The sequence below is a fragment of the Sminthopsis crassicaudata genome, chromosome 5 (genome assembly GCF_048593235.1).
Source record: "Sminthopsis crassicaudata isolate SCR6 chromosome 5, ASM4859323v1, whole genome shotgun sequence".
NCBI lineage: Eukaryota > Metazoa > Chordata > Mammalia > Dasyuromorphia > Dasyuridae > Sminthopsis > Sminthopsis crassicaudata.
This window is the reverse complement of record NC_133621.1, coordinates 296,557,146-296,699,073: the sequence shown is the minus strand read 5'-3', so window position 1 is coordinate 296,699,073 and position 141,928 is coordinate 296,557,146. Positions and strand designations below refer to the sequence as shown.

The following is a 141,928-nucleotide window of genomic DNA, read 5'->3' as shown; positions in this document are numbered from 1 at the left end:
CCGCCTGGGACAATAGAAGTGCCTCGGCCCTCTGCCGTCCTCCCGGCCCAGCTCCGCACAGGAAGTGTTTTCAAAACAAAGCTCTGCAGGAAGCCCGGCGGGCTCCGCTTCGGGGCACTCCACAACCCGAGAAACTTCTGGAAGGAGCTAGGGACCCGCAGAGAGCGGCCCGCCCCCACCTGGGAGCCGAAACCCCCAAAACGGAGTTCACTCGAACACGAATTGGGCAGGTTCAGCTCGGCCCCGGAGGGAAGGACTGGCTGCTAACTACAGAGGCCCCGATGTGGGGGTTGGAGGCCCCTGCAAGCACAGGGGAGATGGTCCCCTTTTCAAGGATGCTCATAGAGGGGTTTCTTGTCCGCGGAGGGATCCATGTGGTCGTGATCACAAGTGTTTATTAAGCGCCAGTCCTGTTTTATAATCCTGGCAACAATGGCCCCCATTTTACAGTTGAGGAAACTGAGGCAGTCCTTAAATGGCTTGCCCAGGGGCATAATTAGTATCCAGGCCAGATTTGATACAGAGCAGATACCAAAAAAAAAAAAAAAAAAAAAAAAAAAAAAGAGGGGGGGGAGAAACACAGCCCCTTCTCCAAAGGAGATCCCATTCTAATGAGATAGACATTTAATCTGACCCAATAATGGAGAACTGGACCTGGAGTCAGGAAGCCTCATCTTCCTGAATTCAAATCCAGCCTCAGATCTTTACTAGCTGTGTGACCCTGGGCACGTCACTTCACCCGGTTTTGCCTCAGTTTCCTCATCTGTAAAATGAGTCCGAGAAGGAAATGGCGAACCACTCCAGTGTCTTTGCTAAGAAAACTCCAAAATAGGGTTACCAAGAGTTTTATGTGACTGAACTGCAACAATTTGAAACAGGAGACACTGACAGTTGGTCCAGTGGTCCTCGGACTTTTTAAATAGGGAGCAGTTCACGGTCCCTCAGACTGTGGAAGGGCCGGACTATAGCAACAACAAAAGCTCACACTGTCTCTGCCCTTCAGCCCATTTTCCATAACCCATGGGGCCACATAAACGTCCTCTGCGGCTGCATCTGACCCCGGGATCTAGTTTGAGAACCCCTGGACTATAAACTGTGAGGGATTTTCTTCATAAGGTGGGATATGAGCTATCTCAAAAGAAGCCAGAAGGTGAAAATGATAAGGGAGGGCCTTCCAAGCAGGGGAATACAAAGACATAGAGGGGAGAGACAGAGTGTCTTATTTGAAGACTCGAAAGGAGGTCATGTTAATGGATAGCAGAATACATGAAGGGGAGCCTAGTGACCGGAAAATCTGGAAAACCTTTGGACAAACAATTTTATAACTGATTCTAGAGTAAAAGGAAGCCCTGGAATTGAGTTGGTGGAGGGGAGGGGTGGAGGGGTGATGACATGATCAGTTCTTGCAAAGAACAGAGGATTTGAAGTCATTTGAATATTGATTCTGCTACTTGGGATTTATCTAGATTAAACCTGCTTTTAAACCCAAACAATTCTGATCTTCACAGATTGGCCACCAAAAGGTTTTGGTCATTGTTTGGGTCCCGATAAGACTCAGATTGAATGTCAAAGCTATCATTCCTCTTTGGCCAGACACCCAAAGGCTTCCCTCTCCCAGATTTATTTTTTAGATTTTTTTTTTTTGACTAGATGGAAATCATTCTTTGCTACAATTCTTATCTAGTGTAAATCATTGAATGGGTGTTGCCTCAGTTAAACCAGTAGAAGACGTTGGCTTAAAAAGGCCCAGGTTTCCTATAGCATCCAGGGCCATCTCCAGTCATCCTGATCTGCGTCTAGACACTGGATCTAGCTGGCTCTGGAGGGAAAAGTGAGACAGGTGACCTTCCGTAGTTCTCCCTCATTTAAATTCCAATTAAACTTGCACGTCATGACTTACAAAAGACAACAATGGCACTCCTAACCATCCCTTTCCTGGCAGATGCCAGTGAGATTTACACAAAGAGACGAATTTGAGAAATCTTTGGAATTTTAACCTTCAAAATTTTATTCAAGCCTTAGGGTTTTCTTGACAAAGATATTGGAATAGTTTCCTATTTCCTTCTCCAGTTCATTTTACAGATGAGGAAACTGAGGCAAATAGGGTAAAATGATGTGTTTAGGGTCATATGGTTAGTAAGTGACTGAGGCCAGATTTGAACTGATAATGATGAGTCTTCCGGATTCGAGCTCAGTGCTCTATCCACTGCACCACCAAGCTAATTTTGTGACTTTGACATTGTTTTCCCTTTCTCCAGTCATCATCAGTATCTTATTATAGCCTTATGTGTGGTTCTCATTCTTTCTGTTGTCCCTTGGGTCAAACACAATTTTAATTTTTCAAAGATGGAAAAATCATAGACTTAGTTCTGGAAGGGACCTGAGAGATCACCGAGTACACCCTCTCTCAGAAGCAAACTGAGGCCAAAAGAAAGGAAGGGCCTTGACAAGGTGGTAAGTGACCCAGTGGGAATTGAAATCCAGGTTTCCCGACTTGAGATTCAACAGTCTTTCCAATCAACACAGTGCCATTGATGAGGTCTTGAATAAAGAGTGTATTCAGCAGAGAGAAACTGAAGAATTGATCTCTGGGGCAGGCAGGGAGAAGACCCTGATGGAGATCAGTTTAGCATCATGGTCCCCCTAAGGCCCATCCTCTGTCATGTCCTGTCAGAAATCCCAGTCATGGGGCAGCTAGGTGGCGCACCAGTCCCAAAGTCAGGTGGACCTGAGTTCAAATCTGACCTTAGACATTTAATACTTCCTGGCTGTGTGACTCTGGGCAAGTCACTTAACCCCAATTGCCTCAGCAAAAAAAAGAAAAAAAAGAAATCCCAGTCATGTCCCTAAGGTTAAAATTTCCCTATAAAATCTACTTATGCCCATGCCATACTCACTGCCTTCCTTTGGGTCAGTCCGCCTGGCACTCTGTCTCATGGTGTCTTTCCCTTACCCCTCTCCCATGCCATGTAGTCTCTCCTCATCTCACTATGCCTTGTGGCATTCTCTGGACCCCACTTCTCCTCCTTATAGCTAACTAACTATTTTGCAGTGTCAAATCCCTCTCAAGATTTAGCCTGCCAGATAAGGGCATGCCCCAACCTCATGGGGGTATTTCCTTTCTTTTTTTTTTTTTTTTTTTAATTTTTTTTCCCCCTGAGGCTGGGATTAAGTGACTTGCCCAGGGTCACACAGCTAGGAAGTGTTAAGTGTCTGAGACCAGATTTGAACTCCTGTCCTCCTGACTTCAGGGCTGGTGCTCTATCCACTGCGCCACTTAGCTCTCCCCCTGTATTTCATTTCTCCTAGTAAATGGCAAATTTCACTGGGGAACTTTATTATTATTAATTATAATTCCATCATTAATTATTAAAACCCCTTTCCATATAGGCTCTCCCAATTCTATTTCATATTTGCTATTCTTAGTGTCTGTTGTATGCCTTCATTTTGTCTGTAACCTGTTCCCCTAAATAAATCTACCTTTTGCCAAAGAATATGGCCAGTGTGAATTCTTCACCTTTCTGAACCCCAACTTTTGGTGCTTACTCCATCAGCCATTTCACCATGATTCATATATTGTCACTGGCAGAGTAGGAGCATTAAAAGCATGTAACTGTGAGCAGCTTGAGATAACTGAACATGTTCAATACTTAAATGGGGTCCAGACCAAAGTATATTTGTTGATTGAAAATAAAAAATAGGGTCAGAGATTTCAAGGTAAAAAAGATTCAAATGATTGTCCAAAACTATCTCCTCATTTTATAATTGAGGAAAGAGAAACGCAGACTGCTGAAGAGATTTTAACCCTGATTACAAAAATGGCAATCACCAATATTGAGATTTGGCCCCGAATTGTCAGAATTTTCCTTTTAATATTCTTTCTGCTGTGTACTACCATAGTAATACAAGCAGTAGGATTTGGGCTCTGACCTCAAGAAGGTTATGTCTTAACTGGGGAAGTGAGATGTAAGCACAGAGGTTATTCTCATCTTTAGGCCCAATGAAAGCACAAGGCTGTTGAGGGGAAGATTGATATGGTTCAAAGAGGCCTTAGATCCAGGATTTACAACCATCCACAGGACTAATTTAGCCCAGATCTCAGAATGCTCAGAACTCTGGGAACTCGGTAAGAGTGAATAGGAAATGGCGACAAGGGAGTTCTGTTGGTAAAGACCATGAGACTCCTGCAGAGGTTGGAGGTCACATTCATGAATGTTTCTGGCTGCTGACTCAGACAACAACTGCTTTACTTCCCTTTCTTTCTCTCACAGAAACCAGAATTTTCCAGAAGTCAGCTCCTCTTTTCCTCTTTCAGACCTTCTCTTACTTGGGGAAAAATGAGCATAAATGTCAGAATGGGACTTGGGAGACCTGGGCAAGCCAGCCTTGGCTATGCCAGTGTTTGACCCTGGCTAAGATATGGCAATCTTGGTTACTCTATAGAGAATTCTGCGAATTTTAAAGTTTTTTAAAAAAAAGTGTCTACCACTGACATGAAGGACCATTCTAGTTTTGACATTGTGTTCTTTAAAAAAAAAAAGTTTTAAATAAAAAATTGTATTGATATGTTCTATTTTTATATAATCTCTAATTCTATCTATATGTCCCATCACCTTCTCGGATAGCCTGCCCTATTTTTAATTTTGTTAATTTATCCTGCCCATTACTTCACTATTGAGCATATCTTTAAAAAGAAAAAAAAAAAAAGAGCCTTCAAAATATAGATGCATAGTAGGACAAAACAAACTCCTACATAGGCCTTACCCCAAATTGTATGCTATCCCTCTTCTCAGGCCTCTCCCAGCTCTGATAATCCATGTTCCAAGGGCCCTCCCAGTCTTGACATTCATGTTTTAAGGCCCCTCCAAGCTCTAACATTGCTTGATCTAAAACCCTTTCTAGCTCTGACATCCCTTGTTCTAAAAACCCTTCTTAGCTCTGACATCCCTTGTTCTAAAAACTCTTCTTAGCTCTGACATCCTTTGTTCTAAAACCCTTCCTAGCTCTTACATCCCTTGTCCTAAACCTTTTCTAGCTCTGACATCCCTTGTCCTAAACCTTTTCTAGCTCTGACATCCCTTGTTTTAAACCTTTCCTAGCTCTGACATCCTTTGTTCTAAAAACCCTTCTTAGCTCTGACATCCTTTGTTCTAAAACCCTTCTTAGCTATGACATCCCTTGTCCTAAACCTTTTCTAGCTCTAACATCCTTTGTTCTAAAACCCTTCTTAGCTCTGACATCCCTTGTTCTAAACCTTTCCTAGCTCTGACATCCCTTGTTCTAAAAACCCTTCTTAGCTATGACATTCCTTGTCCTAAACCTTTTCTATCTCTGACATTCCTTGTTCTAAAAACCCTTCTTAGCTCTAACATCCTTTGTTCTAAAACCCTTCTTAGCTATGACATTCCTTATTCTAAACCTTTTCTAGTTCTGACATTCCTTGTCCTAAACCTTTTCTAGCTCTGACATTCCTTGTTCTAAAAACCCTTCTTAGCTCTGACATCCTTTGTTCTAAAACCCTTCTTAGCTATGACATTCCTTGTTCTAAACCTTTTCTAGCTCTGACATCCCTTGTTCTAAACCCTAGAGATGCCTTTTAACAAATTAAGTATTACTCTAGAATTCTCTTTTAAATGCAAATCGCCTTGGGAGACACAGCAAGTTAGCCCCAACTATTTTAATTTAAGTGAACAGATGTGGTCCTATATGCCAGAGGGAGAGGGGGCTGAAATGAGGAAGAGAGGCTGAGGAAAAGCAAGAGGTCCCTTCCAGCTCTAGAAATCTCTCATCTTGTGATCCTACCTGGATTACCTAAACAAAGCTCTTCAGCTCTCTGGACCTCAGTTTCCTCCTCTACAATATGAGGGGGAAGGGCTAGATAGGACCTCGAAAGTCCCCTTTAGCACTTGATCTAGGCTCCCCTCTGCAGACAAGACAGGGAGAGGCCCTATGTGTTCAAACAATAAACCCATAAGTAAAGGATGACAGAAAATAAAATAAAAATCCGGTGCCAAAGGTTTCACTTCTCTCTAAAAAATTGCTCCCTTTAGTCTTTGCCATCGTGAAAGCTCAGCAGGGGAAAGAAACCATTACTCAAAAAAAAAAAAAAAAGTCTTTTTTTTCCCCTTCTGTTCCTCCACCCCCTGGGGCAGCCAGGCTGGCCTGAACCATGACTAAGCAGAAATGAGATGCCTGGAGAGGCTGCAAGAGTGACTCAGCAATAAGCCTGGGCCTGGCCCTAGGCCAAAGGAAAAAATGCTTCAATCTGGCAGAGATTAGTCAGAGATTGCTGGAAGACTGTGGCTGAATGAAGCAGGGAAAGAACAAGAGGGACACTTGGAGAGGGATGGGTGGGATGGGTGGGGAGGCTGCGGCTGCAAGCCCCATCCCAGCCCTCCCGTCTCTGAGGAGACTGGGCTCTTTGCAGGGCAAGGTGACCTGCTTAGTCTCATCCAAGCAGATAGGAGCCCACAGGGACAAGGTCAGCAAAACTGGAGCTGAGTAATGAGGGAGAAGTGACCTTAACCTGACCACAGGCTGCGGAGACCCCAAGGCTCTGCTGGGTCTGACATGTGATGGGGACCAACAGACTTAAATCTGATTCTTAAACTGGCTCTCTCAATCCTGATGACGTGGCTCTTTTCAACAATGAGATGATTCAGATGAGTTCCAATGATCTTGTGATGGAGAGAGCATCTGCACCCAGAGAGAGGACTGTGGGAATGTGGATCACAACATAGCATTCTCACTCTCTTTGTTGTTTGCTTGCATTTTCTTTTCTTTCTCTTTTTTTTTTTTTTTCAGGTTTGATTTGATTTTTCTTGTGCAGCAAGAGAATGGTATAAATATGAATGCATATATTGGATTTAACATATATTTCTGCCATGTTTAACATATATTGGATTATTTGCCATCTAGAGGAGGGGATGGGGCAAGGGGGTGGAACTGGAGCACAACGTTTTGCAAGAGTTAATGTTCAAAAATTATCCATGCATATGTTTTGAAAAATAAAAAACTTAAAAAAAAAAAAAAAAGAGAGAGATAGCTCTCTATTCACTATGCCATGGAACTTTCCATCTGCCACAGTCAGTTTGGCTTTCAAATCCTACCTCTGCCAGAAGTCATATTGCCTCTCTCTGCCTCAGTTTCCTCTTCAGTAAGAGGGCCACTAATAGTCCTTTCATCTCCATGGCTCTAAATTGCTTCATGTTTGTCTCAATTTCCTCATCTGCAAATATATTTGCAAAATACTATGTAGAGATTATTTTATTTAATCCTCACAGAAGGATTTATCATTCCCACTTTACAAATGGAGAAACAGACTAATGATTTGCCCTGAGTCACATTGATTGAAACATCTAAAGGCAGGATTTGAACGGAGGATTTTGCCCTTGTGGATTGACATGGATGGCCTACAAGACTCCTACGATCCCATGATACCTCTGTCTCCAGAAGAGCCCTTCCCCACCCAAGAGACTCTGCTGAACTAAGATCCAAACCCACACTATAGTTATGGTGAAAATAGAAACTGGCATATTGTGGGAGCCCGGGCCATGCTAAATACTGATAAACCTGATAGATTTAGGACCTGTGACTTCATTCGTAAAAGAAACTTTTAGAGGAGGACAATCCTTTTACCAATGCAGGTTGGTACATTTTCCACACTTTAAAATTTCAGAGCAGTGATATGGCCTCCAAATAAGGATTCCTGCAGGCTACATAGTGAGTTAGAAAACCACACATTAACATTATTTATGTTCTGTTTTGGTAATTAGTTCCCAGTTACATTTTAGCCTAGTGTCGCAATAGGGTCTGTGGGGGAACTTGATACCTTTGTTTGGAGCGCTCCAGATGTAGAGAGCACTGGCTTCACAAGCCCAGCTGTCCCAAAGGGCCTCTGAAGTAATGAACTTCTCATTGTTGGAAATCTTAGAAAGCCAGGGAATAAATTGACTAATCTTGGGTATGTCACTTAGGCTCTTTGGGCCTCAGTTTCCATATCTGTAAAAAACTAAATGGCTGCTAAGTTTCCTTCCAAGTTTCTCAGCCTACTTGCTGGCTGGAGGGCATTGTGGAGAGCGAACTCCCTGACTCTGTCCCATACCCGGTGCTCTCCCAGAGTACCAAACCCGTGCGTGTTTTGGGGCTCGGAGCCGAACCCGAGACAAGTCTGGATAAAGACTTCCCTGATATGTGTTGTATTCTTCAGCACCAAGGAGAGAGTTGGCTGAGCCCACATTAAATCCACCCCTTATTTCATGTATTCCTAACCAAGCTCCCATCACTTTCGTACCATCACCTCCCATGATTTCCCCTTACTACCTTACTCTTCAGCTCACATAGACCACTTATCATCCTCTAACCAACCAGCCAACATTTATTAGGCACCTAGTGTATACCAGGCACCACATCAGGCATTGACTGGAGACAGAGATGTGGATTAGAGATCAAGAATTCCCAAATAAGGAAGGTCCTTTCACTTTCCTCTGCTTCAGTTTAGCCTTAGAATTTTTCCTAGATGTTAGTTAAGTGACTTGCTGAGGATCACAGATGTGTAAATATTCTGGATTCTAAAACTACTGCTGTCTTTGAGGGCAGGGTCCGACTTTTGTCTTTTTTTTTTTTTTTTTTTAATGATTCCTGTCCTTTAGCATACAGTTAGCACTTAATAAATGTTTATCTATTGAGAGATTGTGTATTGTCGATGTTCTTCCTAAAATATGACTTAGTCCAGCTCTTTCTTTCTGACTCCAAGACCATTTTTCTATTCACTGTCCCCCATGATTGCCAGAGATAATAACGATAATTAGAGCTGGCTTGAAGGTTGAAAAGCACTTTACAAATATTATCTCACTTCATTCTCACAACAGCCCCAGACAGCCGGTGTCGTTAATGCCCTTCCTCTCTCTCCCTCCCTCAACATTTTAGAGGAAGAACTGAACAGGCAGGAATTAGTTGCCTTGAAATGAGAATTCCCCTCCTCCCCCGCTTTGGTTTATGTGATTATCCGATTTTGCCATATTAGAAATTAGGATGTCTTCGTGTTATAAATAAAAATAGTTTTTTAAATAATAAACAAACAAAAAATAAGAATGAATGAATGAATGAACGAATAGATCAATAATAATATAGAAGTCTTTAGAGTTCCAGGCTGCGTTCCGAGAACTTGCAGACTAGGTGGTTTCTAACATCTCTTCTATGGATTGTTATTTTTTAAACAGGAACAAAAGCTCTTCCCCGACGTTTGCGGTTTTTAGCTCGGGTGGGAGTTTGCTAGAATCGGCCCAGGCCCTGCTTTCTGCCGCTGGCCATGTTCAGCCGGAGGAGACTCTAGGAGGGCCCAAGAGTTGTTTAGTGTTTGAAGGTTGTCATGGGAACGAGGGATTAGGCGGGTAGAAGGGAAGACTTTCAGAGCTTTATTTCTGAGGCAGATTTCCACCCCGAGAGCCTCCAGGCCGGGGGAGCTGCCCCGCGGGGAGGGCCCGGGGGTCTCCGGGCGGGGCCTGCGCGGCCTCGGGGGGAGATGTCCTATCGGAATGTGTGTTAGGGGGCTGTCAGTGAGGGACGGAGGGAGAATCTGTTCGGCTAAAACAGGGCTCTTGGGAGAAATCAGAGAACTAGGATTTAGGGGCGGAAGTCACGTGCTTCCACTGACACAAAGGAGGTAACTGACGAGCTGAGAGGAAACTGACTCCGGCCAGTCCCGCGGCGGGTCAGTTACGGGTGGAAGGCGCGGGGCAGGTTTTCTGCTTGGGAGCCCCTCCAGTCCCGTCCCGTGACTCGGCCGCCTCCGCCTCTCCCGCCCCGCCCCCAGGATGCTGGCCAGCCGCCCGCCGTGACTCGGCAGAACTCAGCCCGGGAAGCGTGACTCAGCAGCGGGGGAGGGGCGGGGTCTGAGAAGCGTGACTCAGCACAATTCCCACCGCGCGGTCTGGTGACCAGCGGGAAAGAAAGCGGCCCATTATGGCCAAATCCGGCCGGAGGTTCTAGAACGGGGAGGAGCCAAGCACTGCGTTTTACGGAGGAGGAAACTGAGGCAGATCGGGGTCAGTGCCTCAGCGGGCAAGCGTCCGAGGCAGGATTCGAACTCTGACTCCCGCGGCCCCGGGGGGGGGGGCGGGCGGGACTCAGGATGAGACCCAGTCCCTGCGCGCCCCGAACTTTGAGCATCAGCTGCTCCCTCTAGCAATAACGACGCTCGGTTACCGTTCCCTTTACTACACCCCCAGGGGTGGGAGGCTGCGGCTCCTCCCATTTTGTGGATGAGTAAACTGAGGTACAGAAACCCGGCGGAACTGGCGCTTTCCGGCTCCTCCTCCCGCCTCTGGGAAAACTAGGGGGCGGCCCCTGCAGGGCCGCTGGGTGGGCCCTCGGGGCTCTCCCGTTACCGCTGCCGGCTCCGGTCAGGCGGGAGCAGAAACTTCTCCGTGCGGTCCTCCCAGCACCGGCACAGCGCCTGCAGACAGGGGGCGCTCCGACCTGGAAAAGTGGGGGGCCTGCGGGAAAGAAGGCACTTGTGCGCCCCCCCCATCAGTAATTATACAAATAAAAAACCCCCAACTCTACGTTGTAAAGGGCTCTCCGCGAAAACAAAAAGCATCAGTAAAAATAAATGTGAAAAATAATTCCCTTTACGTGTCCCGCCTCTTCCTGCCCCCCATCCCAAGTCTGGGCCCGTAGCCTCCCATCCCCCACTCTCCTGTCCTCCCGTCCATCCCCGGAGATCTCAGCTTTAGCCCCGCCTTCGCCGCTGTGACACTTGCACGGTTCTCTTGTCCGGTGCCGTTCCTGCCTGGCCAAGCCTTCAAAAAAAAAAAAAAAGTTTATTATCTTTTAAAAGAGCCCCAGCCCTGAAGTCAGGAGGACCTGGGTTCAAATGTGACATCAGACACTTCCCGCTGGGTGACCCAAGTCACCTAACCCCAATTGTCTCCGGAAAAAAAAGTGCAATTGATTCTGTCCTGGTAATGAACAAATAACGTCAAGCCAAACGAGCGGGCCGTTGTTCAGGCCTGAGCAGGAGTGACTCGCGCTGCGTCTGGTCCCACTCTGCGCTGAGGGTGAAGCCCGGCCGCACGGTCCGCCCGGGTAGCTCTTCCTCCCAGTCCTCAGCCCATCCCCCCACGCTACCCCGGTTCCCAGGAAGTTCCACTAGAGCCACACAAACTCCCATTATCTGGCCTTTCAGATTGCACTAACAGGGTTCCCTTTTTAGAGAACCTATTGTGCCTTGACCGACTCCTTAGCAGCTTCCCATGCCAGCTGAAAGACAGAAACACAGACAGACAGACATATAGACTGACAGAAAAGAGGCGCACGTGGATAGAGCACCGGGCCTGAAGTCAGGAGGACCCGAGTTCAAATGTGGTCTCAGACACTTAACACTTCCTGGCTGTGTGACCCTGGGCAAGTCACTTAACCCCAGCCTCAAAAAAAAAAAAAAAAAAAAAAAAAAGAGGAGGAAAGAAAGAAAAGGAGGGAAAACAGAGAAGGGAGAGAAAGGGGAGGTAGGGAGAAGAGGGGGAAAAGGAGCAAGTTAAATTTGTCAACCACTCTCTCCATATATATAATGTTTTGTATCCATTGTCCCTTCCCTCCCCAAAGGAGAGAAACATGCATGCCTTTGTCTCCTCATCTTTCTCCCAATCCAGTTTCCCCATCACATCCCCCAGTAGCCATCATTCTAATGTGCTCTCCCTTCCACTGATAAACTCTTAGTTACCTACATTGCATGGCCCAGCTCTTACCTCCCATCAAAACACAAGGATGATATCCACACTAGGACTGATCAAAGACCTTTGCCCTGTCCCACGTCTCCTCCAGATTTCCCAGCGTCCGTTGAAAGCTCCTCTATAGGTATCAACACTTATTTATCTTAAAAGAACCACCCAAAATGCACGGACTCTGAATTAGACCTCTCTCCAGGCTCATACTCTGGGAGCCAGTTATGCTTCGTCCTCCTCGGTTCCCTGGTCTCATCCATTCTAGTTTCCCAACATCTTTCGTTCTATTCTGCTTCTCTCTGCTCACAAGGTACCTCTTGCTAACTCCCACCTGGATTCCTGGGATGGACTCAATTGTTTTCCCTGCTTCCATTTTCTCCTTTTCCTATATTTTCTTCCCTATACTTGTCAAATAATTATCCTAAAATGCAAGTGCTCCTTAAGAAAAAAGCAGAAGTCTGTGTGCCCCTAGATCACTTCTATATCCATAATGTAAAAATTTCCAGTCATTGACACATTTAGTTGAGGAGCAATTGCAATATTGGCTTCTATTGGGTTTTTGCACTTTCTAAATTTTAGCGCATTGGCACCCTAGTTACAGCTCTGAGAGGAGAACCAAGGTCTCCCGATTCTTTAAAGAGCTTTTTCTATGAGCCAATGAAAACAATTGGTGCTAAGTAAATACTTGCTGTTTGATCCAAGTGGACATCACAAATTTATTGGAGTTTTACAGGAAATAGGTTAGGTTGTTTACTGGGGATGGAGTGCCAGCTCCAAACTAAACTTTGCAAACAGAACTGGACTGACAGTTTAACGTGTACCAGTTTTCCAGTGTGGCAGTTATTTACTGGTAGCTTTCAGGTGCTGGCAGGACAGCAAAAAGGGAATAGTGGAACAGGGGTCAGTCAAAGAGAGCAGCCAGGCAGGCATAGACGTGTCACTCCAGAACCATTTGGAAACACAGCCCTTGAGGCTCTGCTGGGACTTGTCGAAATCTGAATCAAGAGACACTGGATAAGCACAAGCCACTGAAAGAAGCCATCTATTAGCTGGAGAATTTGGGGGACGAGGGAAGGAGATACGGGATGTAAGAGCCAAGAAAGGCCTTAGAACAGGGGATGAGAGAGCTAGAAGGGTCTTAAGACAGGGAATGCTAGAGCTGGGAAGGTGCAAGATTTATCTAGGTTCAGAATTCACATTTAAGGCATAGTCTTAAAGAGGGTGGGCACAAATTTATTACTGCTCAGAACCTTGATTTAAATAAGACAAGAGAGAAGAAACTCATAGCACAAATGTAATACACAAGTAACAAACACAGTGGCCATTATATCAAACATACAACATACATCATCACAACTGCAAGGAAGCACCAATATCTGACTGAATTCCTTGGCTGGAGGACTCGTGGTCACAAAGTCTCAGGTGGGAGCCATTGCTACGCAAATTTGTACAAGACTTTCTAGCCCAAATCCTCAAAGTCCCTTTCCACTAAGGGGGTTTTATAGGCTGAGAACAAAGAAGGGACTAGGCTAAGTATTTTCATTTGATAGGGGACTCTTGAGCAACATCTCAGGTATAGGAAATTCCATCACAAGAAGTCTGTAAAGGAAAATATTTGTGCATTCCTGTAGGAGGCGTGGAAGTATGTTTACTCCAGGGACTGGGCAAATTTCCAGGGTAACCCAGGCCTGCCATAAAGGATAGTCATTAATTAACACGCCAGAAGAGTAGCCTTTCACCTTCTTTGTGCTTTCCTGGAATTCCATCAGATAACTGCAATCACGTTCTCATGTTCTTAGCAAAAAGTTACACAGAAGATGTGGCTGAGACTTAAGATTCCTTATTCACTAGGATTCCTTACAGAGGGGCTTTAGAACAGGAAAGTTGGAGCCGGGAGGGAGCTTAGAACAGAAGGTGTCAGGGCTGGGAGGGGCCTTAGAACAGCGGATGTCAGAGCTGGGAGGGAGTTAGAACAGGGGATGTCAGAGCTGGGAGGGAGTTAGAACAGGGGATGTCAGAGCTGGGAGGGAGCTTAGAACAGGGGATGTCAGGGCTGGGAGGGAGCTTAGAACAGGGGATGTCAGAGCTGGGAGGGAGCTTAGAACAGAGGGTGTCAGGGCTGGGAGGGAGCTTAGAACAGCGGATGTCAGAGCTGGGAGGGAGCTTAGAACAGGGGATGTCAGAGCCAGGAGGGAGTTAGAACAGGGGATTTCAGGGCTAGGAGGGAGCTTAGAACGGGGGATGTCAGAGCTGGGAGGGAGCTTAGAACAGGGGATGTCAGAGCTGGGAGGGAGCTTAGAACAGAGGGTGTCAGGGCTGGGAGGGAGCTTAGAACAGCAGATGTCAGAGCTGGGAGGGAGCTTAGAACAGGGGATGTCAGAGCCGGGAGGGAGCTTAGAACAGGGGATGTCAGAGCCAGGAGGGAGTTAGAACAGGGGATGTCAGGGCTAGGAGGGAGCTTAGAACGGGGGATGTCAGAGCTGGGAGGGAGCTTAGAACAGGGGATGTCAGAGCCAGGAGGGAGTTAGAACAGGGGATGTCAGAGCTGGAAGGGAGCTTAGAACAGTGGATGTCAGAGCTGGGAGGGAGCTTAGAACAGGGGATGTCAGGGCTGGGAGGGAGCTTAGAACAGTGGATGTCAGAGCTGGGAGGGAGCTTAGAACAGGGGATGTCAGAGCCAGGAGGGAGCTTAGAACAGGGGATGTCAGAGCCAGGAGGGAGTTAGAACAGGGGATGTCAGAGCTGGAAGGGAGCTTAGAACAGAGGGTGTCAGGGCTGGGAGGGAGCCTAGAACAGGGGATGTCAGAGCTGGGAGGAAACTTAGAACGGGGGATGTCAGAGCTGGGAGGGGGCTTGGAACAGGGGATGTCAGAGCTGGGAGGGAGCTTAGAACAGGGGATGTCAGGGCTGGGAGGGAGTTAGAACAGGGGATGTCAGAGCTGGAAGGGAACTTAGAACAGAGGGTGTCAGGGCTGGGAGGGAGCCTAGAACAGGGGATGTCAGAGCTGGGAGGAAACTTAGAACAGGGGATGTCAGAGCTGGGAGGGGGCTTAGAACAGGGGATGTCAGAGCTGGGAGGGAGCTTAGAACAGGGGATGTCAGAGCTGGAAGGGAGCTTAGAACAGAGGGTGTCAGGGCTGGGAGGGAGCCTAGAACAGGGGATGTCAGAGCTGGGAGGAAACTTAGAACAGGGGATGTCAGAGCTGGGAGGGGGCTTAGAACAGGGGATGTCAGAGCTGGGAGGGAGCTTAGAACAGGGGATGTCAGAGCTGGGAGGGAACTTAGAACAGGGGATGTCAGGGCTGGGAGGGAGTTAGAACAGGGGATGTCAGAGCTGGGAGGGAGTTAGAACAGGGGGTGTCAGAGCTGGAAGGGAGCTTAGAACAGGGGATGTCAGAGCTGGGAGGGAGCTTAGAACAGAGGATGTCAGAGCCGGGAGGGAATTAGAACAGGGAATGTCAGAGTTAGGAGGGAATTTAGAACATGAATAAGGTCTTAAAGCAGGAAACTGAATTTAATAGCAGGAATTATTAGTGCTTAGTAATAAAGTACATAAGGTTATAACAGAAACCAATTATTTTGAAATATAGTTATGCAACACTCCCCCGCCCCCTGCCCCAGGTAATTGGGGTTAAGTGACTTGCTCAGGGTCACACAGCTAGGAAGTGTTAAGTGTTTGAGATCAGATTTGAACTCAGGTCCTCCTGACTTCAGGGCTGATGCTCTATCTGCTGTGCCACCTAGCTGCCCCTATATAAACATATTTTTATAAAAACATGACCCCAAACTACATGTCTTTAAAATCTCTTCTAGCTGAGCCTATGATTCTGTGATCTTTTTGTTGTTAAATTTTCTAAAGTACTTTGCATGGTGGCTGGTATACAGCAGCTACTTAAAAAATGCTTGTCCTTTTCCCTTCCCCTTCTCCAACCTCTGTGGATGTCTTGGTCCCTTAGGAACTTTGGTATGTGCATCTCCCTACATTTTAGTCCTTGCTTTGGGGCAAAGAGCAGAGCTGAGGGCTTCTGTGCTGATGGGAAAGGGGAGAAATTTTAGAAGGGCAAAAAACTGCCAACTCAGCTGGATGAAGGCACTAAGTGCACAGGAACTGCCCTGCTGCTGCTGATAGAACACGTCCATGCATTTCTTCTGTGCCCATGGTGGGCGAACGAATAACTCTAGATGCTATTCCTCTAGGCACTCTCAATGGCTTCTGAGAAAGCTTAGGATGGAGTGCTTCAGCTGCTTTTTAAAATCTCTACAGTTATCCCAGGACAGCAGGTATGGACACCTGTCTCTTCCCAGCTTCTCTGGCTCCGTTGAATTTTTCTTTTGGTCCATGCCTGTAGTTTTGTGATTTTACTGGTCTGGAAATTCCCTAGTCTTAGGAAGTTGGCTGTCATCACTAAGAAGTAAAGGGACTGACCCAGATTCATACATCCCATATCGACTTAAGATCAAGCTGGAAGGTGCCTCAGGGACTTTCAGGTCCAAGACCTCTCATTTTACAGATGGAAAAACTGAGGCCCAAATAGAGGAAATGAGTTGCCCATATTTCTCCTCCCTGCATCTCACCCCAGCATCTGTCTCTTTTGCTCTTTATGAAATGAATTTTTCATATTTCATTCAAATTTAGTGTTTCATAGTGACTAGCATAATGTGTCCATGTGGGGAATGTTGGGGAGAATTTGAACCCAGCAACTCTAACTCCATCTGGCTCTCCTTTACACAAACTGCTTTTCATAACTATTTTGCTCATCCCTTGCCCTATTAAATGTTAACTCTTGCTTCCCCCACAAAGAAAGACCCAACCCAGAGCTAACGGAAATCCTGGGGGTCTTTTAGCCAAAGCCTTCTGGGAGGTGGTGGGCAGTAGGACTGTCCATCCTGGGGGAGGCCTTTGTCCTTACATGTTGAATCTATGTGTTTATGCTGCAGGGAACATGATGCAACCTGCTCTTTGCCCGTCTGAGAAGATGCTTCCTCCTAAGGTTCTAATTAACAACCAGCCTTCCAGTCAGATTGGCACCTTTCTGCTCCCACACAAAGGCCATGTCCATTCTTGCCTCCAGACCTCATATCACAGCCTTCTCCTCCTCCTCCTTCTCTTCCTCCTCCTCCTCCTCCTCCTCCTCCTCCTCCTCCTCCTCCTCATCCTCCCTCTTCCTCCTCCTCTTCTTCCTCTTCTTTCTCCTCCTTCTCCTTCTCTTCTTTCTCCTCTTTCTCCTTCTCACTTCCTCTTCTTCCTCCTCCTCCTCTTCCTCCTCCTCCTCCCCTTCTTCCTCTTCCTCCTCTGTCTCCTCTTCCTCCTCTTCCTCTTCCTTCTCTTCTCCTCTTTCTCCTCACTTCTTCTACTTTCCTCTTCCTCCTTCTCTTCTTCTTCTTCCTCTTTCTCCTCTTCCTCTTCCTCTCCTCCTCTTCCTGAGCCTCCCTTCCCTACTACAGCTGAGCATAAGCCATCACTCAGGGAGTGGATATTAAACAATCCGTGTCAGGCAGTGTTTGCTGAGTTCTGGCTGTTTTGTTCTAGGCTATGTACTCAATGCTAGGCATGCAAAGTTAGCTATGACACAAATTCTGGCCTCAGGATTTATTAGACTTAGAATCTAATAAAAATAGAGACAACGAATCAGTCAGTTGGATAGAGTGTTGGGCCTGGAGTCCAAAAGACTCAGTTTAAATGGGACCTCAGACACTAGGTGTATGACCTCAGAGGTGAATCACATAGTTTCTGTGTGCCTCAGTTTCTTCCTCTGTAAAATGGGGATAATAATTATACCCACCTCCCAGGATTATTGTGAGGATATTTGAAAAGTGCTTTGCAAGCCTTAAAACATTATGTGAATGTTATAGATTATTATTTTTTTTAAAGGAAGTGCCTACTATGTGCTATGCACTGAAGACCCAAGAACGTAGAATGAAATTGTCCCCATTCACAAGAGGAGAATTGCATTCTAATGGGTGAGATAGCATGCATATACATAAAGATATGAAGCATAAAACTGAGTGGATAAATACTTCTTTAGACAGAGTAGTTAATTAAGGGTGCAGTTCTTTTTTGTCTTTCTGTTCTGGAAGAGGACCATGACCATCAGGGAGGGGATACCATGACTTGCAAGTGAGTTGGATTTAAGTGAGGGAGGGCTGTGCAAGGGTCACCCTCCTCACTTTCTCTGCAGAGCCCTCACAGTTCAGTAGCCAGATACAGATCAGGTCCAAGGATGTGGTCCTTGATCTTTTAAGACTAAGGACTTTAATGGGTTTGACTGAGGCAACACCCATTCAGTGAGGTGAGAATTCAGTGAGGTGAGAATTCAGTGAGGTGAGAATTGAATCAAAGAATGGCATTTTTTACCTAGTCGGAAAAAAAAATCAATCTCTGAGAGGGAAAAACCTGCAGGTTTTCTGGTCAAAATAGCCGCAATTGCTATTTATATCCACCCTGAGCCAATCAGAGACCCAAAACCAAGTAGGTTTGGCCTGGGACTTTTTGTTGGCCAATCAGTGAGAGCAGAATGATTTGTGTTTAAGTCATGATCCTGAAGAATCTTGGGCTGAATGTAGAGTAATTTGGAAGGGAGTAGTTAGTAGTATTTGGAGAGATTAGAAAGGACTCCTTGCAGAAGGTAGCTCTTTTTTTTTTTTTTTTTTTTTTTTTTTTGAGGCAATTTCCCAATTAAGTGACTTGTCCAGGGTCACAAGCTAGTAAATATCTGAGGCTAAACTTAAATTCCATTCCTCCTGACTCCTTGGCTGGTGCTCTATACACTGCACCACCTCGATGCTTCTAAAAGGTAGCTCCTGAGCTACTCCTTAGAGAAAGAGAGGGTCATTAAGGAGGGGGTAAGGGCACGAACTCCAAGCACTGGGGACAGCCCATTCTCAAAGAAAGGAGATGGAATACTGGGAATGAGGAACAGAGGGAAAAGCCAGTGGGACCGATTCCCTAATTGTGGGAGACTGGGAAGGCTTTTGGGGGCCATTCCGGGTGGCCTTTAAAGGCCAAACTGAGGAGGGCATACTTGATCTTAGAAATATAATGATTTCTTCCATTTCACTGCTTCCCTCATCTCAGTTTCTATATGTAATGGATTAGCATAAGAAATAAAATGGGAATTTGGGGGAGAGTTTTGGGAAAGCAGATGAAGCAGAAAAAAGTTTAGAAGCTCAGAAATACATATATATAGTATTATATAATACCAACATATTTTATCTTTCAATGTCATAAATATATATAATTTCTTTTTAAAGTTAAAATAAGTAAAAAGTTAAAGTTGGCAACAATATACATACAATTTTACTCAGTTTTCCAGAAGCCCCTACAATGTGGAAGGAATAACTGTAGGAGGAAATCATTGTCCTCAAGTAACTTATAATAATCTATTACAAGAGACACCGTGCACATATAATTTTTTTTTTCCTGAAGTAATTTCGGTTAAGTGACTTGCCCAGGGGTCACACATCTAGGAAGTGTCTGAGGGCAGCAATTTTTGTCAAATAATGAATTCTTATTCTAGAAGTTGGAGTTTGGGGGTTTATCAAATACTAGATTACTATAGGCCTCGATTAGTGTGTCTGGTGTATCTAATATATTTCATTGATCTACCACACTATTTCTTAGCCAGTACCAAATGGTTTTGATGACTGCTGCTTTATAATATTGGTTTGGTACTGCTAAGCCACCATCCTTTGTATTTTTTTTTTTCATTAATTTCCTTGATATTTTTGACCTCTTGTTCTTCCGGATTAATTTTGTTATTATTTTTTCTAGGTCCATGAAATGTTTTTATTGGAAGTTTGGTATGGCACTGAACAAGTAGACCAATTTAGGCAGAATTGTCATTGTTCTTTTTTTTTTTTTTTTTCTTTTTCCTTGAGGCTGGGGTTAAGTGACTTGCCCAGGGTCACACAGCCAGGAAGTGTTAAGTGTCTGATTTGATTTGAACTCGGATTCTCCTGAATTCAAGGCTGGTGCTCTATCCACTGCACCACCTAGCTGCCCCCCAAATTGTCATTGTTATTATATTAGCTCGACCTACCTGTGAGCAAGTGATAATTTTCCAGTCGTTTAGATCTGACTTTGTGTGAGAAACGTTTTGTAACTGTGTTCATATAGTTCTTGGGTTTATCTTGGCAGGTAAACATCCAAATATTTTATTTTGTCTACAATTATTTTTAATGGAATTTCTCTTTATCTCTTGCTGATGGGCTTTGTCAATAATATATAGAAATGCTGAAGATTTGTGTGAGTTTATTTTATATTCTGCAATTTTGCTAAAGCTGTTAATTATTTCAAGAAGGTTTTTGGATGATTTTCTAGAATTCTCTAAGTATATCATCATCTGCAAAGAGTAATATTTTTATTTCCTCATTGCTTATTCTAATTCCTTTTTCTTTCTAATTGTGAAAGCCAACATTTCTAGAATAAAATTGAATAATAATGGTGATAATGGACATCCTTGTTTTATCCCTGAGCTTATTGGGAATGCATCCAAGCTTCTCTCCATTACAAATAATGCTTGCGGTTGGTTTTAGATAGATGCTGCTTATTATTTTAAGGAAAGTTCCCTTTATCCCTCTGCTCTCTAGTGTTTTGAATAGGAATGGGTGCTGTACTTGATCAAAAGATTTTTCTGCATCTACTGAGATTGTCATATGATTTCTTTTTGTTTGGTTATTGATATAGCCAATTATGCTAATAGATTTCCTGATATTGAACCAGCTCTAAATTCCTGGCATAAATCTCCCTTGGTCATAGAATATTATCCTGTTGATAAGTTGCTGTAGTCTCTTTGCTAATATTTTATTTAAACTTTTTGTGTCAATATTCATTGGAAAGATTAGTCTGTAATTTTCTTTCTCTGTTTTGGCTCTTCCTGGTTTAAGTATCAGTACCATATTTGTATCATAGAAGAGGAAAAAAATCAGCAAAACCAATCAGTACATCAAAAATTTTGAAAATATTTGCAATGTACCATACCACTCCCACTTGACTAAGGAGGGGGGAAGAAGTGGATATGTCTTTTCTTGTCTCTTAATTGAAGCCAGGCTTGTTTTTTGTCATTTTACAACAATCATTTTTAATAGGTTTATGGCTATTCCCCTCTCCCCCACCTCCATTTCCATTGTTGTAGCCTTTTTGTCTGTGGTTTTCTCAGCTCTGCTGACTTTGATCTGCATCTGTTCATGTAGGTCTTCTCAAACTTCTCCATATTTTCTCCATTTTTACTTTTTTACAGAACAGTGAAATTCCATTATATTCATATGCCTTAATGTACTTAACAACTTCCACTTCCATGGATATCCATTTATTTCCAGTTCTTTCCCAATCCCCACAAAAAAAAAAAATGCTATTATAAATATTTTGGTGCATATGGGGACTGTTTTTTTTTTCAATAACCACTTTGGTGTGTTGAGCCTTTTGGTCAAAGGGTATGGACATTTGTGTCTCTCTCTCCTCTAGTTCCATATTCTCCTTACAGAATAGCACATACAATTCCATCTTTCTTAGTTGCTTTTGCCCAAACAGTTCTCTACACCTAGAATACCCTCCCCACTCGGTCATCACGTGTTGAAATCCTCCCAGTCTTTCAAGGTAGATCTAATAAATATCCAAGAGAAGAACAAAGTTTTATATTATATCTCAGAGGGAAAGAGCATTTCTCACTCAAGGAAGGGGGAATTAAGTTTGTTTCAATTAAAAAAAGTATTAAGTGTCCATGATATACCCACTCCTGTACCCATAATGGATGTAGCATCTGAGGGGTTCTCAGTGTCTAAGACATTCTTCTTTATTGCCTCTGCCTCTTAGAAATTCTAAAATCCTTCAAGATTCAGCTCAGGTCTCCTTTATAAGCCATTTTCTGTCCCCACTTCACCCCACCAAGATTAATTTGTGCATACTTTACATTTATTTATTTCTTTTCACTGGACCATTTGACATGAGTGATTCAATAAATCAATGAACCAGAACACATTTATCCTTATAATGAATATCATGGGGTCATTGCTTTAGAGACTGAAAGGACCTTGGAGGGACCTGAGGCCCAAAGTGCTTAAATGATTTAGGATCAGAGATTAAAGTTAGAAGAAACCTTTGAAGTAATCCATCTAACTTGCCTATTTTACAGGTGAGAAAACTGAGGCCCAGAGAGAGGAAGTGACAAGATCATAGATAGGTAGATAGATGGATGGATGGATGGACAGACAGATATATAGGTAGGTAGAAAGGTAGATGCATGGACAGGGACTGCTTCTCATCTGTTTTTGTCTCCTTGGTGCTTACTTAGTGCTCTGCTTGTCACAGAGTAGAAGTTTAATAAATGCAGATTGTCGTTGACAGGATGTGCTAAATCAAGCATTTATTATGTGCTCACTGTATGCTAGGAATTGTGATAGAAGTTAGGAATACAAAGAAAGACAGAAAGTTCCTACCTTTATTTTCTAACCAGGAAGGCAACATGTAAATCATTGCACAAGATACACACTGTAAAAATGGAAGGAAGTCTCAAAGAGAAGGCATTAGCAATGGGAGAGGAGAAGGTGGCAATTGCCTCTTGCAGAAGGTAAGGTTTGAACTGAGTATTGAAGGCAATCAGGGAAGTCAGGAGGTGGACATGAGGAAGGATGGTGATCCAGGCATGGGGTCTAGGCTTTCCAATACCAAAGGCCTGGAGTCTGGACATGAAGCATTGTGCTTGAGAAAGCCTAAGGAGGTCACTGGATTTCAAAATGAGTAGAGGGGATGGAGGTGTAAGAAATCTGGACAGGTGGGAAGGGTCTTTGTCAGTAACAGCTTTCAAAGGCTCAAAGGATTTTATATTTCTATAAAATGAAGGTCTGCAGTGATGTAAATCTGTCCTGCCAGCCTCTTCCTCCTTGTGCCCCCAAGCAAGAGCCCTTTTGCCATCTCAGCTTTGCAGAACCAGATTTAGTGTCCCAGAGTTCACTGGAGTGTTTTGACAACACTGAGCAAGGGTTCCTTGAGCCTGGGGCTCAGAATAGGAACAGAAACAGCCAGATCAGGAATGGCTTGATCTGATCTCCAAAGAAAGAGGAACTGATAACAATCACAAGAGGTCAGCTCCTGGAGACCAAGCCCCTTGCTTTTTAGCTCAGAAAACAGGCTCAGAGAAGACATGGCTTCCCCAAAGTCATCCAGCAGGTGAATGGTCAAGGAGCAGAGAAGCAAAGAGTTAGAGCTTGGGTTGGACATGAACATGGAAAATCATAATATTAGATAGAGGATAGATAGATGGATGGATGGATGGATGATGGATGGACAGATGAATGGATAGACAGACTGACAGACAAATGGTAAAAGATAGATGGATAGATGATGGATGGATAGGTAGATAGATGGATGGATGGAAGGATAGATGGATAGACAGACTGACAGACAAACAAGTGGTAGAAAATAGATAGATGGACAGATAGATATAAATGGATACATAGGTAGATGAATGGGTAGATAGATGGATGGAAAGATGGATAGATAGATAGATGGATAGATAGATGGATAGGTAGATGGATGGAAGGATAGATGGATAGATAGACTGACAGACAAATGGTAGAAAGTAGATGGATAAATACAAATGGATATATAGGTAGATGAATGGATAGATAGATAGATGGAAGGATGGAAGGATGGATGGATGGCGAGATAACCAGACCACAGCTAGGTGATGCAGTAGATAGAGTGCTGGATTTGGGAGCCAAGTGACTTTGAACTCAAATCCTGCCTCCTAACAATGCAACTCTGGGCAAGTTATTTAACCTCTCTCAGCCTCAGTTTTTTCACCTGTACAACAGCATCTGCCACAAAGCCTGAGATCATGTGTGTTGTTTTGCAAGCCTTCATGCACCATATAAAAAGTGCCTATTTTTATAGTTGTTGTTATACTAAAGTTATACTATCATTAAGCATTTACCAGGCACTATACTAAGACTTATGGGGCACAGACCCTACAAGAGAGTCCCTGTCTCAAGGAGGGTATTTAAGGGAAGAAGACAGGACAGACAAAGGCCAGGGTTGGGAGCAGGGGGCTTGGGAGGAATTGGAGACCTGGATCTGGGCCAGATAAATCACAAGCTCCTTTGTGAGTACCCAGTGATTCCAGGGGTGACATCCAAGGTTCGTGTAGAACATTTGCAAGAATACCCAAGAGGTGCAAACTGCTGGGTGTGGTCCTACAGGAAGGTCACTGACACCATGGGAGATGAGGAAGGCTTTCTGTCAGAGAGGGAGCATTTTGAAGGAAACATTCTAGGATGGGTAGAAGTTAGGACCTTTGCCCACCAGTGGCTTTCCTGTAGTTCTCAACCCAGGTTCTCCCGCTTGTCTGCACCCCCTTGTAACCTGCACTCCTGTTACTCAGTCGGTAGAGCATGAGACTCTTAATCTCAGGGTTGTGGGTTCTAGCCCCACGTTGGGCGCCATTTGTAGCATGCACTCCTTGCAGTTACAATTGCTAGTCTGCCCTAGGCCCAACAGAGTACCTTTGACCACTGACCTTTGCAGTGTCAAGTCTACCCGGCTCGCCTCCTCTGAGGCCTTCAAAGGTCTCTGGCCATGATCTCTTGAATCTATAGCTTAATAACAGGTAGAGCACTCAAGAACAGCCACGTATAATCTTAAAAGCCTTTATTATACCTACTCACATAATGCCCTGACTGATGCCCTGACTTGTTGGTTCCCGAGTGAACACCTGGTCAGAAGACCCACGTGTTCACTACCAAAATCCTTACCTCTTTCGGCTACCCATCTTGGCTTGGCCACCCAGGCTAGGGAGCCAGGGTGAAGAGCGCCAAGTTAAAAAGAGCGACTGCTGCCTGCAGTGGGCTTACATAGGGCCTGTGAGGTCACACACACAGCCAATCAGCGAGAGAGTCACCCATTATGAAGCTATCTCAATGTGGCCAAGATCCCACCTACAAGGCAATCCTAATATCCACAGAAATTACTTCCGGGCCTCAATCTCCCGATGCACCGTGTCCGCCCATTTAAAGGGCCCTTACAATTCCCTTCTCTTGTTTTGCGGGAACTGCACATCTCATCAAGCTAAACTTTTAGCACCAGCTATAGTTCACTTGATCCATGAGATGACAGAGTGTTATGCCCAATGAGGTACAAAGCAGCAGATCAGTAAACAGAAGTATGACAATGAGAACCAGGCTCAACAGTGGCCCAAGTGTTCAACCCATTCATCAAAGTCATACTCGAGATAATAAGCCAAAGAGGTTGGATGCCAATGAGGTAGGATGTCAACACTGAGGTGGGAAGTCAACAAGGTAAAACATCACAATTCTAGTTAACAATTAAATATCAAGGAATTTATGACCAGAGGAGAATTAGAGATTATTATTGATCACAAAATAGAAGATTTTGATTACATCAAACTAAAAAGTTTCTGTACAAACAATACTAATGCAAACAAGATTAGAAGGGAAGTAACAAATTGGGAAAATATTTTTAAAAGTAAAGGTTCTGACAAAGGTCTCATTTCCAAAATATACAGAGAACTGACCCTGATTTATAGGAAACCAAACCATTCTCCAATTGATAAAAGGTCAAGGGATATGAACAGACAATTCTCAGATGATGAAATTGAAACTATATCCACTCACATGAAAGAGTGTTCCAAATCACTACTGATCAGAGAAATGCAAATTAAGACCACTCTGAGATACCACTACACACCTGTCAGATTGGCTAAGATGACAGGAACAAATAATGATGAATGTTGGAGGGGCTGTGGGAAAACTGGGACACTGATGCATTGTTGGTGGAGTTGTGAAAGAATCCAGCCATTCTGGAGAGCAATTTGGAACTATGCCCAAAAAGTTATCAAACTGTGCATACCCTTTGATCCAGCCGTACTACTACTGGGCTTGTATCCCAAGGAAATACTAAAGAGTGGAAAGGGACTTGTATGTGCCAAAACGTTTGTGGCAGCTCTTTTTGTAGTGGCTAGAAACTGGAAAATGAATGGATGTCCATCAATTGGAGAAGGAGAATGGTTGGGTAAATTATGGTATATGAAGGTTATGGAATATTATTGCTCGGTAAGAAATGACCAGCAGGAGGAATACAGAAAGGCCTGGAGAGACTTACATCAACTGATGCTGAGTGAAATGAGCAGAACCAGAAGATCACTGTACACTTCAACAACAATATTGTATGAGGATGTATTCTGATGGAAGTGGAAATCTTCAACACAAAGAAGATCCAACTCACTTCCAGCTGATCAATGATGGACAGAGGTAGCTACACCCAGAGAAGGAACACTGGGAAGTGAATGTAAACTGTTAGCACTACTGTCTGTCTACCCAGGTTACTTTTACCTTCAGAAGCTAATAAATTAATGTGCAACAAGAAAATGGTATTTACACACATATATTGTGTCTAGGTTATATTGTAACACATGTAAAATGTATGGGATTACCTGCCATGGGGGGGGGGGGAGTGGAGGGAGGGAGGGGATAATTTGGAAAAATGAATAAAAAACAAACAAACAAAAAAAAACAAATATCAGTGAGGTAGGTTGTCCCAATTCTAGTTACATTTATCATAATTCTAGACCAATTCTAGTTTCTCACAATTCTCTATTGCACTTTTCACAATCCTAGAGCAATTCTAGTTTCACAGGTGCACATAAGCAAAGTCACGTCCAGTAACATTGTCTCAATAACAACGGCAGGTGGGTGCGTTGGTTTTTCACCCACTAATTTAAAAGCATAGTCCTTCAATAGAAAGCATAGGGCAAAGCCTCTCCCCAGGCCACCATATGGCAAGTAGCCATGGGAGGAGCAAGCAGGCCCACCGTCCATTCACAGTCTTTATATTGCATATCACCCAAAACAGTCCATTTCAGCTGCAACACTGGAACTGTCTGCTGTCTCTGGTGTCACGGTCAGGAGGGACATTGTCTGACATCAGTGTCTGGAGGGCTGCTGACATCAGACATCAGTGTCTGGAGGGCTGCTGACATCTGGCTGGTCCCTCTGGGCTGTTGTCTGGTCCTTGTCTTGGATCCCCAGGTTACAAAAGTCTCTGGTGGGGATGAACTCTGCTGCTGGATCTGCACCTAGGAATGTACCCGGGGCCCAACTTGGGCCTTTCCAAATGCCATCCAGGCCTTTCCACATCACAGTGGAAACAAAGTTGTTGTCAAAAAGATTAACAAAAGTCAGGCAAAAGTTAGTCAGTCTGTCACTTAGCTGCACTTTCTGTATATGCCTGAAGTGCATTGCTAAGGTAAAATGCAAAGAATTTAAAAATGTAAAACCAAAATAATTTAAAAGTGTAAAACCAAAATAACTTAAAAATATAAAATCAAAAATACTTTGAAGATGTAAAATCAAAAGTGTTTAAAAATGTAAAATCAAAATTTAAAAATTGCAAGCAATCACATCTATGTATTGCCACATCTTGTGCATATCCCAAAATTCCCTTCTCCTGTTTAGAAGAGAAGATCTTGGGGATATAGTCTGTGCAGTAATGACTTTACTAGTAGGATTATAAGAAATGCCAATGGAATGGGCAAAGTCAAATTCAATGCAAAAACACCTAAAGGCAAAATATTTGTAAGCCAATCCATAAACTGTCTTAAATGCATGTGAAATTTCTACAATGGAAAAATGGTTGATCACATGTCTAGCTGCTTCTCCAGATTGGAATGAAACCATAATGTCCATTGGTCTTAAAACATTAAATTTCAAACCATAAGGTTTTTGTCCTATAGGGAGTATAGGAGAATGAAAGAAAGATAAGCTGCGTAGCCTTCTGCCATGCTCTAGCTTCCTCTTTAGTTATCACAATTGGTAAATATAAGATTCTAGCAGCCTGATTATAAATGATTTGAAGGTCCACTCTGAAAATGGACATGGAGGGTGTATTTATCTGAGCGCTTTCTCACTGGCTCTTGAAGTTCTTAAAAGAGCTGATATCTTTTCAGAGGTCTGCCACTCATACAGTTAATGAAAAAAGAACACTCGGCTATATCCCTGAAATCTTTTGCCTAAAATCAAAGTTTGAGTTTCTGCTACCGAATTGTACTTCAGGAGTGTGAATCAATAAATCTGATATTGCTTTTCCTCCTGGGTCAAAGATCACACACTGTCTACTTATTCTAGTGATTAAAATAGCAATTTTCCAAACCATTCTAAACATAAACACTGTTTTATAAGTACTCGTAGGGGGTTGGGAAATCAAGCCCACCTGTGGAAGTAGAAAATCCACGAGGTAAGAAAAGAGGAGTTCCAACTCTCCAAAGACGATCCTAGCAGTTTTACAAGTATAAAACTCCACTCTCTCTAACTGCAAGGTCTTGTCCCTGTAAGGTTTCTTAGAAATTAACTCAACTGTATTTTTAAAATTTTTCTGATCATACTCAATACCCCACAATTCCTTTTTGCCTTGGGCCATAAAGCCCACTCCTGTCTTTTGAAATGAAGACATGGGAGTTTTGAATGGATTAATGGGCAGTGCTGATGATATTATCGCCCTTCCTTTTCCTCCTCCCCCTTCTCCCTTGGCCCATGAAGGTGAGGAAGAGGAATTGGAAAATTTCCCAAAGGCTGATTTAAAATCCAACCTGAGCTTTGCACACAAAAAGGACTAAACTTCTCAATGGAAGAGTAATCAATAAATTCCTTAAGACAATAATGCACAAGGTAAACCAACAAAACGCTAAGAAGAATTTCTCCAACTGAAGTCCATGTGGTTCTTTTATTTCCCTCCTTAGCTTCAGCCACTGGTTTGGACTCTTCTTGCTCTATCTGTAGTAACCTAGCTTTTTCTTCTTTCTCTATCTCCATCTGTAGTTTAACTTGCAATTCCAGCAACTCTTGCTGTCGCATTTTATACCCTCTACTGTCATACATACGCATTAGCTCTAGGTTGCTCCCTCTCCGAGATATATTTATATTTATATTTATATTTATATTTATATTTATATTTACACCCCCTGGCCTGGCCTTGGTGGAGTCTGGGACTGACCTGTCCTGACAGAAAAGCAGGAGACCTCCCTAAGTCTGTTATCAACACCCTATCTGGGCATCTGTCCTTGGTACGGTCCCTGCTGATTCAGCTCTACTCCTTCAGCCAGGTGTTCCCAGGTACCCGTCCTGAATGGGGCTGGGGCTCTTTTATAATTCTACAGAACTTGATGCCGTGAAGAAGGCAGAAAAACTGGACAGGTGACCTTAGGAACCCAAATAAAGGTAATGTGGGGAAGGTCATGTTGGGAATACAGTGCCTTGGAAACCAGAAGAGATCTGAGTTCAGATCTAGCCTTTGTCCCGGATTCACAAATTTAGTGCCTGGAGAAACCTTAAAGAAATTGTCTAGTCTAAAGCTTCTTAAACTGTGGATTGTGCCCCATGTGGAGTGGCGCAACTGAATGTGGAGTCATGAAAAATTTGAAAACAGTAAAAGGTATCAACTATTTTGCCAAGATTTAATTCTTTATCTAAAGATAAACAAGAGGGGGTAGCTAGGTGGCACAGTGGATAGAGCACCAGCCCTGAATTCAGGAGGACCCGAGTTCAAATCTGGTCTCAGACCCTTACCACTTCCTAGCTGTGTGACCCTGGGCAAGTCACTTAACCCCAGCCTGAAAAAAAAAAAAAAAAAAAAAAAAAGATAAACAAGAACCTCCACCATTAGTATGCAAATTTGCTTTCATCTTTAACCAATGTTAAAATGATTTGTATACCAAGGAATTTTAAAAAATAAATTTCTTTATTTTCTTTATTTGTTATCAATAAATGTTTGATTTGCAAACCTATTTTACATACCTATATACCAGGGGTTACATAAGAATTTCTCAGGCAAAAAAAAAAAAAAAAAAGGTCATGAGTAGAAAAAGCTTAAAAAGCCCTGACCTAGTCCAATTTGCTCATTTTTACATTTGAGGACACTGAGTCAGTCCCATGGGTGGCAAATGGCAGAAATGAGATCTGAAATCAGACCTTCTGCTCCAAATCCAGGATTCCTTCCATTCCCTCCAGAGATCTTCTGATTTCAAACCTCAATTTTTTCTCCACGAACCGTGCTGCATACATCTCCTTGAGGCTTTGGGTAAAAAGTCATTTAATTTTCTAGGCCTCCATTTCCTCATCTGTAAAAATGAGCAAATTAGAATAGATGATTTCCAAGGATACTTTTCAGTGTTTCAATATTAATGTTGCTCCCTCCTCTCCACACCCCTTTGCCCCCTTATAGTGTAAGCCTGGGACAAGTTTTCTAAGGGAAGGGGAAAAAATGAGAATAAACATTTATTAAGCACCTACTATGTGTCAAAATAAGCATGTATTAAGCACCTACTATGTGTCAGGCACTGTGTTAAACACTTTACAAACATTATCTCATTTGATCAGGGACAGTCCTGGGACTTCTTTGTGAGGTGATGTGATGCCTTTGTGATGATTCAGTGGAAATTATGACTCATGATTGGTACAGAGAATTAGGGTTATATTAATGATAATCATTCACACAGAATCAGAAGCTTAGGGACCGTCCAGTCCAACCCCCTCATTTACAAGGGAGGAAACTGGGACTCGGAGAGATTTGCCCAATTTAGCTTGTTTTGTCTTTGCCCACTCCTTGGCACAGAAGGGCTGAATAAATGCTCATGAAATGGGCTGTTCATTTTGAATCAGTTAGGGGGTAAGGAAAGGGGAGGTTTTATAGGCCTCCCTCTCACAGTCAGTCTTGCTATATTAATGTTAGGAAAGAAGAACGCTTGCCCGGGTGGGTGACATAAAGGCTGTTGGCTGGGGCAAAAGTCAGAGCTGGGAAACTAGGTTAACCAAGAGGCCCAGAGGCGGTGTGTCCTCTCCAGGGACTGCCATTCATGACTTCTCCTCGGGTTCTCATTGGTTAGCTAATAAGGGAGCCCAGCCAAGCCCACCTGATTTTGTTTTGGCCTTGATGGCCTCAGAGAGAATGTAAATAGAAATTGCCGTGTTTTGCCCAGAAATCCAGAGGGTTTCTACTTATTTTTTGTGGCCTAGGTGAGCGACTGCTCTCCACCTTACTTCTTACTTAGTCTGCTTGGACATTGCCTCAGTCAAACTGAGACCCCTTAAGGACCTGGGCTTGAAAGGGCCAAGGTCTCCCTGCATCAGGCCCTCTCCGGGCCTCCTGGTCTGCACCGGCCTCCGGACCCAGGTGATCTTGGAGGACAAAGTGAAGCAGGAGACTTTAAAATCTCACCTTAAGTCCAACTCACCCACTGGTCACAGCGTCACCCTCTTTTCAAGAACAAAGGACACACGAAGTAACAATACGACAAGAGATGGCCAAAACCTTATTTTTTTCTTAAATCAAATGTTTGCTGAATGAATAATCTATTTATCTTAGAAACAATTCCAGGCAACGAGACCATGGGCACGTCCTCCTACAAAAGGGAGAGCGGTCTGGACAGATGCCAGGCGAAGGCTCAAAGGTAAGTTTGTCAGGTCGATGAGAGGGGGCTGGCTCTTCCTTCCCTGACACGGAGATGTCCCTGACGGTCCTCAGCCCTCGGAATGCCCCTGGCTTTAAAAACTGGGACAAAACCCTGGTCCTTGTCCTTGGAGTTTATGGGTGCCCCCTTTCCACCTGAGGAATGTTCACACATAAAACAGGTACGCAAACCAAACTTTACTGGTAACAAACCATTCAGTTAAGAGACCTCTTGGGCTCATGGACCACAGTCAGGAAGCTGGGGAGCAGAAGAGGGGTTACCCCGAGTCAGAACCAGGGAGACAGGCCCTGCTCAAAAGTGTGAATCCCGGTTTGGAGCTTCCTCCTTCGTCTGAATCATGGGCGGACGGCCTGCTTCTCTGAGGCTGCTTCCTTCTGTCTGAAACAAGCACAGTAAGTCTTGCTCTCGCCTCTTCATGGGATTGTTGGGAATGGAGGAACCCCAGAAATATGAATAATCATTATAAGTTTCCTCAGAAAATCTTGCCATATTCATGTTCCAAAGAGAACATCTTGACCTCCTCGGCCTCCAGCATGGACCGAGGCCCACTTGACCCTGCCAGCCTTCTAAGGCTTTCCCCCCATCCTCCCCCTCCCAATCTCCCTCAGAAAGGACTCTGGCTGACCTCTCCCCTGTTCAGGCTGTCCCTGTGTCCAAGGAGGGGGCCCTCTACTACAGGGAGCCCCCAGTACTCCAGGGGGTGTCGAGGCTGTCCCCTGCTCCCAGCTGCAGTGTCCCTCTCATGCTCACACCCCGGCCGTGGCTAATGCTGTCGGTGACGTGCAGTGACCCACCGGCTCTGAGCCGCCAGAAACGGAAGAGGAGGACAGGAAGTAGCTGAAGCTAGAGAAAGACTCCCACATCCTCCCAAGGTGGCAGGGGGGCAGGAGGGGCCCTGCTTCCTGATAGCAACCTCAGTTTCTTCATCTGTCATGTGGAGGGGTTGGAATAAATGATCCCCAAAGAACATCTTTGACATTCTCTGTTCTAAACTCTCTCATTTTTGACAATTTCTGTTCTAAGCTCCCTCCCAGCTCTGACATCCCCCGTTCTAAGCTCCCTCCCAGCTCTGACACCCCCCGTTCTAAGCTCCCTCCCAGCTCTGACATCCCCTTTTCTAAGCTCCCTCCCAGCTCTGACATCTCCTGTTCTAAGCTCCCTCCCAGCTCTGACATCCCCTGTTCTAAGCTCCCTCCCAGCTCTGACATCCCCTGTTCTAAGCTCCCTCCCAGCTCTAACATCCCCTGTTCTAAGTTCCCTCCCGGCTCTGACATCCCCTGTTCTAAACTCCCTCCCTGCTCTGACATCCCCTGTTCTAGGATTTATTTGTCCCCAGCTCCTGAAGTCAGGGGCTATCGATGTTATCCTTAGGAAGGGGTCCTCCATAGGAACAATGTTCAAGAAATCAGGCTGAGAAGTCCAAGGGCTGAGTTGGGGTCCTGGGCTCCCTCTGAGCTACCCAGGGAAGCCTGCCCTGGGGAGAGAAGGTTGGAAAGCAGTGGGGGCTGGTGAGGCAGAGCCTCATGCACACTGTCATGCTTATCCCTTCCTTTTAACCCCAGGCTCCAGCCACTCCTTTTCCCAGGTGTCACTTTTTTTTTATTTTTTATTAAATGTAATTTTGATTGCATTATGGTCTGAAAAGGATGCATTTACTATTTCTGCCTTACTGCATTTGATTTTGAGGTTTTTATGCCCTAGTATATGATCAATTTTTGTATAGGTTCCATGAACTGCTGAGAAGAAAGTATACTCCTTTCTGTCTCCATTTAGCTTTCGCCAAAGATCTATCATATCAAACTTTTCTAGTATTCTATTTACCTCTTTGACTTCTTTCTTATTTATTTTGTGGTTTGATTTATCTAATTCTGATAGTGCAAGGTTGAGATCTCCCGCTATTATAGTTTTGCTATCTATTTCCTCTTGCAGCTCTCTTAATTTCTCTTTTAAGAATTTAGATGCTGCACCACTTGGTGCATACATGTTTAATATTGATACTGCTTCACTATTGATGCTTCCCTTTAGCAGGATATAATGCCCTTCCTTATCTCTTTTAATTAGATCAATTTTTGTTTTTGCTTGATCTGAGATGAGGATGGCTACTCCTGCTTTTTTGGTTTTGCCTGAAGCATAATAGATTCTGCTCCACCCTTTTACTTTTAGTTTGAATGTCTCACCCTGTTTCAGGTGTGTTTCCTGTAAACAACATATAGTAGGATTCTGACTTTTAGTCCAGTCTGCTAACTGCTTCCTCTTTATGAGGCAGTTTGCCCCATTCACATTTATGGTTAGAAGGACTAATTCTATATTGCTTGCCATCCTGTTAACCCCTGCTTATGCTTTTCCCCTTTCCTTCCCTCTTACCCCCCTACCCAGTATTAAACTCCCAGGTGTCACTTTTGATGAGCATCCTAATCCATTTAATAATCTTACCCGCTGTGGCCCTCAGGACGGGTGGTAAGAGATCCCTGGTTCAAATCCCAGCTCTGACACATACTGTGTGATCTTGACAAGTCACTGGGTCTCAGTTTCCTCATCTGTAAAATGAGGCAGTTGTTCTAGGTGATCCCTAAGCTTCCTTCTACCTCTCAGCCTTACTATTCTAAATCACTTCTTGTTGTTCAGGTCTCTTTCCTTTCCCATTTTTAGTACTTTGGGCCCAGACGCCAGATAGAATTTGAGACACTAAGTCATAATGCTAAACCTTAATGACCTAGATATGTTAAGAATAAAATCAAAAGCTTTCTCTCTAGAGTCAGCCAACAAGCATTTATTAAGTGCCTTCTATTTGCCAGGAGCTGTGCTTGAGGGACCTTTGGTCTAGTCCAACCCCAGTAGAATGGAAGCTCTCTGAGGGCAGGGGCTGTTTTATTTTGTCGCTGGCTTTCGAATTGCTTAGCACAGAGCCTGGCGTGCAGTAGGTGTTTAATGGATGCAGGTTGAAATGAATACCTTCATTTCATGGATCCTGTGTTGAAGGGGTCGCAGAGAAGTAAACAGGGGTCAGGACTTGGACCCTTGACCGGCTCCCGGTCAGTGTTCCTTCCAGTGTACAATGGTCCTTGAGTGTCTGGTGCCTGCTGAGTCATTGTTCCAGTTTTGGGAGGAAATGGCATTGTGAAGGGAATTCCTGTTTTCTTTAACTTGCCCCGTTGGATCTTGGGATCTTAGGAAGAAGCCTTGGAATCTATGTGACCTAACCTTGTCACATGCAGGGTGTCTATATATAGCAAAGCCCCTTTTCAGCTCGGGCCAGAAAGGTCAGGAAATGGGCCTGGCCAGCTGGGAAGACCGAAAGGATCCTGCCTTTGAGCTCCCATTCGTCTCTGTGCCTTTTCCACGCCTGCTCATCTTTAAGGGGGTTAGGAAGAGGATTTGACTCTGGAGAGAACCCTAATTCCAGAGCTGCGTCTAGTTCTTGGACAAATATCCCTTCTATAACTTAGAGCTGAACCTCTAGAACCTGAACGGGATATGATCCCCATGGTCCAGCTAGAGTGGAAGTTGAAAGAAATGACTAATGATCTAGCTAAGTACAGGACCTGGATTCAACAAGATTTGGGTTTAAATAGAGCTTCAGACACTTAGTAACTGCGTGACCCTGGGCAAGTCACTTAACAGCTCTGCACCTCAGTTTCCTCATCTGTAAAATGGGGATAATAATCCTCCTGGGGCTTTTGGGGGGAATCAAGTGAGATGATATTTGCAAAGCTGTTTGAAAACCTCACAACGCTCTATAAATGGTTTGTTGTTGTTGCTGTGAATTTTCTGCATGAGAAGTGAGAGACGACATAGCCAAGCCAAAAAAGCTGAGATTTCCCTTGGCTGTTCCCCTCCTCTCACACCCTCCTCCCCTGGCTTTTTGCTGGTTGAAGGTAAGGGTTTCTTCCTTTTCTAAAAGAGCCGTGGTCAGAAAACAGCAGCAGCAACACAACAGGGCCACTCTTTCCCTGAAGAACAGATAATCAAGGACTTCTGTTGAGTCAGCATCTTGAGACAGCTGAGAGCATGGGGGGGAGTGTAGCAGAGGAGCCTTCCCAGAAGTCTTCAGCATCCCTTTGAGTGACATTAGGAAGAAGGTATGTGAGCAGGAACAGACCTGGAGGCTGAGCAGCATTTTGACACTCCCACATGACATCAGAAGCTCTGCAATGCTAGTGATTTGAGCTGCACCCCCCCCACCCCCCATGGACACATTAGCCTCGAGTTGCTCCTACACGTGTGCTTCCACACATACACATGTCCTTGTCACAAGCTCCATAGATGTGCCTTTGTTTTTGTGCATGTGTAGTTGAATTTCCTATATTTATATGAATTTATATATATAATATTATTATATAATTATAATAATATATAATTATAATTATATATAATTATTATAATATATTATAATATTATATATATATATAAATTCATTATATGTTTTTGTATTTGAATTTCCTGTATCTATATTTAAATTTCCTATATGTGTATATTTGTATATATTTGAATGCCCCATGTTTATATTTACATATCTGTGTGTGAATTCCCTTATGTATATTTGCATATGTATATTGAATCTTCTATATATGTATTCATATATATGTGAATTCTTTACATGTGTATTTGTTTGTTTATTTGTTTTCCCTTTTTCTGAGGCTGGGGTTAAGTGACTTGCCCAGGGTCACACAGCTAGGAAGTGTTAAGTGTCTGAGATCACATTTGAACTCAGATCCTCCTGAATTCAAGGCTGGTGCTCTAGCCACTGCGCCACCTAGCTGCCCTACATGTGTATTTGTATTTGAATTCCCTCTCTGTACTTATTTGTGTATTTGTTTTTCCTATAGGTGCATTTGTATTTGCATATTTGTGTTATCTATATTTGTATTTACATATCTGTATTTGACTTCTCTGCATATGTATTTGTTTTTGTGTATTTGAGTTGCTTATATTTGTATTCATAGATATGTATTTGCATTCCCCATATGTATATTTAAATTCTCTATATTTGTGTTTCTACTTATGTCCTTGAGTTCCAAATATTTGTATTTATGAGAGAGCACACTTAGGGGACAATATTTGAATGTCACCTTTCTTTTTAAGCCATTTTATTGAATGCCTTTGCTCTGGACTAATTGTCCTTTGGCTGACTATTAAAGGCAAACACATTGGTAGGAGTTCATAAGCTATGGTTGTAGGGGATGTCGATTAATAAAATGCTTTGAACTATTCTCTGAGGAAGGGATAAGGGGAAAATGCCACCAGACTTTCAGATGGGGCCCTGACAGGGGAAGTGCCATCATTTTAGTGGCAGATTGGGCTAGAACTGGGGAGACTTGGCCCCTAGCTCAGAGTTCTTTCTTCATCACACTTGTAGTGGAAAGGTCTCAGTGAGCTCGGGCGGGAGAAGGAAGGGATAGGTGACTGGGCCTGCATTTTGTCCACAGAAAGACAGATTCAGAATGAGTTAGAGGACGTCTTGTTCAACCCTCAATCTTTACTGACAAGGAAACAGACCTAGAGGAGGTCATAGTTTTACCCCAAATCACCGAGGCCATGAGTGTCAGAGGTGGAGACGGAATCGCTCACTGGAAAAGCATTTACCGAGTGTCTCCCATGTGTCAGGCATCGGGAATGCATATACCACAAGGAGACAATCTATTCATCAGGAGCTACAGGTACATATGTAGGTCAGCGTGTCTGTCTGTCTACGTGTAATAGTGATTATGATCCATTTCAGCATCTCTTGATCTATAGACATAGATAGATGTATGTATGAGGTAAATACAAGTAGTAATATAGAAGTATTAATAATAGCTGTTCAGTCATTTCCCCACCAAAGACACAGAGTGGTTGGCCATTTCCTTCTCCGGCTCATTTTACAGATGGGGAAACTGAGGTAGACAGGGGCAAGTGACTTACCTCAGATCATACAGCTATCTGAGGCAAGGTCCTCCTAACTACCATTTTACATTTTTAAATAGAAGTCAGGGGAAGAACCAGGAAAGGCAGAAGATAATGTTGAGTTGCTTCTTGAAGGAAGGGATGTGAGGATGAAATGGCTTCCAGGCTTGGGGGAGAGGGAGGGCAGAGGGATGGGAGGTAGCTTTTCTGGTGTGACAGACAAAAGCGAAGGCTACTCTGGCTCTCAGGGTGGGGGGCAGGGGGCACTAATGATCCGCTAGAAGCTAAACCACTTAGTTCATGTGTGTTCGATACCCATGGGCCTTTTAGTAAGATGCAGTTTCCTTCCTTATCTCATTTAATTAGAGCTCTTTTTTGCTTTCTCTTTGTCTGCTTTTTCCTGCTTCAGCTGATTCTCCTTTCTAGAAATGTCGTTTGGGGCCAAGTTTTGCAGCTTAAAAATGGAGTTTTTACTTTATTTTATTCTAAAGGCATCGGGGAGCCATTGGAGTCATTGGAGAAGAATGACAAGGACAGTTTTGGGCATAGGAGAAGTCATCTTGATGACAGCACTGGGAGACACTGGAGAGGGAGAAGGTGGAGGCAGGGAGGCCATGAGGAGGCTGTTGTAATAAGACAGGGGAGAACCAGGAGGGTCTAAACATGGGAGCCACAGGAGAGGAGACGGGAGCCCCCCCATGTCCCTGCAGGAATCTTCCTCCGCTCTTCCAGGATTACTGGAGCAAAGTGCTCAGTCAAACTTAGAAATGTGAGCCCTTCTGTTTTCCATCTGTAGGTGGGAGGTGATGTCTGAGAGTACTAAAGCCTGTGCTTGCTGCCCTGGTTCTTGCCCGTGGTGGGGTGCTGCTGCCACCTAGTGGCCAAGGAGTCTCAGAACTGTCAAGAACTGGCTTGGAGGGACTTTATAAAAGGAAGGATTGTAGAGGGATTCTCCTTTCTAGAAATGTCCTTTGGGGCCAAGTTTTGCAGCTTAAAAATGGAGTTTTTACTTTATTTTATTCTAAAGGCATCGGGGAGCAAGTAGTACACAGCAAGCACTTAATAAATACTTGTTGGTTTGTTTATTGAAAGCGCTCTTAGACAAATTTAAAGCAAAATTTCTTAACCTGTGGGTGGCCGCCCTCTATGGGATTATTAGCTGAATGTGGGGGACGTGAAATTAAGACTTTTTATTGGTAAATGTTTGATTTGTATACCCATTTTATATACCCATACAGCTAGGGTCACAACAAAGTTTCTTGGGTGAAAAGGGTTCTTGACTGGAATACTTTAAGGAGCTCTGCTCTTTAGCGGGGTTCTTCACCCTTTTGGGGTCCTGCATCCCTTTGGCCGTAATAAAACCTAGCTCATGATCCCTTCTCAGAACCACATTTTTAACTGCACAAAATGAAATACACCAGATTATACTGAATATATTACAGTTTAAGAAATCGGGGCCCTTGGGCTAAGGGTCTCCCGGTTAAACCCCTTCCCTCTACAGAGAAAGGCTTAAGGCCCAGAAGGCCGTTGCTGTTCCAAAGCCAGCCCAGGCCCTCTGACCACAGTTTTCTCTCACGCCCCCTTGGGATGCTTCCAGAGCCCGGGACGTGGCGCAGTAGAGAGTTGAGGAGACTTGAAGGGGGGCCCAGAGGGAAGAGCTGGGGAAGGGGTTGGGGAACTGCAGCAAGCCGGAGCCCCCCAGAGGTTGAGCTGGAGCTGGGCCATACATGGTGCCAGTCAAAGAGTCAGGGCCAAAGGCAGGATGGTGACCACAATCATGGAGGAAAAGGCTTTCATATATGGGCTGGGCCAGGGCCCTTTCAGGCCTCAAGTGTGGTCATTTCTGACCCGGGGCTGGGAGAGATGCTGGGAGGAGAGGCTTGTGGTATGGAAGTGGGACGGCTCCTTATTTTTCCTGGCAGCCTGGAAGGCTGGGGGGGGGGGGAGTGGAGAGGTGAGCTAAGGCCTTGGTGGGATCCCAGCAGACTTCTGCTCTTTCCCTCCATTCCCCCACCCCGCATACTTTCCCCATCCTCCCCCTCCCCTGACCTTCACCCCCTGCTCTCTCTCCTTGGAGGGGCCTCCCCCTCCCCCATCTCAGAATTCCAATCCGAGCATGGATGGGGCGGGGAGGGGTCCGGGTTCCTGTGTGGTTTCCAGCCTCCCCTCCTTGCTGGGGCCTCTTCCTCAGCTGCCCGGCTCCTCCAGCCTGCAGCCAGGTGCCGGGGGCCTCCCTGCCTAGTTCAGGGTGGCCGGAGCGGGCTCCGCCAAGCATCTGGTTCTACTTTAGTGTGGAGGGCTGGCTTCCTGTGAGCTGTAACGTGATCCATTGGGGAGAGGTTGAAAGCGGTCCTGGGCCCCAAACCAGGGAGCCTGCAGGAAACCGGAGCCCCCTCTCTCTCCCCCTGACCTAATGGCTTCCTTCCACTGGTTTGGCTTTCTCCAAACACAGAGAAAGCAGAGACTGGGAGTCATAGGATCGGTCTGATTTAATTCTGGTTAAACCGAACTCCGTCGGTGTTTATTAGACACTTGCCACGCACAAGTCTGCAGGCAGCTTAAGGAGACCTGGATTCAAATCCCGCTCTGGCCCACAGAAGCTGTGTTTCCCTGATCCCTGGGGGCCTCAGGATATTCTTTGAGTCTAAAAGTTGCAGAGGAGAAGCCGGCCTACTTTGCAGGACGGACTTTCCTCACCTGGGTGTTTCTCATCCTGATAAATCCCAGCTCTGGATCCTATTCCTACGAATAAGACTTGGGTCTCGGTGCCGGACCTCTTTCCTTCATTGTAAAAGGAGGGTTGTACCACATCACCCCCTTTCTAAATCTAGGACTTTCTAAGGGGGGCACAAAGTCTTCCCAGATAAATATAAACTATTAACAAACAGGATTCAGTATGGAGACCCCCTGTCCCAGGGACTGCGTCAGGGGCCGTGGGTGCTGGGGATTTGTCTCCCTCCCGAGGGGTGACCTTGGACGAGTGGGCCGAGGGCTCTCCAGCCTCCTGGCCGGTGACCTCCTGGCTGCCGTGACAAGCACATCAGCTTGGGTCAGCCGTCTCCTGATTGTTTGAGTGCCCTTCCTCTGAGAATGCTCCCAGTTATTCTGTGTAGATCTGTCCATACAGAGTTGTTGGCAAGCTGCCTCCCTATCACAGCATGGCCCCCCGAAGGGCAAGGGCTCTTTCCCTCCTTTGTCTCCCCAGTGCTAAGGAACAGGGTCTGGAAACTAGTGGACCCTTAATGCTTAGTCACCGATTAGGGATTTTGGGGGGATTAGAATTTAGGAACATCCCCAATTATCTGATGGTAAAAATAGTGGAAAGCATCCCTGTTGTGGGATCATAATTGAAAGAGGGCAGGATTTTGAGGCTTTGACCTCTATAATCAGGCACTCTGACCCTTTGTCTCTTCCTCCACAAAACAGAGATCCTACTTGCACAATCTATCTCATGAGGATATTGTAAAGAATGTGATTTGTGAACTTTTTTCCAATCTATTCTTTCTTTCATTTAGCTATATTTATTTTGCTTGTACAAAAGCTTTTAATTTTTATATTAGCAAAAGCCTATTATTTTTAAAGAACGTCATCTGCGAACCTTAAAACACTGATACAAATATCCATTAAAAAAAAATTAAAATTAAAGCTACAAATAATTGGAAAAGGTCCCCATATGCTGTGGAGAAGAACTACCCCAAAGCTCAACTTTGCTCAGCAAAAGAGTCTGTTTTTATTTAGTTGTTTCTGGATTTTTTGGTGACCTTATCTGAGGTTTTCTTGGAAGAGCTGCTGCGGTGATTTGCCATTTCCTCCTCCATCTCATTTGACAGATTAGGAAACTGAGGCAAATAGGATAACGTGACTTGCCCAGAATCCCACAGTTATGAAGTGTGAGGCTGGTTTTGAATTTGGATTTTCTAATGGCAGCCAGGATCTTGACCTTTCTGAGCAGGAAGGGACCTCGGGGGTCACCTAACCAGAAGTCTCTCTTCTTAGGGACAAGGCCATTGAAGGCCATGCCCCAAAGCAAGAGGGGAGTGAGTGGCAGAATCCCGCCTCGGACTCGGGCCTCCCGGTGCACAGGCTCTAGGACCCCAAGGGGCTGCAGAGACCTTCCGGCCTGGTTCTCTCATTTTACCCTTCAGGAAGTCGAGGCCCAGGTGATGAGGACTGAATGAGCAGACCCAAGTCGGCTTGCTCTTGCTCCCGAGCATTCTTAGGTCACAGATTCACAATCGATGCTGCCTTGTTTTCGCTGACAGCAAATTCAATAGTGTTTCTGTATGGGGCGGGAGGAAGTGAGGGGAGAGAAGAGGGGTTCACATATAGAGAGGCGAGGAGTGCTTGCGAAGCCAGCCTATTGATAAATTCGTCAATCGACAAGCATTGATCAGGAGTCTTCTGTGTCGGACACTGCTGGGGGCTGGGGACTCCCTCACGGAGCTGGCCTTCTGCCTATGAAGTCTCAGCCCTCTGTCCCAGAGGAGGAGCCGGGAGGCACAATGGGAACAAATATTTTGCGGTCTCCAAGAGTAACAAGTCAGCGATGCCGTGACAAAAAACAAAACAAAAAACAACACCCGAATGGATGCATGGATTTATAGAGGGAAGTGTCGGACCTGTGAGGTCATGCAGTCCAGTGTCCCCGGTTACAAATGAGAAAACCGAAGCTCCGAGTTTAAATTACTTGCTCGGGGTCATGTGGCTAACAGGGATCAAAAATAGGATTTGAATTCAGGTCTTCCTGCTCTTCCATAGTCGTCTATGGCACGGATGCAAGTCTTATTGTATTGAAAGTAATGAAAGTCACAGTATTGCGAGATCCATTACATGGAAGTGAGCGGCTCGGTGTCCGGGGTCAGGAGGGGATAACTGGATTATCTTCTCTGTCCCGGATGCCATATCCATGTTCATTAGTTTTTTCTTTTCTTTATTTAATCTTATGCATGTGTATCCCTTTTTTTAAATGTATTTCCATATGAGTCATGTTTACAGAGAAAAATTAGAACAAAAGGGAAAAACCTCGAGAGAAAAAAAAAAAAAAAAACAACAGAAAAAAAGGTAAAACCAGCATGTTTTGACCACATTTGGTCTCCATAGTTCTCTCCGGGTGTGGTTGGGGTTTTCCATCCAAAGCTTATTGGAATTGCCTTGGATTTCCACAATCTTGCTGTTGCTGTGTACAACGTATTCCTGGTTCTGCTTGCTTCCCTCAGCACCAGTTCATGGAAATCTTCCCAGGCTTTTCTAAAATCCGCCCGTTCATCGTTTTTTATAGGACAATATTCCCTTACTTTCACACACCGTGACTTATCAGCCATTTGCTGGGCACTGGATGCCATAGTTATTAAGGACTTCCTGGGGATGGGGCCCAGTAGGCCCATATTACCAAGGTTGTTCAAGGAAGGAGCGATGTGCAGAGAGAGAGAAGGGGAGGGGGGGGTGCGGAGAGGGACATGACGACCTTTTCCAAGTATCCGAAGGATGCCGCATAGAAAGGAATTCTGTGTCATACTAGGAAGAAAGGGATAGAGCAGCAGAAGGGGAGATTTCAGCTTCAACCATGAAATGGGCCGCCCTGAGAGGCAGCGCGCTCTCCCTCAGCAGTCAGCAAAGACTGAATGTCCTTTGAGGGCTCGGTGGTAGAGGTGGCTCTCATTCAGGCAAGGGATGGATGGGATTGAGAGCCCCCACCCGCCCATCTCAGGGGGCCCTAAGACCACCGCTGTTGAGCACAGGCGTTACTCACGGTTTTCTCGAGGTCCTTGATTTGGGAAGGAAAGTGAGTCATTTCCAGGAAGCTGTGTTCACCACTAGGATAGGATTGTGCAATAAGTTCTTAAGTGTCTATTTCAAAATGGCCTAAACGTAAAGAAAAACCCTGACTTTCGAGACTGAGAGAAAGCAGTTTTGATTCACGCGTTAGACTCACGTATACGGGGTTACCTCTAGTTCAATGGCCGCTGCATGAGAAGCGAGGAGGCTTTTGCAGCGTCTGCTTCATTGAGAAGCTGATGACGACAGTTGGGGAGCCCTGGATTCAAGTCTGCTGGCATGACTGTAGTTGGAACCTGGATTCAAATGCATCTGACGTGATTACAGTTGGGAAACCCTTGATTTCAAATCTATCCAATATGATTGCAGTTGGGAAATCCTAGACTCGAATCTGACAAGATTGCAGTTGGGAAGCCCTGGATTCAAATCTATGTGACATATCGTGGCTGTGTGGCCCTGGGCAAATTCGTTGATCTTTTAGGGGCCAGGCTAGCTCTGAGGAGTCTCAGTCACTGAGCAGGGGTTGATCTGAGGGTCCAGAGGGAGGAAGTTCCCTGTAATGAAGAAGTCAGAGGCCTGACTTTTAAAAAGGGGTCCTCAACTTGTTTTATGTCATAGACACTTTGACAGTCTCCCCAGGAGGTTTTTAAATGCACCAAATAAAAATACATGGGTTTAGTGAGGAAACCCATTACAAGAAAATTCAGGGATCAAAATTAAAGTGTCCTGTGATTTTGGGACATTCGGTGTTCAAACGAACAGTCACAGACTCTAGATTAAGAACCCTTGAGGAGGGGCAGCTAGGGGGCGCAGTGGATAGAGCACCAGCCCTGAATTCAGGAGGCCCCGAGTTCAAATCTGGTCTCAGACACTTAACACTTCCTGGCTGTGTGACCCTGGGCAAGTCACTTAACCCCAGCCTCAGCCAAAAAAAAAAAAAAAAAACCCAAACCAAAAAACAACCCTTGAGAAGAAGACCCCCAGAACCCTTGTTGGAAGTGCCTTAGGACCACCTAGCCCAAGCCGTGATTGATGGAGACCGCAACGAACAATGGTTGTCCCACCTTTTCCCTCGCTCTCTGAAGCCCTGAAGGACACTAGGGCTGAGAGAAGGAAGTGCGGCAGCGGAGGCGGGACGGCCCCGGATGAGCAGCAGAAGGGGACCAGAGTGTTGGGGAGGAGTGAAGTCCCATAAATGTGGGAGGGTAAGCTGTGAGTGCCCTTGGAGTTTGGATTTAACCCTAGAGGTAACGGGGTGCCCCAGGGGCTGCTGGGTGTGGCAGGGAACGGTCACTGTGGGAGGCTGATTGGGTCAGTGCAACAGTGAACTGGAGGCCTCTGGGGCTGGGGAGGAGAGGGCTGCGTGGGATATGGGCGGGCAGAAAAGAGGACTGGTCATGGAGGGACTTACACGGAGCTCGCCCTCTGCTTTGCTGCTGCGCCCGGAAGGCCTGGGCAGGGCGGCTCTGGGGGGTCTCCCCCAATAGGAGAGCTCCATGAGAGGGACTTTTCTATTTGTATCCTCAGCGCTTAGCACAGTGCTTCACACACAGTAAGCGCTTAATAAGTGCTTTTCTCCGTACAGTATGTCAGCATTTGTGCGGGTAAGCTTGTGTTAGACTCCCTACGGGACGTCGGAGGCTCCTGCCCAGATCAGAAAGTCCTTCTGGTGTCCCGGGCAGGGACTACCTGTGGGGCCTCACTCCACTCTGCCCGTGGCCCAGCGGAAGCCTTAGTGCCTGCCTAGTTCTTTCTGTTCTCTTCTGAGACTCGCCCAGAGGGGCTGGACGTGAAGGTCGGGCTGGGGGAGGCAGGTGGTGGGTGCTGGGTCTGGGCGGGCTCCGAGGCCAGGCCACGGCTGCCGGAGGGCCGGTCGTGTGCCCTGGGTGCAGGCCTGTGGCGTCCCGGGCAGGCCGACATGCTTGGGAGGGCACGCTCTGGCCACGCTTGTGAGGACTGGGTCCTGGCAGGGCTCTGGGGCAGCAGGAGCAATGCTGGGAGCCTTGTGGGCAATGCTCAGGGCCCTCCTGGGCAGCTCCGGCTCACCGCCCCGCCCGCTCACCTCCGACTGGCACAGTCTCGGCCCTGGCCTCGGCCAGGTCCCCCCGGCAGGGCCAAGGCAACAAAGAGCCGGGGCGTTGGTTTTCCATATTTAATGTATGATATACAAAAGGCCAATCTCCCAGTACATGGACGTGAGTCGGTCCGGCCCGGGCCCTTATTTCTTCCCACGGGCGGGTTCTCAGTTGCTGAAGAGGCTGCCCGGCTGGCGGGCCTTCCCCTGGTATTAACTCTTACTCCCCAGGAAGAGGGGACGCGGGTGGACGGGTGGGTGGGAGGGTGACATGAGTAGGGAGCTCTAAGGCACAGACCTGGCCCGGGGGGCTGGGGGGAGCCCAGGCTCACCCCTGAAAGTGCGCTTGCTTCGTGGGGATCCCCAGTGCTGGTGGAGCCTCTACCTGTCCTCTGGTACCTGAACTTTGTGCAGTGAGAAAGGGGCCCATGAGGGTCCCTCGTTCTGAGGGGGGAAGGCCCGGGGCCAGCCTGGGAAGGGACACATGGGGACCTTGTGCAGCATTCTGGGGGGCTGATTGTCCAAGGGATGGATGCCGGAGAAGTGTCGCAGGGAAACTTGGGAGACCACGCGCAGAGGATTGAGAACTCAAACTACGGGTGGGGGGGCAGAGGCCACCCTGGAGAGAGGTACATGGACGAGAGTTGCCCTGAGAGAGGAGGGGACCAGAGCGGGTCGACAGGAGCGGTCAGCCTAGAGGTGGGGACTAAGGGGCACAGCGGCAGAGGTAGTGCTCGGAGGGGGCGGGAGGAGGAGGCCGGCCCCGGGCCCCGGCCATCCACCTCAGCCTGGCCCCTCAATGCGGCTGACATTTTCTCTACAGAGTCCTGGCCCGGCCCAAGTTACCCCTGGGATAAAAGCTAACACACCACCCTAAAGCAGCCTAAACGCTGAGGTGGGAGGGCAGGTCCCGGGGGACCTCCCCGTCCTGGCCCCAGCCTAGCAGGTGAAAGGAAAGGGGCCTCCAGTGCCCTCGAACCCGGGGCTCACAAGGCAAAGAGGGAGTCGCCATCTTGGTCCTTCTTCTTCTGGGCGGCGGAGCCGGGCGACCCTTCCGGGGGGCTGGGGAGCGTGGGGAGCCTCTCGGCAGCCTTGGCCCGTTCTTCCAGGAACTTGTCAAATTCTGGGAGGGGAGGAGAGAGGAAGTTAGGGTGGCCGGAGGGCAGGAGATGGAGAGTCCCGTGAGGGACAGGGACAGGGTGCATGGGCCCCAAGGGCTGGATGGGCTCCAGAGGATGCACAGACCCTAGAATGGATAGGCCCAGGGGATCACAGGCCCCAGAGGACACACGGCTACTTCCTCCAGGAGAGAGGTGGTGGACCACAGGTCTGGAACGGGGCATTTGCTGTTAAAAGTGACCCATGTCGGCTTGCTTTTGCTAACGATTCTTTGTTGCAAGGGAGGCTTCCATTTGGGGTGGGTGTTAGGGCTGGAAAAGGGCAGCAATGGCCCCCAAAGCATCCGTAAATCTTTTTTTTAATAAAGGGAGAAGGGGGTAAATTAGGTGCACGGTAAACCTTAAAAGAAACAGGAAGCTTATGTGGGTGAGCCAACAAAGGAGAAAGGGGAGAAGAAAAGGGGGAAGGGAGACCACTACCTTCGCTGGTGACGCCTTTGGAATCGTCCCCTTCGTTTCCCTGGGGGAGAAGGAAAAGGATCATGGGATGGCACGAAGCCCAACCCGCTTCATTTGAGATCCGGGTGCAAAGGGCTGCGCTGCTCGGTCACAAAGGAAGTGAGGGGCAGGGTGGGCCGGGGCCTCTGGGACCAGACCCTCCCACACGGACATGGAGGCTTCTCCCCACTTCTGCTCTAACCTTCAGCTCTGCTCTAGCAGCCCCCGGACCCCTTCAGGCTCCCAGGTCTGGGCTCTGGCCCCCCACTTCCCTCTGCTGCTCTGTAAATGGAGGTGGGGGGCATCCCTAAGAGAAGCTGAGGTTCTTTGCCCCCCCCAGGGCATGAGTGACCACTGGGGGCTACTCACCACATCGGTGGAAAGCCACTGCTCGATGTCCTCCATGAGGGCGGCCTGAGTGACTGGGATCTGGAAGGGGAGGACGTAGACAGACATGTGTGAGCCACAAGCCCGGAGGAGGCCCCGCGTCCACGGCATCGTGGGTGGCTCTGGGAGCCCTTGCAGGGGTTAGAATGGGGGACAGGAGGGGAAACCCGAGCCAGGCCGGGCGCCACCATGCACCGGCCACCTGGCCCCCGATAAAGGGAATCCTCTCTCTGGCTGCAGGTTGGCCCCCCCTCCTCACGGAGACGGCTCCGGCCAGGTTGTCTCGGGCCCAGATTGGGCCCCGACACGACCCGAGGGGGCCCAAGCCGACCAGAAGGGTGTGGGGAAGCGTGGGAAAGTAACCCCCCGCCACAGCCGGGATGGAGCTTCTCTGGTTTTCTGCTGCACCACACGGCCCTCGGCACCACGGCCGGGCCCCGCAGCCAGGACTTGAACCTGCTTTCCCGAGTGGCGGGCTAAGGGTCTGAGAAGGGCTCACAAGGGGGTCTTCCTATCGTTCTTTCTTCCACATCGTCATGGCACGGAGCCTGGCACTAAGTGCCTGGGGGCTTCCCACAAAGAGCTGGGCCTGGCAGCCAAGCCCAGGGGGGCACTGGGGTGAAACCTTCCTGATCCAGAACTGCTGCCCTTGGGGAGAGAGGCTGTTGGCCACGAGGTGCCAGCCTGGCTAGAGCCCCCCCCCCCCGACTCGTGTCCAGTGCCCATCCCTCTGGCTGTGGGCTCTCTGATGGGGACGCCCCAGACTGACTCTCTGGCTTCCCTCACTGCCTCTGGGGCTCAGGGCCCTCCTAGGGAGGGACAGAAGTGTCACTACCAAGGAAAACTGGGTGAGCCAATGGTTACTGCACGGGGTCGTGGCTGACGGAGACTCGGCCGGGGCCTGGAAGAGGCTCCTTCATAGACCGTGGGTAGGAAATAATGGGAGGGGGACCAAGGAGGAGGGGGAAAACAGAGGAAGAGGGAGGAATGAGAGAGATGGAAGAGAGAGACAGACACAAAGAATATGGGGTGGGATGGGGACGGCAAGTGAGGGGAAGGGGAAGGAGGTAGAAGGATGGCAAGAGATGCAGAGGGTGAGGGATGGAGACGGAGGATGGAGACGGGGTGATGGAGGCAGAGAAAGAGACACAGACGAGAGGGAGAGAGACACAGAGGCAGAGGCGGAGATGGAGAAAAGATAGAGGGGGAGAGAGACAGAGGCAGAGAAAACACAGAGAGGCACGGGGGGACAGAAAGGAGACTGTTCTCGGCCAAGCCCCGTGCCCAGGCCCCCAGGCCCCAGCACTGTCCCCTCCAGGCTCCGTCACCCTAGCATGGTTCATGCTGCCGGGGCAGAAGCACAAAGCCGCCGCAGGACCTCTGGGGATCGTGCCCCTTCCAGCCCTGCTGTCCTTGAGAGCCCAGCCCCGTTCCCTGAGGAAGCGCCGGATGCCCAGCGCCGGAGAGGCAGAAGCAGAAGGCAGAGCCCGAGCCCAAGGGCAGCCCGCACCCGCCTTCCCAGGCAGGCCGAGGAGCACGCGGGGCGGCCCGGATGGGGGAGGCCCCCGTCTGCCTGGCCGTGCCCACCGCTGCTCCCTGCTCCTGGGCTCCCCTGCCCCTGAGGGCCTGGCCCGGCCTCACCATTCCCTGCCTCGCCACCCAGGTGCTGAGGGCCTCCGCTCCGCCGCCTTCCATCTGGTTGAGAGAACGTCAGCCAGGAAGGCTCCGGTAAATAGGGCGGAAAGAGCGCGGCTCCGGGGGTCCCCAGGAAGCCCGCGAGGGAGAACGCCCGATCCCGGACGCCGCACCGATTTTCAAGAAGAGGGGGCTCTCCACCTGCGCCCGCCCCCGGCTCAAGGCCTTCCCCAGCTCTGAGCAGCGGGAGTCCTGATCCGAGGCTCCAAACGGCTCCAAGACCCCGTATGGTTTGTCCCCCACATCCGGGTCCCTGACCACATTCCACTCCGGACGTCATCTACTATGTCGTGCCCGGATGGGTGACCCTAGACTGGCTGTTAACCTTCTCTGAGCCTCAGTGTACTCCTCTGAAAGGTGGAGACAATACTTGCACAAGCCGCCCTAGCGGGGCGTGAACACGGAGCCCTAGAAGGGGGCGGGCTGGGGGGCTGTGAGCACCGTGAGTAGCTCGCTGACCCGGGGGTCGGGGGTCCTGGGGCCACATCCGGGCTGTGCTCCCAGTCAGACGCCCCCCATGGGCTCGGGCAAAGGCTGCCCTGTCAAATGAGGCTGTTGCCTTAAAGGTCCCACCCGAAGGGCAGGCGGATGCCCGGCGGCCGGCCAAGGTCAATAAAGGGAGCCTGGGGCCTCTTCTAGAGCTTGCTTGCAAACAGTCCCTGCCCTCAAACCCTGGAGCCTTCAGGCCCCAAATGTGCCGCGCCCCTTGCCCACACACACACACACACACACACACACACACACACACACACACACACCCCTTCCTATCTACCCAACCACACCCATCCACTCCCATCCCCCACACTGACATACCCCCCACACTCCTTCCCACTCCCCATCCGTACCCCCCCCATCCTTCAGACTAACTCCTGCTTCAGGCTGTTTGGTAGAACACTTGAGCCACAGTGGGAAAGGATCCAGGAAGCCCCCCAATTTTTGAGGGGAGCACGGAAGCCCAGTGAGGGGAAGCCACTTTGACCTTGGATCTGGGAGGGTCAGAGAAGCCCCTGCTTGGCAGATGAGAGGGAAGGGAGGGACTGTCCAAGGTGCTGGGGGGACTAGGGAGGACTAAGTGAGACCGGAAGGCTCCAGGGCCTGCTCCGGTTCTGTGCTCCCCGGACTTACCGCTCCAGTGCTCTGCTGCCGGGCATCCAGAGCTCCTGCCAGTCCGTCCTTGGCCTGGGGGGCTTCATACTTGACTCTGAAAGGGACAAAAAGAGGTCAGGATGGGAACTGTGGGCGACCCGTGAGTGGCAGGGGCCACAGCCTCAGCTCCTGGCCCGCGCCAACGGCAGCCCCACGTGGGGTTGCTCTCCTTGAGCCTCATCTGCTCCTCGGCAGAACGGAATCGGGCCCTGTCCGCAGCCAGCGTGGTGCTGAGGCCCGAGGCCTGGAATCGGGAAGACGCCTGCCCGGGGCGCTGTGGGAGCTGTGAGACCCAGGCCGGCTTCCTCTTCTGTAAAATGGGAAGAAAGCCAGTGCCACCTGCACAGGGCAGCTGTAGGGGCGGGGGAGACAACCCCCACCGAGCACTTGGCGAGCCTGAAGTGTGGCAGACGTGTGTGCTGTGAAAGCCCCGGGGCCGGCGGGGACGGGGAGACAGATGGAGGAGACTTCTGGCCCAGCCTCTCGGCCGCGGCTCCCCCAGAACAAGGCCTCCCTGCACGGCCGCCCACTAGTGTTTCCCCGTTACAAGGCACGCTCCTCGAGGGCAGGCCTGAAAACTGGCCCTGTGTCTCCAGGGCCCAGCAGCACATTAATAAGTGCTCATCGTTAATTAATCGGGGTGCAAGTTGCCCCAGAGTCTCACATTCACCAAAGAAATCACCTGTAAGACGTTGGTCCTGGGGACCCCCGACTGGAGCCTGGACCCCAATCCTTCCACTTAGGCCCTGTCGGGGACAAGCGCCTTTAAACCATGGAACTTCCTTGCCAGGGCGGGCACAAACTGGAACCTGACCCAGCCCACTCAGCCCGGAGGGAGCCACGGGGAAGATGGCTTCGGCGGCCCCAGAATGGGTGCCCATCCACGGAGGGCCTGCGAGCTGCGCTGAGGGAGGCGTGGATGCTCTCAGAGCTCTGAGTGGAGAACAGGTCATTCCCAGCGGGTGGGCGGTTTGCCCAGGGTCCCACAGGTAAGCAAGGAGTGCCCCTCAGGAGGCCACCGGAGCTCTCTGAGAGGGAGGATGAAGGACGGGTAAGCAGCAGGGCTGAGGGCCAAGCCTTGGCCTCCTGCGCCCCGGCCCCACAGCCCTGGCAGTCAGGCTCATTCTGCACGTTTAGTTACCCCCATTGTGGCTGCTGGGGGGGGGGGCAGGCACAGCGTCCACGAGCCGGCCCGGATCGGGAAGAGCCGAGTTCAAATTCAAGCTCTTGGTAACTACTAGACACATGGTTCTAGGCAAGGCAACCCTATTTGCCTCAGTTCCTTCTCTGTGAAATGGGGATCACAATCGTACCCCACCCCCGAGAGACTGTAGGTACTATGTAAATACTTCTTTCTTTCCATTTCTCTCCCTGCCCTTGCCATTTCCTTCATTATCTGTCTCATCAGTACTGACCCACGGGGGGACACAGACCACCCTGGCTCGGACCCTGCCCGGTAAGCCTCCTCATGTGTCAGAGGGCAGGGACGGCCTCGGGAGCAATGTGATCTCGGGCAGACGGTCTCAGTGGTCCCCTGCAGCCCTGGGGACCGGAATCCGCAGGCCCCGCCCAGGGACGGCAGGCGGACCCGAGCTCAGATCTCCTGCCGAGGCCCAGGCCAGCCCCGTGACCCTTCAGTGTCCTCAGAGAGGGACTGCAGGCTGACACGCATGGAGAGATAAAATGTCACCGAGATCATTTTTAAGGCCCGGAGACACGGTGCCCGCCAGCCCTTCGATAAACACTGGGTAAGCCCCTACTGTGTACCCAGAGCTGGGGATGCAGCAAGAGGCAGGACTTGCTCTCAGAGCTCACGTCGCGTGGAGGAGGAAGCTAACACAAGTACAGACAGGCTACAGGCGGGATCACGAGGCTCGAGAACTGAGAGGGGCAGGGGAGCGTTTCCTGTAGAAGGTGGGCTCTGAGAGCCAGGGTTTCTATTATCCCCATTTACAGATGAGGAAACGGAGGCTGTGATAAGTGGTCACCTGGCCAGGGAAGCTGGTTTGGGGCAGGATTCAGCCCAGGACCCGCTGCTGTGCCACAGCAGCTGCTCACAGTTCCTGGAGATGGACCGGCCTCACCTGGGAGTTCACAGGAATCACAGCATGGCTCTAATCCCTATCGGGGTTCTTATCATGACCCAGTCCCAGCCTGCTGAGTGACTCCCATTTTCCTCCCTCCACACCCTCCTCAAGTGAGTCAGCCCATTTTCTTGGCAGCGTTAGGGTGGGACGAGAGAAGGCAACTGAGGCAGAGAAAGGTGGGAGCCCGCCGGAGGCCGGAAGGGGATCCAACGGCCAGGAAAAGGAGGAAAGAGTGACGCTGTGACCACAGGGCGTGACCAGAGAGGGAGAGGAGCCTCTCGGGGAGCCCTGGAGGCGGAGGAGCAGGACGCGGCCCGGGGCTGCAGCTGGCTGAGGCTCCGGCCTCTGGTCCCTTCTCGCTTTGTGCCAGCAGCGGCCCGGAGCTCTGAGTGACCCCACGACTTCCGGGTCAAGTCAGGCACCAGGCCTCGAGGAAGTCACGCCCACAAGTGATCCTGGACTCCCAGCCAGCGTCGCTCAGGGCCATCAGGAAAGAACCGGCGGCATCCTGGCAGGCCGCCCCGGCACCCCGGTGCGGCTTCCCTCCGGGGCGTCAGGCGGGTGCCAATCTCTGTGGGCCTCAGAGGAGGGGGCGCCGTTGGAGACGGCCAAACCCCCGAGGCTCGGCCCGGCTCAGAGCAAAGGGCAGGGCCTTCGGGGCTCTTTACTACATCACGCTGCCTCCAATCCCAATACAGAAACGGAGACCGCAGACAAGCCCGCAGACGTCCTCGCTAAAGGGGTTCGAGGGCTGGCCTTTCTTTCAGAAAGGCAACATCAGGTCACCAAGAAGCAGACCTACTGTGAGCCCTGCACCCCTCGCTCTTCACCAAGATTACACCTCCTGTGCATCCCGTGCTCCACTCACCATGTGCACCAAGAACAGGGAATGATGATTTCCCCCCTACCCTTCTCATACCTACTATGCACCTCTGGTCACCTACTGTGAGCCCTGTGCCCCTCTTCACCAAAATGTACACCTACTATGCATCCTGTGCTCCATTCACCATGCTACTCACCAAAAAGAGGGAATGATTCTCTCCCTACCTTCCTCATTCCTACTGTGCACCTCTGGTCTTCACCAAGATATATACCTACTGTGTGTCCTTGGACCCCTCACCCTTCACCAAGTTGTACACCTACTGTGCACCTTACATCTCTGCTGTTCACCAAAAAGTACACCTACTGTGAGCCCTGCACCCCTCACTCTTCACCAAGATGTATACCTACTGTGTGCCCTACATCCGCGCTGTTCACCAAGAAGCACCCCAAGTGTGTACCCTTCACCCCTTGCTGCTCCTGCCCCACAGAACTCCTCTCTATTTCCTCCAGGTTGTTGTTCCGCAGGGGAGGGCGCGCATCGTACATACAGCAGTTCTTGAGGGAGAGGGAGGCCCCGGTGGCGGACTCCTCAGAGCTCGGACCGGTGCCCTTCTCGCCAATCCTTCTTGTCAGCCCAGGGGGCGGGGCGGGGGAGAGAAGACAATCAGATCTTCCCAGTGTGGTTGAACGCCAAGGGCCTGGGCCACCTCCGGTCAAACTTGTCAAAAAAGTTCTGGTCCGTAAAGGGGCCGCCGTAGACGATGGCGTGCAGGATGACGAAGAGCGCGGCCACCAGGCCACTGATGAGGAGGAAGGGCAGGAAGGGCTTCAGGGACCTCCAGCACTGCTGGGCCGACATGCCAGGGAGAGGCAGCTGCGGGAGCCTCTGCCGCAGCCGCGCGCCGAGTGCAGGGAATAAATAGAAGATGCTCCTTAGGCAGAAAAATCCGCCGGGCCCTACCGGACACACAGGGCACACAGGCCGGCCCGCTGGGGGATGGGCCGAGGGGTCAGGTTTCGCCGGGCATCCTCCACAGCAGGGAAGCGGACCGGGGCTCCGGGAAGCCGGCCCCACTCCCTACCCTCCACCCCCGGCAGCTGCCCCGGCCCCGGCCCCGCAAAGGAGCAGGCACTTCCTCCTGCTGCTGGGACCTGGGCAGAGGCACTGGCGAGCGCAGGGGTGGGCCGGCTGCAAGCCGGGGCACTGAGCCCAGGAGGTGGCTCAGCAATCAGTCAGCCGTACTGTCAACAAGAGGATGGAGGGAAGGGTGGAGCGGGGGGAGGGACTGGGCAGGGAAGGAGAAATCGCAGAAAATATCTGCACTAGGGGTCAAGAAAAAGAAAAAAAAGGACAAGGTAAGGTGCACACCTGGGAGTGAGCAGCCCTGAGACGGCCGAGACGGAGCAGAACGGGCCCAGCGGGGGCGCCAAGGGACTGGCGGCCCTCAGCGGAGAGCCCCAGGCAATGCTCCCTCACTGGCAGAGCTTCCCTTCTGTCCCACCAAGTCCGACTGCTATTACCAGACCAGGAAACGACCCCCCGGCGATGAAGTCACTTGTCCGGGTCACACAGCCAGCGTGTGTCAGGCAGGCTTGGACAGAGCTCTTCCTGACTGAGCCCACCTCTCCAGCCCTTCTCCCCAAGGGCCTTTCTATTCCAGGCCCTGGATCGCTCTGAATGTACCCTGAATCACATCAGTTTTTGGGGGGACTATGGGCTTTAAAAGCCCCAGATCTGAGCCAGTTCAGACAGGGTTGACCATGCTAAAGAGGAGAGATCCCTCAAATCTGGTCTCGGACACTTAACACTTCCTGGCTGTGTGACCCTGGGCAAGTCATTTAACCCCAATTGCCTTGGCAAAAAAAAAAAAAGAAAAGAAAGAAAAAGAGGAGAGATCCCATAGGCCTGGGAACAGACAACTGAACCTAAGCCCTGCCCCCAAAGAACGGCCTTGATTCTGACAAAGGTCAAGAGACTTCTTCCATGACGCTCGCCAGGTCAGAGATCAATCGCCGGCTCCATGGAAGCAGGGGGCTCCTGGGGCTGCCAGCTCTGCTCCCAGACTGAGGGAGAGGTGGCAAGGTGTGAGGAAGGTGCAAGTGGGTCCCGGACCCAGGAATTCTAGTCTCTGCTGGCTTGGCGGCCAGAGCCCCGCGCTAAGGAGGCCGGCCTGCGTGGGCCACGGCTGCTTTTCACTAAATCCCCTCCTCTGTGCTCGTGGGCCTTGGACGGCAGGTGCAAATTCCCTGTAAACGCCAAGGAGCTGTGCGGATCCGCACAACGGGCAGAGCGCAAGGCCATTCCTGCTCCGGCCTCGAGATCTCCAAGCATTTCCTGAAGAACGCCCAGAAACACCATTGGCAGAAACACGATTGGCCCAGCAGGCGGAGCTGGGAGGCGCGAGCCGTTTGTTCTTTGTTCCTGAAGAACACCAAAGACGTCGTCCCAAGAGTGATGAATGAATTAGACCGAAGTGCGGCAGGCTGTGCCAGGTCACCTGCCTTACTCTCCTCCACAGCCATCTGGGGCAGCGGCCAGGACGGGGATCACGACGGCTGGAGATGGCCCCGGACGCGGCGGGAGACCCTGTCCTTTTAAAGCTAAAGTCTAAAATAGGGCTCAGTTTGAATCAATGCCCAGTCATTAAGGCTAGGTAAAAAATGAGGCCAAAAATGGCTTCTTTTACCTACTCAGAAAAAGAAAATTCAATGTGAGAGGGAAAGAGGGTCAGGATTTCTGGCCAGAAGAAAAACAATTGCTATTTACATTCACTTTGAGCCAAGTTCTGACATCCCCTGTTCTAAGCTCCCTCCCAGCCCTGACATCCCCTGTTCTAAGCTCCCTCCCACTCTGACACCCCCTGTTCTAAGTCCCCTCCCACTCTGACATCCCCTGTTCTGAGCCCCCTCCAGCTCTGACATCCCCTGTTCTAAGTTCCCTTCCAGCCCTGACATCCCCTGTTCTAAGCTCCCCCCCAGCTCTGACATCCCCTGTTCTAAGCTCCCTCTCAGCCCTGACATCCCCTGTTCTAAGCTCCCTCTCAGCCCTGACATCCCCTGTTCTAAGTCCCTTCCCAGCCCTGACATCTCCTGTTCTAAGCCCCTTCCCAGCCCTGACATCCCCTGTTCTAAGCTCCCTCTCAGCCCTGACATTCCCTGTTCTAAGCCCCTTCCCAGCCCTGACATCTCCTGTTCTAAGCCCCTTCCCAGCCCTGACATCTCCTGTTCTAAGCCCCTTCCCAGCCCTGACATCTCCTGTTCTAAGCCCCTTCCCAGCCCTGACCTCTCCTGTTCTAAGCCCCTTCCCAGCCCTGACCTCTCCTGTTCTAGGCTCCCTCCCAGCCCTGACCTCCCCTGTTCTAAGCTCCCTCCCAGCACTGACACTCGCTGTTCTAAGCTCCCTCCCAGCCCTGACATCCCCTGTTCTAAGCTCCCTCCCAGCTCTGACATCCCCTGTTCTAAGCTCCCTCTCAGCCCTGACATCCCCTGTTCTAAGCTCCCTCCCAGCTCTGACATCCCCTGTTCTAAGCTCCCTCTCAGCTCTGACATCCCCTGTTCTAAGCTCCCTCTCAGCCCTGACATCCCCTGTTCTAAGCTCCCTCTCAGCTCTGACATCCCCTGTTCTAAGCTCCCTCCCAGCCCTGACATCCCCTGTTCTAAGCTCCCTCTCAGCCCTGACATCCCCTGTTCTAAGCTCCCTCTCAGCCCTGACATCCCCTGTTCTAAGCTCCCTCCCAGCTCTGACATCCCCTGTTCTAAGCTCCCTCTCAGCTCTGACACCCCCTGTTCTAAGCTCCCTCCCAGCTCTGACATCCCCTGTTCTAAGCTCCCTCTCAGCCCTGACCTTCCCTGTTTTAAGGCTCCTCCTAACTCAGACATTCTGTCTTCAGTTCTTTCTTCCAGATCCAATGTTCTGTAACTCTAGAAGGCACTGTATTAAGTACTAGAGGGAGAAACAAGGAGTACAAAGCTGGGGAACCTGCCTTTGGGAGGGCTCAAATCTACCAAAGGAAAAAGATACACATGCATCAATAGAATGATAGAGGCAGTCAATGATCTTTAAGGAAGGATCAGACCTGGCAGGCCACCGTGCCTGTGCCGAGGCTCCAGGCCCTCCAAGGCTGACCTTTCTCAGATCCAAGGCGTCCCTCTGGGGCCCTTGGAGACAGGTAGTGTAAGATGATGCTGGGACCCAAGGACCGCGGTTGGAGGAGCCGAGAGAGTATGGGGGCAGCCCTTTAGGGAGTGGCAGTGCCCAAGCCCTGGGTCCTCCTGCCAAAGGCCAGGCTCGGAGAAGGGATCCCTGCCCGGACTCTGGGGGCGGAGCACGGTCCTTGGCACCAAAGCCCACGGGGTGGCCCCAGTCACAGGGCACCCCCCAGCCGCTCCCTCCCGATGCCCCCACTCACTCCTTCCGCTGATCCGCCAGCGAGCTCCCCCGGGTCAGGGCAAACATGTCAAACTCGTCGTCCAGCTTTCCCGAGGTGTCCAGGGACTGCAGCGCGGCGCTGACGCTGCTGGCGCCCAGGTCTGTGGGAGAAAGGCCGTGCGGTCAGAGGGCTCGCATCAAGGCCCTGGGCCTCCGGGGGAAGGACACGCCACGACGTAACGATTGCAGGAAGTTTTGGAAGGGGCGCTGGGATCTCGGGATCTTTGTCTGACCGAGGGAGGGGGCCGGAGCTGCTTGAGAGCTGGATCGAGACGCGGCAGTCGGCCCCTGGCAGCCGGGGCCTGGTATGTGGGAAAGCCTGGCTGCGTCTTGGAGGAGGAGGAGCTTTCTATGAGGTGGGGGAGGGCACTGCAGGCAGCCAGGGCCCGGCGTGGAGATGGGAGCGGATCGGAGAGGTCTGAGGGAATCACTCCATTTTTGAGCTAGAAGAGGTGGGAAGGGGAAGGACTATCCTCCTTCCTTCATGCTGCAGAACCCCCTGTGGTTCCACGTCAGTGACATGCCCAGGACTCTCCCCTGAGGCTGCCCCAACCCAGCAGTAAGAGCCAAGGGAGCAGGCTCTGGAGCGGCCTCAGACCGCAGGGCACTCGGAGCTCTGGGGACTCTGACCTCCTGGGGCTCCTTTCCCAAGCCCAGCAATCTCCCCGTGTCCCCGGGCAAAGCGTCAGGCAGTGGGCACCAGAGCCCGTGGTCCCCAGGTGAGAGACAGTACCTAATGTCCCTACTCCTCGGGAGGGCCTGGCCAGAGGCGGCTGGGAAAACCGGGGAGATGGGGCTGGCCCGGGGGCTCCGGCCCTGCTTGCGGCTGGCCGTCCGTCCAACAGGAAGAGGGCCAAATCACCACCGGGATCCCAAACCCATGCTCTGCCCCCGAGCCCAGCCCGCTCACTTACTCATCCCGGCGAGCTGAGAGGAGAGGGCGCCGGGGGCTTCGGGCGGGTGCCCCCCGGGGGCAGAACCGGCGCTGAGGTCAATCAGGTTGGCCGCTGGCTCCGCCTCGCTTGGAACCTTCACAAAGGAAGCCCCGATATTCTCAGCCCCTGCAGGCAGCCTGGGAAAGCAGGCACGACAGCCCCCCGAAACATCCCGGGCCGGTGGGGGAGCACTGCCTCCTTGGGGCCCTGCTCACTTTACCGCCCGCAGATGGACCCGTCTGGCCCGAAGCTCTTCCACGGACTCTCTCATTTCCTTGTGTGCAATGACATGTGTTGTTATCTCCCCCACTGGTGCGAGAGACCCTTGAGGAGGGGCTGTGTGTGCTTTTTCTCTGTGACCTCAGCACGTGGCCCAGTGCACAGTAGGTGCTTATCCAGCATTTGTCGATTGGCTTATTAGTTATGCGGCACCAATCAATCCGGCAGTATTTGGAATTATGGACGTAGGCAGGATGTCCATATAAAATAATACAAGGTAATTTCGCTTGGGGGACGTGGGAGGAGAGTCACTGAGTTTTGGCAGAGGGGGTGAAGAAGGTGCTAGAAAACTACCACATGTAGAAAGTGGCCCCTAAACTGAATTCTGAAAGGGAAAAAAACTTTCAGGGGTCTTGGAGGACAGGAGGGAGCAGACCAAGGGAGGGGGAGCTAGTGAGTGCAAAGGTTCGGAGGTGGGAGATGGAGGGAGGGTCACGTGTGAGTAAAGGTCAGAAAGTCTGGCTGGACCGAAGGGCGCGCCAAGGGGAGTTAGCTTTTAGGGCTCCGCGCCAAACCGAGGCGTCCCACTGGCCCGGAGGCCTTGGTAGGACACGGGGCTCTAAGGGTGGGAAGTCATCCAAGCCGGGCCATGGATTCCCATGGACTGACCAGATCTCCCCCCGGGCTCTTACCTTGTTGTGCTGGCCTGTGCGGAACCGCTCAAACCTGTGAAGAGGGAGAGGGGGGTCAGGGCTGGAGCACGTGCAGGAGGCCTGTCAGTGCCACTGGCTGAGTTACCGCCTCTCGAGGCGGCCCAGGCCTTTTTGGGACAGTTAAGAAGTACCCCTTAAGGGAACCAGAAGCTGCCCCTGGGGACAAAAGCCCCCCAGCCTTCCCTAAGCTAAATGCCTCCAAGTCCCATTCTGGTCCCGCACGGCTCGCGGCCCCCTGCCACCTTGTCCTTTAGGTCTGACTCATTAAGGAGATGGTCTGGGGGATGGAGGTTCGTCCCACTCTGGATTTCTCTGGAGACTTTCCCACCTGCCCCCGGGCAGAGAGGCCCCCCGGGAGGTGCTGGAGCCCCATGTCTCTCCCAGCCTGGCCCCACCCAGAGAGGGCCGCTGGTGAGAGGCGCCCGGCGGAGGGGGTCAGGACTACCGTTCATGGCGCAGGAACACGTTGTTGAGGTTGTCGTTGACGAGCAGGAGCTCCTCGGTCAGCTGCTCGTTGAGGACCCGGGGGATCAGCTCGAGGACTCGCTGCTGCATAGCTCGGCATGTCCGGTTCAGCTCCTGACCACATGGGGAGAAAGAAGCAGATGGTGGGAACCCCACTGAGGGAAGGGGGGGGCGATCCCTCCAGGGACTCGGAGCCACTGACCCGGGAAAGCCAGGAGGGGGACAGAGCCAAGCTGGGCCCTGTCGAGATGGGCTTGGGGTCCCCTGGGCTCAGGTCGGTGCCTCCCCAGTCGGGGGCAGGGTGTGGAAGGGATGTGGTAGCTAGAGGGGGAACCTGGAGTCAGGAAGACCCTGCCTCGGGCCTTCACTGCAGGCCTGGGCTTGCCCTTTCTGGGTCTCAGTTTCCTCATCTGTAAAATGGGGAGAAAGGGGACTGGACTCGATGGCCTCTGAGGTCTCCTGCTTCTCTAGAGCCCCTCCTGTCTCCTCCACAGCTGGGACCTTCTCCTTCGTGTGTCCCATGGGATTATTAAGCAATTTTTTGTCCTTCTGTGTACTCCCAGTGCTCAGCACACAGTGGGCCTGGCACACAGTAGGCCTAAGTCAATGTCACTGACTGAGTTATATGTGAACCCATGATCCCTGGGGCCTTTCCAGCTTTAATTCCCTTGACTCTGGCAGCCACAGCTTCACAGAGTGGGGGTTGCAAGGCCAGCTCCCTAGGGCGGTGGTCCATAAAACCCAACTACCCATCAGCCACCAGGTCAACAGCAAAGATTCCCGGTGGGGGGGCTGGGGCGAGGGGCCAGCCTGCACGCTTTTGCAGGCCAAAGCCTGGCTCAGCAGCAGAGCAGGGGGCAGGGGAGGGTGATGGGGGAGGGACAAGGCTGATGGGCTGGAACCTTGCACAGGTTAAGAATCCAGCTCTCCCGCCTTCTCAGGCTGCTGCTCCTGTCTCAAAACGGGTCTGTGAAGCCCCTAATTAACTGAGTCGAGCCCCTCACAAAGCTCCTTTTCGGAGAATATCAGCCCGACTTGATATAATCCCGGAAGGGAATCCCTAAGATGGGAAGCCCGACATCCAAGAGCTAGTAAGCACTAAGGCTGAAGCGGGCGTCGTGGCTTTAAATCTTCCTTTAAAGACTCAGTCGCCCTGACAAATCAGACTTTCCCCCGGGTTTTGGCATTAGGAGGGTGTCCTGCGCCACGTGGCCTCTCACCAGCCTCTGCTCAGTTTTCTTTCGGTCCAGAGGCAAGCCCCCAGCCACAGCTCTTGTCTCTATTCTCCCCCTCCAACATTCCCCTTCAAGCTCTGGCCCTTTTTTTAGCTATCATGAGGAAGTCGAGTTTCAATTTCCTCATCTGTAAAATGGGGGTAAATATCCTTGTTACTATGATCTGCTCCTCAGAAGCCCCTTTTCTCTCTTTTGCAGAGGTGGGGGGCTACAGGCGGAAGCACTGCACATGCTAAGACTCAGCTGGCATGGCAGACAGTTTAGCTTTCCTCTCCTCATCTCGATTATTCTGTTACGAGGAATGGCTCACCAGGGAACGGTAGAAGAAGAGAGAGATTTGGAAAAGTGATCGTAATTTTTTTTTTTAAATATGAAAAACCGAACCAACACTGGATAGCGTCAGGGGACATCCCCCCAGCGTTTCTACTTCCTCGTCTGCACTGCATGGCGGTGATGTCCGTCACCAGGAAGTAAGCGAGCAGGAATAGCAAGAGCCCTCGCCCGGGTCCCGGGCACTGATCCTTGCCCCCTCTTCTCCAGGCTGGACGCCAACCTGTCTCCTCCGGCAACTGAGCGTGAGTCAGCTGATAATCTTTCCGGCTCCCTGCCATCACCCCTAGGGCGCTTTCATGAGCTGGGAAGAAGCACCTAGAAAAGGGAGAGGGGAAGGGGAGCAGGGAGTCTCACCTGAAGCAGCTCCAGGTCCGAGGCTTCGGCCTGCCCGGGGACCAGCTCGGTTAGCATCTCCGACATCACCTTCACGTTCCCATTCACCACCTCCAGCTCGCTGCGGAGTTTCCCAATCTGAAACACACACGTATTTATTTATTTTAAGATAATTGCTTTTTATTTTCCAAATACATGCAAAGATCGTTTTCAACATTCGCCCTTGCAAAACCTTGGGTTCGAAATTTTTCTCCCTCCTCACTCCCCCCCAGCCCGGGGTGAGGGGAACCCTACTCCCCGCTCTCCTAGACAGCAAGTAACCCAATGTATGTGAAACATGTGCAACTCTTCCATACGTGTGACAGCTCTATTTATGTTTGGTCTGGCTGGGCAAGGCGAGCAGGGGCGAAAAAGCCCCGAGGCCGTACGTCGCCAGCCCCACGCTTGGCTAGCTCCTTTCCGCAAGAGCTCAAGGGCCCATCCCAGCTCCAAAAGGAATGCAAGCCATTCCCAGTGGGGATATGGTCTCCCCCCGTCACCCTCCCACCCCCAAGCTCTATCTCTAGCCCCTCAGACCGGGTGGCCCTTTCCAAACATACCATTTCCAAGCCAACGGCACAGCTGGGAAAGGAGGGAAAGCAAGGTCAGAACGGCTGTAGCCAAAGTGTGCTGATGGCAGAATTACAGCATCTTCCCCCGGGCCTAAGATAGCTGCTAACAAGGCCACTGAGACCCTCGGGCTCCTCCCTTCTGAGGCGGTAGGAGGTAGGGTGGGGGAAGGGAATGGGCAGGGCCAGGTTTCTGCTCTCAGGCACAGAAGGGCCTGCCACCTGCCTAGTCTATCAAAAGTGGGGAATCCTGGCGGGTCGGGTAGGAGCAGAGTGTACGTGTGAGAGGCAGGGAAGTAGAGGGAAGAGTAGTGCAGACACATGCTCTGGACTTCTCTGGAAACTCCCCCGTGCTTGCCACCCCAAGGAAGGATCGCCATTAGGGGAGTGCAGGAAGAGCGTGAGCCCCCTCATACAGCATCGGGTCGGCTCCGGGGCCTCCTTGGAGGGAGGGAGCTCCGGCCAGTTTGGGGACTTCTCCAGGTTCTCCTTCATGCCCCCAGCCAGGTACCTCCTTCCACGATGCTGTCTTCCCCTTTTAGACTGTAGGTTCCTCGAGATTTGTGCCATCAGCACTTAGCGCAGTGCTGGGCACATAGTAAGTGCTTAAACTTGTTTATTGCTAACTTATACTTAAAAGTGGCCTAGCCTGGTGCCTCTAGGAACAGGCCATCGACTTGTCTGGACGAGGCCGGGCGCTCTCTCACCCAGGCCAGACTGGCGTCTGCTTGGCACTCGAGAGTCTTAGGGATAGCCTGGGCCACACAAGGGTGCGCACAGCTGCCCTGGGTCACACAGGCGGCAGAGGCAGGCTCCAGTTTAGGTACTCTGTATCCGCTGGGCCTATTTCCCAAAGCCCCGTCCCCAACTCTCACCAAGCAGAGGCCCGGCGTGGCTTCCAATCCTCTAAGGATGAGGGCTGGGAGGCTCAGCAAGGCAGGTGCCTTGTCCTTGGCTTCTGGGCGGCCCTCACTCGCCCACAGCCAGTTAGCTGAGGCACTAACAGTATGTCTTGGACTTTGTGGGTCTGGATCTGAGATTTCATTGGGGAGCGCCCAGGAGAGGAAAGTCCATCTACTAGGACGGATCAGCATCTTCTCTGCCGGGAGCCCAGAGAGGTTCGGGGACCTGACTAGGGTCCCAAAGCCAACACGGATCAGAGGTGGGGACTGACCTTAAGGCCGCTGACTCAGCCTGGTACTCCACCCCAAAAGAAACACAGCCTCTAGTTTCAGATATTTATGCTCCAGGATTTTTAAAAAGTTGGCTCTTTTGGTACCAGAGAAATACAAGTTGTCTCCTAGACAGAGATCTACATGTGGTTGGAACACGGCTCAAGGGAATTGTTATTAAACTCTTTCATTGGGGAAAACTGAGGGATAGAGGGTCAGCAGGAGGTTGGCCTTAATGGCCAGTGCCGTCCTGGGTTCTCCCACCCTGTCCTACGCCGTGGCCAGAGGGGACCCTTGCTCACGGCCTCCTTCCCCACGGGGGCGGAGCCCGGCCGCTCTTTACCTGCTCCGGCGTTGGCGTCACAGGCATGTCGTCGGGGGCGGACGGCACGTTCGGCAGGGGCGCGGCTTGCTGCTGGGAGTTTGTGCGCTGGGTGGACGGCGGAACGGACGAATTCTGTCCTGGCGGGGGCTCGGAACCGTACACAGACTAGGGACAAAAAGCGGATCAGAGAGGAAGGAGCAAGAGTTGGCTAGAGCCGGCCAAGCTCTGCTCTCTGCCCAGCCTTCTCGCCTCTCGGCTTGTCCGCGTGGGGTAAGGAGATGGGCCTGCCCTGGCCTGACCCGGGCGTGAGGGGTGGTGAGCCTCCTTACCCTCTGGGGCGTGTGGATGGGGGACAGCATGTCCAGGTCCGTCATGGGAAACTCCAGGCCCTTCCTCCGGAGATCTTCATAGACAGCCACGACTCCCGTCAGGTCGGGCGAGCTTCGGAAGGCGTCTGCCCAGGACTGTCGGAAGGAACAGAGGGGACGGACCCGGCCGGTCACGACGCTGACCTTTCCCCCCTGGCCTTCCCGTTCGTTCCTGATGGCTGGGCTCCTCATCGCTAGAAAATGCCTTGGACACAAGGAAAGTCGGGGGTTCTCTGGGAGGACACAGAAGGGGCTCTGGAAGCCAGTGAAAGGTCACTACATTGAGAAGAATGGGATCCGGGTTCAATCCTCATTCCTGCTACATCATGGAGCAAACCAGGCAACCCGTGAGGCCCCCAGTTTCCTTATCTACAGGATGGGGGCTGCAGAGAGGGCTGCTAGGGTCTCTTCTACTGCTCAGTCCACGGCCCCAGACTCATCAGACCGGGTCTTCGGCCTCTCATATCCTTCAGAGCCCTCTGAGATCTGGACTCCAGGGCCTCCTTTGAGGCCACTCCCCGGGCCTGACAGCTTCCACATTCCCCTCTCCCTTCTCGGGGAGGCTGCTTTTGCTTGTCTGCTGCGTTCCTCACCACTGTGAACTCCTCGCAAAGGCCCTTCCCCTGATTCTTTGCAGAGGCCGGGGGCCTGTGGGTGGGCCACACAAACTCCACTCCACGTGGCTGGGGGGGTCAGCTTTTAGCTGAAGTCTTTGCCGTTTTCTTTTTTATTAAATCTCCAGGCAGGGAAGGGAGGAGTGCCGTATTTGGAAAACAAGATGGCGGTCCATTTTCATTTTTTTGTCTCCACCCTTTCTAGCACCTGCCACAGCACCTCGCACAGATGTTTCCGGAACCGGCTCCATACTAGTTTATCTCTCCAATTATCAGAATCATCTCTTTCTATCCGTGTGGTGCTTTCTGGCCCGAGAGGGCTTTCCCCTCTGGAAATGCTACCCTACAATCACAACTACCCTCTCAAGAGCTAGGGAAATCCTTATTCTTCCCATTTTGCGGACGGAGAAACGGAAGGAAGGGGAAGTATGGACAGTCGTCGACATCTCGGCCCAGAGAATCTTGCCTAGAACAAGCTGCTGATGGCTAACCAGGACCAGTACCCTCCCCTCGCACCTAGCAAGAGCCTGATGCACCCAGGCAGTGGGGTGGAGCAGTGGATAAATGGAGCATGGGATGTGGGGGTCAGGGAGACCCGGGCTCAGCTCGGCTCTAAGTCATTTATCCGCCCCGGGCCTCAGTTTCTCCATTTGTACTACAGGGATAATAAAGGGATTGTTGTGAGGGTCATTTGAGAGGATTATTGTGAGGATAAAATGAGAAATGGTGCAACGAGGATGACAGGGAGGCCGTAGGCCAATGGTCAACAGCTTTGACCCTGAAAGCGACCAAGCCGAGCACGAAGCCATGCTGGGAAAGACGCCCTCCCACTCGGGCCACGCAGCTGGGGCTGGGATCAGGAGCGCAGACCCCTACCGCTGGAGCGGACCAAAAAGGCCATTGGGCCCAACTCATTTTATAGGAGAGGGAACTGAGTCCAAGGGAGGATTTGAACTCAGATCCCAGTCTACTGGCTTTTCCTGCAGGTATGGCATTGCTGGGGATTTTGGCTTTCTCTCTTCTCTGGGGGGTAGGGAGTAGGAGAATGTGGGTTCCAGGCCCATGTGCCTCCTTCTCTGGGGACCCCCGCTCTTCCCCGGAGCTCCCGTGACCCTGCCCTTTGCCCGGCGCTCACCTGGATGAGCATCAGCACCTTGTCGCTGACGGTGGTGGGGGGGTTGTTCTTTGGCAAGATGGTCCTCACCAGGACCCCTTCCACGAAGTCCTGGCTGGCCACCAGGACGTGGAAGCGGTGGCCACAGTTTTTAACGCAGGTTTCCAGGACCTAAAGGGTCCGAGAAGGAGAGGTGAGAATTCTGGGCAGGAAAGCGCCTGTGAAGAGGCTCTTACTCCTTTCAAACCGGAGATCATTTGTCAGAGAAAGTCCGGTTCTCTGCTTGGGGCTACCTGAAGGCCTCAAATATAAGTCTTTGTCAGAATAGACCCAAGGTGGAGAGAAATAATAGCCCTAGAGGAAGAGAAAGCTCTAGAAGGTAAAGCTCAAACTGCCCCGGCCCTTTCCCCCCCACTAAGGCAAACCTCCTCCGTCAACGCCATTACTAACACCTCCCCCTGCTCCACTTTCCTTCCCCCACTTCGTTGCCCACAATGCCCCCTCAAACCTTGTCCCCTTCTCTGGATACAAGACTTGGTGGAAGAAAATCCCCCCCTACCCTCTGGCCAAGGGACCACGGGCTGGAAAGGGCGCTTCTCCCCCACCAGTCATGACTGCCCAGACGGGCCAAGTGGCCAGTGTGGAGGGGGCTAACCCATGTTTCCCTCAAGTCAGTCTTCTCCCACATGGGCTGAGATTTCTGGGTCTCGGGGTTCTAGAGCTCCCCAGGTGAAGCGGCAGGGCCAGGGGCCCACGGCTCGAGGGTCTGGTTCTTCCCGCCCTTTTTCTGACTCCCAGGCATTCAGCAAGCTGGGCCCGTCTCTGGACCCTTCCCCTCTCCTGCCTCCATGACACAGAGGCAAGACAACACGCACATGCATGGATGTGTGAAGGATCGGGGGAGAGGCGGATGCAGAAAGAGCCCAGGGTGCTGGCGGGAAGGGGGGGCACTCACCGTGAGCGCCAGCATCACCTCGTGGAAGTTTTTATTGCCCACAATCCTCTTCTTCAGGGCGCGTAAGGCATCTTTGGGGCTGTGGGAAACAAGAGGGCACGGCTGCAGCACAGAGAGGCCGAGGGAGAACCCACGCCAGAGGGAAGAGCAAGCTCTCTGAGCCTTCTTTCTATGAGGAGTGTTAGAAAGGAGAAACTGGAAGCAGCCCGGGGAGTGCTCTGGGAGCCCGTCAGGGCTGAACCGCGGCCCAAGAGCATCAGTCAGATCATAGATATGGCCGTGGAAGGGACTCGAGGGCCCACTGAGTCTAAGCTCACTGTACAGAAGAGGAACCTGAGCCCCAGAGAGGGTGGGAGTTTTTGGCTAGAAGAGGTTGGCAAGTCTCTCATTTTATGATGAGCAAGACAGAGATTCACAGGCGGGAAGTGTCAGGGGAAGGATTCGAACTCAAGTCTCCCTGACTCCTGGTCTGGCCCTCCATCTAGTACCTCATGCCCCTTCCCCACCTCTGAACCTTGTGGGGGTTCTTGGCAGGTTGAGCGAGTCGGTGATTACTCCCCACTTCCTTCAGGCCTGGAGTGGCTCAGCACCAATGCCAGGGGCCCAGGTGACAGTCCCTACTGCCATCGGCTGAGGGTTCTGGTTTCCCATCTAGGACCTGGCTCACCTGCCTCGGAAGAGCCATTCCAGCCTCAGCTGCTCCCCTGACCTGCACAAGGGGACCCAGCAGGCCCGGTCTCTCTCTTAAACACCTACTGTGCACTCAATGCCGAGGAACCCCAAAGTCGAGGTCACTCAGATAACTAAAATGCAAATGGACGCCCGGGTGCTTCGGAGAAGAGCAAATAATTAAGTGAGGTCCAATGGCTTCAAGAAGGGGGCGCCTGAATTGGGTTTTCAGAGTTGAGAAGGGAGGAATCAGAAAAAACGGGCACATTTTGTGGTGGATTCCTGCCTGGCTGCGGCTCCTGAGCGCCCAGGAACGAGACGTGGACTAGAGGGGGGTCTTGAGGGTCCGACCACGTCATTTTACTGATAAGGAGACTGAGGCAGAGAAGGACACCGAGGGAGGCTATTCTAGGCAGGAAAGCGCTGGGGAGGTGGCTGTCCCACCTGGCCAGGAAGGGAGCTTGTGCAGGGGAGGCTGGGGCAGGGAAGAGCTGATGGCAGGGATGAGGGGAGACAGACTTTGTTAGACATGGCCAGAAGTGGACTGGCTTGACTCAACTATCTCTCTGTGTCTCCCTTTTCTCTTTTTTTCCTCTCTCTCCCTCCCTCCCTCTCTGTCCCTTTCTTTCTCTTTCTCTGTTTCTTCTCTGTCGGTCTCTGTCTCTCTCCCATCTCTCTGTCTCTGTCTCTGTTTTTCTCTCTCTTTCTCTCTTGTTGAGACAATTGAGGTCGAGGGGCTTAGCTCAAGGTCACATGGGCTAGTAAGTGTCAAGTGTCTGAGGCTGGAATTGAACTCAGGTCCTCCAGTCTGGTGCTCCATCCATCAGCCAGCTGCCCCGCTCAACTGTCTTGTTCCAAGGGAAGGCTTTGTTTCTCCCGGGGGCGGGGGTAAGTGGAGGTTTAGGACAGTAGGGCTAGCACCGATGAAGTAGAGTGAGGGAAGCCCCGACCAGAGCACCCGGGCCAGGCTTAGCCAATGCTAAAACCCTGGGCTGGAGACGGAGGTCCCCAGTGTCACACACAAGGAAAGCACCTTTCCTTTCCGTGTGGACACCTCCATTCTCGCTGGGTTTTGGACAAGTCAGACGAGAAGTCAGCAAAGGAAGGGGAGGCTGTTTTGGAGGGGACGGGGGGGGGGGGGGGGGGAATCCCAGGTGAGGGAGTCGGAGCTTGGGCGGGAGGGTGCTGGGGAGGGCAGTATGGAGGAGTGAGGAAGGTCAGCCCCCGAGGAAGGGAGAGGACGCAGCTAAGAGAGAAGGCTGGTGGTGAGGAGGGCCTGGCCCGCCGAGGGCGGATGGAAGGCAAGGGATCCCCGCTTTGAGGACTAATTTGGCCGTGGTGATTCCAGGTGTGGAGTCATTCCCAGAGCAGCCACACACAGGGAGCCAGGTTGTGGCAGGCCTTGGCTTGGTAGCTTGGGGGGCACGGCTGCCTACGCCCGCTGCCCCAGTGCGGTGCTCTTGGCCTCCGCTCCCCCACACGAGTGCGCAGCTCTCCTCCAACGGCCCCGCCAGGCCCCTTACCCCTCCTCTGTCTCGTTGATGATGTCACAGATCTCCATGTTGAGGGACCAGTCCTCGCTCTGTAGGGATCCATCAGTGGCTCGCTCTGGGGGAAAGAGACCGGGAGTCAAAAGGGCCCATTTTGGGACTTGATGACTGAGAATGTGACCAAGTACATAGTGGGGTTACTGTGTGCTTGTAACCTACCCCCATCCTCACCTTATCCTCACCTCCATCCTCACCTCATTCTCACTTCCATCCTCACCTCATTCTTACCTCATTCTCACCTCCGTCTTCACCTCATTCTCACCTCCATCCTCACCTCCGTCTTCACCTCATTCTCACCTCCATCCTCACCTCATTCTCACCTCCGTCTTCACCTCATTCTCACCTCCACCCTCACCTCATTCTCACCTCCATCTTCACCTCATTCTCACCTCCATCTTCACTTCATCCTCACCTCCATCCTCACCTCATCCTCGCCTCCACCCTCACCTCATTCTCACCTCCATCCTCACCTCATTCTCACCTCCATCCTCACCTCATTCTCACCTCCGTCTTCACCTCCATCTTCACTTCATTCTCACCTCCACCCTCACCTCATTCTCACCTCCATCTTCACCTCATTCTCACCTCATCCTCACCTCCATCTTCACTTCATCCTCACCTCCATCCTCACCTCATCCTCGCCTCCACCCTCACCTCATTCTCACCTCCATCCTCACCTCATCCTCACCTCTACCCTCACCTCATCCTCGCCTCCATCCTCACCTCATTCTCACCTCCATCTTCACCTCATTCTCACCTCCATCCTCACCTCATTCTCACCTCCGTCTTCACCTCATTCTCACCTCCACTCTCACCTCCGTCTTCACCTCCATCTTCACCTCATTCTCACCTCCATCCTCATCTCCCTCTTCACCTCATTCTCACCTCATCTTCACCTCCATCCTCACCTCATCCTCGCCTCCACCCTCACCTCATTCTCACCTCCCTCTTCACCTCCATCCTCACCTCCCTCTTCACCTCATTCTCACCTCATCTTCACCTCCATCCTCACCTCATCCTCGCCTCCACCCTCACCTCCATCCTCACCTCCCTCTTCACCTCATTCTCACCTCCATCCTCACCTCCCTCTTCACCTCCATCCTCACCTCCCTCTTCACCTCATTCTCACCTCATCTTCACCTCCATCCTCACCTCATCCTCGCCTCCACCCTCACCTCCATCCTCACCTCCCTCTTCACCTCATTCTCACCTCCATCCTCACCTCCCTCTTCACCTCATTCTCACCTCATCTTCACCTCCATCCTCACCTCATCCTCGCCTCCACCCTCACCTCATTCTCACCTCCATCTTCACCTCATCCTCACCTCCATCCTCACCTCATTCTCACCTCCGTCTTCACCTCATTCTCACCTCCACTCTCACCTCATTCTCACCTCCGTCTTCACCTCCATCTTCACCTCATTCTCACCTCCATCCTCACCTCCCTCTTCACCTCATTCTCACCTCATCTTCACCTCCATCCTCACCTCATCCTCGCCTCCACCTTCACCTCATTCTCACCTCCATCCTCACCTCATCCTCGCCTCCACCCTCACCTCATTCTCACCTCCATCTTCACCTCATCCTCACCTCCATCCTCACCTCATCCTCGCCTCCACCCTCACCTCATTCTCACCTCCATCCTCACCTCATCCTCGCCTCCACCCTCACCTCATTCTCACCTCCATCTTCACCTCATTCTCACCTCCATCTTCACTTCATCCTCACCTCATCCTCGCCTCCACCCTCACCTCATTCTCACCTCCATCTTCACCTCATCCTCACCTCCATCCTCACCTCATTCTCACCTCCGTCTTCACCTCATTCTCACCTCCACTCTCACCTCATTCTCACCTCCCTCTTCACCTCCGTCTTCACCTCATTCTCACCTCCATCCTCACCTCATCCTCGCCTCCACCCTCACCTCATTCTCACCTCCATCTTCACTTCATCCTCGCCTCCACCCTCACCTCATCCTCGCCTCCATCCTCACCTCATTCTCACCTCCATCTTCACCTCCATCCCTCCTTTATTCCTCTAAGTCTCAATCTACTCTTTCTCAAGCAATCAATAAACCCACATTTATCATGCGTCCCTACAGTGTATCAGGCTACAGGAATACCAAGAAAAAAACCGAAACAATCGAGGTATCAGGGAGCTTGGGTACTTAATCCACTTATGGACATCTGGGGGCCCGGGACACAACACCTGGGGAGGGAGTGGGGATGACCCTCAGAAAAGATTCAGGGTCTCAGAACCGGGGGGAGGCTGGAGGTGACAGAAAGCCCTGTCCTCTTGGGGGTGAACCCTGTGAGAAGGAACCAGGTAGAAGCCAGGGGCGGGGGGTCTTGCTCACAACAGAAGAGGCGGCGGAAGATGGGCACCCAGTTCTCTCTGATTTCAAAGTTGCCTAAGAAGTCGACACCTTGACTGTTCTACCTGCAGAGCAGACCACAGCTCAGAGCAACGCACACCACTTAGGGAAATAAACAATTAAGGGAGCACTCAAGTCTGCCTTCATTGGGTTCAAAAAGCGCTTCCCTTTTACCCCGAGTTTGGGGCCAAAGTCCTTCTCCACTTGCTCTCCTGCTCACTCTTTACATAAGCCTTTACATAACTCTGGCTACCTTGCTGGTCCTCTACTTCCCCAGGCCTTTGCACTGTCTGTGTCCTCCTCCTCCCCGCCTCTGGCCCAGAATGCTCCAGGTCTCGGCTAAAATCCCACCTTCAGCAAGAAGCTTTTTCGGCCCTCCCCTTTGCCGCCTATTTACCACGTATGTGTCTTTCTCTCTCTCTTTTTTACTTACTAGTATCTTATTTTCCCAATTACATGTAAAAAGAGTTTTCAATATTTATCTTTGTGAGATTTCGAGTTCCAAGTTTTTCTCCCTCCTCCCCGGCCGGGAAGCAACTGATGTAGATGGTAGACACACAATCACGTTAAACATATTTCCACATTTCACGTTATGAAAGAGGAATCAGAATAAAAGGGAAAAGCCTCGAGAAAGGAAAAACAAAAAGCAACCAAAGCGAAAGCACTCTGCTCCCATCGGCACTGCGACGCCAGGTTCTTTCTCTGGATGGGGGGCATTTTCCGCCGGGGACCTTTCGGAGCCGCCCCAGGGCGCCTGTGGCTGAGGAGAGCTCAGCGTAGGCGAGTTGTCACCAAACAACGGCTCCGACCGTGTCCGATGTTCCCCTGGTTCTGCTCCCTTCGTTTGTATCAGCTCATCTAAGTCTTTGCAGGTTTTTCTGACATCCCCTGCTCATTATTCCTTATGGAACGGCAGCATTCCCTTTCCTACACAGCACCTACGACTTTTCTGTGCAAGGTTCTTTGCATGGCGTCTTCCCTCTTGCAGCGTGCTGCCCTGTGGGCAGGGACAGTGGCTGGCATACAGTAGGTAGTTAATAAATGTAGTGGGTTTCGGGCCAGGGAGACAATGCAGCCCCTACACCGGGGGTATACGTACTACCAGTCAACCAAGAGACAAAGACAAACCACCCAGCCAAGCGGGCCCCTGCCCTCACAAACTTCGGCTTTCCTGGGAAGGTGCAGCCCGTGCGGGGAGAACGCCTCCCTCTCCCTGCTCTGCTCTCCATCCCACACGCTGGCGGGGCTGCGTGGAGAAAGTACTAGATTTGGGGTAGGAGACCCAGGTTCAAATCCAGGCTCAGCTCCATACTTCTGCCTCAGTTTCTTCTTCCGTAAAATGGGGGCAGAGGGGGCCTCCCACAGTTCCATGTTACCCATTCAGTTGCCAAGCGTCACTGACTTTGGCTCTCCCTGCTCCACACTCACTCAGGCCTTTGTCACTTCTCTCACTGTAGCAGCTGCCTAAGCACGCCCAGGCAGACGGGGGCGCTGCAGCGCATGAGGGGCTGCGCCGGAGTCAGGAAGACCCGAGCTCAGATCTGGCCTCGCCCACCCAGTCTGCCTCAGGTCCCTCATCTATAAAATGGGGATAATAAGCGCATCTGCCGCCCAAGGGTGTGAGGACCAAATAAAAGTCTGTGTAGAGCCGTCAGTAGTGTTTGGTGCACAGGAGGCTCTCATGACTCGTCTGTGACCACTGCCACGACGGCCACTGGTGCCATTACTGCTACACGCGCTACCGCTACCACTGTTACCATCACTACCGCCACCATCACCGCCTTTCCCGGCCAGGCGCTCTCTTCTCTAACTCACCCTCGCACTGCCGCCATGACGGTGTCACTAAAATCCGGACGGCCGTGCCTCCTTCTGCGGGAGGACTGACAGGCAGCCTCCCTGCCCGTGGCCCTGGTCCCATCCCCCGGGCCGTGTGTCCCTCCTCCTCCGTCTCTGCCTCCTGGCCTCCTCCGAAGGCCGGCCTCTGCAGCAGGCCTCTTTCTGGGCCGTAAGCAGAAGGCCGGCAAAGCTATACCGCAAGTCCCTGCAGGCCGACATGCGAGGGACTCCCCAGGCCCTGCGGTTCGGCGGCCCCATTCCCATGGGTTTTGTGAGGCAGGCCCCGAGAAACCCCACAAACAACAGCTCTCTGGCAGAATCTCCGGAGGCGGTGCCAAGCGCACGGCTCCCACCGGTCTGGGTGACTGAGAGCTCACAGGACCTTGCTGAGCCTCAGAACTGTCACCTGGAGATTTAAGGGGACTGAACCACACGAGCCAGACTTGCCCAATGGGGGGGGGGGGCAGGAATCAGCCCTAGGCAGCCCGTGGTGGTGGAAAATACAAAGGAGTCGGCAGTGGGAGGGTCTCCATTCCACTCCTGCCAGCTGTGTACCACCGCGCTTTCCTTCCTCCTCTGTAAAATGTGGGGGCTGCCAAAGATAGGGGTGATGACGTGCTCAGGGGTGAAGGAGGCACCGGTAATTACGCTCCCCACTCTGAGAACAGACGTGGAGTTAGGAGGGAGGGGACGAACGTGGTTCCTCCCCTCGGATCCTCCCACTGGGCATCTCTCCAGGGAAGCCAAACATCTCACAGACACCCAGCACCCGGCAGCATCTCCCCTAGGAACACAGCCCCGGCCCTCCGGGGGGTGGGGGGGGAGGCGGGTTCTGAAGAACGGCCGGGGCCAGGACTTTGAGAACGGTCTGGAGCCTCGACCACACTGCTTGCCGGGGGTGAGGCCCCAAATGGGGAAGGAGCTCTGCCGCGGCTGAGACCCACAGACCGCTGGCTCGAGGCCCGCGATCCTCTCCGCGTGGGTGTGTGTTTGGGGACACTTGGCGGCGGCGCTCGGGCCGTGGGCGGGCTGTCCCTGTCTGCTCTATAATAAGCATGACCTCGCTCCCACCCTGTTCTCTCCAGTATCAAAGAAAGATGGCTCTGGAAGCTGGCCAGGTGTCTGAGACAGAGAGGTGCCAGCCTAACCTCGGATTTGCTCTACAGCCAAGCTTGTGTTGGAGGGAAGAGGAGACAGGTGGGCAAGAGCACGACTCCCCGGGGGCAGCCGGGGCTCTCCTGGGAGCTCGGGCCTGGCTACCGGCCAGGGATCTGCAGTCTCCTGCCCGCAAAGCACTCCGTAAAGCATGGCTCTGAGACACCCATGAAAGGGGGCACAAGATGGAAAACCGCCAGCAGTCAGGGAGGGCGCCTGGCTTGGCCCTCCCGGCTATGCAGGGCTGGGCAAGTCTCCTCCAGGTGCCTCCATTTATCTGTCAAATGAGGGGGTCCTCCTGTTCCCACGCCCAGGATTCCATCTACGGGGTCTGTCTGCCTCCCAAAGCCCCGAACCCCAGGCTTCCAGGGTGTAACCGAGATGCCGTACAAGTCTGGAAAGCACCAATCCAGCCAAAACACCACGTAGGGCAGACAGGAAAAGCTCTTGCCCCCTTCTCCCATCTGTCCCCAAAGTTAAGGAAGGAATCGTCTGCTAGTGGGTGGGGAGGGGAAGGCGGGGGAGCACAGAACCTGGGGCGGGAGGGGTGCTCGGGGGCCACTGTACACGACCCTCTCCTTGGAGAAATCCAAGCTCTCTGGAACTGACCTGCCACCTGAACTCCGACCCTGGAGTGTGGCTGTCTAAATACAAACTCACCTCTCGCTCTAGCTCTACTCACCCGTAATTCACATCTTGTCATCCTGCCACTTGAGCTCTGCTCTGTCCCTACATTCTGTCCCCACCTCTTTATCTTTGGGGACAGAATCAAGTTAACACTGACAGTGTTTCTGGATAGGACGTGCCGATCGGTTAATGACCTTATGGATTAATAACTCTCTAAGCCCACCGTGTACTTTCCCCCATCAGAATGAAAGCTTCTTGTGGGTTGGGCCCATCTAACTTTGGCTGACAGCACAGTGCCCGGTACTCAGTGAGCACTTAACATGGAGTCATTCCCTCACTCATTCATTCATTCCCTTGTTCGCTCACTCCGATACTGCAGCGATTGGGCCATTTCCTTCTCAAGCTCATTTGACTGCTGAGGAAACTGAGGCAAATGGGGTTAAGGGACTTGCCCAGAGTCACCCCGCTGCTAAGTGTCGGAGGCCAGAGTTGAACTCAGGAAGCTGAACGTTTTCGCCTCCAGGCCTGGTGCTCTACCTACTGCACTGTCCCATGAGACCTGATGGACAACAGACATATAACATTTCTCATTTCCAGATTAGAGTCTAAGCTCTCAGGCTACAGAGATGAGAAATACACAGGCACGGGGGGGGGGGGGGGGGAAGGGGAGACACCCTTTGCTCATGGATCTTCCTCCCATTCAAAATCCAAAGGTCACCTGCCAAGGGCCATGATCCTTCATTATATTGATATGTTGGTTATATAGTTATATGATTCTAGGAAGGCTCTAGGAGGCTGGAAAACACCCACGTGCCTCAGTCCCACAGTCCTCTAAAGGTAGAAGGGACCTGAGGAATCATCTTCTTTGGTTCCACTTCCCTTCCTTTTTTTTTTTTTTTGCTGAAGCAATTGGGGTTAAGTGACTTGCCCAGGGTCACCCAGCCAGGACGTGTTAAGTGTCTGAGGCCGGATTTGAACTCTGGTCCTCCTGACTTCAGGGCTGGTGCTCTGTCCACTGCTAGGTGGAGCTGCCCCCACTTCCCTTCTTTTCTTTGAGTGCCAAGGTAAAGTCTTGGGACTGCACTTACACAGCCCTATAATCAGCCAAATATTATCAGGTTACCTTGAAAAGGAGCCTTTAAACCATATTTATTCCAGACTTAACAAACACCCCTCCCAAAAGAGGTGTTTTTTTCTGTAGAAAAGGGGCCTTGGGGAGCCTGGGCCCCGGCCCTTCTCCCCCTTCCCCACCCAGTGCACCAGATCACACGTACAGAGGGAGACACATATCTTCAATGCCATCACAGACAGTAACGACACTGCACAAACGGGGAGACCTGCAAAGTACGTCTGCGTTGGCCTTTTCTCTTCTTGTAGGAGAAATAAAAGCAAGGTTTCTGAAGTCTCTCTGGTTGTTTTGGAGAGACATTACCCCCAGGAGGCTGCATGGATTTATTTATACATAATTATCATCATTAGTGATAAACATTCATGGGCCCATGGGAGAGGCTGAGCCCAGCCCGGGGCCCTCCGGTCGGTCTGCTGTCCTCAGAACAGGAGTCTCTCTTGGCGTGGGGAGGCAGAAAGAACGCCACATTTGGGGTCAGAGCGCACCGGGCTCAGTCGCTTACTTCTTGGGAAGCCTTGGGCTTTCGTTTATCTGACTTTGGCTTCCTGGTGTATAAAATGACAGGGGGGCAAGTTAAGTAGCTTCTTCTGAGTTTGGGGGAGAGTTCCGATCCCCTTCAGATACTTAGTAAATTTGGGGAACCTGACCTTCCTCGGTCTGAATTTCTTCATCTGTGACATGATGATATTCTCTTCAATGGCCTCTGAAACCACGTGTGGCTCCCTGTCTATATGTGAAGGCTTTATAGGTCTCCGCTGAAAATGGTGGGCAGCAGAGTAGGGGACGTTTAGGGGGAAAGTAGGGGTACGTTTTGGGGAAATGGGTACCCGCCGGCTCTGGATTCTGTGGTTTTGTAAGAACAATGTGTGTGTGGGGTGGGACGGGGTGGAGGAGGGCTAGGGCATCCATGAGAGGCCGGGACTGAAGAAAGGGAAAGAGGAGACGGGAAAATGGGGCAGGAAGAGGGAGGTGAGGAGAACTAATCCACAGAAGAGCAAGAGAAAAAAAGGAAAGAGGCCCATGGAGGGGGGCGGGCAGGGCCGGAAGGAGGCAGCGAGCAGCGGGCAGGCTCACCCCGAGGGAGGGACCCGGGCATCCGCTCCAGCATCTGCTGACTCCTGCTCAATTCCCAGGCAGCATCTCCTGCCCCCATAGCCAGCAGGTGGCCCAAGTGGATCACAGAGTATTAGGGCAGGGCAGGGGCTCCGAGCAAATCCGCTTGGATTTACTCGGCCTGGCACCCCAAATATTGTCCCAGCTGCCTGGTCTGTATTTGGGGGAGAAGCCTACAGAGAAAACAAGGCAACAGAGAGGGCAAGAAACAGCTGAGCTCCAAGTCTCGAGGTGGCAGACTGTGCCGACATGTGCCCTCCACTTACCGGCTGGCTTAGTTTTCTCACCTGTAAAATGGGGTAATAATAGGTCCTACTTCTCAGGTTGGGAGGATCAAATGAAACCTAATACATACCTAAAACACACTGTCAACCTTAAAGGGCTCTATGTTAGCTATTGTTAATTAGTAATTAGTTTGTAAAAGTGACAATAATAATTCCCAGGATAAAGGAAACACTGTCTTGTTTAGCACACTGCTCTGATCCTGGAATGTTCCACCTGGACACTTGCTAGTCATGTGACCCTGGGCAATTCAATGACCTTCCTCATCTGTAAAATGGGGGTAATCATATTTTATTAATTGGCTCTCAGGGTTGTGGCTTTGCGAGCTTTGGACTATGAAATAAATGTCAATTGTTATGACTAATTCCAGACTGTCGCTCATACTGAAATAAAGACAGAAAGCAAAGACCTTGGAAACTCAGCCAGATCCCTGGCCTAATTATGTTTTCTCTGAACCGGGCAGACTCCAGACACTTCAGATCTGAGACTACTATCTCAGTGTCAGTGCCAGAGAGAGCCACACATTTCTGTCCGGGATCCTGCTAGCTTGATCCTGTGGCTCCTACAAGGTCATTGGGAAGGGCCTATCGGTCCTGGTGATTGGTGAGACGTCACCATGTCCAGTTGAGGAATGGCTGCAAGGGTAGCCAATGGAAAAGGGAGATGGTCCCAATCTGGGAGCCTCATTTTAAATTCCTGAAGGATTCTGGGCAATTGTCAACCAATGAATGAACTTGAAACTCATTAATTAGGAATTAAGAACTACAATGAAGGTCTTCCTGGGGGTATTATCTCTTTGGAGGTTTCCTTCTGTCTTCAAGATTATCTCAAGCATATTCATTCTATAACTTTTGTTCTTATATCACCCTCCCTTCTAGAAAAACCTCACTCTGGAATCTTCCTTACAAGATAGATTAAAGGGAACAGCTAGATGGCTGTAGACAGAGCACGGTTCTGGAGTCAGGAGCAGCAGGTTCAAATCCGACCTCAGACTCCTAACACTTTCTAGCTGTGTGACTTTGGGCAAGTTAACCCCAATTGCCTCGCTAAAAAATAAATAAACTAAAAAACAAAACAAAGATTTGCACTTTGGCAAAACCAGCCAACGTGTTTATGACACCTTTATTTACCAGTTTTAATGGTGAGACATTAAAGCCAGGGAAAGGGCAGGCCATAAACTCATGACCCAGCCAGGCCCAGAGACAGATCGATCACTCCCCCTGGGACTCTTTCCCCAGGTCCCAGGTCCCTCTCCAAACAGAACCTGTTTGACCCAGATGACATCACTACCTCCTGTTTCAACAATCCCTGAAGGCTTGTGGAAGCCAATGCTGGCGGCCCCAAGGCCAGCACTCTCTGCTGTGCCGCTTCAGGAGGAAACTGGGTTCACAGACTAACTATCTCGTGACCCTCATACGTCTCTTAGCAGGGGTCAGATGGCCTCTACAATCTCGCTCTCAGCATCTCAACATCTCAAAAGCCTCAACTGGCGTTTAAAAAGGCTATTTTTAGAAACAGGGAAACAAATCCAGTGGTCAGATGACCAGAATTCCATTTTCACATGGTCCTCAGAGGATGACTAACCCAGGGTGGGCCTTCCAAGGCCCCCGGTATTTACTCTCTAAGTATTCTGGCACATTTGGGCAGCCTCCCCTTGGAGCCTCAGTTTCCTTGTCTGTGAAATGGGTCTTGTGATTTTTGGTGAGCTCTCTGGAGGCAGTGGTGGTGAGTTCTGCCTTTCTTTGAAGCCACAGTGCTTAGCAGAGTGCTTGGCATACAGTAGGCACTTAATCAGTGCCTGCTGATTTGATGGACTGGACCGCCCAGCCTGGTTAAGGAGAGCTCTAGGTCCATATCTCAGAGATGGTCCCATTTTATTAACACATGAAACACTAACGGGGAGCAGGAGGAAACAAACTATCACCAGAGAGAACAAAGGAGAGCTCTAGGTCCATATCTCAGAGATGGTCCCATTTTATTAACACATGAAACACTAACGGGGAGCAGGAGGAAACAAACTATCACCAGAGAGAACAAGCCTCTCCTGAGCTCTAATTTCTACTAAATCCCAGAAAGTCCAGAAGGCCTGGAAGCTCTCTGAAGTTTAAGATCTGCCATCGGAGGTCAATGTGGCCCAGCTCTTCCATCTAAATAGTCAAGACTCAGAAAATCAGAAAGAACTGAGCCTCTATTTCCCCTTCTGTAAAATAAAGATAATGAGGCTCAAATCCTTCCTAGCCTCATAAGACCAAGGTCAGAAGTGACCTAAAGGGTATTATTGTTGGCCATTATTCTGGGGTGCTATAAAGAAGGAGGAGACTCTTGTCTCTAGTTACCATCAACCCCTCAATCCTTCAGTTAAACTCCAAGGGGAAGGGAAAATAATATACACTTAACGGAGACAGTCTTCAATTTTTTTGCATGTCCTTACATGTCAGTCTGCTGAAACCTCTGGACTCCTCAGAAAGTATGTTTTTATCTACAGTTATTTTCAATGGGATTTCTCTTTCTATCTCTTGCTGCTAGATTTTGTTGGTAACATAGAGAAATGTCGATGATTTGCATGGGTTTATTTTATAGCCTGCAGCTTCATTGAAGTTGTTGATTGTTTCTAGCAATTTTTTTAGTTGATTCTCTAAGATTCTCTAAATATACCATCATGACGATCCAACCATTCTGGAGAAGAATTTGAAATGATGCAGAAAGGGCTATAAAACTGAGCACACCCTTTGATCTAGTAGAGTCGCTATTGGGTCTGTATCCCAGAGAGATCATAAAGGAGGGAAAAGGATCCACGTGTACAAAAATGTTTGTGGCAGCCCTCTTTGTAGTGGTAAAGAACTGGACAATGAGTAGATGCCCATCGATTGGTGAATGGCTGAATGAGTTATGGTATACGAAAGTCATGGAACATTGCTGTTCTGTGAAAAATGATGAACAAGCTCGTTTTAGAAAGGTCTGGAAAGATTTACATGAACTGATCCTGAGGGAAACAAGCAGAATCCAGAAACACAGTACACATCAACAGCGAGATTGTGCAATGATCGACTATGAAAGTTTTGGTTCTTCTCAGTGGTTCAGTGAGCCAAGGCAATCTCAATAGACTTTGGATGGAAAATGGCATCTGTATTCAGAGTGAGAACTGTGGAGACTGAATATAAATCAACACATGCTAGGTTCACTTTTTTTCCTTCTTCTTCTGTTCTTCTCTTTTGTTCTGATTTTTCTCTACCAACATGATTCATTTGTTTGTTTGTTTGTTTGTTTTTTTTAGTCTGGGGTTAAGTGACTTGCCCAGGGTCACACAGCTAGGAAGTCTTAAGTGTCTGAGACCCAGATTTGAACTTGGGTCCTCCTGAATTCAAGGCTGGTGCTCTATCCACTGCGCCACCTAGCTGCCCCCTACCAACATGATTCATAAGAAAATATGCAAAAAAAAGGATGTACATGGATGACCCCAGAAAAAAATATCTTTACATGTAACTGAGGAAAATAAAAATGAAAAAAATATAAATGAGGAAAAAATATGCCATCATATTACTTGGAATGAGTGATAGTTTTATTTCCTTATAACCTACTCTAATTTTTTTCAATTTGTATTTCTTCTCTTACTGCTACAATTTCTAATACAATATTGAAGAGATAATGGGCAACCTTGTTGGGAATGCTTCTACTTATCCCTATGACATATAAAGAAACGCATGGATGGGATTACAAAAACAGCCATCATCTTGAAATATAAAATATCAAATAATGTCAATAATACAAAAAAAATATATATGAAAAACAATCAACCCAACACGCTCACATACTCCAGGTTATGAATTCCTAACATAAAGTTGTTCAATAGAAGCTAATTTGGTGGTGATTAAGAAACCAAATTCTGCTGACCAACACCAGGGCCAATTCTGGGATATGCTCTGAGCAGACAGAATGAGTCAGAAACACAGGTGGGACTCGGTGAATCCGGATATATAATCCTTTGGGATGACACACTGGTAGGGTCATTCTAAGGAGGAGCTTTTGGGCTCCTCCTCCCCCCAGGACTACAGCAAGGAGCCATTGGGGAGAGAACCTCCAAATGGTGGCCCAGAGCTCACTGACCTCTGATTCCTTCTGGCCAGTGCAGGTTGGAGCCACAGAGCTGAGGGCAGAAGCAGCATCCACAAACGCCCTTACTTGGAGTCCCTCCAGAAACAGGCCACAGAGCCCGAATGGGGAGACAAAAGACTGAGCTCTCAGTCCCCCACAGATCACGGGAGCACAAGCTACTCCATCTTCCTGGGGCTCAATGCCGCCATTTTCCAACTTTCCAGGGCTGCTCTGGGGAAAGGGATTTGTAAATTGAGCAACAGGGAAATGATGATGATGATGATGATGAACCGACTGGGCTCACAGATGTCAAGCCCTGCATACTGGTCACTGGTTGGCTAGAATATGGAGACGTCAACAGTTCCTACATCTCTGGCTTTCATAACTGCCCGGGCCCATGAGTGTCACTCTCTTGAAGATCAGAGACTATAAGAAGAATACTCATAGTGGAACCAGAGGATCTGGGTTCAAATCTCCTGATATCTTACTACCTAAAGTGACCTTGAATGGTTAGATTCCCTTGGCCTCCATTCCATCCTTGAGGCTCCCTTCAGATAGAAATCTGGGCCTCTCTGAACCTGGTCCCCTAAGTGTAGCCATCCAGCCTCCATCTAATGACTGCTAGTGACCAGGAGGTGGGATAACTGGGGAAGGTAAGGAAGAATCAGGTCTAGACCTTCCTCATATCGAATCCCAAAGCTGCTGATCTGCCAGCTGTTGGTCCAAATCTAATGCCTACTTCCACCTGATATTTGAAAAGGGGTAAAATCTCTCCTAAATCTTCTCTTTTCCAAGCTAATTGGTCTTTTGATCAGGTCTCTTTAGACAACAAGGGCAGCTAGATGGTTCAATGGCTAGAGTGCTAGATATCAGGAAGACCCGAGTCCAAATCTGGCCTGAGACACTTACTAGTGACCACGGGCAGGTCATTTCACTGTTTGCCTCCGTTTCCTCATTTGTAAAGTGAGCTTAAGAAAAAAATGGCTGACCACTCTAGTACCTTTGCCAAGAAGACCCCAAATGGGATCATGAAGAGTAAGACATGACTGAAAAACTACTTAACAAACCACACGGCATGATTTCTAGACATTGGTCATATTGGTTATTCTCTAGAATTCTTCTAGAACCCATCAACATCTTCATTAAAATCTTCTGGAACCCAACAACCTCATTAAAGTCCATTAGCACCCAACACCCTCATTAAAGTCCTCTAGAACTTTTTAGAACTCATCAACAACCCTTATTAATACTGCAGCACCCTGACGTGTCTATTCTGTTCACCCTCTGGGTGGAAGGCCCAGGGAGTTCTTTTGGCTGCAGCCTCGCAGAGTGAGTTGGCCATGTTGAGCTCTGGCCCCCTCCTTTGTTACAACTCCAGAATAAAGGCCAGCAATAGCGGTTGGGTCACTCTTGAAGGTTTGCAAAGCCTTTATCTCATATCTTTATAACCATCCCCAGGGGGATGCGATTTAAGCCTCATTATCTTTAGCTTACAGAGGAGGAAACTGAGGCTCATTCCTGTTTTGGGAGGTGTGGCTGTTTTTAGGGAAGGGCAGGGCCACGTTAACCTCAGAAGGCAGATCTTGTTCTTAAACTTCAAAGCCCTGCTGAGCCGGAGGTACCTTCTGGGACAATGGCAGGCTTAGAAAAAGGGTCACATGTTTGGAAGCAGTTTTCCTTAAGCCTCTGTACTTGCTTAGGACATAGTTTCCAAATGATTAATTCCCAGGGAGTCACAGCTCAGTGCAGGGTGAGCTGTTGTCTTAGTCTCCTGGCTGCCACTCCCTGAGCCAGATGCCCCGCCCTGCCCTGCCTCCCTTCGCCCAGCTGGGAACCACTAGGGAGATCATTTACATTATGTTTCCACAGTAGAGAAAAGCACTCCTTTCTCTCCCCCATCCCCGAATGTGCGGCATTAGACTTGCAACTGAGACCTCCCATGCGTGTTGTGTCCTCCATGAGAATAAAAGAAGAGGGACCATCTAACTCTTCTACTTGTATCCCCAGTGCTTAATAAATGCTTATCCGTCTGTCCCTTCTTTCATACATCCGTTTATGTACTACTCACCCACCCAATTCACCTATCCATCCATCCATCCATCCATCCACCTATCCATCTACACATCCTCCACCATCCACCTATCCATCCATCTATATATCTACTCATCCACCTACCCACCATGCAAAGTGGCTAATCAGGTGCTAACTCAAGCGCAGACTCTTTCCTGAAACAGAAAGACCAGAAGGATTCTGGGAAGATGGCAGAGTAGGTCAGAATGCTGTTAAGACAGAGGGTGGACCCTGTGTGACACCACCAGAGGCTACCTTAGCTGTTGAAGTGATTCTAGGAAGGGCTCAGGAGGTGAGGAGTTAACCTTTCCTAATCCAGGGGTTCCGGCATGCTAAGGAACTTTGGATAATAAATGATCACAAGGAAAGGCAGAGAAAATCCTGGATTTGCTCCTTCCTCTGCCCCAACGGGGAAGAACAAAGCCTATTCACTCAGTCTTACTCAAGGTCAGATTCCCAAGATGAGATTAGTCTTGGAAACTTCTTGATCTCATGGTGTGAAACCCAAGCCCTGTGTGAATCTGGGTGCAAGACGGCTTGGGCTCTCCGGCACAGGGGAAGTTCTGCAGGCACTGGACAAAGAATTGAAAAGACCTTCGCTGAGTCTCAGTTTCCTCATCTGCAAAATACCTGTCACAGCCTCGTTCTGAGGGTCAGACAAGATGTTTGTAAAACTCTTTATACACCGGTGGCAGCAACAATGGCACTTCCCGGGGTCACTCCCAAAAGACAGACTTTGGTTATTCCCAAGTTTCAAAGGCAAAAGATTGTAGCTGATCTGGATCAGGCAGTGTGGCCTGATGGAAAGAGCACTGGATTAGAATCCTGACTTTAATAAAGCTGCCTCATCTAGGATCATTCAACTCTGGCCCTGCTTCTTTCAGGCCTCAGTTTCCCTTCCTGTAAAATGAGGAGGGTGGCCACGAATAATTTCTGAAGGAAGCTTCAAGCTCTAAAAATCCAGAGTTTCTTCTACTTTTTGAAAACCAATTTTGATTTTCATTCTGAACTTGGATGTCTGCTCCTTCCTGCACTCTCACCCCGGGGAGGTTTCTGGGAGCTCTCCCCAAGTACTCCCATCAGCTCAGTCCATCCGCTAACCCCACAGGCCCCCAGCTCTGGATGTGCAGCAGTTACTTTCCTACAGTCGGCGGTCTATGAGGCTGGGCCCTCCCCTCCGGCCCTGGGATTGCTGGAACAGCATGATTCATTCTCTTCCGAAGCCGCAGGAAGGGCCCTAGTACACCATAATCACAGGACTCGGCAAATGAGATCATCCCCTCTTTTGCTTGCTACCTCCCCCCAACAGTTCTGGGGCTGAAGGTATGTCTTACTGGGTGTTCCCTGGATACACATAAGTGACCAATGAGCAGTGACCTTGACCTCATTCATCCAGAATAAGAAGCCTCTCCAGTGGCTATCTAGCTTCTTCTTGGATACCTCCAGTGAGGGGCACCTCACTGCCTTTTAGAAGCAGCAGACTGCCCTTTTAAATAGCTGTCATTTTTAGAAACTCTTCCCTGATGGCTCTGCACATGTCATCCGCCGGCCCTGGGTTCTGCTCTCTGGGGCCGGGCCCAAGCTGAGTGGCCCCTTCCAAACTCCAACACGGCCCCGCTGTCTCTCTGCCTCTTTCCAAACCCTCACTTTTCCTCTTCTCTGAGACACAGGGGTCTCCTAGGGGGAGGGAGGCTGGAAAGTTACTGGTTAACAAGCTGAATTCTGGCTTCTGAATCAAACTTGGAAGGGGGGGACCTCAGCGGAGCTACAAAGAGGAACTGTGGACTCGGCCACAGGCTGGGCTCATCGAGCTACGAGAGCTCTGGGGAAACGGTGGCTGTCATGCCTGAGAAAAGATGACCTGGAGGTTTCAAATATGGGGACAGCTCTCCTACAGATAGGGGTAAGGGTCCAAAAGGCTTGGGCTCGTGTCTTTGCTTTCGTAGCTCTGGAACTTCAGGGAAAAGCCCTTCTCTGAGCCTCGGTTGTCTCATCTGTAAAACAGGGATAACACCAGAACCACCGAAGTCCCAGGATAGAGATGAGCCATATGTGAGTTCGGTTTCCAGTGAACGGAAATTTCCTAATAACGTTGGGTCATGCTGAGCATCTTGGGAGAAATCCTGGGGCAGCTCTCATTTGGAAGGAGAACCTGGGAACTGTCTGGCACAGTTCAAGTATTCATACTGAAAGCCACCATCACTTTTTTAAAATAGCGCTTCCCTCAAAGCTTCATGATGTCAGGAGAAAGGAAGGAAGGCCCCTCGTCACTGTGGCACATCCCCTCCTCCAACTTATGGTAGGATGTGGACAAGAGAGGCCCAGAATGGGCAGCCTGGGATGGGGGAGTCTGTGTTGGTGGAGAGAAGAAGAAGAAGAAGCTTCCAGACCCACTGGAGAATTCCTTACAATGTTCCTCCCAACTCAACATTTAAAAAATGAATGCCCCAAATAAACAAAAAAACTGTTTTGCATAACTCCACAAGTCCTTCATTTCTCAATGAGCAAGGGAGAGCTGCAGGGAGGGGGAGAATCTGGAACTCAAAGGTTTTAAAAAATGAATAAAAAAAAAAAAAAAAGGCAACCCCATCAGAAAAGGAACACCCAGGGACAGGAGATGATTTCCCATAATCTGCTAGGGATGGGTGAGGAGGCCCTCACACCCAGGTTGCCCCAAATCCAAGAACTGTGTTCTTTCTACAAAACTACAACTCCTTCCTCCCTTCAAATATCCTGTTTCTCCTGTTTTCATAAGGCTTCCTGGGCCCCTGAGTTCCTGTCTTTACTTATACAATCCTCCTCTCCACCCCCCCCCACCCTGTATCTGTGTCTCTCTTCTCCTCTCCCTTCCTCCTTATCTATCTTTCTGTCCCTCTCTCCTTACTGTTTCTCTCCTCTCTCCTTCCCTCACTTTCTGTCTCTTTTTCCTCCTTCCTTTTTCTTTTTCTGTCCCTGCTTCTCCTCTCTCTTTCCTTTTCTGGCTCTGTCCCTCCCTCCTTCTCTCTCTCTCTCCCTCCCTCTCTTTCTCTCCTCTCTTCTTCCTTTCACTCTCTTTCTGTCCCTGCCTCTCCTCTCTCCCTCCCTTTCTGTCTTCCTCCATCTCTTTCTCTCTTCCCCTCTTTCTGTCCCTGCCTCTCCTCTCTCCTGTCTGTCTGATTTTGACTTTCTCTGCACCTCGACAGCTCTCTGGGTTAGACTGCTTTGAAGCACCCAGGCCCAGCCTCCCTCTTCTGCCTTTCAGCCCTGTCTCAGTTTGCCCTACCTTTCCAGGCCCCACTCTAGAAGGGCCCTCATTTCGTTCAGCCGGCACTCACTGAACGCCTCTCACGTGCCTCCTTTGGGCTGCCGCCAGTCCCACTGGCCTTTTCACGGCCATTGTTCCCCTCTGTTCTGTGATACTCTCGGGTAGGAAGGGCAGGGATTCTATCTGTTTCAATGTTGGGTTGAGACAAAAGACATTCAGTAACTTGCGTCAGGCTGTGAGGAACCCACCAGACTCTGTCTTTACCATAGAATCTCATAGGGGGTTAAGAACTGGGGGGAGGGGTAGCTAGGTGGCGCAGTGGATAGGGCACCAGCCCTGAATTCAGGAGGACCCGAGTTCAAATCTGACCTCAGACACTTAACACTTCCTAGCTGTGTGACCCTGGGCAAGTCACTTAACCCCAATGGAAGAGGAGGAGGGGGGGAGGAGGAGGAGAAAGAGGAGGGGAAAGAGGAGGAAGGGGAGGAGGGAGAGGGGGAGCAAGGGGAACCTGTGAGAGATACCTGCTCTGGATCTCTTCTGCTTTATAATACAGCCTTTACTACCCAGGCTGTTTAATGTGGTGTATGGTTGTAAATTTCTGCCAGATGGTTTTCCTGTTTTCCTACCAGTTCATGTCAAGTAGAGAGTTTTTCAGGTAAATTTCTTTTCTTTTCTTTTTTTTTTTTTAGGGGGAAGAAAGAGTTATCAATTGTTCCCGATTCTTTGCTGGTCGTTCTGTTCCAGCGATCCGCTTCTAAATGTTGCTTTATAATATAAGGACCAGAAGTGAGCTTCCTTCCTTTTGTCATTGTTGCTCTTGATCTTTTAGATCTTTTGCTCCTCCAAATGAATTTTGTTATCATTTTGCCTAGTTCTTGAGGTATTCCCTCATTAGTGTGATTGGGAATATCACTGACAGGAAGGACCCAGAAGCCATTCACTTCATCTCTTAGGACACTAAAAATCCCTTTGCTAAGATTCCAGCCCGAGGGGCTGAAAAACCAGCTCTTCTCACCTACTTGTTCCACTTCTGTAAAATCTACCTTCTCCAACTTCCACCCTATCTCTATTCCTGTCCTCTGGGGTCAAAAGAATTAATCTCACTCCTAAATGGTGGCCCTTCAAACTCTTGGAAGTTTTCTATCAGGTCCCACCTAGGTTTTATCCAAATGAGACACTGGGGTTTCTTCAAAAAAGGCAGCTAACAAGCACACAACAACTGTAACTGGATGCTGCAAAAATAGAGGCCTGAATTCAAAGAAGATATATGAGAAGACATCTCCCCTGGTTCCCTCCCATCTGCCCCAATTCTGGGGACTGCAGGTGTGGAATACTGAGCAGAACGGTAGGTTTTTGGTCGTGTGGACTGCTTTTGCTGATTTTTTTTTCTTTTTCTCTTCACTTCCTCTTCCTCTCTCTCTTTTGGATGAGGCAATTATGGTTAAGTGATGTGGTGAAGGTCACACAGCTAATAAGTGTTTTGCAGATTTGTACTCAGATCCTCCTGATTTCAGACTTTATCCACTGTGCCATCTAGCTGCACCCTTTCCCATATTAAAATTATTTTAAACTACGCCTCCCTGAGAGGGAAGAGAGAGGGACACAGGAGGCAGGACTCAATGGCAGAAAACCACAAGATCTCAAAACAGTCTATTATTATTTTAAAAGTCCAGATTATTTATGATTCCCTTAACTAGCTTTGCCTGCTCTGTTCCAGTTGTTGATGTTCTCTCTACCCAGCCAGCTTCTTCTAGTTCCTTAACTCCCAATTTCATTGGATTCTAGATTTAAAAAAAAAAAAAAATGGCAGTCCTTTCCCAAAGGAACTAGATCATTCCCAAATCTTCATTTCCACCTTTGCATTTGCTCAGGGGAAAACACTACTTCACTGTCCCACTAATCCGAAACTGAACATTCCCAAGATGGAGCTCCAACCCTTTTCCACTGAAACATTCCCCAAAGACTCCGTCATCTTTCCATCTAAACATTCCTCCCAAAGGGTGACACCGTCTTTCTGTTTAAGCAGGTAGGTCTTGTTTCCCGAATCCTATCAATAATACGATCTACCCAAACCAGGCTTGCAAGACCAGAAACCATTTTTGTTCTTGCCCTTCCCACTCAACCATTAGGGAAAAATGGAAGGACTATAATCGGATGCGTAGGATTCCCAGGGAGTTATTTTGGAGAAGGAAATTAAGCAAATGTTTACTACGCATTTGCTATGTGCTAAGTTCTAGGGATTTTTTGTTAAAATGAGACAGTTCCTTCCTTCACAGTGCTTACAGGCAGAGGATGAGAGATATATCTTCCAGTACTGGAAGGGCCACACAGGAAAGGGTAGAGATGTGGTCCTGGAGGCAATGTGCTGAAACTCTAGAGAAGCTCATTTTAGTGGGAGAGAAAACTTGAATCATTTAAGCTCTCAATAGCGCAACAGGCCAACTCAGGCAGGAGTCAGTGAGGCCCTCTTTATAAGATGTTCAGGCAGAGGCTGCAGGACGCCACATTAGGGATTCACAACGGGGGGAGAGGCTGGATAAGACGGTCTCCAGAAGAGATCTCTGCCAGCTGTAAATATATGATACAAAATCCCACAACTGCCTCCGGTGAACTCTGCTTTTATGAATATCTCACTTTCCATAAAAGATTTCTCCAGAATCTCCTTTTCCTTTCGTCTAGTGAAATGGTGAAGAAATGACCATTTCCTTGTTGCTGTTGGGCATTGTCTCTAGGTGGCACAATGGCTAGGCTCAGGAAACTCTGAATTCACATCTGGTCTAGCTGTGTGTCTTTGGTCACGTCACTTAACCTGTTTGCCTCAGTTTCCTCGAGTGGAAAAAAGGGATCATAACAGTATATACCTCCCAGGGTTGTGAGGATCAAAGATTTAACATTTGTAGTGTTTGGCACAGTGCTTGGGATATAGTAGGTGCTTAATAAATATTTATTCCCTTATCTACTTCTTTATGTATTAAAAACCTATATATATATATGAAAAGTTTCCCTAAAGGTTTTTTTTTTTTTTTTTTTTTTTTTAAAGAGAAGGCAGGCAAAGACAATCTGTGACTCAGTCAGTTTGGGTGGAGGCTTCCAGATGTGGGCGACTAATGGCCACTGGAGGTACTGGCTTCAGAAATAGGTGGGAGCTGCCAGGAGGGCACCTCAAGACTGTGGCAGCGGGCCAAGTGAGGAAGGAATTACTGAGCTGGATTTTTCCCTGAGGCAAGATGGTGGGGACAGCAGGCTGTGAGGTCAGGTGCCAGTGCCAGATGGCGTGACCTAGGAAGTCTGAGCTGCCCATGGAGTCCAGAGCTCCCGAGATGGAAGAGGTGTCCGACCATCTTACTGGGCGGATAAAGGAGAACTGGTCCACAGAGTGACACGTCCGAGATCACACAAGCAGAGTCAGAGGCTGAATTTGAACTCAGGACCTCGGACTCCAGAGGCAATATTCTTTCCATCGTATTATGCTGTATCCTGGGAATTATTTAGTTCGAGATTTCTCTGCTCTGTAATCTGACACTTGTGTAGTCTTTTTCTTCTGCTTCCCACATTTACCTTTAACCAGTCCATGAGCAACCTACCTTCTATCTTGGGGTGATACAAGAGGAGAGGGGAAGAAGGACATTTAGACCAGTGAGGAACTGATGGGGGCCACAGCTCAGTACTGCAAGCAGTAAGAATAGCTGGCCTTTCTATAGCTCTTTAGTGTTTGCAGAGTGCTTTACACATATCTTGTTTGAGCCTCATAACTCTGGAAGGGAGATGCTTTTATTAGGCCCATTTCACAGACGAGGAAACTGAGGCACAGAGAAGCAGACGATTTGCCTAATGTTACATAGGCAGGAAGCAGAACAGAATGAAAGCGAGGTGGAAGCTTCAAATCTTGTTTATTCTGCCCCCGAAATTCTCCAGGAGGTCCCATAGCTGGGAAAGAGGATTCCTGAACTGCAGTCTGTCTCTTGGCCCTATGCTTTGGTGCTAGCAGCACCCGTCCTTGGACAGTACTCAGAAAATGCTTAGATGACCACCAGACGTAACCACAAGGGATTACTGATTAATCTGGAGACGTCTCCCCACCGGCCGTTGCCTTGGTGAAGGGGCCCGTGGACGGGCCAGGAAGGTTAGCATTAACTAAACGATATTTGCCAGCCTGCGGAGATGGGGAGTTCGGGGATCATGTGCATCCCACGGGCCGGAAGAGTCATCTGTTAGAGAAGAGCATATTCGAGTCTGCCTGCTTGGGCCAGTAAATGAGTATAAAACAACTGCTTTATTTGAGTATTATTATTATTATTGAATTGCAAAAAGTATTGTTATTGCTATTATTGTTATTGAATTACAAAAAATAAAATGAATGTCAAAAAAAATCTGGAACGGATACAAGTATCCTTGTTCCATGATCAGCACAGACCCAAGGAGAGCAACTCATTGGAAGAAGTCCTGGGCCCGCAGGTCGAGGGAAAACCGTTTCAGTTTCGGGCCAAATTTGGACTTTCCTCCCCAAAGAAGATGGCCTTGGGCCAACAGGGGATATGGGGTGAACAGGTTAGTGCTCATTCCTCCTCCAAGAGAATATCGGAATGACTGGACTAGTCAACAAATGTTTCTCGGGGACACTAAGTCAGACCACTGGATGAGTGATGGCTTATGGGCCTACTATGTGCAGAACACCACAACAGTATAGACTTGCAGGCCTACTATGTGCAGACCACTGGGTTAGAAAGGCTTATGGGCCTACTAAGTGCAGACCACTGGATTAATAAGGGCTTATGGGCCTGTTATGGGTAGTCCATTGAATTAGTAAGGACCTGTGAGCTTATGTGCAGAGCACTGGGCTAATGAGGCCTTCCAGACCCACTGTGTGAAGAGCACTGGGCTAATGAGGCCTTCCAGACCCACTGTGTGCAGAGCACTGGGCTAATGAGGCCTTCCAGGCCCACTGTGTGCAGAGCAAAGTGCCGTGTGCTTTTAGGTTGGGGCCTTGGCCACCATCTAACCCCCGAGTGTCTGCGGCCTTCCCTAAGAACCGGGCGCGGTAAGAACCGGATTCTGCAGCCCACGAGGCCCTCGGGAATGTCAGAGGGCCAAAGAAACTCCAGTTACACCGGCTCCTTAGTCCCCTCGGAGTTTTGGTCAGTGTCAAAGGCAGTCGCTGGTTCGGAGTCAGTGCTGCCCTACTGGGCGCCTGCCAGGCTCCTCCTCCTCCCGAGACGCGCGGAGTGGGGGGCGGGGCAGAGGACAGCTCCCTCGGCCGACCCTCAGGAAGCCTGAGCTCCGGGGCTCGGGTGAGGGCGTGACCGCGGGGCGGAGGGCTGGGTGGGAGTGCTGCCCCCGACCTGAGGAAATGCTTTTCCCAGCCCGCGCTCCGTGTACCGCGGACACCTCTGAGGCTTCCCTGGAGGACTGTGCCTCCTCGCGGCCTGCTCTCCCCCGCGTGTCCTGCCCCGCGGGCCTCTCCCCCACTCCAGCCTTCACCCTGGCCGCCCCTCCTCACGCCTGGTTGTGAAGGCTCAGGTCCGCCGCCTCGGAAGCCCCTTTCCGCGCCGCGGCTCCCGCTCCGCCCGGGTCACGAGTGCCGGGCGCTCCTACGCCCCCGTCCCAGTGGTAGACCCCCGGGGAAGACGCAACGCGGGCGCCCGGAGCCCCTGACTCCCGGGGGCGGGGACGCTGCGGGCTCTTTAAGAGAGAAAACTTTCTGCCCGGCTCCGGGTACCTATTCAGGCGCTGATTGGATAAGCCGCGGTCTCGGGAGCCCGCCCGCACGCAGTCTATAGGCCGCGGCTCCCGCTAGTCATCACAGGGATGCTTTCTATTGGCTCACAGACCTTGTCGTTCTGCGCTCTCGGGAGCGCGAGGGGGGAGGATCCCCCGAGTCCCCAAGAGCAGGGGATTCGAACCCGAAGGGTCCCGGGGGGCGGAGGCCAGCGTCGGGGAGGCTGGGACGCGCGAGGCACTTACCGATGCGCTGCCCCACAGGGGAGCTGAACGGGTTCCCTAGGAGAAAATCCATGGTCGCCGCTGCCACACCTCCGAACCCAAGGGATCAGCTGACAGCAACTGCCACGGCCGCGGGGCCGTCACGTGACCAGCCTCCTTTTGGAGCCGCCGGCCGGGGGCGTAACCACAGGCCCCGCCCCGTGACGTGCCAATCACCGACCCGAGTCGGGAGGCAGGAGGGCAGGCCCTTTCAGCTGGAGCGTCAGCGTCCTGACGTCACTGCGCTCTTAGCTGCGGTTGCGGGGGCGGGGGGGGGGGGCTCTTACCCCCTCACCCTCCTCCTCCGATTATCGGAGATTATCTGGGGAACTCCCTCCTCCCCTCCTCTCCCCTAATCGCGAACTGTAGGGGCCGCCCTTCTCCTCCAGCTCCACCCTCCATTTTACGGCTGAGGCCCGGAAAGGGGGCGGGGCTTGCCCGAAGCCACCGGTTGCCGCCCAGCCTCAGTTTGCTCATCTGTACAATGGGTCATTGGCCTGGATTTTCGGAATATTTAGGCCATCTGGTGCTTTGTAAGGCTTGGCACCTTGGGCACCTGTGAAAAAACAAAACGAGCGCTATGTTCACTTTTTTCTTCTTCTGTCGTGGAGAATCCCTTTTGTTCTGATTTTTCTGTCCCAACATGATTCATAAAGAAATGTGTATTTAAAAAGCTAATGTGCATGTAAAAAAATACATATGTGGGAAAAAATAAATAAAAATAAAAGGAGTGTGACCAAATGCTCCCTATGGGCTCTTCTTGCCTCAGTTTCTCCATAAGGATGGAGCGGGGGAGGGGCAGTGGAAAACAGCAAGGGGCTGGGCTTGGAATCAGGTACCCGGGTTCTACTCATCTCTTAGTGCTCTGTGGGTCAGGGGGCATTTATTAAGCACCTCCTATTTGCCAGGCACAGTGTGGATACCAAGAAAGCCCTCGAGGAGCTCCCCATCAAATGCTGAGAGACAACATGCAGACTACGGTGACCTGCAGGACCTTGTGCCGCCCCCTCTGTCACCCCACATCTGGGGTCCTCGATGTTGTCGTTTCCAAGAAGCTTGGTACACAGTGGGCACTCAGTAAATGCAGGGCTTGAGAGGGCTGCCTGTCTGACCTGGGGCATTGTCTCCCCACCCCGGCCCCCTGGCAGCTGGCCAACCCCCTCCCCCCCCTTAGGGACGCTCCTACCTCTCCCCCCCATCGGGGAAGCGGTCCTAGGGACCCAACCCTTCTGCTAACTTGCAGTGTGACCTTAAGCAAGTCCATCTGCCCTGGGTTTCTGTCTGCAAAGGTGAATAATTCTGGCTCACAGCTGGACTGGTTTTCCTGTTGCTGTCGGCCCTGGTTAAATTACATTACGGCTCCCTCGGTGAAGTCACCTCCCCCACCCTTCCTCTCCGGCCAGGACTGGCACCATGAGCCCATTCGTCATCCTCCCAGAGGCCCCTGCTTCCTGGGCTGGGCCTTTCCAGCAAGCCTATGTGTCTGCTCTCACAAAAGAAGGAAGAGCCAGGAACTGGAACTCCCCGGGACGGGGCCACTTGGCAAGAGGGCGGGCGGGCGGGCTCCCAGTTAGGACCTGTTTGACCTCTCTGTGCCTCGGGTTCCTCATCTGGGAAACGGAGCTAAGGACCCTTTTATAGGTGTGCCACAGTTATTAGGAAGATGCGATAAACCCAAAGTCATAAAAATGGAAGTTTTCTTTATTGTTATTGGTGTGAAGTATTCACTGATTACAATTGTGTGATTTTTGAAGACTGCAATAGAAGGTGAAATCTGTTCAGGCCTCAGAGGAAACCTTAAAGTGCTTTTTATAAAAGTATTAGTTACTGTGATGGTTCAATTCAACAAGCATTTATTAAACACCTACTGTGTGCCAGGTCGTGGGGATACAAAGTAAAAACGGAAGCATTCTGTGCCCTCAATGGGTTTACATTCTACCGTGAGAGAGGAAACGGGAGAGAACGCACATCGACGAGTGAATAAAAACATATACAAAGTTATTGGGGGATCAGGAAAGACCTGACATAGGGTGCTAGGGCCTTACGTAGGCCTTGGAATTTTCAGAGTGCTTTTCCATTCCGATCTGATGTCCACCACAGCCATTAAAGGAGCTTTAGTAATGATGCGGCTGCTGTGCTAGCCGTAAGCCGGGAGTGATAATCCTCCTGAGCCTCTCTGCCCCCTCGGTAAAATGGGCATAATACCTGAGCTTTAACTTGGAGGGTCATGGTCGGGAAAGTACTCCGCCACCTTAATGGGCTATTATGTTTGAGATGCCGAGAGCTGCTTTGAGTGAGGTCCCATGCCCTTAATTTACAAATGAGGACACCGAGGTCGCCAAAAATGGCCCGGTTAGCTGAGAAGCCAAGAGGAGACTCGATTCAGATCTTCTGATTCCATAACACCATACCCTTAACCCCGTGAGGTAGGCAGACATTATTAGAAGAAGAACCGAAGCCCAGAGAGGAATGAACGAACGTTCTAGGGATGCAGAGAGAAAAAGAAGTCACATTCTAACGAGGGACACGGCTGTCGTTTGCCCAAGTCCTTTCCTGGCCTGGAAGGAAGTACAGAGCACATTTTCACACCACGCTGGGGCTGCCTTCTCGCTTCTGTCTGGTTTGGGGGAAGACGGAGGAACAATGTACAAAAGCTAGAGTCTCAGAGATGTTCATGTCATTGATGAATTCTGCTTTCACTTCCATTAAGAGACATGGAGCTATGCAAAGCAAAGATTGACCCTGATAAAGCCCCAGAAACACAATGGAACTCCCCAACAAATCACAGAACAAACATATCAACCAACTGACTGAAAATAAAATGAGAGAACATGCCTCCCTCAAGAGGCATGTGGAGAGAGCTCCTCTTCTGGGTTCACAGGTCCCGAGTTCAAATCCTATCTCCGGTGCCCATTATCGGTGACTCTGGACAAACCATTTCTCTTGGCTTGAAGGGCTTGCACTAGAACCTCTGAGGCCCGATCCCATAGATCGGGGGTTGGCAAATTATGGCCCAGGGCTCTGAACCATCCTTAGCTCTGTAAAAAACAGGCCCCAGTTTGCCAACCCATCCTCTAGACAAGGAAAAAAGATGATTAAAAAGATGGTCGAGCTGGCTTCCTTGTAATTAATTCTGCCCTGCTGTTGGCTGATGGTGGGTGCTGAGTTTCCAACAAGGAGGCTCAGCGTTGTTGGCTGTTTGCAGGAGTTTTGTGTGGTTTCTCTCTCTCCACCCATCGCTCTTTGGGCTTCTGCTTTCTCAGAATCATCGCTCACTGTCTGCATCTTTTCTTATGGGGAAGCCATATTCCTGTCTAATCACATCCTATCACTTTTTAGCCACCATGGCCCTCGGGTGGCTGCTCGTTTTCTTCCATTTTGGGGAAAAGGAGGGTCAGAGGAAGGTTGCACAGCTAGTTCGTGGTGGTCCGGACTTGAGCCCGCATCTCCCAGCTCTTGGCTCTCTCCATCTCCACGTCATGACGCGACTGAAGGGCAGTCTGGGATTCAAGGCCGCTCTTCCCTTTCTAAGCTTGATGTCTTCCAATACTTAAGGGGATCTGGGATCTTGTGGTCTGGGTACTCCATTCGCTGATAAGACTGAAACTTTTTTTCTTTTAAACATGTTGGGCAATTCATTAGATTGTAAGCGCCTTGAGGGCAGGAACTACTTTTGCCTTTTCTGAATCCCCAGGGCTCAGGACAGGATCTGGCATACAGTAGGCACTTAATGATTGGTTGATAGAATTCTTGCCTCAGTGGGAGTGACCAAAGGGATGAAAAGCCCTCCTTTTAAAATTCTGGAAGTACCAGGGCCATGCTGTGGGGTCTGCCTTCGGTTACCCCTCATTCTCCCTAAGTGACTGGCTCTGTTTCCCTATTTCTCTACTCACAAAACAGCCACTCAAATGTCACCAAATGCCTTTAAGGAGATGAGGATGTGGGAAGGGGCATTTTTAGATGACCCTTGGAGATGACCCCAGGTAAATCATCCACTTATAAGCTACAAGTGGATGGGTGGGCAGAACCAGGTAATTGATGAATCAGAGGCTTTTAGTAGATTCCCAATGACCCAGGAGCTCAGGATACAGAGACATAGGTTCTCATGCGGCAGGGAGATGGGAAGGAGACACAACGTGGACTCATGCACATGTGCAGGATACACACAAGATGAACATGAGGTCCACGGGGGAATGGGCAGACTGGCAGCTGAGGCAACAGCTAAGGCTGAGTTTGGAGGGAAACCAGGATTCCACCAGGGGTCAAGTCAACAAGCATCCATAGGGGGTCTATGTGGCGATGTGCTAAGTGCTGGCCACATCAAGCAAAGAGCAGCACAGTTCTGGTCTCAAGGAGCTCACACCCACAGAAACCAGCAGCCCCTCGCCCCTTGGGCCTCCTCTGACAAACTTCCCATCCCTCACGTAACAGCTGTCGAATTCACCAACAAGACGTGGATGTGTGGAGGCTCCCTCTGCTACCCTGTGCCTCCCATGAGGGAGGAAGAAAGAGTCTGAGCTAAACCTTCTACTTCCCTTTTAGGGCCCAGTGAGGTGATCCACAGCCACTTGTGGTTTGATCAATGCCTTCTGGCCAGCTCCCACACCCGCTGATGGAGAGACCAGGAAGGGAAATCGTTCAAACGCCGAATCCCTCACTGTCAGCATCCCCAGATGACTCCTCTCTGTGTCAGTTAGACCCTGCTGCTCTTGGATCCCAAACCTCCCCCCATGTCTCTGTGCGGTGGGATGCACTCCCTCTGTCTCCACCTCCAGAGCTCCCACTTCTCTCAAGAAGATAGCGGGGTTCAGCCGCTCCCTCCTAGGGCCTTCCCTCTGCCTCCCTCACTACAAAACGCTTTGTGACGATTTCTGCGAGTGTTCTACTTGCCGCCGGTAGAATGTTAGCTCTCCCAGGGTAGGGATTATCTCATGGCCCTTGAAGATTAATAGTAACAGATTTTCATTTAAGCAGATGACAAAGGCATGGGCAGTGGGATGACTTAGTGGGTGGAGCTAGCCTCAGAGCCGGAAGGCCTGCGTAAAGAGCCTGCCTAGGACACACGCTCCCTGTGACCCCAGATGAGTCTCCTAAGGGGCAGGGAAGGTGCTGGTTTGCACTGATAGGAGGGAAGTCCTCAAAAATCACAGTTCCAGGGAAAATAAAGGCACACTCTCGCTTCCCCTCAGCCCTGTGATATTGCTACTCTATTGAGTCTGTAAGAAATGTTCATGTCGAGCATTTCTAGCATGAGGCTGAGGAAGGGAGGAAAGAAATCCATTAGTATGAACACTGGAAGATGAAGGAGGCGCCCTGCAGCCAGCCGGGATGGGGTAGGAACGGAGTCCGTTTAGACAATGACTAATACGGCAGGACCTAAATGAGGTCATCAGGAACATTCTGTCAACCACGGGCCTGGGGAGGGGGAGGCAGATGTCAGGATGCTTTGGTCTCCAGTTGCACCAACCAGCTATTCAGCATAAAGAGAAGCAACAGGGGAAGGAGGTTGGAGTGAGGAGTTACAGGGCCTGGCCCTTTGGAAGGGACCTCCTAGTCATGGTCCAGAGCTCTCATGAAAGTAATGTGGAGAGACGGGCCAAGTAATGTGACTGTCAGCAGATCACCATTTGGATCCTGGCCCTGACATTAAGCTGGGTCAGTGGCAGATCACCCTCTCTCCCCGAGCTCAGCTTAATCATTCAAGGTGCTTTGCACTAGGGCAGTAGTGCACTAAAGCATTTTTAGTGAGCAAGGCCCCTTCCCCCAGACAGTTAAAATCCCTGTCCTTGGCACATGGAGACGAGAACACGTACGCTCACAACGTGAAACCTGACGGCACAAGTGGAGGTGGGCCAGGAAAATGGCCGAGGGATGGAATTCTCAGTGGGAAAGAGAACTGGGGGATGGCGTGAGTCCTGAAAGAATCTAATACCTATCGCTTTGTAGCACAGGATAAAAACAGATGAGACGATACTCCAAATATTAAAAATGTGGGTTTTGTTTTAATATATAAGTACAAAATTTTATTTCTTTATACAACTTGAATGGAATTTGGACCAAACCACTAGGATTTGTTTAAAAAACCAAACCAAAGCAATGATATAAAAACTGTAAGTGGGTCTGAATCCAAAGCTCTCCCTCTAATAGTACCAAATGCCACAAGGTACAGATTATTATACAAATGTGTACAAATTTTAAATACAAATACAATGGGGTTCGGTTTTGAAAACAAAACAAAAACAAAGAATGGGCCCACATCAGAATTTCCTTACTCTAAAAATGACAACTTAGAAGGAACCTCTTCTGGTTCTGGATCTAAGTCTCAGTGTTCCCTCCTTGTTAAAATGGAAGCTTTTTTTTCTTTTCTTTTTTTTTTAAACTGGTGTGCAACAAAGCTTTGGGTCAGGAGGCCAACCCCGCCACTTCCCATCCCTTCCCTTTTCTCCCTGTTTTTCGGTTCAACCGCACAGCAGCTTTGAATGGTGAGGGGGCGTGCACATAGCTCCTGGCGACTGTCCAAAGCTGAGCTTGGTGATAGCATGGCTATGTGATGGGGGGAACCTCAGAGGCTCCCCGAGAATTTCCTCTGAGCCAGCTGGACTGGAGCCCAGGGAAAGGAGCCCCAGGGGGCAGGCTACAGAGGCCCAACCTAACTCAAGCAGACCTCGGGCCCCCAAACTTCAACAGCTTTCTCTCCTACGAGAAAGTGAAATTATTCTAGTTGTGTGGAAACAAGGCTAAGAGTCACACACACACACACACACACACACACAGCACAACACGCGCGCGCGCGCGCGCCCCACATACACACGCCTTAGCCCTTCATCTTCAGCACAGCCCACACAATTTTCTACGAGGAGTCAAAATCCTAAAGGAATGATTCTTCTTTGTCAAGAAATGCTTTAAGCTACAGGTGTGTTAGGGTTGCTGGGGCAGCCTGGAGGGAGGATGAGGAAGGGGGTTGGAAGAGGAACAAATCTAACCAATCTCAATCTTCCACATGCTGCTGCTGGTGGAGGTTTTTTTGTTATTTAAATTATATATACAGAAATTTACAGGATAAATTAAAAACTAACAGATTTTAAAGAGTTAAATATACATGATTAAAACGCACACGCATACACACACACACATGTACAAAACTACCTAAGACTCAAGTGCTTTCCTGTAGCTCCCTCGTAAGCAGAGAGCAGAATACTCAGCACTGACATGCTTGGAGACCCTGGAAGATGGGCCGATGAGGGAGAGCCCTGCTGAGCAAACCCATGTCTTCTCCCGCCACCGAGCACCTGAAGCAGCGGCCCTCGGAGGCCTCGGGGAGTTCAGGCCCCGGGCCTGGAGCCGCCAGCCCTCTGCCAGCGCATCCCACCAAGTGCGTTCCAGGAGGAGCTCCGGAGGGTGTCTGGCGTGCTGCACCCATGGGCTGGGCCCTCCCAGGAGGCCCTGGGCCTCCATCCAGACTAATGATGGGACCAGGAGCTAGTCATCCCTTGCCTAAACCTGTTCTTTCCCTCCAGATAGAAATGACTTTGTCATCTCCCACCTGGCATGAAGTGGAGATGGTCACCTCGAGTTGAAAGGATCTGTGTTTTCTCTCCCCGCTTCCCATCCCTTTCTTCCCTCGTACACTTCCCACTGCAAGATAGATAAGGCAAACGGTCAATGATAGGTCTGGGGGACAACACTCGGCTCGGAACAAAACCACCACGTTTTATCTGTCCATAAAAGAGATGCCTTCGGCGCCCAGAACAACCCCCAGGCCCCAAGTTTCTTTGATTTTAAGGCAGATTGATCCACCACCGGAGAAAAGCAAAGCAAAACAAAATTAAAAACCCAAACCCACATTTAAGCCAAGGCTCCCCTTGGCTGGGCCTTCACGTTCCATAAAATTGTTAAAAGTAGGTAGTTACAATCCTATGTATATATTGTACATGTATTAAAAACATTAAAACCTACACCCAGAAGCCAGCAAAGGGCGCCAGAACAGTCTGTGTCCACGTGGGCCAGCAGGGGGGCAGGGAGAGGGCAGGTCCCAGAATCCTTGGCTGTCAGAGTCCGGGCATGATGTAGGCGATGTTGTCCAGAGTATTCGACTGCAGAGGGAGAGCACGGACTCGACTCAGGGGAGCTCTCTGTGCTGGAGAGCAGGGATGGGGGGTGGGGGGGTAGGGGAAAGGGCCCAGCAGGGGCCCTGGGGAGGGGTTAGAGGTGGGGAGGGGGTAAGTGAAAGACTCTGGGGAGGGATCAAAGATGGGGAAGAGAGTAAATGAAAAACTCTGGGGAAGGATGAGAGATGGGGAAGGGCCAGCAGGGGCCTTGGGGAGGGGGTAAGTGATGGATCCTGGGGAGGGATAAAAGATGGGGATGGGGCCAGCAGGGGCTCTGAGGAGGAGGTAGAAATGGGGGGGTCAGTGCAGGACCCAGGGGAGGGATTAGAGATAGGGAAATGGGGGTCAGCAGAGACCCTGGGAAGGGCCTATGAGTTATAATGCTGCTGGAGGACACCGTCTTTGAGTTCCCTTTATCCCTATTTGGGAGATAGGGAGGCCTGGAAATGGATGGGGAAGAACAGGTGGGCCAGAGCAACCACATATCAGTGGGGCACTTGACTGGGCTTCTCCTTTCTAAACCTGTTTTCTGTTCTCTTCTAAGCAGGGCATCTCCCTCCCTCCAGTGGTGCCCGAGCCCAGCAGGACTCACCAGAACTTGCTTAGGGCAGCCATTCAGCTCAGGCAGTTGTGTGGTCAGGCAGGCCAGAGGACCAAGAGCACAAATGATGGAATCGAGAAGAACCGACAGACTTCCAGAAACGGCTACCATTCCCTGAAAAAAACCAGGTCGTAGACTTCAGTCACTCCTCATGGCCACCTCGCTGCCCGGCCGGTCGCCTAAGGCACTCCGAGCACCCAGAGTGGGGAGTGTGGCAGGATGAATGCTCTGATGGTCCTTCCTGTGTCCAGCCTCACAGTCATGAGAGCTTAGGCCCAAGGCCTCACATTCTGAAGGTGGGGAGATGGAGAGGGTCCTGACGCTGGCATGGGGGCTGGATGCCAGGCTCTCATGAGCTGTGTGACTGTGGACAGTCCTGCGTGAGATGCACACAATACTAACGTTATCTGCAGTGTGAGATGTGTTGGGAGGACGCTGTGGGAACTGGTGAGGCAGCTGCTCTCTCCACCTCCTGTCCTATCCTGCCAGGCTGAAGCCCCTGGTCATGCCAGGGCTATCTGCGTATCCTCATGCCCCACATCTGGGCCCCAACATAGGCCACGGTCAGGGGCTGAGGAGTCGTGGCTTGTGCCCGTCGCTCAGGACCTCTGTGACCTTTCTTGCTTTATTTGGGAAATAGCAATCTCACACTGCTAAACTTTAAGGGGCATTGAGAGCATCTCCCTTGTGCCACCCATACATATAAGTGTAAAGTACACTGTGACCACATAGTGGTATACAAATGCCAGCTATTATTGCCCACCCTTCTGGGAGTTTTGCTGAAAACCACTCTAAGATTAATCAAATAGGTGGCATAGTGCCTTTATGAGAGGCCATAAAGGGAATCCTGCCCTAGATCCCTTCGAGCTGTGTGACTCTGGACAAGTCATTTCACTTCTGCCTCATTTTCTCATCTGTGAAAAGTGAATAGTAATGGCAGGTACCTGCCAGGGTTGTTGTGAGGCTTAAAGGATAAAATATTGGTCAGGCACTCTGCCAATTATCAAAGCACTAGGCAGGCTGGCACCAGGGGCGCTCACCCATCCTTGCTGGCAGCCCTGCCTCGTCACCATGAGGATGGCAGCACAGTTTGGGTTCAAGGCCCAACCTGCAGGTCGCTGCCTGGGTGACTTCTGTTACATCATTGTGGGGGTCACTCTATGGACTCTTTCTAGTGGGGTCAGCTGCTCCTTAGGAGACAGATCTTTGTAGGCACTTTGGTGCCTTCTTGACCAAGCAGACCCTGTTCCTGACAGTCCACTCTGCCAGCTGTCTGCAGGGAGTGCTGGATGAGGTGCCAAGGGAGACACGGAGGCAGGACACAATCCTAAGGCCAGAAGTGGGTATGGGCCCTGGGCTCTGGGTCAGCTGTGGGTATGTGTCTATACCTGCATTTGGGGGATATAACACTCTTAAATCACCTGCCATGACCCTTGAGGCACAAAGAAACAGATCTAATGCTGTGCCACCAATGGAGTAGAGGGTCCCAAGGGACCTTTAACATCCACCTGCCTTACACGACACACTTTTTACCTCCCATTGTTTCCCTGGGGAGAGGACTTGGCTAGCTTTGAGGGAAGAGCAAATGCTGGGGCAACCTCACCAGGATATGGAAAGGTCACTGGCATCATAGGGCCCATGGAAAATCCATCTAACTTCCTTGGGACTCAGGAGAAAAATAATCCTTCTGTCTTTCTAAAGTCAACCCGCGAATTCGTCTGCTGAATAAAGTTCAGCACCTTCTATAGACCTAGGGGGATTTCCTGGCTGAAAAATGGAAACGGATTAAGGACTGATAAAATTGCTCAAGTCATCTGCGGATTCATCAGAAGGCTCGAATGCAGAGTCAGCCAAAGAGTGGATCTGGTGAGAAGATACAGGGAGTAATGAAGATAGGAAACCCCCAAGTTACTTTGTGGGTTCCCTCACATCAGAGGACAAGCACTTCCCAAGCATGTCTAGAGCCAGGTATGATTTAGAGGTAGCAAGCGGAGGCCTGGGTCGATTACCTATTCTCAGGAAGAAGGTCCTTAGGATAGCATGAAGCAAATAACATTGCTTACATCACAAATTCTCTCCAATGATTGACAGTCCCAATTCAAGCTTTTTAGGAAGTATAAATCAGGAATTTAGGAAAAATCTAACTTTCCAAGGTCAGAGGAGAATGGACATCTTTGGTAACCAAGTGGTTTGGGCCCCTAGGCTGTGAACAATCACTCTAAATTGACCTTTGCTTTGACAAAGGCAGAAGAAAACTCTGCAGGAAATGTTAAGGATTTGAGAGCAACCAGCAGAAGGGCACATCTGGTGTGCTGGGCTTGCCGGTGGCAGCCCCAGAGGATCCCCGGATCACCTCCAGGATTCACACCTAGTCCCCCAACTCCTAGTGCAGTCACCTTTCTCCTAGCCCTCGCTGCCCCTGGCTGAACATCAATGGGTCTTCTTGATGCTCAGGTTTAAAAAATAGCCAGCCTAATGAAGAGTCTGATAGGCAGGAAGCCAATGCTAATTATCCCCAGAGTCCCCGGGACCACGTCCTCACATGTGCGCACGCTTATCAAGCACGCGCTCTCTGGTGGGTACCGGGGAGGCCCAAGGAGGAAGGGCAGTCCCTGGCCTCTGAACTTACAGTCAGGCACAGGGCTGAGGTAGAATGTACATGCTTATAATTGGAGGATCCTAAGAGAGGCACCAACAAAATGCCCTAATGCCCTGGAAACCGCCTTCATGGGGAAGGAAATGCTGTGGATAAAGCCAACGATGGTGGGAAGGCGGAGGAGGTTAAGGGCACATTCAGGAGGTCAGCAAGAGGAAGGCCTTGGATATGGTGCACAAAGGAGAGCCGCTCGAAGTCTGAGGGCAGGGAGGGGGTCTGATCAAAGCTGTATTTTAAGAAGATTAACCTGGCAGAGAAGGTCATTAATGATAATTATAATATAAAGATAGTGATAAAAAGGGAATATAATTCAATATAATAATAATACATGATGATAATATAATAAAGATAACTGCAAAGATAAATATAATATTAAGACAATTATAATAGATGTGGATATAATTTTTAGGAGGTCAAGAGTAACTTGTGAGAAGTGCAGAGGTCAGGCTGAAGGGAAGGCCCCACTCACCTCTGTTTCTTGCAGCCGGTGACCGATAAGGCTCAGAGATTCTCCCAAGAGTTGAAGGTGTGCAGCTACATCAATGGGGTCTGTTTCAGGGACTTTGGCTGGGGAGGAAGTTAACACGACCGTGCTGGAAGGGGACTTTTTATGAGGTGACATCACTCCAGTAGGAGAAGCTAAAGCCAAAGGAAGAAAACAGGGAGATGACGGTTACTGAACTGAGCGCCAGACAGCGATGGGCTCATTATGCCTTTTACGAGTCACACCTCCCCAGGGCCCAGGCCTTTCTGGCCCCCACTCTGCCCTCGGGGGTCACCCAGTCCAATCCCCTGCATGTGTACGGGAGGGGATGTGACACCTCCCAGACTGGGAGACCGCCTTCACTCCCACCTTTGACTCTCATGGCCCCTTCAGAGCCGGTGGCTGCTTTCCTCTTCACTGTGGTGGCCTCGGCCTTATTCTGTTTGTGCTGGAGGTACTGGGCCTTCTGTTTCCAGACCTGCAGAGACAGCAAGGGTGGAGAAGGTTGTTCAGGCGGGGGAACAACAAGGAAGAGGCAAACTGAACGGCCCACTGGGCTCAGCCAGGAGGCCAAGCTGGAGGCCCAGTGATGAGGTCTACTAAAGAAAGGAGGACCTGGGCGGTGGGAACTTGTGAGACGGATCGTCACAATGAAAGCCTGCCGTTTAGCTTATATGGGGGCTGAGCACTTGGTGAGCCAGGGCCCATCGCTAATCCATTCTGATGAACAGAGTCTCTCTCCCCAGAGAGTTTGGGAGGCAGCAGCTTCAGTGGCAGGGAGCTGCTCCAGAATCAGGCAGACAAAGCAGAATTAGTAAATTCCCTGTTTTCACTACTCCCCATGGCTGGAATGGCCTTCTCCTTCTAAAATCTTAATTGTCCTTCAACGTGTGACCCTCATTTAGCTGCCCCCCAGCACTGTCTCTCCTCTGGGCTGTGCTATAGCAGATGCTGCTGGTCTGTCCGTGGGAAAGACTGAGAGAAGGGAGGAGACCTGGGGCCAGTCTCCCCCGGAAGCTGATTAACAGGGGCCCCTGAGCAAGTCAGGGCTCTCTCCTGGGCCAGGGCTTATTGATCTGTAAAGTGGAAATAATAACAATGATAATGATAATTTATTACCCACCTCACAGAGTTGATTATTGTGGGGAAAATGTCTTATAGAGTTGAAAACATCATAAAAATATGAATTATGACCACGGTAGCTAGTAATAAATGGCTGCTGAATGAATGTTTAATAGACAAACGAATCTGACTTTGAAGAGAGAGGTCCTGGGTTATAATTGTTCACCCCTAACAACACTTGTGGCCTGCCTTTCTTTGAAGAGGTTGCTTCATCATTTGCACAAATGGGGTGATCACTTCTCCCTCCCAGTGCAACAGCACATTGCTAGTGGATCAGGTGGGTGCCCCACTGCTGCCCAGATTGATGCAGGTCTAATCTACGATTCTGCTCCTGTTCAAGCAGCTAGCACGCTTCTCTTAAATGATGCTCTCTGACCTCTGGAATCGCTCTGCTGGCAGCCCTGGCTTTGGGGCCCAAATACAAGACCATTAAAAACAGGCAGCTTAAGAAAGCAGTGACTGATACTGAGGAGTGCTCTGGCATACTCTCTATAGGTCATGGCCCCGGGCTTGGCAGAACCACATTACAGGTTATGGAGAAAACCACAAGGGGAAAATGTTCAACTGCTGTGAGAAATATTTGTTGAATAAGGAGAACAAGAAGGAGAGGGAAGACCTGAGATGGATACTTTTTAAAGGGAAAAGTATGATGCCTGGAAACTTGGGCTTAACTTTAGTTCCTGGAAAAATTCTAGAGGATGCTACTCTAGGGGAAGAATTGTAAACACCGGGAGCCCGGGAGGAGCTGACTGCTAATTTCTCATGTGCTCCGTTAGGCCCTGCTCAACATCAGAGCCAGACCCTATTTCAGTCTCCAGGATTTCTACCACCTACTCTTGACTCCCAATGGGAGAGACCACTCTCCTTATGTTCTTCCCACAGTCTCCTGAGATAGCCCCAAGGCTTGCCCGTAAGGTACCTTCTCTCCATATTAAAACAGGTCCATGGAAAACAAATAAAGTAAGGGAAGCACAAAGTCACTAACAGTCATCACGGTTTCATCCTGAACAAGTCATGACACATAATCTGATTTCCTTTTAGGACAGGCTAGTTGCTAGTCCAGTGCTATAACCAAAGCGTTCCTGGTGTTTAGCCAGGTACTGAACAAAACTGCTCACTGTATTTTTGTGAATAAGATATGGGCTAAAGAAGAGTACAATTCATTTGATGTGGAATTGATTTCGTTGGACCTAAAGAGTTAAGAGGCTGCTGAAGACCAAGGAAAGGGTGTCTGGTGTAACACTGCAGAGATCTCTCCTTGGCCCTGGCTGGTTGCAGTTTTATTAGTGATCTTGACAAAGGGATGGATGGGATGCCCGGCCAAGGGAATCACCAAAAAGTAGGATGCCAAGATTAGGATTTCACAAAGTCTGGCTGGCCGGCCTGCTGAGTCAAATCTACTTAATAGGTTGGGAACAATGTAGAGCATGAGTGGCTGCATCACTACCACCTGCACTAAGTCACAAGCCCTGCTACAAGCTTCAATGCTCTCATTTGTCAAAAAGGAATGATGTTTTCTTGCATCCATCTTTGGGAAATACACATAGGGAGATGAGAGTGTGCAAGAAAAAGAAATGGGGGTGTTGGAGGACATCGAGACTGGTCCAAATCCACAGTGCATGTGACCCTAAAACTATGAGATTCTGCTTTCAGAAGGCTGCCCTAGTGTGGGCCTTGGTGGGGCCTAGAAGGGGGAAAGAAATGCAAAGTCTTCGGTCAGAGTCTCATCCTGGGCATCAGGAATGAGGTGGGAGCTGGAGGGCAAAACCTAGAGGATCTGCTGGAGCTGGACAAAGGAGGCTTTGGGGAGATTTTTGGGAGTGCCCCGGAAGGAGAATCGTATAGGGCACAGAGGCGGCAGAAAGGCAAACTGAGGCTTGACATAGGGAGAAATGGCCTAACAATGGAGTTGGCCAAAAGTGACTAGTGAACAGTGGTGGGCTCCTCTGGGAGTGGTGAAGAGGGGTTTTCTTTCCAGGTCGGGGTTGGCCTTGGGATTCGCATGACAGGGAACATTCTCCTTCTCAGAGGCTCAGCTTCTTCAGCTTTACTTGGGGATAATAATCTGCAAGAAGCTTTCCCCACTTTGGCTGTTGTAAGGAGAGAGTCCTGTAGCTTTAGGTGGTGTGGAATCTGTGCTGTCATGGCCTAGACTGGGCATCCCTTCCGATTCTGCTTCTGTTTGGAGGCTGAGTGCACCCCACAAAGGAGGTTTCTGCTCATTCTCTTCTTCAAATTGGCTCCTTGAGATATATACCATGGGGGAACTGGGCTCAAGGGGAGGACGCAGGGAGGGCAGATTGGAGAGGAGAGCTTCCTCAGAAAAAAGGCTGACTTTCCCATCACACTCTCAAGGCAGGGAGGGCGCCTGGCTACATCTCACAACCACCATGGGGATGTGGTCAATGACAAGAGTATCCACAACAGGTAGGGCAAGAGGAGCATCCATGGGCAAAGCTTTGCTAGGGTCAGAGGAAGGCCCACAATGCCTCGGGTCCCTCCTCGAGGGATGGCACAGAAAGGCTGTATACTGCCCTGCTGAAGAGACAAACGTTGTCTCCAGGGCCACACACCCAGAGCAGCTAGAAGTCCCACACCTGAGGGCTCAGTGCCACAAGGTTCTGGACACCAGTCTGCAGAGGTGTAGAAAGGTGTGACTTTGCTGGGAGAGGAAAGATCTAGACCAAGTTATTAAAAAAAAAAATCTGAAAGGCAGTATGGCAGCATGTAGTAAAAGGCACTGGACCTGGATGTGGGAAGCCCTGGGATCAAGTCCAACCTCAGATTTATTGGCTAAAGGCCCCAGGCAACTCCTGCTTTGCCCTCTGCCCCAGATATCTTTCCTCCCTGTAAAAAAAAGGGGGGGGGGAGGTCAGATTCAAAGATCTCTGGCTCTAGGGTGACTTGGTCCTGGTAGGTAGTCATGCTTCCAGTGGCTTTTTGGGGCTCCTGGTGGCCAGGCCAAGGAGTGGCAAGTTCTGTCTGGCTCTCCCTTGGCCTCTGGACTCACACCGCTCAAGAGCATCTATGAGGTGAGGCCAGGAGAGACTCAAAATATCCCCAATGAAGCCAGGGTTTGAGGAGTATTCCAACTACAAGAAGCTCCTAAATGATTATTTGGACACTTACCAGTTTGTCTTTTTCTGGCAGTTGTTTCCATACTTCAGCCAATTTTTTGCTCAGTTCCCCAAAATCTGGCAAAATAGAAAATAAGGTAAATATTCAGTATGGAGAAATGATTCCATTAAAAGAGGAACAAAAATAGGTGACGAGTGTGTATAAGCATTTAGGCAGGTCAGACTTGAATTCACTGTTGGTCTGTCCAGATGAAACACACAGGCCTCCAGCCCAGCTCAGAGAGAACCTAGAACCAAATCCATAACAGTCCGGCTCCCAAAGGTTCTCCCTCTTCAACACATTCAATAAATGCTTTCTAATAGAACCTATCAACTTATGCTTTCACATAATAAAGAAGGAATTCTTTAGTCCTCTATAGGCTAAGTATCTGATAGAACAGAACCAAAGAAGTTTTTCTCTCCCCCTGTCTCAGAGGCGATCGTCTGGATATAAGAAGAGTGGGCCACACATTAACCATATCTTAGTACGGCATTTCACATATCCTAAAGTGCTTTCCCCTCAGCTCTCAACTGATTTTCAGTCACCTGTGAGGAATGGGGGGCAGGCAGTTTTCAGAGAAGGAAGCTGGGCTTAGAGAGCTTTGATGGGCTTCCCCAAGGTCACAGAGAAGGTCAGGGGAAAAGCTAGGGCTAGAAGTCAGGGCTCCTGACTTCTACGGGGTTTATGGCACTATACCGGCTGCTTAGAAAGGACAGAGAAAATGAACATCTACGGCAGTGGGTTAAACTCTGACCTCTACAGCCAGACCCCAGGGATACAGGTAAGAGCACGGATGCTGTGGTACCAAGCACATAAACAACAAAGTTCAGACCAGGTCCTCCCAAGTATGGAAAGTTTGCAGCAGCCTCTTGGGGAGCAAAGTCCAATATATACACTCCCACAAAAACATCAATATTCACTGAATACTTCTACAATGGACCATCTTCTATTTGCAAAACAGGTATTTAACATTTCAGATGCTAATCTGACCTACTTAAATAACATCAGAAATGAAGCTGGAAACAGATCTGGCCTTCTTCCCATTCATGCAGGAGTCCCTACAAGGCACAAGGAGGCAGTCTGTCCCAGGGGGACTCCTTGCAAGGCCTGAGGTCAAAGGGGAGATGCAGCCTTACCTATTCCTGGGTGCTCCGCCACGATGGTGACCCGATACTCCTTACAGAATACCTGGTAAGCAGACATGTTCTTCTTCTTTGGCTAGCCCCAGAGAGAAAAGTGAACAGGACAAGACATAATTAGGACACAGATTTAGAAACCTGGTACCCAAGGGGACAAAGAAAAAGAATTTGTGTGCTGTTCCATCAAAGGAAACGATTCTAAGTTAGGGTTTTCAGATAGCCCAGAAGTAGATGTTTCATAATTGGTTATAGATTACAACTTCCTTGAAGTTAGGGATTGTATATCATTTGCACATCTTCCCCCCTTCCCCCCGCCGACCTAGCAAAATAAATGTTTGCCAAGCGTAGGAAAGAATCTCTTTAAACTGTAAGCTTGCTGAGGATGAAGTCTGTCATTTGCCTTTCTTTGTATCGCAAGTCTTTAGCACAGTGCCTAGCATACCGTAGGCACTTAATAAATGTTTACTGACTGACTAGAATGAGGTAGATTTAGGGCCGAAAGTACAAAAGACAAAACCAGCTGGCTTTTCTCAAAAATATTGTTACTCATGACAAATATGGAAATACATTTAAAAGAACTGAACATTTAACCTATATCAGGATTACTTGCTGTCTTGGGGAGGGGAGAGGTAAGGGAAGGAGAGAGAGAAATTTGGAATATAAAGTCTCACGTAAATGAATTTTGAAAAATATCTTTACATGTAATTGGAAAATAAAATATATTTGAAAATTTAAAAATAGTTTAGTTAATACATATTTTTGCACCTCAGAGATGGATTAAAGGTACCAGTTTGAAGATTTCTTCAAATAAGGAGAGCAGATTTCTTTGAAATTTTATGCTTTGAAACATAGTATTCATTTTAAAATGGTGTGTGTTTGTTTTTCATTTAAGATTAAATTGTTGCACTTAACCCCAATTGCCTCAGCCAAAAAAAAAAAAAAAATTAAGTTGTTTGAAGTTTCTCATGTTGACATAGAAGACTGTCTGACCCCACACAAGCCACTTAATATAACTAATGTATCTAAATGATAATTTAATTGTATTTGTAAAGTAAAAGTGAATCACATCAATTTACAATTTTCACCTTAAAATCTAAGGCTTTGCAATTGTTTCATTGAAACAAAATGATAGTGTATCCTGGGTTTTTTTTTCTTCATTACCCAAAGCTACTTTAACTAAACCACCACCACTATAATAGCTAGCTAGCATTTATATAGCACTTTAAAGTTTGTCAAGTGTTTTATAAATCTTTTCTCAATGAATTCTCGCAACAATCCTGGAAAGTAGCAGCTATCCCCATTTGGCATATGAAGAAGCTGAGGCAGACAGGCTTAAGTTAAGTGACTTGCGTAGAGTCAGCTAATAAATGTTTGAGTCGACATGAGAAACTTCAAATAATGAATTGGGATTTACCTTCTTGTTTATTCATAACTTGGGGGAAAAAACACACCAACCCAAAGCCATCTGTATGTGTTCCTGCTTTTTAAATTCCTAAGTGAAACTTAGGTTTCTTCTTTCTTCTGAAAGAATCATGCGTCCATACAAGACTTAGTAGGAGGTCATCCAGTCCAAGCTTCTCATTTCATGTATTAGGAGATTGAAGCCCAGAAAGGGAAGGGATATCATCAGGGGAGCAGAGCGGTGACTCCAGTATCTTAAGGCAGGGCTCTGTTCAGGAGACCACCCTATGGAGTCAATCATTACTTCCATCTCACTTTTAGCCTTCCTAATCCAGGATGATTGATTCCCCTTTCAATATACTTCCCACCAAATCCCCCGCTATCATGAGTACAAGAGAAGAAAACACTTTTTTTGTCATTGGTAGAAAGTTTCAAATGTTAGAAAAAAAAGATCATTCTATTAGTGTCTGATGATTGAGATATTCAAGGAACCATCAGTGAAGTCAGTGAAGTGGTTTAGTTTTCTGTAAAAATCAGTAAATGGATGTTGTCACCACAAAATGATGGGCTAGTTTTTTAAAAAATCACTAGCACATATCGATGCGATTGACAGTTGCCTTTTAGTCCCCTGCCAAGAACATGAATGTATCCGTTCCTGTGATGTTAATATTGCTCATGAGTTAGTGGAATTCCAATGTAGGAATTGCCTCTATGGAAAGTTAAAATTTCGTGAGAAAGAAAATCTCAATATTTAATGGATGCGCACTATTCTTCAGACTCTAAGAAAAGGGCATTTTTCAGTTTGAGCATATCCTTTTTATATTTAGTACTGACTATTCTAGTATGTTTTAGATTTGGTACCGACTACCCTAATTCTTTCCCCAAAGTCCACCTACTTTCTATCAAATTTCATCTCATTTTTATCAGTACTTTTTGTTTCTATATCACATTCTTTTTTTTTTTTCTCCCTGAGCCTGGGGTTAAGTGACTTGCCCAGAGTCACACAGCTAGGAAGTGTTAAGTGTCTGAGACCAGATTTGAACTTGGGTCCTCCTGAATTCAAGGCTGGTGCTCTATCCACTGCGCCACTTAGCTGCCCCTGTCACATTCTTTTCAAAACAGATCCCTTCTCCCTCCCCATCCTAGGAACTATCCCTTGTGTAACAAAGCCAATCTACTTTGAGAGGGTGAAAATTAAAGATTTACTAATGTACATAAAAGACTGTACATTATAAAATATTTCTTAAAGGGGACAAAAAACCACAAAATCTTAAATAGCTGGAGGAATATTCATTATTCTTGGCTTGGCCATGACAATATAACATGAATGTAAAATGATAATGTGATCAGTTAATTTAAATATTTAATTTTATGCCAGTAAAATTATCAAAGGAGGGGCAGCTAGGTGGTACAATGGAAACAGTCCCAGCTCTGAATTCAGGAGAACCTGAATTCAAATCTGGTCTCCAGAAGATCACTGTACACTGCAACAACAATACTATATGAGGATGTATTCTGATGGAAGTGGAAATCTTCAACATAAAGAAGAGCCAACTCACTCCCAGTTGATCAATGATGGACAGAGGTAGCTACACCCAGAGAAGAAACACTGGGAAGTGAATGTAAATTGTTAGCACTAATATCTGTCTGCCCAGGTTACATGTACCTTCGGAATCTAATGCTTATTGTGCAACAAGAAAATGGTATTTACACACATATATTGTATCTAGGTTATATTGTAACACATGTAAAATGTATGGGATTGCCTGTCATCGGGGGGAGGGAATGGAGGGAAGGGGGGATAATTTGGAAAAATGAATACAAGGGATAATATTATAAAAAATATATAATAAAAAAAAGAAAAAAAAAAAGAAAAAAAAATCTGGTCTCAAATACTTAAAACTTCCTAGCTGTGTGACCCTGGGCAAGTCACTTAACCCCAATTGCCTCAGGGGGAAAATATTTAAAAATTAAATGAAAGACTTAGAATATGAAGAAAAATTATGAAAAGATGTAGGCATAAAGAGGGTATAGAATTTCCAGACTTCAAACTATATTATATTAAAAAATAGAGGCAGATTAATATAACAGATTAGACAAGGGAAAAATCAGAAACAGAGCTATCTGGGTATTTGATGAAACAAAAAACATAAAGGCTAGATCTCCCCATGTGATACAAAGTACTAGGAAAGTAAGAGAGGTGTAGTCTAACAGGAATGAGACTTAGAACACCTTCCACTGAATTCTGCAATAAAACCTAAATGCACATGTGACTTTAATATTAAAGACCACATCATTTAAAAAATGAGAAGAGAAACAGACCATAGACCTCTTACAGATCTGAGTAGGAGATGGATTCTTAACAAAATAAGGGATGGTGACAGAAGATACAAGCGAGAACTCTGATAACATGAAATGGAAAAGCTTCTGCATAGACAACATTAATGCACCTAGACTAAGAAGAGAAGTAGTGAATGGGAAAAAAAATTTGTATTAAATTTCTCGGATAAGGGTTTAGTATGCAAGATATATAAATAATGAACACATAAATATAATTACACACATAACACACACAAATATATTTTTTCACGTCACTGACAATATTTTTCAGTAGTTGTTTTTTAACCCTAGTACCAAGAATTAAGAATAATGGCAAGGGAAAAAAAGCCTATAAGATCTCTCTTTATAGTTGAAAACTGTCTTAGGTACTACAGACTATAAACAGAAATCATTATTCCTACTTTATTAGTCTCTGAGCTTTTACCTAAGTTAAAACTTTCCTTAAGTCTAAAAATTGCTAATAATATTTTAACATAAAAGTTAATCTAAATAAAATTCAATTATTAAAATTAAAAAAAAAAAAAAAAAACTACTAATTTTAAGTGTCCTGGATGGAACATCTGAGTCTAATCCCCCTATGGCAAGCAGCCAGGAGTCCCTTATAACTTTTTCTAAGGAGACTCTGTCCAATTTTTCTTCTCAGAATATTATCCAGAACGAGCCACGCTGTGGCCAATCTGTTGCCAAGCACAATTGGTTTGTTTCACCTTTGCAGCACCTCTTGAATACAAAGTGGATATTAAACTCAATACCAGTGCTGGAGTGAGAAGCTGAGAGAGGGCACAATTCATGTGAAGCTCATGTGGGGAAAATGAGAAAAGCCTAAAAAGAAGAAAAGCATTGGAGGCAACAGAAAGCAAGTAGCTCATTAAAGAACTTCTAATCCCTGGCAGAAAATCTGGCCAAGCCCCAAAGGCCAGCCCAAGGGAATATTGGACACCTTGGCCCTCATATAAAAGAAGTCCCTTTGGTTTGTCTGTGTGAGACATGCACACCCACTTAAGCTAGGGTCAAGTCACCCAGCAGCTGTAATGTCTCTAGTGACTGACCCTGGAAGGCAAATCGAGTCTGGGTTGTGGAGGTGGTGCAGAAGATGTGGGCTCACCAACAAGCTAAGAATTATTGAAGTTTCTTAATTCATGTCTGTGGTACAGTGGAGAACAATGGCTTTGGGGTTGGAGGATGATTCAAATCTTGCCTTTCTTACTACCTTAAACTCCCTGGGCCCCAGTGTGGTCATCTGTAAAAAGTATTGGTCAAAATGGCCTCTGAAGTCTCTCCCAGCCCTAACAGCCTTCCAGACATGTATGTGGTAACATGAGAATAACAACAACATGGATCCCTCCTAATAGATGGACAAGGTGTGGATAGTCATGAGCGCTAATCATTATAAACCACAAAATGGTCAATATTTTAAGCTATTTTGGAAGTAAATCTTTTAACATGATCCATCCTCCTTTGTTCTTTACATTCTCCCCTTCTCCTGACTCTTTACATCCTTCACCGATCCATTGTAGATTTGAGTCTCCACTAGACCTGATCCCTTTCTTGATGATCCAGAGACGTTGCTAGAAGCAAGACTGGGAGTGTCCTCACTAGGACCAGGAAGGTCTTCACGGGGAGCATCCTCACCAGAGACATCTTCACCAGGAGCATCCTCACTGGGAACATTCTCACTCAGAGCATTCTCACCAGGAGTATCCTCATTAGAACCATCTTCATTAGGAGCATCCTCACTGGGCCCATCCTCATTGGGAGCATCCTCATTGAGACCATCCTTACCAGGCCCATCCTCATTAGAATCATCTTCACTGGGAGCATTTTCACCAGGACCATCCTCACCAGAACTATCCTCCCTAGGACCATTCTCACCTGGAGCATCCTCATCAGGATTATCTTCACTAGGACCATCCTCATTGGGATCATCCCCACTAGGACCATCCTCACTGGGAGTATCCTCACTTAGGACCATCTTCACCAGGAGCATTCTCATCAAGACCATCTTCACTGCGAGTATCCTTACCAGGAGCATCCTCATCAGGACCATCCTTAATAAACCAGGACCATCCTTACTGGGAATATCCTCACTAGGACCATCCCCACAAGGACCATCCTCACTGGGAGTATCCTCACTAGGACCATCTTCACCAAGAGCATCCTCATCAGGACCATCTTCAATAAACCAGGACCATCCTCACTGGGACCATTCTCATTGAGACCATCCTCACTAGGACCATCCTTATTGGGACTATCCTCACTAGGAGCATCCTCATTTAGGATCATCCTTACTGGGACCATCCTCACCTGGAGCATCCTCATCAGGACTATCCCCACTAGGACCATCTTCACTGGGAGCATTCTCACCAGGACCATCCTCACCAGAACTATCCTCCCTAGGACCATTCTCACCTGGAGCATCCTCATCAGGATTATCTTCACTAGGACCATCCTCATTGGGATCATCCCCACTAGGACCATCCTCACTGGGAGTATCCTCACTTAGGACCATCTTCACCAGGAGCATTCTCATCAGGACCATCTTCACTGCGAGTATCCTTACCAGGGAGCATCCTCATCAGGACCATCCCCACAAGGACCATCCTCACCTGGAGCATCCTCATCAGGACTATCCCCACTAGGACCATCTTCACTGGAAGTATCCTCACTAGGACCATCTTCACCAGGAGTATTCTCATCAGGAGCATCCTCATCAGGACCATCCTCACTGGGACTATCTTCACAGGACCATCCTCATTGGGACCATCCTCACTAGGACTAAGCTTATTGGGACCATCCTCATTAGAAGCATCCTCATTGGGATCATCCTTACTGGGACCATCCTCATCAGGACCATCCCCACTAGGACCATCCTTACTGGGAGTATTCTCATCAGGAGCATCCTCACCAGGACCATCCACAATAAACCAGGACCATCCTTACTGGTTCTATCCTCACTAGGACCATCCTCATTAGGACCATCCTCATTAGTAGCATCCTCATCAGGATCATCCTTACCAGGACCATCCTCACTGAGAACATCCTCATTGGAACCATGCTTACCAGGATTCCTCACCAGGAGCATCCTCACTAGAAGCATCCTTATCAGGACCATCCTCATTAGGAGCATCCTCACCAGAAATATCCTTACCAGGACATCTTCACTAGGACCATCCTCACATCAGGATTCCTCACTGGGAGCATCCTCATAGGACCATCCCCACTAGGACCATCCCCACTAGGACCATCCTCACCAGGAGCATCCTCATTAGGACCATCCTTCTGGGAGCATCCTTATTAGGACCATCCTCATTAGTAGCATCCTCATCAGGATCATCCTTACCAGGACCATCCTCACTGAGAACATCCTCACTAGAACCATGCTTACCAGAATTCCTCACCAGGAGCATCCTCACTGGAAGCATCCTCATCAGGACCATCCTCATTAGGAGCATCCTCACCAGAAACATCCTTACCAGGAACATCCTCACTGGGACCATCCTCACACCAGGATTCTTCACCAGGAGCATCCTCATTAGAATCATCCTCACTGGAAGCATCCTTACCAGGATCATCCTTAAAGCCGGGAGTATCCTCATCAGGACCATCCTCACTAGGAGCATCCTCACCAGCTTTTCTCACTTCACCTCTCACACATAAGCACCGTGGTCACAGGTTTTACTTCTTCTGTCGCAGTTCAGGTCTTCATGTTCCCTGAGCACTAACAGCATCCTTCTGGCTGCCTCTGTGACATATATGACAAAGCTCTCAAGTTCACCTTCTTTATCCACAAAGCCTTCAATAGCACCTTAGTGTTTAACGAATAAAGCTCCAATGTTTAATGAATCCAGGATCACAAAATGACTTACAAATGTAAGGGACAAAATAGTTATTTCAGTGAACTTTAGGCATCCTGAGATTTTGGAGTCACCATCATCTGAGGCAGTAATGCTTTTAGGGAAGACCAGAAGAGAAGAGGCACCTAGAACCCATTTTTAATGGGCCTTGTGTGAATGTACTGCCTCATGCCTCAGTTTCACCAGTAAGCAGAGAGTATAAATCTATCTCAAGTCTTAACTATCTCTAGACATAAAGAATGCTGATACTGTTTTTGAAATGTCTTTAAAAAGTCACACAATTTTGAGAAATTAATGTTAAGCTACTGATTAAAATGGTTTTAAAATGTTCCTTAACTGGGGATATCCTGCCTGCTCCATTTCCTAACAAAGACAAACAAATCCACTCCCCCAAATTTTCACTTCTACTGATGACTGAGAAATAATCTTGAGTTGTTTTTGGATAATTTTTCTTTTTTCCAGAATGTTTCCTGCTGTGCTATTTATTCACAGGAGATCTGGCCAAGTCCAGCCCTGGGGTTGGAACTGTCATATTTTCCAAATGTACATTTCATAAGAACTTCATCACTCTACATTCTGATACCTGATGCTCAAGATAATATCTGCCTGCTCCTCTCTCCATCTCTCTCTCTCTATCTCTGTTTCTCTGTCTTTCTCTCTCTTTCCTCTCCCTTTCTTTTTATGACAGCACTTTTTTACCCTCTCCCCAGTCCTTCATCTCTGCCTCTGTCTTTCACAAAGAAACTTCTAACAATCTTGTTTTTATTTGCTTTCTCATAGATACTCTGTTCTGCAACTTCCTGTTTCCTTCCAATATGCCCAGTACAATAGCTCCTTTCCAGGGTGGTAGGGAAAATGCTTCTGAGCTTTATTTTTCACCTATAACTTCTCTATTCTTATCTTTCTTGCTCTAACCACACCAGCTCTTCTTGATGACATATATTATATCCCTTGCTGTTTTCTTCCACAACATTCTCACTATTTCCTTTGCTACTTTCAGGATATGAAATTATTATCCTCTCTGTTTCTCTGCAAGAATGAGGATCATTTTCTTCCCATCACCATGGGTGGGTCAGCCTCTTCAACTACTTATCCTAGAAATATCAAGCACTTGGCCCATGTTCTCCTCCCCTTTGCCCCCTCTGCCCCCATGACCTCAACCTCTGAGATGAAGAGCCTTGTATCGTAAAGTCATAGTGACTTCCACTCCCTGCAATTGCCCTGTGGAGGCCAAGCTTTGCATTGCACTGCTGATGTTGGCACCCCGGCCAGACTCCAGAAGGTTATGTCTCATCACAGTTCATGGTCTGCCTAGCTTCTGACTCTTTCCCCGATAAAAGCACACCGGCTCTCTAAATGCTACACTTCTCCCAATTCAGATTTCGAGAGGTACCACATTTTAGGAGGGACAGTGAGTATCAAGAAGTAGGTCATCGAGAGGAGAGTGACCAGGATGGTGAGAAGATGACAAGCCATATTTTATAATATTACCTGAAAGAGCTGAGGATGCTTAGTCTAGAAAAAAAAGATTTCAGGGAGATAAAGTAGTTATCTCGTTCAAGAGGGCTTGGATAGTCTGTCTAGCACCACCAAAGTCACAGAATGACCCTGGGATTAGAGGCAGAAAAAACTGGGTTCAAGTGACAAAACCTGAACCTCAATTTGCTCCCTCTTCTGTATCTGGCCCACCTGAGATACTCGACAGATGAAGAAGGGATTGGAAAGACCAAGTCACTGAGAATCCATTTCAGCTCAACCTAAGGTTTTTCTCCCTCAAGTGGGCTGACTATCTGTGTCAGGGTTCTGCCCACAGAAGTTTATATTTGGGGAGGGGTCATATGTGCTGACCTTTGAGATTCCTTCCAATTCTAGGATTTCATTCCCCAAGATTCTAACTATATTTGGTTAAAATGAGGGAGGGGACAAGACTGGACACTTTAACCCCATCTTCTTGAATACTTCTTGCCTCATTAACTCTCCCCATCACCAACTTATCTATATTGCCAGGCCAAGCCAAATAGGAGGCACTAAATCTATGCTGATGCAGTTAGTCCTGGAATAAAAAGCACAAAACCATGTTGATGGTTCCTTTCTACCTTGATTTGTTTTCTTAATGTATTTTCTTTTCTCTCTTAGTGTTTTCAGTACTAAACTCCTATCACTTTGAAGTCTAGCTCTTCCCATCTCCTTGGTGATATCCCCTTTTTAGAGCATCTCTAGTCTATCTCCACTGGCTCTTTGACTTCCTTCACCCTGAGTTGCTCCCTAGTCCCCTTGTTCTGAATGGCATTCCACCCCTGCCACCATGTTCTTACCAGCCTTTTGCTCACAAGCGCTACTTGAAAATGGAGGTGAAGGGAATTTCTCTGACATATTAGCTGCTTTCCTGTAAAGAAGCCATTAAAGTTCCCTTGTCACTGTGCCTTTAGCTTTCTGCTAGACCCCACTTCTGCAGAATGACAAAGTAATGAAGTTTGGGAACCGTACGATCATAGACTACAGAAGAGTCACTTGGCAGGAATCTCATTTTGTCTGAAGATCAAAGCTAGGTGATTTTGCATTTCAAACAGTTAATATAAAGAGAAAACAAGAAAATCCCCAGACCCATCTCAGAACATCATCTTGTTAGGAATCCTCAGGAAAGACCAGAACGAGTTTCATTCATGTGATTGGTTATTACTCTCGCAATTCTGGCCATTTTCATTTGGCCTCTAAAAGGCGTCCCTGTTTGGACACTGCTCTCCTCATACCCACACTACCGAGACTGGAAACCCTCCTTGGCACTGGATGAATGGGGATGTGGTGAAAGAACACGGGAAAGTAATTAAGGGAACTCCTTGGCCCTGATTGCCTCAGGTTTTTCTCACACACCCCTCCCCCCCCAGCTGACCAATTCTTTACCTTTTCTGTTTTCTCTGCCTTCTCCTTCTCCTTCTCCTCTTTCCTCTTCTTCTTCTCGCTCTGCCCATCAGGATGGAAGACTGGTGGTGGGGGTGGAGGAGTGGCTGCCGGGAAAGGTGTGCTTGCTGGGGGCAGGGGCCCAGGGCTCGCCCCGGTGACTTCCCCTACAGTCCCAGCAGAGGGCCCAGGGCTCTTCTTGGACTTGGAATGCCGCTTCTCCTTGTGCCTCTCCTTGTCCTTCTTCTTCTTGCTCTTCTTGCTTTTCTTCTTCTTCTTGATCTCCCGGTAAGAGTCATCAATCACCAGTTCACCTGCCTCTAGCTCAGCCCCTGAGGATGAACCCGACTCCAGAGCAGGCTCGAGGCTGGAGAGCTCATAGTCAGTGCCATGTGCTTCCGAAAAGATGGAGGCATCGGAGGAGAAGCCCTCTGGGCCAGGAGAGGGGTGCTGGTCCGGGGCCGGCTTGTGCTTCTTCCTGGCCGTTTTTAGGAAACTCTGCAGTTCGTGCCCAAGGAGGAAAGTGCCCTGCTCATCTCGAGCTGATTTCTTGGAGGACTTTTTCATGGTCCCTTGTGGAGGGGGATTCTGAAAAGGCTCCTCATCACCTGTCCTGCCTTCCTTCTCTTTGGGTGAGAGAATAAGTTTCATTTTTAAGCCATCTGGCTCTCGCAAGGTCAAGGTCTCCGTATTCACATAAAGCGGCTTCATTTTTTTGGCCTTATGGAAGCCACCGTCCTCAAGGGAGAGCTCCCCACCACTGCCACTGCTCCCCTTTTTTCTGGGGTGCTGCTCCTTTTTGCTTTCTGAATAGCTTGAGGAGCTAAAGGAAGAAAACGAGGATTTCTCCCCAGTCTTTCTGGGGGGCTTGGAACCTGTTGCAAGGGGGGATGTGATGGCCTTCAGCAGGTCCATGGCTGTATCGGAGGGCGGGGGACTTGGTACCACCTTCTTCTTTTTCTTCTGTGACGACTCCAAAGGTGAAAGATCTGAAAATCATCAAAAGGAAGACAGTTTCAGAATGGTAGGAGGCACCGTCTAAAGTGCTTCCCCTTCTCACCAGATACCCCACCAGCAGGAGGAAGAAAGAGGCCAACAGGAAGGGGAGAGGGGTGACCCTCTACATGGTTTGCAGCACTCAGAAGTGAATGCCCGTGCACATCCTGGCTCGGCGAGACGGCTCGCCTCAGGACCTGGGAGGCAGTGGGCCACTCAGGAGTCTTCGCAGGCAACCAAACAGAGCACACCCCAGAGGATGGAACAGAGCTGTGGGATTAAGGTAGGTTATAATTTAGAATTCAGAGTTATCGTCTGGCTTTGTGTCCAGGCCAAACCCACTGGGGAAAAGGGTTAGTCTCTTCAGCTGTGCTTATTACATGGCCAAGAAAAACTGGTCTTAGTCAGGAGTGGCTATGCAGTTATGCTCCAGAAGAGGGAGAAGTGACCCACAGGTGCAGGCCAGAGGGCATGAGAACCACATGTGGCAAAGGGGGTGCTAGAGAGGAATGGGCAGAAGACAAGTGGATGGTGGGGAGGGACAGGGAACCTGGTACCTGGTGTATCACAAATGAAGACTGTTCTTCTATGCTGAATCCTCCACAATCCCAGCCCTCCACCTCTCTCCTCCTTCACACTGGTTTATCGGCAATCAGAACAAGAACCACTGTCCTGTTAAATAGGCCACTGAGTCAGCAACATCTGGAGCCCTTTCCCTCGCCCCGACTCCTGCGGTCCCGCTCCTGTCCTCACCTCCATAGCAGGACTCGCCGGAGGAATGCTTCCTCCTCCTCTTGTGCGTGTCCGTGCCCAGGGAGAAGAGATCTCTCTCCTAGAACCAAGGGAGAGGAATAGAAATTGACGGCTGTTCAAGGAGGCAAGTAAAGAACCCTTCAGAAACCATGCTTTGCTCCCTGTCAATTCACACCTTTAGAAACAAACACAACACCAAAAAAGAAAAACACAAACCCCGGGAGAGAGGCTCTCTCTGCCACTCGTGAGAGAGAGGACTCAACCGCCCCATGCTGGATGACCAGTGGCTTACCTTCAGCCTCTTCTTGGAGGACTTCCTGACCTGAGCGGCAATCTCTTCTTCTTCCCTTAAAAGATCCTTGTAAGAACGCTTCTTCTCTCGTTGGCTCCGGCCAGGCGCCAGTCCTATGTCCTCCAAACTCTGGTCACCATCAAAGCAATCTGAAAGCCACGCGAGCATCGGAGGGAGAAAAACAAGAACGTCTGATAAATCCCTTAGTCACCGCAGCAGTCTCTCTGCTTCATGACAGCAACAGTGGATAACTCCACCAGAGTAAAGGGCCTGGATCCAAGGGGAGGAGACGACTTCTTCGTCCCCAGGTGGCGGCCCAGAACCAACACGTGAGGGTGCACAGACACCTAATGCCCACCCTTGGGTGGGGGCCTCTCGTTCTCAGTTCTCAATTGGGCAGTGGTCAAGAGCACTGCAAAGGGCAGGCCCCGAAGAGGAACCATTAGTGTGCTCTGCTTCTCTGGGGGAGGCCAAACTGTGCTTCCTATCCCCAATCTCTTGCTCTATGGAGCTGGCAAGGTCCAAGAGTGCTGCAGGGGCTCAGCCCAGGAAAACAGAAGCTAATGTCCGTGCTCTCATGCTGGCCCTCCCTGTATTGCTTTTTCACTTCCACGCACCCAGCCTGGGAATGCTGTAGAGACTGGGCATCCTAAGGACTGTGCTCTGTACCATCCTAGGAGAGAGCAGGCTGTGATTTTCAGTCCTGGCCTCTCACTCCATGGCCCGCGGGGACAGAAGAGGGCACCCCCTCTGGAACGCTTCTCAGATTAAGGGCTCATACCTTCTTTCTTCCTGGAGTCATCATAAGCCATGGCCGTCCTGCAGGACCTGAGAATGGGGCGCCGTTTCCAGACTCCTTCCCGGCTACAGGACCAGGCCTGAGAAACAAAGAATGAAAACCTTCCTGTGAGGGAATCACTGTGGAGGCCAAGGAGGCTTCCAGATGGAAATGAGTAGTCATCCACTGAAGGAAAGGGCAGCGAGAAACACCTCCTTACATTCCCTGCAAATCTAGAGGGGTTCAGCTTGCAGAAGGTGCACCAGACCTAACAATGTGGCTTGGATTCATAATCTGAAGTTGTGCTTCTTGAAAGTATAAATCCTTATGCCAAAAAAGGCCTGTCAAGAGGACCTGGTACAACTGAGCAGGGTAAAAAGACCTAAGGCAAGTGGCTGGGTTCATTCCTGGCCACGGGCTCCAGAGATCGGGAAGGCTGTCAGACAACACATTACGCTGTACATACAAAAGAGTGTAAGAAGATCTTACATTGCTTGAAATGGCAACAGAGGGGAATCTATTGTATTACAATTTCAATAGACAGGTGGCTATTACCTTAGAGCTCAGGATTTTTATAAAAGGATTTTGGCAAGTTAAGGAATTTATCAAAATAGTTGGCAAAGGGAGTGACATACTAAATGGCTCAACAGTATCTCTCAGCACTAGTGAAATGATTTCTAACTGGATTATTTCAGGAAAAAGGGAAAAAGGATGTTATTTTTCCTGAATATCAATGAATTTCAATCGGATGGTCATGCATTCATAGTAACTTGAAGGATTACAAATACTTCCAAATTAAATGAAAAAGATCTGCTAGGATTCCAGTTTATAAATTCTTTTTAAAAAAACAAAACAAAACATCAAAGATGGCCCTGTTAATTTATTAAGTGCAGAAGAAATTGAAGTTTATCAAATATCTTAAGGTACATGACACATCACAAGAGAGCAATGCACATATCTTTGCAGGGGATTCCAAATGGTCTAGATATTCAATATATTTACCTTATATGCTATTTACCCCTACACATGAGGTATATTTGAAAATTTCTCATGAAATCAGTAAATAATTTAGATCTTTATCTTGGCTTAGCAGTTACTTAAAATATATTTCACGTTCATTGCAAAGATTTAGAAATTTTAAGATGCTTCACTAGAGAATACTCATCAAGGAAACATAATGTAGGGGGTAACGATTAAAAAGAGGAATGAAAATGTCATCTATATGTATATGTACATAAACATATACACATAATCCTTTTCTCTGTCATTAGATTTAAATGATGCAGAGATGGGGAGAACTTTGTCAACAAATAATTTAAAAAGATCTCTGCTGTCTTTCTGCTTTGTAAGGAGACTTGATGGAGGCCAGAGAAATCGGAAAAACCTGACAGTAGGAATTACTGGCCTCTCCTTCTTATCATTGTGAAGGAGAACTGTTACTTTGGAGAAAGGACTGAGGGGACACAGGGAAAAGTAAGTCACACGTGCAATGTTACCTATCTCCCTGAAGCTAATACTGGATACCCAGTTCTAAAACAGGCCCTGAGTTCTTTTCCTTTCCATCCGACTAATGACGGCATCAATGGAGTAACGAAAGATAGAGTTTCTCTTTATTCCTCAAAAAAATTTAAAGTTATTTTATTAATACTATATGTCTCGAGGTAAGGAACTTGTCAGAAATATATCATTTTCCTGAGAGAGTTTTCCACTGCCAAAAATCCCAGCAATTTGAGAAGTCAGAGCTGCTAAGTGCCTACGAGTCAATTTCTTCCAACTAAGTAAAAGTGAAGAAAATGAACAGGAAAACAGTCATGAAATATTCAATGCCATTAAATATAGTCACTGATGTGTAAAGAAGAAAAAAAGGCTCCTCTTATAAATATTAAAAGCCAGGACAAAGATTGAGCCTAGAAATCACACTCCAAACTTCATCTGTACATCAAAAGGCTATATAACAGGTTCCACAGTGGGAACCAGAACATTTGACAAAAGCCTAAGAAAGAACAGGGTGGGGATGATTTAGTTGGCCTATAAAAGGAGCATTTCTTAAAATTGCCAATGGAGTTGAAAAATTGCTCAGGATGAGAAACAGATCAACAAGGAGATATTCATCCCAGAGGAGGTGAAAAGAGATTACTTTGTATACTGTTACTAGGAATTCTACTGCGAGATGTTTTCTTAACACGTAGTTGTCATCTAATAAATTAGAAAAAGATGCTGAGGTGACTGACATCTCTTTAAATAAAAAAGTATATAGGCTGAATTTGGAAATCTACAGTGAGATATTCACCAGACTGTTTTAGCTATAATGTTGAGAAATTCATTCCTATGGTTTTTAAAAAACAACATATTAATCTAGGATGCAGCTGTTGGCTCTGTTTGCTGACTGCAAGAAAGAAGAGATGGAGGTAGTGGTGGGACGGTGAATAAGTCTTAGAGATCAGTGTTAAAGAAAAGTAGAGTCTAGTCAATTTATGACCAATTAATATAATGAGTCTCTTAACAGGGCTTGGATTTTATGATAAATATAGGGAGGTAAACTCAGGGTGGGGGGACAGATGTTGAGGATTACTAATTCAAGAAAAATGCTCAAAAGATTAGTTTTGTCTTTCCTATCAGAAAACGGGGCGGAGGGGGGTTAATTAAACTAATGGTCGATAAGCTTATTAAGATAAACCTATATATAATCTGGGAATTTCTTAAACTTGGAGATGAAGATCAACTTCTGGAGGCTAAGAAAATACAACTGAACCTTAAGACAGCAGAAAAGCTGAGGCTCTAGAGGAGTGAGAAGCACTTTAAACACCCAAAGAGACAATTCTGAAAAATGTTTAGGAAGTTTGACATTTGTATACAAGATATGGAAAGGGGGCTATTTGATATGATATACTTTAAGTAAAAATTTGATAGTACATGTAAATGAAAAACCTAGACTTAACAATGCTAAAAGTCTCAAAATTTGATTAAAAAAAAAAATTAAGTCCCAGATAACATTAAGAAGCCTTTTCTTCCTGGGGTTCTAATTGATTATGGGAAAAGAACAAAGTAAAATCTATAAATTGGGCATTTTAAGTGAGATCCAGGAATTGCTGAGAATCAAGATGCTGTCTTCCAAACTTCCGCATTTTCTTCCCAAGCTCGTCTTTTCGAGGATGTGAGCAGGGATCAATGCAGCTACAGATGGTTCTTCCAGCATGTCCAGAGTCTCTGTTAGCTCTTGGGTGTACCTCTCCAATGACTTCAAGGGGCATCTTCTCACTTCTGTCCCAGGTTCTTCTCCTTCCAGCACAGAGTTCCAGCCTTCAGCCAGGCTCCACTGCCTTCCCCCAGGATCTCTGCAGCACTCCCAGCCCCTACCAGCTCTGCAAGTTTCGGAGCTACAGACAAGTTGGGATAGGGACAGATGTCTTTGTCCCCAGAAAGAGGCACAGCTAGTACCAACAACTCAACAGTAAGAGAAATGAGAATTGATGGCAATAGTTCATTTGAAAACAAGGCCAAAAACCCTCCATTGATGCAAATTTTGCCTAATAAATAGATTTTATGTTCAGGTAAGTTTTATTTCTTGAGCTGTAAAATGACTGTGAAATCAGCTGTGACCAGCTTGCCCAACAGAAGGTAGGAATATGAATCTTTTCCCTCAGAGCATATAATACCATGCAATGTGATATTATATTCTGTGAGAGTAAATTAAAGCACGATTCCTGTCCTGCAAACAGGCAACCCCGTAAGTGAAGCACATTCAAAGTACACCGTAGAAGAAAATACGCACAAAATCCACAATTTGGACAAATACTTGAGGCCACCATTGTGCCCCTTGCCAAACCAGCACACGATTGGCAAAGGGTGAAGACAAGGGAATGAAGAGAGCCCTTTAATTCTTCTCTTTAGGGATCAAAGCACAGCAGATTTGGGAGAGAGCTCAGAAATCACCTAGTCCAACCTCCTCAATTTAGATATCAGCTTGACTTGCCCCTTTGTCCCCTTGGGTGGACCCCTTTGGTGATCTGATGAAACTTTTTTTTTTTTTTTTTTCCTGGGGTTTCCTAGGGTTAAGTGACAGCCAGGAAGTGTTAAGTGTCTAAGACCAGATTTGAACTCGGGTCCTCCTGAATTCAGGGCTGGTGCTCTATCCACTGCGCCACCTAGCTGCCCTTTCTGGTGAAACTTTTATGGAGCACTTCTCAACAATGATTTTTAGATGCACAAAATAAAACAAACATAGTATTACAAAAGTTACATCGAAAAAGCAATCAAAACATAATTTTAAAAAGTTCATGGAACTTGGGTGAAGAAGCACTTCCTTACATTCCAATTTATAATTAATGCATCAATTCTTAATCACAGAATCTGGAGCTACTAAGGATTGTAAGAGCTCAGCCGGAGTCCCTTCCCTCGGCAAACTTTCCTAGCACACATCACCTGCGGTTTTTCTTTTGCTCTATCTTTTCTCCCATCAGCCCAGCAGAGCTGCCTTCCCTGTAGCAGGCATTTAATCAATGTGTGCTAATTTCTCCATCCCAGTCCCTTGCATTTTACAGATGAAGAAATCAAGAGCAGAAGATGACCTGACCAAGTGTGCTGCGTGAGATTTGGAGTTAGAAGCCCTCAAATCCCAGATCTACTACTTAATCTCTCTATGTCTGAGCTACATCATTTTCTTTTTCTTTTTTTTTTGTACATCTTACTTTCGATCTGTAAAATGTGAGGCTCCAGTGAATGAAGTTGCTCTAACTAGTCTAAGTGGCGGTTGGATTTCAAGAGTTTCAGAAACTTGGATGGGAAAAAACATGACATCTTTGTATCAGATAATCGGTTTCATTCACTATAATGGCTTCCTATTTTATGCATTTAAATATGTTATTTTAAGAGGAACAAAGTACAACCAAACTTTTAGAGGGCTTGATGCTACAAAAATGGTTAAGAACTGCTCTGAGGACGTCCTCCTGGTTCTGTATCAAAATACAAGAGATATAGTGGAAGGGCCCAGAGGGATTCATGAGGTCAAAGACCCAAGGAAGGCTCGAGCGTACAAGGGCTTACTAGTATCCCGGCTGTCCAGAGTAAGAATGGCCTCCTGGGGCAGTCTTCCTGACTGGGTGTCTTGAGCCCTAGCTGGACTGCCAGTCCTCCCTCAGCAGCTGGCCTCCTGAAACCCCCCTTCCTCCCAACTCCCTTCCAATCTCAGAATCTGGTGGCTATGAAGTAGCAGGATTCAAACCCAGAGCCGCTGGCTCCCAAATCAGTCTTTTCCCCTATACTTTGTGGCCTCCTCAGGCTGAAAACACAGCTCCCAAATGACCCAGGGAAGCAGCCGATTAAATGGAAAGTTGGGGATTCAGAGCCTGCTGCCTGCTTAATCTCAGAAGCCTTTGTCAGGCATCACACGTGCGCCAGGAGCTGTTAGGCCCTGGGCACATCAGGCCCAAATGGCTGCCTCACCCTTGGGGTGCCCCAAGTGAAGGGGATCCTGACCTCTAAGTTCCCTCTAGCTCCGGCTCTGGAGACAAGGCTAGCACTGGGGCGCCAAAGGGACTGTCCTGGTTCTCTTGGGCTCCTGACGCCTTCGTTGTGCATCACCATCCGAGTCCCACTGGGGGGGGGAGGGCGCGATCCCACCTTGGCGAGGACTGCCGCAGCGTCCCAGAGCCCAGGACCCCAGACTGTCCCCCTGGAAAGCCCCGGCAGCGTGTGGTCTCCCTAAGGAGGCTTCCTAGAACTCATGGAACTGGAGCGGGGCTCTCGGGGAAGCCCCTTTCCTCCCCGTCTGTAAAACTGCAGCGTAGGACCAGGTTACCTCCATTAGGACCTTTCCAGCTCTAACTCTGAGCCCTGCAGGAGCCCTGGGAATGAAAATCTCCGGCTTCTGGTTCCTTCCCCTCTCTGATAGCACTTAGAATACAGCTCTGCATACAGTGGGTGCTTAATAAATGCCTGTTGAGCTAGCCAGTCCATGTATTGCCTCTTGGGCCCCTCTGGCGCTCAGCCTGGGGACCAGACTGCGGCCCCCTCTCCCGCTCTCGGACAGCCTGGCCTGGGCCCCCCAGCACTGTCCCTCCTCTGGGCCCAGCCTTTGTCTCGGGATCTGCAGTACTTAGGACACAATAGGCACTGGGAGCCCGTGAGCCGCGTTCCCACAGACAGAAGGGCAGGGCTGGCCCAGCTGGGAGCAGCACCCCGGCCCTGCGGTCAGTGCCCGGCCCCTCTGCCCGCCTGACAAGCAGGCCTGGGCACGCCGCTCCCCCAGCTGACTCTAGAATGGGGCTGAGGAGGCCTGAGTTCTGGAGGTCCTGCAGCCTGGGGGAAGCCTGGGGCTCTGACAGGGCCCCGCCTGCTGCCTGGCCTCGGCTCCCACCGCCGGCCTGGAGGACAGGCCCAGGGCCCCACAGTCCCTCCAGCTCTAATCGTGGGCCCCTCGCCCGTCCCAAGTGCCCCCGGGAGGGAGGGGCCGCAGGGTTTCCAGTTCCGAGTCTGGCTCCGTGATTCTCCGGACTGGAAGACTCGGGGCTCCCCATCATCCCCCGCTCCTCCCCTTTTCCCAGCCTCAGTTTCCTGCAAGATCACTCTGGTGCTTCCTAACGCAAATCTCCGCTCCGGGGCCTCCGCCTCCTCAGTGTTAAATGGGAAGGTGAGATCGGGAGGCTGCGGAGCCTTTTCTGTGCCTCAGTTTACCAATCTGTAAAAATGGGGGGGGGTAGGAGAGGTTGGGCCGCTGGGCTCTCCCACGCTGCAGGCTGGGTGACCGCGTTCCTGGGGTCACAAGTGCATTCTGCTCTCTCTGCCTGCCCCGTGCCTCAGTTTCCCCGTCTGTAACACGGGCAGGGCTCGGGCCGGACGGCGCAAAGCGCCTCCGTGCTCTCAGTTCCGAGTCCCGGGGTGCTCCGACCTCCCTGCACTGCACCCTCGGTTCCCGCGCCCCCCGACCCCCGTTCCCGCCGGCCGGCTCCCCATTCCCGCCCGGCTCAGGCTCCCGTGCTAGCGCCCGTGGCCTCCAGGGCGCCCCCCGCGGCGGGGGCGGGCACTGGGCAGGCGCGGGGGGCGGGGCTGCCCTGGCCTCGCGCGCCCCCGCGCGCGCGCGCCTGCCCCTGGCCCCCGCCGCCACTTTCCCGCCTTCTCTGTTTGAACGCGTCCCGCCCCCGTCGGCCCCACTCCGGCCGTCCCGGGCCGCCGCTTCGCTCCGGGCCGCGGCCGCCACTCTAGCCCCCGGCTCGGGCCCAGGGCCTAGGCCGCGCGGCGCGGGGAGGCGGCCCGGGGCCGGCGGCGCGGGCCCGGGGCGGCGGCGGGGCGCGGGGCGGGGGCGGCGGGCGCCCGGGGGTCCCGGCCGGCCGAATTGGGCGGGGTCGCTGCTCGCCGCTACCTTCACTCCGCGGGCCCGGCTCCCGCCTCAGCGCCGCCGACCGCCGCCATCTTGAGAGGGAGAGAAGAGCTGAGAGCCGCCAGGCCGCCGCAGCCGAGCGCCGAGCGCCTTCACCGCGGCTGCCGGCCGGGCCCGAGGGGCGGGGGAGCGGGCCGGGGAAAGGAGGAGGGAAGAGAGAGAGGGGAGGAGCGCCGAGCGCATCGAATACCTGCCGGGCTCCTGCTCCGGCTCCGGCTCCGGCTCCGGCTCCCGCTCCCGCTCCGGCTCCGGCTCCGGCTCCCGCTCCCGCTCCGGCTCCCGCTCCCGCTCCGGCTCCCGCTAGCGCCTCAGCCCCTGCCCGGCGCGCGCGCTACCTGCGCCGCCTGCGCTACCTGCTCCACCTGCGCGCCGGCCCCCTGGAGCGTTGTAACAATAACGATCCAAACTGCGCCTGGCGTTAGCGCAGCGCCGGGAGGACTGCAGGGTATTCTAGTGATAGTGTCTGTTCCCCTGGTAGCGACCTAGGCAGAGAGCGCTGTCCTCACCCCCGATCTTACAGGTGGGGAAACTGAGGCCCCAGAGGACCGGTCCCAAAGCGGGGATAGAACTCAGCCCGGCGCCTGCACGGGGAAAACAGGGCGTCCATCGTCGCCACTGTTCCATAGCGTCCTGATCCCCTTTCGTAATAAGAGAAGGAAAATCGGAGGGTGAGAGTAGGAATGAGAAAACAGAACCATCGCTCTTTGCAGATGATACTGCGGCGTATTGAGAGAGTCACTTAAAAAAAACAAGCGGGAAACAAGGAACAACTTTAGCAAAGTTACGGATAAAACCAGCCTTTCTATGTTATTTACAAAGCCCAGCAGCGAGAGAAACGAGCTTCATTTAAAGTAACTGCAGGCCTAGGACACACTATAAGATATTGAATATGTGTGGGAATGCCTGCCATCTAGGGGAGGGGGTGGAGGGAGGGAGGGGAAAACTCGGAACAGAAGGGGGTACAAGGGATAATGTAAAAAAAAAAATACCTATGCATATGTACTGTCAAAATGTTATAAAAATTAATAAAAAACAAAATAAAAAAAAAGTGAAGAAAAAAATAACTGCAGGCTGTATAAAGTCTTAGGGAGTTTACCTGGCAAGGAAAACCCGGGAAGTGGATGAACACCATCACCAACACTTTCCACACAAAGAAAGCCAGAGCGAAACACGGGGAAAGCTGATAATGGGGGGTTGGAGCTAAAATAAAAGTGACAATTTACCTAGATCTGGATATTTTTGATTACAGCAATTTAAAAAAGTTTTGCACAAATTCAATGCAAACAAGATCAGAAGGAAAGCAAAAAGTTGGAATTATTTCCCCCCCCCCCTGAGGCTGGGGTGAAGTGACTTGCCCACAGTCACTCAGCTAGGAAGTGTCTGAGATTAGATTTGCACTCGGGTCCTCCTGAATTCAGGGCTGGTGCTCCATCCACTGCGCCACCTAGCGGCCCCGGAAAGCTGCGATTTTGCAGTCAGTACTTCTGTTAAAGGCCCCATTTCTTGAGAACCGAGTCAAATGTATAAGAATACAAGTCATTTTCCAAGTGATAAATGATCAAAGGATATAGACAAGAAGTTTTCAGATAAAGACATCAGTTATTATCGTATGAAAAAATGCACTAAATCACTATTGATTAGAGAATTGTAGATTAAATCATCCCACCCCTATCAGATTAGCTAATAGAAAAGGAGAACGATAAATGGTGGAGAAGAGTGGGAAAATTAGAACACTAATACATTGTTGGTGGAGTTGTGAACTGATCCAACCATGCTGGAGAGCAATTTGGAGCTATGCCCAAAGGGCTCTCAAACTGCGCGTCTTTTGATCCAGCAATACTAGTATTAGGCCTGTATCCTAAAGGAATCATAGAAAAGGGACCTGCATGTTCAAAACTATAGCAGAAGAAGTGGAAACAGAACGCGGGATACCCATCCATGGGGGAACGGCCAAAGAGGCTGTGGTACATGAATGTAATAGAATACATTGGAAATGTACGGACAGGACAATTTCAGAAAACCTGGACTTAATGAACTCATGCTGAGTGGAAAGAGCAGAGCCAGAAGAACATTGTATACAGTAACAGCAACATTATATAATGATCAACTGTGAATGACTGCTCTCAGCAATACAACGATCCAGGAGATTTCCAAACACGATTCCAAAGGACTCATGATGGAAAATGCTATCGACATCCGGAGAAGGAGTCTGAGAGCAGATAGAAGCAGTCTATTTTAACTTCTAAAAAATGGTTTTTCCCTTTTATTCCAACTCTTCTTTCACAACACGATGAATATGGAAATGTTTAATCTGACTGTATATTATAAGTGATATCAGATTATTTGTTGTTTTGGGGAAGGAAGGAAGGAAAAAAAAAACTTCAGAACTCAAACTGTTACAAAGAAGGATGTTGAATACTATTTTTACATGTAATTGAAAAAAAATACTATTAAATGGAAAAAGAAATGTATGTTTCTTATCCCCTTCCTCCTTCCAGAATTAACCAGCTGGTAAGCAGCAAGCAGATCGAGGATCTCAACACAGTTCATAGACGTGCCATCACCTTATTGTAATATCCTGATTGAGAGCTGGAGGGGCCTTAGCCAGCCTTTGAAGCATAGAAAGGTTATTTAAACTTGCCCAGAGTCGTCCATTTATTGTGCCCAAGATTGGGATTCAAACTCAGTGTTCTGACAACTGCCATGTCTCATGCCTCCGCTGAAGCCGTAACTGAAGCGATTTCCCTCATCCCTAGGGGCTAGTGTCCTCTCTCCCAAATTTTTTTTAGTCATGAAAGATAGTATAGTATGGAGAAGTGGATAGAGAGTGATTACAGATGAGGAAACTGAGGCAATTAAGGTGAAGTGCCTTGCCCAGGATCACACGGCTAGGATGCTTGTGATGTTGAGTATGAATTCAGGGCTTTCTGGCTTCTGTGCACTGTGGCACTACCTAGTGCCCCCACCTGCTCTCTTTGGCTACAGACCACAAATAGCTCCTCCGTGTTGGTAGATGCTATTTTGCCAACTCTCAATTTAGCAATATACCCTCTTTATTGGCAAAGATGTGCTTTGCCAATAAATTTATAGGACCAGTCCTAAAAATAAAGCCTCCAACTTTTTTTTTTTGTAATGACAAGAGTGTATTTTTTCATTAGTTCTCACTCACATAGCGTATAACAGATTCTATCCCCTATGTCTCCAATGTATATAGTGAACATCCAAATAAATACTTGTTAAGTTGAATTGAGTTGATAGAATCAGGACTTGACTGAATCTTAGAATTGAGAGGGTTCTCAGAAGGCATTAGGCATAGTTCTACAATGAGAATTTCCTCTTCAACATCTACAATAATTTAGCCTCTGGTGATGGGGAGCTCACCACCTAATCTTAGGCTGTGAGCTCCTTAGAAGAATGTCTTTTATTTTTCTTTGGAGCCCTGACACAGCACACAGTAGGTGCTTACTAGATGCTGATTGACTATTAAGACATCCATTTTATATTAGCACCATTCTAATTGTTTGGAAGTCAAGAATATTAAGGGAACTAATGAAAAAAAATGTAATGCTAGATCTAAAACTAAAATACTGACTAAGAAATAGTGTTGGATCAGTAGAATAGATTAGGTATACATGATTTAGCCTCTGGTGATGGGGAGCTCACCACCTAATCTTAGGTGGTGAGCTCCTTAGAAGAATGTCTTTTATTTTTCTTTGGAGCCCTGACACAGCACACAGTAGGTGCTTACTAGATGCTGATTGACTATTAAAACATCCATTTTATATTAGCACCATTCTAATTGTTTGGAAGTCAAGAATATTAAGGGAACTAATGAAAAAAAAATGTAATGCTAGATCTAAAACTAAAATACTGACTAAGAAATAGTGTTGGATCAGTAGAATAGATTAGGTATACATGATACAGTAGCCAATGACTATAATCATCTACTGTTTGGTAAACTCAAAGACTCCAGTTTCTAGAATAAGAATCCATGATTTGACAAAAACTGCTGGGAAATGTGGGATCTAGCATGGTAGAAACTAGGCATAGATCAACATCTTGCACCATATATATCAGCCAACTTTTCTGCAAATTTTACTCACTGACCTAGTGAATCTTAAGAGATCACTAGTTCAAGATTCTCATTTTACAGATAAAGAAATGAGCCAGAAAGTTTGGCAGGTAGATACTGTCAGGGAAAGAATTTCAAGTCCCTTGATTTCAAACTTACCCCGTCTCTCTAAGACAGATAATGCTCTTGACTATTTAATTTTTAAAGATAAAATATCTCTCTTTATCCCCTCAAGTCTGAGTCCATTTTGTTTTGGATAAATAATTCTTTCAGTAAGAGAAAACAGTGGATTTGGTTCTGGAATAATTGGACTCCATTCTAGATTTTGACGCTTCCAGACTGTGTGTCTATAGGTGAGTCCCTCCTCATTTCTGAACATCAATTTTCCCATCCTTAAAATGGAAATAGGGTACATATGGATAGAGATGCTGGGCCTGCAGTCATGAACACTCATCTTCCTGAGCTCAAATCCAGCCTCAGACAGATGTCTGTGTGACCCTGGGCAAGTCATTTCACCCTGGTTGTCTCAGTTTCTTTATCTGTAAAATGAGCTAGAGAAGGAAATGGCAAACCACTCTAATATCTTTGTTAAGAAAACAATAAATAAGGTCATAAAGAGTCAGTAATGATTGAAAAAAACCCCTAAAATATAGATAGATTATCTACCTGTAAAGGTTATTGGGAGGAATTTTTTTTTTTTTAAATTATAAGAGATTGGAAATGTGAGCTATCACTGGTTACATGGAAATTTGCAGAGGGTCACAGTAGGGGTTGGGAATATGTGGGCTGTCTTTTCTAAGAGTGTATCGTGAAATCATTTGCATATTGAATCATTCCCTGGCATATTGCAAAAGTTATTTGCATCTTTAGAACCAGGAGCTGCCTTCAGATCGTTGAAAAGCTGTCATGAAAAGGGAATAGACATTCATCTGTGTGACTCTGGAGGCCAGGCCAGTGAGTGGGGGAGGCACAAGACCAATTTGGGGTTCAATAATAGTTCCTCACATTTTAAATTGGATTTTCCAAATTTCCCACCTGTCATTGCCTCTGGTCTTTATCGCCACCTTGTGGGGGCTACATGTTGTCCCTACAGTGATGGTTCCAAAATAATTTTTTCCATCATTTTGGTCTCTGTTCCATTACCCATCCTTTCACTCAAAGAAGATGACAGCTTGCTCCTTCAGAAATGATGAAGGACACCTGACAGGAGCTCTTTCCATTAATTCCGTTATCACCCACTCTTCTCTACTTCCCTCTGGTCAGTGTGAGAGCTGGTGACCCTTCCCTGGTGTCTTCCATCTCCCCAAAGGTCTTACTTGGCCACTATATTTTTCCCAGCTACCTCCAAATACGATCAGGTTTCCTTAACCTTACAAAAGTCCTTGATGCTTCTTGGTCAATCTATCATTCCACCATTTAACCATTTTGGTTAAATTTCTTGAAAAGTTGACAAGTCAGTAAGGCCTTGCTATGAATTAAGATTTAAAGAAAGTAACAAAACCAGATTTCAATGAATTCACAATCTAATGAGAGTCGAGTGCAAGCAATTATGTACAAATAGGATCTCTCTTCCTCCTCCTCCTCCTGTCCTCTTCCTTTTTCTCCTCTCCCTTCTTCCTCTTTTTGTTCTTCTTCCTTCTCCTCCCCTTCTCTATCACTTTCTTCTCTTTGTCTCTATCTCTCTCACGCATCTCCCTTTTTATTCCTCCTCCTCCTCTCTCTCCGTCTCTCTGTCTCTGTCTCTGTCTCTTTCTGTCTCTCTCTTTCTCTCCCTCCTCCCCTCTTTTCTCCCCCCTTTTCTTCCTTACCTCCTCTCTCTGTCTCTGTTTCTCTCTGTCTCTGTCTCTTTCTGTCTCTCTCTTTCTCTCCCTCCTCTCCCCTTTTCTCCCCCCTTTTCTTCCTTACCTCCTCTATCTCTCCTGTCTTTCTCTGTCTCTGTTTCTCTCTGTCTCTGTTTCTCCCCATCTCTGTCTTTTTTTCTCTCTGTCTCTCTGGTAAACTGGACATAATACAAGAGCAAAGGTGCTCAGATTAAGGGCTAGGAAAGGCTTTATGTAATAAAGATTTTGAAAAAGTAATTTACACCTAATATTTATCCTTCCTTGGTTTTATTCACCCCCCCCTAATCTGGTTTTTGCTGCAGCTGTTCTACTGAAGGTCTTCTTCCAAAAGCCACCAAACTAGTACCCCACACTGCTACCTTTTCCCCAAGCCAGACCTTCATCCTGACCTCTCTGTCACTGAGGACACTATTGGCCCTGTCCCTCCCTCTTTTGCTGAATTTTCTCTTGCTTTGACTTCAACCTTTTTTTTTTTTTTTTTTTTTTTTTTTAGGCTGGGGTTAAGTGACTTGCCTAGGGTCACACAGCTAGGAAGTGTTAAGTGTGTCTGAGATCAGATTTGAACTTGGGTCCTCCTGAATTCAAGGCTGGTGCTCTACCTACTGCGCCACCTAGCTGCCCCCTTTTCCCACTTCTCAAACTTCTCCTTTGTTCAAATCCTGTGCCTGGGCTTTTACTGTGACTGTTCCAAATGGTCTGTCTGTGATTCTCCCTCCCCTCCTACGCCTTTCTTTTCCCCGTCTTTCCTTTTCCTCTTGCATTTCATCTCATCTAGTTAGTCTTCTCTCACTGGAAAGTTCTCCCTTCTGATCTCTCAAATCACTTGGTTATGAAACTTTTCAACGCAATTGTCCCATGACTTGGAATTGTATTTTTATTTGTGGGTGAGGGGTCTACTAACCTAGAAGCTCCCTGAGGACAAGAAGCCTGAATTGTCTAAACTTTGTATGTCTCCCAATGACCAGTGTAGGGCCTTGCACACAGTAAGTGCATAATCAAGGTTGGGTGAATTTTACATATGATTAAACTGAAGTGCAGAGTGGTAAATGGACCTCTCCAAGACCATATGTCTAATATGTGCCAGAGCAGGTTTAGAATCCACGTATATTATCCTACTCTAGTGTTTTTCCCCTGGATCACTAGAAATTATAGGAACCCCTATAATAATATCAGGGATCCTTTTGTATTGGTTTGAGACTTTTCATGGAACCTTTCCCAAATGCAACATATCCAGAATGAAATTTGCTATCCTTTCCCCTAAGTCTACCCTTCCTTTTAAACTATCCTTATTTCTGTCAAGGACCCACTATCCTTTGAGTCCCCAAGATTTGTGGCTTTCTGAGACATTCTCCTTGGTTTTTATCTCCATATCACATGATTCTAGATCAGACCCTTATTACCTCTTAGAATATCGCAGCCGCCTCTGGTGGGGCTCTCTGCTTCAGGTGTTTCTCTCTCCTCCTCCCCAAATCTATCTTCTTCCCAGTCACCAAACTGCCATTTGTAAAGAATGGGTCTGAGCTCTCCTCCTCAAGAAGGATCCTTATTACTTTTAAAATATGTTTAATGTTCAAAACTCTTCATTCTCTGGATCCAAGAAGACTAATTTGGAATACTTTGCTTCATGCTCTCTGCCGTATGAAGCAGCAGAGCTGGACTAAAACCCAGTGTGTGTGTGTGTGTGTGTGTGTGTGTGTGTGTGTGTGTGTTCTCCAGCTAGTAACAATGTGGGGAATAATGGTTGTCCTTGAGGCTCCGACTTCTGCAGAACACCTCCCCCTATATATCCCACTGACATCTTGAATTTATCATATTGATAAATTTATATTTTCTTTTCCCTATACCTATCCCTTTACTCAGTTCCTTATACATCTACCTTACTATTTCTTTAGCAGCCAGATGCCAAACTTCTCTCTAATGCTCTGATGTCCCAATCAATTGCCAGAACCCAGGCTCCTCGTGGCAAGTCCAGTGCTCCGTGTATAGGAGTAGGGATGGGGTGAAGCACAGGACATATGTAGGGGACAGTGAACCCTAGATCCTAGATTTAGAACTACCTCACTGTTCATCTTTCCCCCCTTTTCATAGTGAAGAAACAGGCAATTTCACTAAAGTCTAAAATTTGGTCCTCTCTTTCCAGAACTCTCTTTTGAGCTCTTTCTTTGTATCTCGCTTGAATTATAAAGCCTGATGTTATGCTAGAGTGGAAGGACAGTATGATGAAATCCAGCTGGAAGGGTTAGGGCAGTACCATATTGGAGAGGGCTTTGAATGCTGGGTTGAGAAGGCCAATGTGTTCCTTGTATGGCTAGGCTGATGGGAGCATCCTAAAGGTCTGGAAAATACTAGCGTTGTTGTATATACACATCTGTTATTATATACTATAATATTTTTCACATACACACAGCACTTGGCATAAAGCAGGTGCCAGACAAGCAAGAATTGGTTTGTTGGCCAATTCTTAATATCATCTTTCCTCTCAAATCTGAGATTCTATGAAACAGTAATTGCAAAATATGAAATTTATATGTGTACATATCTATATACACACATCTATACATATGCAACACATACATGGCATTTGTTGTTCAGTTGATTGGCCTTCATGGTCCATTCTGTTCATGAGTTTTTCTTGGCAAAGATACCGGGCCGTTGACCATTTCCTTCTCCAGTGGATTAAGGCAAACAGAGATTGTGACTTGCCCAGGGTCACACAGCTAGGAAGTACCTGAGATTGTGACTTGCCCAGGGTCACATAGCTAGGAAGTACCTGAGACTGGATTTGAATTCAGGTCTTCCTGAGTGCTCTATCTACTGACTCATCTAGTTATCATACATGACTTGTACACATATGTGTATACATGATATACATAATCACAATATAGGTCTATATTCCTTATGTACATATACTTTTAACATATATTCTTCATGTATATATGATATATGTACATTAGATAGTATATGAACTACATACAAATATACATATTTATATACCTATATATATATATACACACACATACTTTTAATACATATATTTGTGTATACAGGTATAAGAATTACATATACATGTAAGTATACATAAATATTTATATATACGACACACACATATACTCAGGTATATATTTTTCTCTCTCTATTTCTCTATCTCTCTATCTCTATCTCTTTCTATATGTGGTACACCTACTGTTTTTAGTTGTAGTAACTCCACATGTCCACTAGATGAAGCTCTTCACCTAGTTTTAGTCTCAGTGGCTGCTGATGGGTTTTAGGGGAAGGTGATTGGTTGGGAGGATAAAGGATGGCGGCAGTGATGGTGACCTAAAAGGCAAGGCCCTAGGACTTGCACTTTGAAGGAGGCTGCTTTTTCTTTCAGGCTCTGCTTCTCTCTTGAGCTTCTAGCCCGTGGAAAGACCACAGCCTCTGAAGCAGGAGACTCAGATCCGAATCCCAGCTCTTTCATGTATTAACTGAGAGTCCTTGGAAGTCTTTTCCCTTCCCTTGGTCTCAGTTTTCTCTTCTGTGAAATGGATGGATCAGTATGGATAACTTAAGGTTCTCTTCCGTTTTTTTTTTTTTTTTTTTTTTTTGGCCTTTTTTGGCCTTTGATTCTATGGCTGCAGTGGCCATCCAAGCTGGATCTCAACAGGAATTCTCTGTGATCTGCTAAAGTGTCTCCTACAGGCACTCTATTGCCCAGCCATTGACAGACAAGAAGGGAAACTTGCTGATCTCACAGCATCATATTCCATTCTGAGATACTGATAATTCTTTAAAATTTTTTTTATTTTATAATTATAACTTTTTTTTTTGACAGTACATATGCATAGGTAATTTTTTTTTTTTTTTACAACATTATCCTTTGTACTCCCTTCTGTTCCGAATTTTTCCCCCCTCCCCTAGATGGCAGGCATTCCCATACATATTAAATATCTTATAGTATATCCTAGATATAATATATGTGTGTAGAATGGAACAGTTCTCTTGTTGCACAGGAAGAATTGGATTCAGAAGGTAAAAATAACCTGGAAAGAAAAACAAAATTGCAAAAAGTTGACACCCATTTCCCAGTGTTCCTGCTCTGGGTGCAGCTGATTCTGTCCATCATTGATCAACTGGAACTGAATTAGATCTTCTCTTTGTCAAAGATATCCACTTCCAGATGAATGGATGTCCATCAGTTGGAGAATGGTTGGGTAAATTGTGGTATATGAAAGTTATGGAATATTATTGCTCAGTAAGAAATGACCAGCAGGAGGAATACAGAGAGGCTTGGAGAGACTTAAATCAACTGATGCTGAGTGAAATGAGCAGAACCAGAAGATCACTGTATACTTCAACAACGATACTGTATGAGGATGTATTCTGATGGAAGTGGAAATCTTCAACATAAAGAAGATCCAACTCACTTCCAGTTGATCAATGATGGACAGAGGTAGATACACCCAGAGAAGGAACACTGGGAGGGGAATGTAAATTGTTAGCACTAATATCTGTCTGCCCAGGTTGCATGTACCTTCGGATTCTAATGTTTATTGTGCAACAAGAAAATGATATTCACACACATGTATTGTACTTAGACTATATTGTAACACATGTAAAATGTATGGTATTGCCTGTCGTCGGGGGGAGGGAATAAGGGAGGGGGGGTAATTTGGAAAAATGAATACAAGGGATAATATTATAAAATATATATATATATATAATAAAAAAAAATTAAAAAAAAAAAAAAAAAAGATATCCACTTCCAGATATTGATAATTCTTAAGGAGATTTTTTTTTTCATCAAAGAAAGCCTAACTTTGCTTTTTTGGGGGTAATTTCCCCTAATTGTTCTTAGTTCAGAAGTCTCAGGGCTAGGCCAAAGAGTCCTATCCCTTTCCCTGTGACTGGCCTGTAGTCAGCTGTCACATTCCCCATGAGTCTTCTTTCTGGGCAGCTCATCCTTAGTTCCCTCAGTTGGTCATCATAGGGTGTGATCTTCAAAGTCCTTCTTTATCCTGCCTGCTTTACCATGGAGAGCTCCTGAAGTTGCTAGTGAGCAGAACTGTTAGTGTCCTTTTACAACTATTAGTGTCAAATGTACCAGCTTTAGTCTGGCCAAGGCCAGAGATAAAGGAACACTGGGAAGTGGGGAAAGAGAGTAAGCATTTATATAGCACCTACTACATACCAAATACTTTACTTTACAAATATCTCACAACAATCTACACAGTGGGTGCTGTCTTTATTTTACAGGTGGGGAAATTGAGGCAGAGAATAACCAATTTACTCAATGTTACACAGCTAGTAAGTGTCTATTTCTGGATTTGAACTCAGGTCTTGCTAACTCTAGGACTAATGCTCTGTGTACACTGTGCTCTCAACTTCCTCTGATGACTCATTTAGCTCTAGACTTTATATCTCTCTGCCTGACAGATCAGATGCATAGTGAGCTTGCAGTCCACTAAGACTCTCAGATTTTTTTTTTTTTCTGATGAACC

The 141,928-nt window shown here is 48.6% G+C and overlaps 2 protein-coding genes across 7 annotated transcripts; both read right to left on the bottom strand.

Moving 5' to 3' along the window:
- Positions 1–44,993: 44,993 nt before the first annotated feature.
- Positions 44,994–92,746, bottom strand: TOM1 (target of myb1 membrane trafficking protein). Of its 2 annotated transcripts, none has more exons than XM_074271525.1 (15): positions 92,604–92,746; positions 68,691–68,775; positions 66,499–66,577; positions 65,565–65,714; positions 63,777–63,911; positions 63,466–63,612; positions 61,364–61,480; positions 59,422–59,555; positions 58,956–58,989; positions 58,024–58,138; positions 57,090–57,210; positions 49,751–49,826; positions 46,913–46,972; positions 46,523–46,565; positions 44,994–46,050 (listed from the first exon to the last, which is right to left on the bottom strand). In XM_074271525.1, exons 1-15 carry the CDS (start codon positions 92,653–92,655, stop codon positions 45,914–45,916), a joined length of 1,485 nt encoding a protein of 494 aa, XP_074127626.1. In that variant the 5' UTR covers positions 92,656–92,746; the 3' UTR covers positions 44,994–45,913. The 2 variants fall into 2 exon arrangements, with proteins under 2 accessions (XP_074127626.1, XP_074127627.1); XM_074271526.1 differs by having other exon boundaries at positions 46,526–46,565.
- A 6,882-nt stretch (positions 92,747–99,628) lies between these two features.
- HMGXB4 (HMG-box containing 4) lies at positions 99,629–130,646 on the bottom strand. Of its 5 annotated transcripts, XM_074271523.1 has the most exons (12): positions 130,518–130,619; positions 123,164–123,260; positions 122,383–122,531; positions 122,091–122,169; positions 121,895–122,009; positions 120,345–121,330; positions 109,846–109,927; positions 108,722–108,786; positions 104,840–104,948; positions 104,456–104,625; positions 101,322–101,444; positions 99,629–100,714 (listed from the first exon to the last, which is right to left on the bottom strand). In XM_074271523.1, the coding sequence occupies exons 6-12, from the start codon at positions 121,254–121,256 to the stop codon at positions 100,670–100,672; spliced, it is 1,506 nt and encodes a 501-aa protein (XP_074127624.1). In that variant the 5' UTR covers positions 121,257–121,330; positions 121,895–122,009; positions 122,091–122,169; positions 122,383–122,531; positions 123,164–123,260; positions 130,518–130,619; the 3' UTR covers positions 99,629–100,669. The 5 variants fall into 5 exon arrangements, with proteins under 5 accessions (XP_074127624.1, XP_074127625.1, XP_074127620.1 ...); XM_074271524.1 differs by lacking the exon at positions 123,164–123,260 and having other exon boundaries at positions 130,518–130,638; XM_074271519.1 differs by lacking the exon at positions 121,895–122,009 and having other exon boundaries at positions 130,518–130,600.
- Positions 130,647–141,928: the final 11,282 nt, after the last annotated feature.

Excerpts from the sequence above, each read along its gene's own strand:
- TOM1 (XM_074271525.1), bottom strand. The coding sequence starts at position 92,655 with ATGGATTTTCTCCTAGGGAACCCGTTCAGCTCCCCTGTGGGGCAGCGC. Across the intron at positions 58,990-59,421 it reads GTGTTCCTGCGCCATGAACG|GTTTGAGCGGTTCCGCACAG; the intron begins GTAGTCCTGACC and ends CCCTCTTCACAG. Across the intron at positions 46,973-49,750 it reads GGCAGCAGAGCACTGGAGCG|ATCCCAGTCACTCAGGCCGC; the intron begins GTAAGTCCGGGG and ends CTCCCCTTCCAG.
- HMGXB4 (XM_074271519.1), bottom strand. The coding sequence starts at position 123,194 with ATGGCTTATGATGACTCCAGGAAGAAAGAAG. Across the intron at positions 122,170-122,382 it reads CCTCCAAGAAGAGGCTGAAG|GAGAGAGATCTCTTCTCCCT; the intron begins GTAAGCCACTGG and ends CCTTGGTTCTAG. Across the intron at positions 121,331-122,090 it reads CGGCGAGTCCTGCTATGGAG|ATCTTTCACCTTTGGAGTCG; the intron begins GTGAGGACAGGA and ends GATGATTTTCAG.